Source organism: Trematomus bernacchii, unplaced genomic scaffold (genome assembly GCF_902827165.1).
Source record: "Trematomus bernacchii unplaced genomic scaffold, fTreBer1.1, whole genome shotgun sequence".
In the NCBI taxonomy this organism is placed as follows: Eukaryota; Metazoa; Chordata; class Actinopteri; order Perciformes; family Nototheniidae; genus Trematomus; species Trematomus bernacchii.
In genome coordinates, this window is record NW_022988043.1 from 11,624,567 (window position 1) to 11,741,739 (window position 117,173).

Below are 117,173 nucleotides of genomic sequence, written 5' to 3' on the forward strand. Positions count from 1 at the left end.
GGTTTTGAATTGAATTGAATTGAAATGTGTAAACCCGTGTGATCACAAATACTTTCGGATTAAAAACGGGTGTTCATATTTAGTGTTTGATTCAGACTCTCTTCGGTTGAGAGGGAGCATAAATGAGCTTCTGTTGAATGACAGCTAATCTCAAGATTGTATTGTGAGCCTTCTATTTTCAGTTTGTAATCCAAGTGGTTTTGGCCAATCCAGACTGAGCAGGTTGTATGCAGGTTTTTAGTGGGTTTAGAGAGAGAAAAAGGCCAAGAACACTTTGGCTGAAATGCAATTACAGGATCCATCGGCTATAATCTAACACTTATACTAAAATTAGCCTGTAAACTGGTTTGCGAAACAATCCCTTTGTGAAATCATTGTCTCTCAACTGTAACTCCATCATTTCTCAAATTGGTAAATGGATGGTAAACAATAAATTGGCTTGCATTTCTGATGGTTACATAGAGATGCCAGTTACTTGGAAACATGATTTCAGACCAACATGTGATGGGTGAAATGACAAGCAAACAAATTAGTTTCTACAAATAACATGTGATTTTATTTTTTCCAAAAAAAGGTTATTTACATTATGTACATAACCCCCCCCCCCCCCCCCTAAAAGAAAGGACACATACAGTAACAATAACACTATCGACAAAACCTCAGATCGTGTGCAATGAGATAAGATATCTCCATCAGTTATACAGTGTATCAGTAATCTCTCAGCAGAAAGGCACACTTCTTGGTCACAACAGACACAAACAAACACATTAATGCACACAAACAAACACACAAATACTGCATCCAGGAGAAATGCATTGAACATATGCTTCATTATGGGATGTTCTCTGATAAATTACGTTGGTCTTGCAGTGCTTCCATTTTTCTCATAAATAAAAAATATTTAAAAATGTACAATACAGTAACTATTTGCTGGTGAGGTCTGTATTCTACGTCACTAGTCACAAAGGAACTTTCTGCAACCCCTCGGGCAATCTGAAACACATTTAGGACTGCTCCTTGCTTCCAGCCTGCGCATTGTTTTCAGCCATCTCGTATGCGCTGGCCATAACCCGGAGTCCTTGTCTTCAGAAACCAATAGAAACCTTCCAGGCGCAGTTAGAGTCCAGTCTAGCTCCTCCCACTGTGCCACGATCAATCTTCCTCCTAGAAAAGTGCTCAAATAAAGAGAAGGCCGTGTTTCCGGCGTTTCCATGTTGGGTCCCTAGTGATGGTGCGTTGGTTGTTGGAGGTGCCGAGTTGTTACATGAGAAGCCTGTAAAACAAAAGCAAGTTTCATTTACTCATTTGTAATGATCATTCAGCATAATAAAAATAAATAAATAAAATTAATTAATTAAGCAGTACGCGTTTCATACCTTTTTCTTGGCTTCACTTCCCAGCCATCACGACATTTCACTAAAGTGATAGAGTCCCCCGGTGAAATGTGGGTTTTTTCAGGATCTTCGGCACAAAATGTAAACCTGGGACAACGTAAAAAGGAAATCTCAGTTATTATTTGTCAATTAAAAAATATAACATGAAGGTTTTTGTTTTTTTTAAAGAGTGGTTACTTACTTTTTCTGAGTTTCCCCAGCTTTTACACGAATACGCCGGACTTCCAGCACAGGTTTGGGAGGTTTGGCGTTCCACGTCCAGATATTCTTCTTAAGGCTCTTCCAGACAGAGTTCCAGGATTCAGTATCTCCTTCCCAGCTCAGGCGGATCTTCAGCAGGTCACCAATATCCTTCTCAGTAAACACCAAGAAGGTGTTGGTCTGGTTCAGACCAATGATCTCATCATGGCTGCGCAAAAGGGAAGAGATATTGGGTAAGTCAGGTGCCCAGCAAACTGAAGTTATAGCATCTGTGTGCTCAAATCAACTTTTGAATTTGGAATTAATAAAAAAATACATTTAAAAAAGTGCAGTGAGTGACTTGAGCAGACAGAATCTGCCTGTCTAATGACATGTCTTGCTCTTACATCAAAGGTTGTGACTTTAAAGACTTTAAGTAAGCATTTGCATCTATGGTACGGTGAAATGAAAGATGAAAGTAGAAAAGACTATGTGCTTGGAAGTTTAAAAATGGAGGCAAGTTCAAGATCCAAATGTATAACACGGCAGTGTGTGTAATTATAAATATGAAAATGAAGTGTGGCTGCCAGTTTCTGCATACAAATAGACAGTGGCCAAATGCGCATGTCGGTTTAAGGGCCCATCATGCAAGTTGAATAAAAGGCTTTTTTGCTTTACATTTTATACTTACACATCAACAAATATATTTGTTGTATCATTATGGGCTCCATACAACTTGACATGGAAAGTGGGATCGGCATTGTCTGCCTGTTTTCTGTTGAACACGTGCATCTTCATCTGGTAGTGGTAGCCTTAAAGAAAACATAAAAACAGAGTTCATGTTTGATCCATTGTGTAACTGTGTACAGTAGTAGTTTACACCGGCATTATTGTGTTAGATATGGAGGTAAAAATAATGCAGTTGTTTTACAGAAGAAAGTAATCATCATAAAAATGTAAAAGATAAAACCTGCAATACATTCACAAAGCATCTCATTGTGACTTACCTCCAAAGGGAGTGTCAGCATTTGTCTTCAGATACATTTTAACGCTGCGCCTCTTGCGCAAGTTTCTGGTGTTGTAGCCGATGTTGTTGCAGCGATTTTTGCGGCAACTGAGGCAGATGCCCTTTTTGAAGCGATCAGGGCCGGTGCACTGGTAGGCAAAGCTCATGTGGTCCTTGCTCATCAAGGAGTCCACGAACAAGTGCACAGCACGCTCATGCTCGCACTTCATCACCTCCATGAAATCTGGAGAAATAGGAGAAGGCACATTAGGCTACAGTTAAAGAATAAGACTATGTTGAATTTTATTTAAACAGATTAATAGAGACTAAGAAAGTATCATTGACTCCTTTATGCAGATGGAATTATATAAACCAAATAAACTAAGAAATGTAGTGAAGTAAATCCTGTTTTCTGCAGATGTGGTGTAACTGATAGCTCTTGTTGTGGACAGCTGGGGCTACAAACAAACAAAGAGCCATTTCTGAAGCACTTACTTCCAGCAACTGCCAGGACGTCACGCAGGGCACAGCCGGGCTGCACTTCTCCACCATTGGGGTAGATGTCAATGTCTCCAATTGCCCCCTGAATCCCAATGCTTACACCCAAAGCCTCACGAGTGTATGTGTGCAGAACGTCCACAAAGTCGGCATCATCAGAGGAGAGGCGCTTCTGTGCCTCAACACCCTCAAACATTGGTCCTGCTGGGTCTAGACCTATTAGGAATAAAAGCAACAAAAGATCAGAACAACTGCATATCTGAGGAGTTTTAATTGAGTAATCAAGTTTCACCTAACTTACCAGTGATTCTGCCGATGGAACCTCGTACGAATTTCCCTGCATAGCCAGCTACATGAGCGCCTAAACTGTAGCCAATCAGATGCACTTTATCCAGAGGCAGCTGCTGCTCATCCTGTTAAGATAAAAACATAACACTCACATCAGCAGCTGAACACCACGAACACTGAACAAATCCTGGATTATAGCCAGTGATGATCAGTCGTGCCTGCAGCTGAGCAAGGCTCAGTTAACCCGGACAGAAAATACTGACAGTCCCCTCCATGCAACAGCGCCTCCACCATCTGTCTCAGTTTGTCCCCGTGAAATACTCTTTGTCAACGTTTACAACCACATGGCAGGGTGCCTGAATCTCTCTCTATTGCAATTTGTGAACCGGTCCAATTAAGTGACAGTGTGCTCTTTATGGAAGTTGTTGTCCTGGCCGCAAAAGTACTAAATTGACCCTGATCCACATTAGATAATATCAAGTATTATGTTCTATTAGCTGTAAAGACAAAGTGCCAGAGAGAACTTTAGCTACTGCCTCGGAGCAACTTGGGAGATCACAAGACATCCTAAATGAAGGGAAAATAATAATAATTTAATCAAACACACTGTCATTCTGACAAAGCATGCTGTGGTCTCTTAAAATCGCTCCAATGGTAAGACAGAAGGGGGGCAGATTTTATTGATTTATTGGTACTCAGCTTAGGGCTGCACGATATTGGAAAAAACTGACATTGCGATTTTCCCCCCCCCTGCGATATATATTGCGATATGAAAACATACAGGAATTGAAGAAAAGACCGTTTTTTTTCCCCACAAACCATCCTTTCTTGAACTTTAATGCTATACAATTGGTATTTTTTTAACTATATTTAACCGGATGAAGGATTTTAGTCACGGACGTCTGGATCTTAAGTTATCAGAGCAACAAACTGAGCTAACTCGGTTAGCAGCGCCGAACTGCCATGGAGAAACACATGAAACTACTTTATTCAGTGTTTTTAACTTTAATCACCAGGTCCGTTTGCTTTGGAGATTTGATTGTGATTGGTGGTTTGCTGTGCATGCAGAGCATGCAGAGCCTGCATGTCACTCACTCAAGTACCCCTGACATGAGAGCCGCGCAAGTTTTCCTTTTGTAGCAAGCAGCAAAATAATTGTAACATGACGTGTTTTAGTTAATTTGCCTACTTAATATCGCAAGTCCTAAAAATAAAGTTTTTTTTAAATCACATGTCCTGCGATGTGAATATCGCGCATGCGCATATCGCGATTATCGTCACGACACCATATATTGTGCAGCCCTAACTCAGCTGCTCTTTTGTCACGCAGCTGTACTGACTTTACAGCCAAGATAGATCAGATGACTCACTCTACCATAAGTAAAAAAACATAATAGAACCCCAATTTCATCATTCAGGTTAAGCACAACAAGGAGCATAATAGCATTTATAAGAGCAAAACAAGTGCGTTCGACACACATTGGCAATAAATTAATTACTGTACACACCTTAAGCCAGTTGAGCATGCTAGCAATGTGGAGGCCGACGTCATGGGTGTGATTGACTGCATCCGGGTAAAGCTGCTGAGCCTGGGATATCCAATCAACAACAACCACATTGGCTTCATTTTCCCGCTGCATCACAGCAGACACTAGCTTGTGCATCCAGCTTTCAAACATCCCACTCATCTGAAAGAGAAAAAGAACAGGAGTCAGTCAGCAAGACTTCTTTATGACCTCTTGGATGCTCTGCACTCAGTTAGCTCACATTCACATGATAAATTCCAACAATCAAAGTGCTCTGGATACAGACCCAACACATAAATGCCCTTCATTCAGTAAGAAGAAAGGCTTGTCAAGAGAAACCCAGGTAGAGAAAGAGAGAGACTGATATAGTGATGATACACAATTATTTCAGCTCATACCGTCCAGCCATGGATGATGAAGATTGTCTTGGCTGTGGCGTTGAAGCCACACTCCTCCAGACGTTCCGTCTTGCCAGTCTGCAGGTAGCAGCCTTCATGGTCAAAATCTAAACTCTTCCTCATGTTGTACTTGACGGAGCCATCAAGAACCTTGCTGTCAGTTGGCTGTTCATCTTTTACACCTTCTTCACCTGAAAGAAAGTTACACAGGATTTTGAGATTAAATTGAGCATATGCTTAAAATTAACTTTATTTCTCTTTCGCTTTTCTGATTCTTGTTAATAATTTAAAAAAAACAGTAACCTCCTTAACAAATATATATTATTTAAAACACAGGTCTGAATGCACTCAGCCAATCATGCCTCACACATACAGGAAGTGAAATGAGTCAACCAATCAACTGGCTGTTGCAGCCAACATCTGGTACTATAATGCCGGTAAAGTGGAAGTTGTACCCGAGACGCAGGCGCAGAGCCCAAATCTCACCGCCACCCTTCTTCTCTTCTCTCATTTCACACGCTTTTTCACACAGCTGCAGCCAGAGCTGGTTTAATTATATCTGAACACAGTGTGCTCCCATGCCTGAGGCTAAAAAAGTACAATAAAAGCATTTGACAAATGCATGAAGCAGTTGAAAGCTCAGAGGATGCTGACAGTTTATCAACATTCTAATTAGCCTATAGACATGTCGGTCATTAAGGGGGTTTCAAACTGAACAGTTAACATTTGGTCTCTTTGTGTTTGATAAAGGGGGAGCATTAATTCAAACCAGTCTGGATTAATCGTGCCTCTATAGCAGCAACGTCAAATCTGAATTTAAATAAACCCGACACCCTCTGGTAGTGGGCCAAACAGACCAAAATGACTTCAGCTGGGTTGTAAAAACGCTGGTGAGCGCCGCGGTGCTCGGTAAAACGCGGATTCAGCGGAACATCTTTCCAAATAGTTCCCACAGACGTGGCGTTGTGTGTCCTCCACTTGGAGCTTTGCGTCAAGACTCCTGCTGCTCCGAAAAAGGACACGTCGCAGTCTTTAAATCCATCCCCGCTTTTCTGGTTCGCTCTGCCCGCCACACTTGCTCGCTTTTGTAATATTGCCTAATAGCCCAGACATTTAGATAAATCAAGCGGGGGTTGCCGGGGAGAATGTGAGGAAATGGGACGTTTATGCTATAATATCTTTTCATTCAAATGTTTAACAAAATCGCCTGTTGGCCCTACTTTACATACGCGATGTTAGATTTTGACACTTCCCTCTGCAGCTGGGAAATAAATAAATTATAGAAATGAATGAACAAAAGATTTTCATTTCTTACCTTTAGGAACAGCGTTTTCCCCAGTAGCCGAAGAGAAAAGCGTAAAAGCACACTGTAGGGAAATCCACAGTAAAAGGGCTTTATGATTCATTTCTCAGTCACAGACGAGTGTGGTGGAATTAAAATCTTCCTGGGAAAATACTAATATCTTTCTGTATTGCCGGTGGCTGCGCGGAGGGTAGGTAGGTGACTGAGTTTAGATCCAGTTGTGACAAAGAGCAACAGAGCCCGTGGTGCGTTTTGTTGCGCGCCTGTGTTACACCGCTCAAGAAATGTATAAACTTGCATCAAGTGTCTCATTAGAGTTTTAAATAGTTCCCCTTTCCAGTCATCTGATCATCGGCTGATCTATCGTGATTCTTATTGGTCAAGCCCCCATTTGTGTAAGTTGAAGGCGTGGCAAACTGAATGAATTCGTAGTAGGCTCCTCACGTTGAGCGTGCTTTAACCCTTGTGGGGTGTGTAGCCTACTGACGCAAGCCGCAATAAAACGTTTCCAGTAGCCGTGTGGGATGAAGGTCAGAGAGCTTATTTTGTTGCCTAACCGGATCCAAAATAATGTGTAAATAATCAATATACAGTCACGAAGCTAATGAGACGCACTGACGTGAGGAGACACCAGTTTTATAAACACTGGTAATGTCGGTGTAATTTGTAGGAAACAATCCCCCTCGTTAATGGGAACATTTAAAAGGCTGTGTGTGTGTGTGTGTGTGTGTGTGTGTGTGTGTGTGTGTGTGTGTGTGTGTGTGTGTGTGTGTGTGTGTGCGCGCGCGTGCGTGCGTGCGTGCATGTGTGTGTGTGTGTGTGTGTGTGTGTGTGTGTGTGTGTGTGTGTGTGTGTGTGTGTGTGTGTGTGTGTGTGTGTGTGTGTGGCGCCCTCCCCCCCTGAAAGCATCGCCCCCTGCCTGGCGCGCAGCCAAACCATCAGCTTAGCTCACCGACCAGTTTGAATTGATGAGAGGAAGAATGAACGCACTCACGCAAGGGTCTCCGCAACAATAACACCACTGTTTTGTGTACATACATCATTGGACAGTAGTCAGGAGGAAGTGTCACCTGCCATCCCAGCAGCCCCTGGTACCGGCTAGCTTTCAGCAGCATCTCTGATATCAATGTCCTGCTAATGGTGATAATGTGCAGTAGGTCAGTGGGTTTATTGACTTTATGAGGTGCAAGAGCCATAAGACATTAATATTTTTAGTGATTGCATGGTACCTTTATCTATTACAGTAATATAAATAATAGGCCATTAGTGTATTGTGTTTTCTTTTTAACCAACAATGTACTTTAAATGTGAAATGCAAAAAAATCCAATGAATTCTTCCGGCTTCCCGGCTGACTTAGAAATATTCAATTTTTTTTATATCAAACGTTTTCCGTAATTAAAATGTATTGTTCAAAGGAATGTGAGAGTGTGGCGTGATACACGAGCGTCCAAAATAACTTGTCCTATTTTTACCAATGTATTTATAGCCATACTGTATTATTGTGGAAACAGGGCAGATGGTGCATCTTGAGAGGTTACTAGAGTTCAAATAATCAGATGATGCAATGCAGCGTGAAAGGCCCATTCTGCTCACTCATATAGGATGATTCCTGCACGGACATCAGGAATCTCTGGAGGGCAGTAGTCGCTGCAATGAAGGATGTGGAGTGTATTCTGAATTTTGAAACAAAGGAAGGTCTTTGAGGAATATGATATACCTGTCCTCAAGCACACAATGGGGCTTAAAATAGCAAACATCTTAGAGTATTAAATAACACTATGTCCTACGACTGATGAACCAATCATTTTTTATGTTTCTAGAAGGATTCGATCTAGTTTATGACAAAAAATACTGAAATACAAGTTGAATTGACATCCCATCCTCCTGTTATCTTGGGACTTGCCATTTCTACACTGTACGTAGCTATTGTGCATATGGCATTAAAGCCTTTGCAGTTCTCTCTGTTCTTAATTCAAAAGTTAGCTTGACAACAATTCTGTAGTTCTTCAAAAATCTAAAAAGCAGAACTCAACTCAACCACTTCCCAGAATAAGTCTGTTTGACCAAAACTAATACCAGACTTTGGCCTTTATAGTTGTTAGAAAGCAAATGTAGCATTACTTGTTCAGGAATAGTTAGTCTTTCCATCCACACACACCTCAACCAGCTGCTTGCTCTGACTGTCAATTTGATTCTGCACTTTGCTGACCTATTCAGATTTTTGCCTTCACAGTCTGCCTGGCAAGACCTAACAATGAGGCACTGTTAAATACTAAAACGATCACCTACGCAGGCTCTGAGGGAATAGCAGAAGGAGTGTAATTTAAACATATTTGTCTAATGTACCATTGTTCTTACTCATGTATTTAGTTACTCGGTTATTGTCCAAATAACTTCAGATACGAGCCACGAAGTGTGAACAAAGCTTGAGTTTCGAAGGTCTATTTATTCTTTATGTTACTTACATGCCATTCAGGGATTACAACTTTTTAAAAACTTTTTTTGAAATACAATTTAAAATGGATTTGATTGTAAACAGTACTGTTTTCAAATTATTCCTCTGTAGGTTAATTAAAAGAAATTGCAAGGTTTATTCGTAAGTGAGAATTCTCAAAATGTCTAGAGTCAATACGTTTCACAAGGAAACAGGGAAACAAAAAAGAGTGTGGGTTAAGAAAGATGGAGAAGGAACTTTCTATTAACCAGTGGTGTCAAAATTGAGTACATTTACTCAAGTATTGCACTTAAGTACACTTTTGAGGGACTTGTACTTTACTTGAGTATTTCCATTTGTTGCTGCTTTGTACATACCCCACTACAAATCAGAGGTATATAGTGTACTTTTATTCCACTAAATGAATGTAATACCTTAAGTTATTTTGCAGATTTGGATTAATGATGTGAAATATAATCACCACTCAAATAAGCCTTTAGTTACACCTCCACAAGCTACCCTGCAGTATACAAAGTATTTCAAATGAGCTGAACCTTTACCAGCTTTGATAAACACATAAATGCCTCAATAACTATAATCAGACATATATTATATTTTAACCAATCTGCATCATGAGTACTATACTTTGGGTACTTTAAGTATATTGTGATGCTTATACTTCTGTACATTTTTTAATGCAGGACTTGTAACAGAGAATTCCTACACTCTGGTAGTTCTACTTTTAATTAAGTACAATATCTGAGTACTTCTTCCACCTCTGCAATTAATACAATTATTAGAACGATTTAAATGTCCACAGCCACTCACCAGCTAAACTACCCTTCGCTCCACGGATGAGGCAGCAGCGCCACCGTGTGGACGGAGCAGCGGCGCACCGGACAGTGACACAGCAGGAGGCGGAGGGGGGGCATCGAGCCAGACCGGATCCTTCATGAGGGAAGAGGCCAGGGACAGCCAACCAACCCCGGCTTCTCTTCTCTTCACTAATAATATTCTGTATTGCAAGCTACGGAGCCCGAGCAGGGGGCTGCGCTAGTGTTCGTAGGATGTCCCGTCATGAAGGTAAAAACAGGCTTAAACTCCGAGGTGTGAGCATGTCGGGATGTGTGTTAAAAACGTTGACAGAACACCGTGAGCTAATGTTAGCTAGCCGAGAATGTCTTGTTTTGCAGCCCATCCTAGCTAGCGTCGGCTAGTGTTAGCGGCAAGGTTGCAGTGTAATTTCGTGAGGACGCATTATGGCGGCCACAAAATGTGTGTTAAATCCAACGGACATAATGTTACGTTTTGGAACATGTACACCAGCCATTGTTAGTTGACCAAAACAACGCTGTCATACAGACGGAAGACGCTAGTAAACGTTAGCTAAGTGTGCTAGCTAGCCTGCACGCTAGCTGGTAATGGGTTATGTAGGTTAACGTTAACAAGCTGTGGAGCGAGGGGGAGTGCCGAGAATAGGAAACATACGAGAGCAGGGAATCCCAGGTGGCTTTGCGGGGTTGTGGGGGCCTGTCTTCCTGTGAATGTTAGCATGTTTTAGCCTTACAGTAACAGTTGGCCTTTAGATTCCAGTTTCGCCAGCTAACATTGAGCAAATCCCCATCCACCTCGTCCTTGTGGCCAACCTTGTTGGGCTTGAAGTTGGCTGTTGGTGTCAAGAAGACGTCAGTAGATGTTTGAGCTCATCAGTCAGTAAAACGTTTAGTTAGTTGAAGTCTTCCATAGCTGTCTTGCTTTTGAGCTAAGCTAGTGTTAACGCTCTGGTGTATTTGTGAAATGGTTATTCAGCAGCGAAGGTTAGTCTGGCCTGAGCGGCCTTTAGTTTGCATGTTTGTGTTGATATTGTCGTTGTGGGCAGCTTTACTGTCAGAAATCATCAAGTTGTGTCTATCGTTGTTAGTGTCGTTAACGGGCTAGTCGTCAGCTGCTGCCCAACAGGATCACAGAGCATTGCTCTATGGAGGGAGATATGATGGAGTTTAGACAGCTTGGTGTCATACTATACACCAAAACTGCACGACTGTCCTAGTCAATCAGGAATGGCCTGGGTTTGAACAGAGAGGGTCCTTTACCCCCAGAGACACAAAGGGTTAAGCCTGTTACATATAGTGCTGGAATGAATATAGTGGAGAGGATGTCTTTTATGAATGACATGCTAGTTATTTGAATGTGAATTGGACACTAGCCTGTTGATCACTCCTGAGAAGGATGTCTCCTGAGAAGGATGTCTCCTGTTAGGATGGACACAGTAACATACGTGTCATACATGATGCATTAAATAACACACAGTGACAACTTCTAATATTCTGTGTCAAATGAGTGTTGTGTCTATTCTATGGTTATTTTTAGGTGGCAGGGCATTTCCTTTGAATATTTAACATTGACTTCCAATAGTTTAACAATAACAACACAGGAAATCGCCTCACCCTTGTCACTTAACCACTAGAACAAGAAGCAATGTTCAACCAAACTCAGAATACAAAACGTATAGTCAAGTCCAACAAAACAGTAACTCTTGACACATTATGCAATCCAGTACACTATCGCAGGACAAAAATACAAGTCCAACTTCTTTCACAGCCTCATTTAAAACTTAACATGAACACATAGGGATGTAGTTATTACTGTGGGGATTTTTATTAGATTGCATTAGAAGGTGTTCATGTACTGTCCACCACATGCATAAACCCTCAAGCATGTCATTACCATACTTTTAAAAATGATCCTGTTTGTAATTCTTGTATATGTTTTGAAGTTACATTTTTGAATAAGGTTAAATTATATAGCTTGTAGTCTTTGTACATAATGCATTAATTATAGGAATACACTTCTTAGGTCATTAAACTGAATTGATTAAGAAAATCCCAGTAGAAACATGTTATTTAATGTAAATGTAAAAGACATACTACTTTCTCTGATTAACACAAATATTAGATTAACAAAATCTAACCTCTTCCTTCTTTCTCCTGTCATGTATGATGTTTCTCCCCTCAGGCGTGAGCTGCGATGCATGTTTAAAAGGCAACTTCAGAGGTCGACGATACAAATGTTTAATCTGCTATGACTACGATCTGTGCGCATCGTGCTACGAGAGCGGTGCAACCACAACCAGACACACCACAGAGCATCCCATGCAGTGTATATTAACCCGAGTTGACTTTGGTAAGTAGAGTTGATGTTCACATCAGGCTAATTATGTATTCCAGATTATGGAAAGACAGCGGCCTTTCACTCATTAATATGATATTCGTTATTGTGGTTCAGATATTTGGTAATACTTAATAGTAAAAGGATATTGGTAATTCACTGACAATCTGACAAGAACATACAGCTGTTGAACATATTGTGTGAACATTTTGCTTTCTAGTCTCTACAGATCAGTTCTAAAGTTAACCCTAAACCAGACACACAGTAGCTACAGTATCATCTGATTTTAATAGTGATTTATTACCTGAATATAAGAGTAAGTATGATTTGTATCTGCATCTAAAACAGGGGTGTCAAACTCAAATACACAGTGGGCCAAAATAAAAAAATGGGTACTAGTCGAGGTCCGGACTGGTTCAATGTTTATTGCAAAACGTATTGAAATGAACTTATTGCACATATTAAACCTAGAATTAACAAAGCTTAAATTATTGCCTATAAAAACAACATTAAACATTAAATAATCAGTTGCATTCATTTCTTATGGCTCTATCTGCAGCTTTTCCAGAGTCATTTCTTATAATTACATTTTTCCACAGGCCAACAACAGCTTCAAAAAAACAATTCCCCTCAAAGAAAAAACCAAACATGCCCTGTTGTCGCAAGAAAAAAAGTGCAAAAGGAAACATCCATGTAAACTCAGTTTGCTGCTCTGTGATGCACACTAAGCCAGATACTTGGCATCTCATCTTGGGTGCAAGTTCATCAACGTTTGGGGTCAGGCTCTGAGCTGAGGAAATCCTCAGGATTGAGTGAAGGTGTGCGTGCAATATACCGGCGGGCCAGATCTAATAGAAATGAAATCCACCAAGGGCCTGATTTGGCCCCCGGGCCTTGAGTTTGACACATGTGATCTAAAGGAAGGATGTGTGTGTGGACTGTTGTGAAAGGGATGCCAACATTAACACAATGAAAAACTTTGAGAACAAATGATCAGGAATGTTTATAGGTTGTTCAAAGATGAGCAGTGGGTCACAAACAATCAAGAGTTTGCATATCTTGGCATTTCATAAAAGTAACAACTAATACTGGCAGCCTTTGGAAACCACCTTGGTGGCTTTAATAAGCCTGCACAAGTTAAACTGTTACAGTGAATGTTATCTTTTGCTGCCGCTGGCTTCTGTTGTCTGACATGGAGGCTGCTCCCAAACTGTTTAGTGGTGACTGATGTGACCCAGACAGCCTGAGGAGATTTTGGGAGTTTGTTATTGGGCCTTCTGGTATGATTTATTTCTACATGAAATAAGCGGCAGCAATGGGGATAGAGAGATTTCAATCCTGACTAGTCTAGACGTACTGTTAATGCAATTGCTATCATTTATTGGTTAGCATTACAGTAGATCTGCCATCTGCTGTAAGGAGTAAGTAATGGTTTGATGAATGGACCATCTTTCTTGCTGTTTTACAACCGCTTGTGCTATTATTTCATGCATTGCCACTGTGAAATCTGTTCATATTCAGCATTTCACACACCATAAATTCAGTTTTACAATCTGTTGCTGAGAACCCAGAAGAAGGTGCAAGCTCATAAAGACTTTTGCAGTTTTTGTAATTTCAGTGAAAATACACTGAACTGAACTATTTGTTTTTATGGAGGATATCATTATTTACCCTCACAGTTTGATCGTAGGAATTTAAAAGCGATTGTTTTGAAAAGCTGTAATGTGAGCCATATGTCAGACTTGTTTAAAATGAGTGGTTGTATTATTAGCTGTTAATAAGCTCTTGCTTTAGGCTGGCTTATTATGGGCGATACAGTATGCAGTAGGCCAGGAAAGGCATATTACAAAATGTATTCCTTAAAACTGCAATAATCATTGTTTTCTTGACTATATTGACATGTATATTAGGGTGGTCGTTAAAATTGAAAGTCGGAAAGTCTAAGCTCCAACCCCCAGAATTCATTCTATTAGTCAAGAAAACTCTTCTGGTGAATTTTTTTCCTCAATCTGACAACATTTACCCCATCCTCATCAACCTTGAAGTTTAGCCTCAGTTGCAGCACCGTGGCTGCTGGTGGCCCAGGTCGATGAGGGAGGGGTAAATATTGTCAGATTCTTGACTAATGGAATGAATTCTGGGGGTTGGAGCTTAGACTTTCCGACTTTCAATTTTAAGGACCACCCTACTGAGGCTAAACTTCAAGGTTGATGAGGGAGGGGTAAATGTTGTTGGAATTTGAATAAAATTCACCAGGAGAGTTTTCTTGACTATCTTAACGAATGGTCTCCGGTGGTTGGAGCTTAAAATAAATGAATTGGAAAATGTACATGGCACTAAGGACCACCCTAATGTATATAAGATAAATACAGATAAACCTACATTATCTAATTTGGCCAACAGCGAGTGACAGCCAAATGGTGTTGAGGACTAGCTGGTGAACAGCGTGAAGCATTTATCAATTACAGAATTTCATATGTCCCTCAGAAATGTATGGAAATCAACACAGAGCTATCAGGAATCTGGAAATGGGACTTGCCTAAATTCAAGTTGAGACGAAAGCTACTCCTTTAGCTGATGGTGTGTGTCTGTGTCCACTGGATGTTTAAAAAGGCTTCTACTACACATTCAAAATGAATCCTAACAACTTAATAATGTGGTAATTTGTCAGTTTCGTTTTAACAGCTTCTTCAAACTGCCTCCAGGTTGATGTTATGCGAGTTGGCAAGATAATCTTTTATAATGAACAGTCTCTTGACTAAAAGCTGTTTCTCAGCATGTTGATTGAACCTGTTTTTTTAATTGATATTTTCCAAATAGGCTTAAAAATCTCTTCTAAAAATACTTCTGAAGATTCAACTTTGTTTTTGTCCAACTCCCGTCACCAGGATTTCTTTATCATGTTGGATTCTGTGGCAGATGTGATAAAACGTTGATCCTACGTATGAGCAACACTGCAATCACAGCACCTGACATTGCCTTTGAGTTAAGAAATGCCAAAACATTGAGTCTGAATGTCCGTCTTGATTTCCCCTCAGACCTGTACTACGGTGGAGAGGCGTTCTCAGTGGAGCAGCCCCAGGCCTTCACATGTCCCTACTGTGGCAGGATGGGCTACACAGAGATATCCCTGCAGGAGCACGTGGCTGCGGAGCACACGGAGACCTCCACAGAAGTGGTGAGTGGGTGCTGAAGCTTCACCACCTCTATGACACCCTTTAATAACTGCACAGATCTTAAAGGTCCCCCATCATCCTCTTTTTCATCAATATAGTATAGGTCTCAGATATATACAAAACATGTCTCTGAACTGTTTGGCTCGAAATACCAAACAGATCATTGTAGCATCCCATAATCCCCTCTGTTTCAGCCCTGTTTCAAAAGTGCTGATTCTCTGTCTGTTACTTTAGATGAAAATAAGGAGCCACTCCCAACGCCCCTCTGAGAGATATTTGATTAAAAAGAACACAATGGTGCTCTAGGAGGAGATTCAGGTGATAAGGTGGGGGGGTGTTACCTTGGTTGGTGATTGGCTAATGGTTACACAACCCAAAAAATCATGACATCATAAAGTGGCCAAAATCTGATGAGCTCATTTTCAGACAGGTTTTTATATAAATGGATCAGGACACAAAGTGAGAGAATCTTTTTTCCTGAACTTCTGAATCTCTTTCTGAACTTGTATGTCCCCTTTTTAAGGGGACATATATTTATGTATAAAAGACATGAAAAAGGGGATTTTGCATAATACGTCGTGACCTTTAAGACCTGGAAACATTTATATTTTTGCTGATTTTCCTCACATACCTCAGAATGTTTCTCAGTTCAGCGAAGTGAATGTGTCTGAAACGTCCCTCACATGAGGGCACTGGATGTTTTTGAAAGTGTTCTGTAGTTTGTTTATATCATAACCGTCGCCTTGATTCCCACCGTCGCAGTCAAAGCCTAGTTTGATGTCAGCTAGAGACACGGCGAGTAAAACTGAACTGCATGTGATGCCAGGTAGACTGTGCAGCTCTATTTATAGATGCTCACTGTTGTTCTTCTGGTTTGAACTGCAGAGAAATACTTAGGAGCACCTTACTTTACTGCTGCTGTTATTGCAATGTTTGAAACTCATTTTAGATTTGTATTAGGGCTGTGCGATTATGGCAAAAATCATAATCACGATTATTTTGGTCAATAATTGATATCACGATTATTAAATACGATTATTCATTGACTTTGAAAACATCCATTTATTGAACTTTTAAACAAATACAAATAATAATTTGAACAGTATTTTTTTAACTGTTGATTTCCCTGAGCGTATAATTCAACTGAAAAACCAATACAAAAATAAATTAAATAAATGATACATTTATATCTACATTTAAATAAATAATATCAAAATAATAAATACCAATAAGCAAGATCAACAAATATTTTGGAGCGCACTTCAACAAGCTACTAAACATATATAAATATGATAAATACAAATACATTTGATCAAATATGTTGCAGTGCACTGTCACAACCTAGCAAAGCAAAATAATCGTTTTTTTTTCTCGATTATGTTGTTTTCGTAATTGTGGCAGGCCAAAATCGTAATTGCGATTAAAATACGATTAATTGCACAGCCCTAGTTTGTATTGATGAATCTTTTTCCTTCCAGACAACCTCAGATTACCATACATTTTACAGTAAATCATAAATCACTGCAGATTCTACTAACTTTCTTTAGTGTGGTCCAAACCATTATAATGGAGTTGTTAGAGTGGCACATTTAAATGTGGTTATACAGGTTGGAAATAATGTACCTAATATTGAATAAGGGTTCATTTTGACATGAACTGCTTTTGGTTTGTATGCATTTTCCACAGTAATAACAATAGTTTTATGAAAGTTTTTTAGTTTGTGTAGTTAATTTATGATAATTATCAAAACCATGATGCAGGTTTTCACTCAAAAACACAACAAGCATAGCAGGAAAACCTTTTATATTTATATATATTTGAGTTCATGACCTCAAATATAGTTTTAGTTTGTCATGTTATGACAGCCTTATAGGGCATCGCAGTCATGAGTTATTGTCTTTAAAAAAAAAAAGAAAAAGGGAAGCAAATACTTCACATCCAAATCAATACTATAAGTTTATAGCTTAGCACATTTTGATTTGATGCCTTTTTTTAAATGGAGAAACCTAACAAAAGGACATGATGCTCTTCACAGTGTCCATGATACCACAGTACAGCCCATATGTCCTTCTGTGTGTCCGGAGCCTCCCTGAGATCAGAGATCATCTACAGCAGATAGACATTTTCCGATCTCAGTGTTTGTTCAAGAGCGCCCCGCAGCACAACTGCTGAATGTTGAGTGTTTAGTGAAGTGTGCTGATATTAACGTGCGCTCTCCTCCTCTCCCCCAGATCTGCCCCATATGTGCAGCGCTGCCAGGTGGCGACCCGAATCACGTGACGGATGACTTTGCTGCACATCTCACACTTGAACACAGAGCGCCCAGAGACTTGATATCCTTTTATAACAGTAATCCTTCCTCCACAGACGAACCATATTCATCTCATATGTTGACTGTCAAATGTGTTGAATTTGTTTGGCAGTCAGTTGGGGAAAAAAGAAGCAGACTTTGAAGGTTTCTGTGTGGAAACGATGCACTTTGTGTCATGCAGATTGCTTTATCATTTTAGAGATTAGCGCACCAGGGCTCACTGGAACTGACATTTGTTGACATTTTGCTGATAACATTAAAGCCTCCTGTGGTAGTGTACCCAATCACCATGGTGGTGAGTGAACAAAGGTGAGGTTGAATAGCATAGTATAATAACAGAATATGTGCAGTTATGATTTCATGGCTGTTTTCAAACTAAATGATGCCATCGCAACATACTCACCAGGACACTATCGGAGTTTTTTTATTGCCGCAACAATCCCTGGTTGTTTGGTACTGAACATTATAATGTTTCCAATGAGTTTTACCCAGTACCATGTCGAGATTTTGAGTTAAACACTGGTATGAGTGTGGACAGATGACATGAGTTGAAGTATTTGAATCTTTATCTGGAGAGCAGACTCTGTATCATTGCATCCCTCGTAGCTTGCATTGTTTTTCATCAAAGTGGAGAGATGGAGCACATTTCTGCAGAAGGCAGTCAGGGAACAACAATTATAAATGTGTCTCTAAAAGTGAAAACGTGAAACAATGTAAACGATGCAGGCTTGGGCTGCACAATTAATTGAATTTTATCTAAATTGCAATAAGGGCTAGTTTGCTTTTCTAATTGCAGTAGACACAATATTGGCAAAGTAGGTGTTAATAGTATTCTAAATTAAGGGTTGTGGTGCTGCATAGATGCCTGCCTACAAATTGCACTCTAAGAAACTCATAAAATACATTTTCTTTTCTCTTAAAAAAATCAAATCATAATAATTTAAAATAGATCTTTCAATGATAATGACAACATTGAGGCAAAATGTATCAATCCCTCCAATTTTGTAAATAGTATGCGATTGGAATAGTAGTCAAAATAATCGTAATTAGTTATTTTCTTCCCTAATGCAGATGTGTTATTAGAGAAGAGGTTCATGTGATTGACTCATTAGAAATGGAAGGCTCTGCTTGAGTGTATAAGTCAATGTTCTTGGACTACAGAAGCTACCTTTCACAAGTTGTTCAGGGGAGCCTCAGAATGGAGAACATTTCAAAAATGTGTTATTTATCAAATTGTGTGAAGGATTGAAATGGCAGCATCTGCCTGTCAGAGCCGTCTGAAACACTCGCTGTGAGTTTCTGTCTGAAAACCTCCGAGGGCTGCTGACTATTTATAGAGTCCTTTTGATTTAGAGCTTTTGAGAACATTGAAATGCAAAATCCTAGTTTAATGAAATACAGATGGAACAAGTACCATGCTGTTTGTGGGCTTACCCAGTGTGCATCAGTTTGTTGTCGGAGTATAATCATTTCCCCATAATGCAGCAGTTCAATTTTCTGTCCACACTATCTGGACTACACTAGCAATACACAATGAGTGAAGTCAGGAGGAATGAAGTAACTTACTCACTCAACTTAAAGTGAACAATGACAGCAAACAAGCAAGTTTATATGTTGGTCAGAGTAGATTGACGAAATGTTCAATATTCATTCTAGAAAAACATGGATTATGTGTGGTTTTCTTGCCTAAGTAAAGACTACATTGCCTAGACTTTAAGTCAACAAAAAAAACGAACTTATGGTAAAAATGTTTAGACAGTTTGTAGATTGAAAGTGTAATAAAATATAAAAATGAAGATGAATTGGATGGCTGTTTGTTCCTGATGTGTTCCCGATGGGTTCCTTAACTGCGCTCTTCACGATGAGTCCAGTGGGGTGCGGCACGTGAGGCGGATGTTCCACCCTGGCCGTGGGCTGGGGGGTCCCCGAGCCCGCAGGTCCAACATGCACTTCACCAGTAGCACCACAGGGGGGCTCTCCACCAGCCAGAGCTCCTCACAGAGCTCCAACTACAGCAGAGAGGCCATGGACCCCATAGCAGGTCAGAGACAGACACACACACACACACACACACATGGGACAGAGACATCAGATACAGCCTTCCTCTGAGACACACAGCTGTGGATCCTGATGTAGTTCAGATAATAAAAACGTATATATTCTCGTTATACATTCAAGCAGAAAACCATTCAATTGAATATCATCCAGCAACAACTGCAGCAGGTCTGACACACAAACAATGGTGCTCAGTACTAAATCCTCCATGTTGTCTGAATATAAACTGTTTCTCTCAACGATTAACTAAATGCAGTTGCAGAGATATACGAGTGCCTGATATAAAAAAGTGTATAAAACAGTAACATGTCCGCAGAGCTGTTGCAGTGGCCCTTCCTTGTTTATCCTGTTCCTGATTGTAGTCCGGTTCAGTTATTGGCATCCACCGTGTCAGCTCCGGCTGTGCAGTAATGAGCGGCCCTGCTCAGTGCCTCACAAACAGCCGCCTCACTAACGACCCGCCGTGCCTGCTCGAACGTTGACCCGCTGAGGGTCTTATCGTGCTCAACGTGTGTCTTTTGTGTTCTAGTGATGACTTCTGACTGGATCAGATGCTGCTCAGCAGTCCTGCGTGATTGTTGTTCCATGACAGTATAGTGCATAAATGCTAGAAAAACAACAAAACAAGGCATCTTATTTCAGATACTTTTATGTTTTTCTTTTTTTAAATTGTTTTATTAACTTAAAAAGGTTTTATTCTTTGACACATTTAAACCGTTTCTAACATTAATCAATATGAACTAACCATCGGTGCTCTCTATAAAGATCGATCAGGAGAGCCGATCACATGACGTAAAATACATGACACTTTTCTCTGTGCGTGGCAAAACAAGCTCGCCGAAATGGCTTCACCAGTATTTTAAAGTGTCCGAAAAAGACAATAGAATAGCGGTATGCAACGTGTGTGAAGCAGAAATCCTGCAGCTCCGCCCGCTGTGACGGACCAGTGAGCGGAGCGAAACACACACTAAGGTGCTTGCCCCACGTGTGTTACGCATACAGCCGTTTGCGTAACTGTTTAGTGTCATATAGACCGTTCTGCCACACTAGGACGACCGAATATGGCAGTAAACAACTGCGGTAACGATAACGGGTCCCAAGGTGGATAGAACGGCATACGCAACGCTCTGGGGGGTCCAACGGCTCCGTGTGTAGGACCTATACGATCATTTTGTGATAATGATGACGCAATAGCCCTGCCTCCCCCCACCTCTGCCGCTCACCCCCGCAAAAGTAAACTGCACACTGAATTCAGATTATTTATCTTTATCTCGTTATGCACATAAATGCGAGTGAAGTCTAATCTGACAGGACGGAGACACGCAGCTCCTCCTGCTGTGATGCAGCGGGAGGAAAACACACACTTCAAGTCAGATCATCACCCTTAGCTATTTTAATTAGCCTACCTCTCAAACTACCTTTACTGTCTGCCGGGTCACTCATTACTGGATCAGCTGCTGCATGAGACAGACACTGACGCTGTCAGAAGAGAGGAAAAAGAGAGGACAGGCTCCGTGTATTTTATTATTATTATATATATATATAGTCGTTATTCATTTGTTTTAAAGCTTAATAAATAACAAAGAAGACCTTTGACCGGCACTTTTATAATTTTGTCCGGAAGATTTGAACTTTTACACACGTTGACCGGCGAAAAACTGCCCGGTTCCCTCGGCCCCCACCACGGAGAATAAACCATGGATGTATAATAAGAACTGGATACAGCGTGGGAGGCGGGGCCTCATTCATTCCTATAAGAGTTGCTCATTCGCGCATGATGATAAAATGGCCCAACTTTTGAGAGAGCGAAACGTCACAGATTACCCGGCATGCCTGAGAAGTACCCGTATGTGCGCTCATAGCGCATGCGCAACTTTAACCATGCCCCCCAAAATGCTCGTTCACATCAAGCACGTCAATTTGCGTACACGTAACAACACCGCACGTTCATGACAGCATGGTAATGTTTGTTATGATAGATTTGATATTAACGAGGCGGCAGTTAGCAGCTAGCGGTTAGCTAGTAATTATGCTAATTTACACATCAATCGTTATGTACTTTTATATTACGCTGTAACAGGATCTAGTGATATCCAAGCAACAGAGCTTCATTTAGCATGAAAGAATTATTGCACTGTATGTATATGTATGTATATATATATATATATATATATATATATAGTATATATATATATATATATATATATATATATATATATATATATATATATATATATATATATATATATATATATATATATATATATATATACACACACAGTGCAATAAGCTTCTTAGTGCAATAAGAAGCTACAGGGACGTTAATCTATGTCGGTAATATTAACTTTATTTAATACAACATTTACGGTACAAGATTTAATCATACAGCCCATGTAGTATAATATTTTACAAATGATGAATTACAGCAAACATGTGCAATATATCCATTATTACAGCTCCGTGGGCTGGCAGTAAGACGATATGGGTCCGTTCTTATAGTGCATCCATGGGTAAAGATAAACTCATGTAGTGCTGAACACGTAACATGAACGTGCCGGGCGGCGCGGTCCCGTGGGTTAGATGCGCGTTCATAATGCAGAGGGAAATAACTCTCAGAATAACGTTATTAGCACATTTTACAACTTGAGGAACGAATGTTTTTAATAAGGGCTATACAAGTGTTCATACTGGGTAGTTTATTTAGTTTAAAAAAAATTATCCAACGATTTACAGACCACTCTTTCCCCATGTAAGTCAATGGGAAAAAGTGTTTCCGGGCCTGGCAACCAAAAGGAAGTGTAGTACCGCCGTTTGGCCAGCACGAATATTTTCATCAGAGTCCGGCGCACTTCCTGGGGGCTTGGAATAAACAGAAGGCCAACCATGACGACCATGCTTCTTCGCTGCTTTTGTGGAGGAAGTTACAGCGCCACGTACAGGCTCGGCATATGTACTGCAGCTTTTTCCAGCGGTTGGAGCTAAGCGGAGCTGTCTCGTGTGAACAGACACTATCCGGTGTATATTGCGTGTGGACGGAAGCTTTTTTGCGATTGCGTTAATCCTATGCGTTTTGCCGTATGCGTTCCCGTGGGGCACCAGCCTAAGAGTTAGAGATTATCACAATAGATGGTGAGGTACTTTTCAGTTGTTATTGACTCATCATTGCAGGAGTATTCATGAGATCCTGCTGTCTGATACTAACCAGAGTGATTGGTGCCGCTTAATGGACCAACAAGTGTTTGCTTGTCGTTCTAATCTTTATTTTTGACACCAAGCCCTTATCCTCTCCATCTTGTTCCTCCAGAGCTTCTGTCCCAGTTGTCGGGGGTGCGGCGCTCGGCGGGGGGGCAGCTCAGCTCGGGCCCCTCGGCCTCTCAGCTCCAGCAGCTCCAGATGCAGCTGCAGCTGGAGCGGCAGCAGGCCCAGGCCGCGAGGCAGCAGCTGGAGACGGCCCGGAACGCCACCCGGGGAGGGGGCCGCGCCAACGCTATCCTCAACAGCAACTCAGCCGCAGCTAACCCCAACCCCAGCGCCAACCACAACTCCAACCCCAGCCCCAACCCGGGACCCCCGGAGTCCAACACACAGCACCCTGCACATAGCTCCCAGTTCCTACTCAGCAGGTGGGCTCTCATTCCTGCACTGTTCAATGTCTTCACTCCATGGGGGTCAAACTCAATTTCATCCCGGGCCACATTAGCATTGTGGTTGCACTCAAAGGGCCGGTTGTAACTTTAAGACTATATAAATATACATATATTAATATATATGAAATAATGTATTATATTACATTATTGCCACTGCATTGTATTATTATCGGATAGGGTAATAACTCCATAATTAACTACGTCTGAAAGCAGAAGTCTAGGGCAAATAATTCCAAATAATTGAAAGTCTCTTCAGTGCACGTCACAAAATGAGAAGCATTGTGGGACATGTAGTTTATGGACAACGTGCTTCTGTAAAGCGGCATGTAACTGTATAATAAACGTATTATATTCTTTGCAAGTTCCTTGCGTGCCACATCAAATGAAATCGCAGGCCGGATTTGGTACGCGGGCCTTGAGTTTGACACCCCTGCTTTACTCCAATGGCCACTGGATGTTTGACCTTCAGGCTCTCTAATCTATATTTTTGAAAGGTAGTCTGTTAACATTCAGTGTTTTAACCTAAATGAGTGTATTGTAGTTTATCTACAAGCATGTTTCTGTGACCCAATGCTAAACTTTCAAAGGAAAACTATTTACCTAATCGTGATTGATTTTACTTTTTGAAGAATCTTTATGCCTTAAAACACGTCTGGAGAGGATCTTTTAGACTTCATTTGATTTTCTACGGTGATTTGCTTTTACATCCATCTCTTGAAATCCACAGTTCCTCTGACCTTTGTCTCCTCTCTGTCGTCTCTCCCTCAGGCTGAGCGAACCGCGGCTCTCTGAGGCGGAGCGGCAGGCGTGCGAGGCGCAGTGGGCCGACCGCAGCCTGTTTGTGACGGAGCTGCTGCTGTCCACGCTGCTGCCCGACGACGACGCCTCAGCCTCCTCCTCCGACGAGGACGACTGTCACGGCTCGTTGCGGAATTTCGCTGACTTCGAGGCCATGGGCTGTGTAGAGGTCATGACCTTGGACGTGGCGCTGGAGAACCTCAACCTCAAGGAGATGACCCCGGCTACCAAGACGACGAAAACAACGTCTAAAACGGCGCCAACGAAGAAAGAGCCCCCCGCACCGCCCCTTTGATGACACGGCCCCCCCCCCCCCCCCCACCTCAAACCACCATTGTACGTGGCTGACTGCCGAGTCGGTCCGACTGCCAATGGATGACAAAAAAAGACTGCAGTTCTTTTTGGCTTTGTTTTAATTATTTTCTTTCTCAGTGATTGTCATTTCAGCTCTGTCGCGCCCCACTCCACCCCATGCTTATTACGTTGTGTACATTGAATAAAAGTAGTGAGACGAGAGAATGTGAAAGCAAGCAAGCAAGCGTGGTGGGTGCGTGAGAGAAAGAAAAATAACTATATAAATATATTATAGAAAAATCTATATGAAAGCTGATAATCAATTCCACATAACCCTGTGTTTCCTCTAGCGGACGAGCGTAGTGTAGAGAGACGAACACCTCACACACTCACCCAGGGAGAGGCACACAGTCCTCGCCGGTAAAAATGCTGCTGTGTATTTATAGTTATTAATTAAAGTGCTTGGATGGTTTACCACAACTTAAGCATGAGCTTAAATCACCATGTGCCCATTTTGAACTGCACAGTCACGAGGAGGGGTCTTTCTCTTTGGTTCAGACACCTGAGTAACTGTAAAGAACGGTGCTGAGTGCCACACCACGGCATTTCTGCACCACACACACGCACACACACTGATGGCAGCGTTTTGGTACATTCATGTCCAGTCTCAACCCCCTTTCCCCTCCCCTGTGTGTCATCACCTGTTTTGGGTCATGTGACCTTGCTTTATATCGACTGTGGGCACTTTGGTTTTGAATTACATATCCAGTGTCCATTGGTGTACACTACAGATGCTCTACGTAAAGGCGATACACAACTCGGAGGCAAACCGATGAAGCTCCCCAGTGTGACCGTTTTCAGGCCTTTTCTAACATGGAAGAAACACAACCTGGTCTTCAAACTGTTTTGTTCCCCCCCTTCTCTCTCTTTTATGGAAGACCAGACCCTACTTTCTTTCTTCAAGCTCCCCGTGATCTGACATTAATCTTCTCTCCATTACTCATGAATGCAAAGATTACTCATCATGTGACTTGAAGGAGAGGATCCTGCGTTGCTCTTTCCAATCGTTTCTCAGTCAGAAAGATCTGTGTATGCCTCGCTGCTACCTGAAGAGATGCAATGTATGATGTTTGGCTCAGCGAACCAGGCCAAACCACAGGGTACACCTTTCAGTTCGGAGGACAATAAAATGTTTTGGATGGAAATGAACTAACCCAATACTGCGCTCTGGTTTGTGTTTTACTTTCTTTTTCTCATTTGCTAACTTCTTGGTGAGCATGTACAGTATATGGTAAAAATAAACACCTATCTTACAGGTCAAGTTTAATCTCAATTAGTCTTGTCATCTCCTCTTGTCAGCAGCAGCAACACCAGACCAACATGCGAGGCTCAGTTCACAGTCGGACTGGAATCAAGAAGGACAGAAAATGATATTCAAACATGTATTTTTGCTGGAGTTCTTTTTTGGCCTTCTGGAAACTGAAGGTGATGCAATGCAGTATATTTCATCGTCTCCATAAGGAAATGTGTTTGGTCTCTGCTCTGCAGTTCAACAGAAGGTACAAATAATACATACTACATAGTAAACGATAAAATACATGAATGTATATGTACACATAATACACATAAGCCTCGACTAGTCTGACCTGTGTATATTATTTCTTTACATAAGATGCTAGAATTGCATGTCAGATGTAATTAAGGCAGAGTACATTATACTAAAATATTAAGGCCACAAACACTATACAATCTAAGCTGCTTATTTGCTGTGTGCCATGAAAACATTGGCTTTACCAAAACATTAATACCAAATTAAAATATTTATATTTAACCTGTGTATGGACATAACGGAGAGGCTGCAGTGGAATAACTCAGCATTCACTTCCATAGGCACTTTACAACAAAACAATTTGATTGGCTGTGTGACAGCAGGCTCTGCGCCAATGTAGACGGGAAGAAAAGGTGTTTATCTGAAATTTGATTTGATCTAAGGTTGGATTTCTTTTGTGTTCTTAGTGAATGTAGAGAAGGCATTTCACTTGGATAGATTTAACTTAAGAAGAGTGGTTTCAGCCACATGCACATTATCCCAGCGTGAGAAAAAGTGAACTTAAATGGACTGCACCACATCTTTAATTATAAGACCTCAGGTCGGGTTTAAGTGTGCTCAATAAAGATGAACACAAGTGAAATACCTTTGAGAGAACAATGATGACTATGGAAACCCTGCTGTGACTGCAGGGAGGTTATGGTTTCCATTGCTTGTTGGTTACTGATTTAACCAACATGAAATGGAAACCATTATACCATTGAACGTAAATGGTGTGTCACTCGCTGTGTGCCAGCATCAAACCAGCATTTTTCAGTGTTTCTGTAGAGACTTCTCAAATTAAAGCCAGCACAGAGAGCCACAGTGCTGGGAACTTAAAAGTGCAATCTGTGCCAAGTCACTGAATTATTATCCAAGCTTTAAAAAAAAAACAACAAAATAAATAAGAGCAGGCTGAAAAGATCTGACACATTCATTCAGTCTTTAAAGAGGCCGGTTGCTGTTGGAAACCAAATGCATGCAAAGTGGGGGGAAATGAGCAGGCACAACATTAAGGGGACAGCATTGTAACTCAGATATATAGGTACAAAACAAGTGACTAAATGAGAATAACCACTTCTCATACATAAATCCTTGACCACTCTATACATTGATTAAACACAAATATATGTAGATAAAAAGCTAAATTATATCATGTTACTACTGCTGTTCAGGATGAGTGTAATATAGAAATGAAAGCAATAAGCACCATGTCTTCAACTCTTACACAACTTTTCAAAAATAACACACACAACTCTGTTCAATTTCCTTTGTAATTTTAATTCCCACAATTTAGTTTAAATGCAGACATTTTTTTCTCCACTAAAATCTTAAATAAAACATTACAGTACGATATATGCAAATCAGAAGAGCTTTAAGATTTTGTAGAAGCAGGCTACAGTTTCTCTTGATTTTTTTTATTCATTACTGTTGTTTTTTTCGTTTTTTTACTTTTGAAGGACTGGACAGTTAAATAGCAGTAAACAGTAAACAGACAACACAGAGCTGTAAAGCCTGCAGGCCAGCCAAGGAGCACATCCTATTACAAAACAGAGCAGAAAACTAGAGACAGCACGCCACATCCAGATGAGGACCCCTCCAACTGTGTCAGTACAGCCTGGAGGGGGCGCTATTTCAGCAGGACAGGTGGAGCTACAGCTTCACAACAAACTGCATGTGTTCAGGGAGAAAGAAATGGCGCCTGCTGTTTCTCTGCGAAGGTCACACTAATGCAATAGAAGCACAGTGACTCCCTCAATGGCATTACACTGCAGCGTCTATTGATACTGCTGTCCCTCTCTGTGGGGGGGAAAGTGTCTAGTGGCTGCATTGACTTTAGTATCATTCATTTTACCTGCACAATTATTGGAATTATTGGCAGTTTCATCTACAACTTACTCTGGAGCCCTGACAACTTGTTTTCTCAATCAGCTTTTTTTTTTACGGCTGATTGTTTCCAATATAGAAACTACATTTATTTTGTTAAAGCACAGTTTTGGTTATCTTTACGTGAGCAATTTCTGCACTTTTTTTTGCTCTTCTCAAAGGTTTTAAATAGGCGAGGCTCTTTTGGAAATTAGAGGTGTCACATGGTTTATGCCCCAATCGGAGACATTGAATCAACATGTGATAAAAGTCGTTAGATGTTTGCCAATCAAATACTATTAGCTAAACCTTTCATACCTACAATTTGTATTTAATGTTTTAAAGAAATACACACTATTTGAAACCAAATTGTCTAGGGCTTTAATATTGATAGAGCAATGGTTCCTAAACTTTAGAGTTTGAGCCATTAATATTAGGTTTTCTTTTCACTTCCCCCCCCCTCTTTTGAGCAGTGCACCCCGTTTGGCCTATCAGGACGGTGAATGCATGGAAAAACAAAACAGAAAATGACAGTGCAGGTTACACAAGGGGCCGCAGTGATCCAGCACAAACCAAATATCTGAACCCTGGCCGACCTCAGCCCAGTAAACCTCATAATCCAACCAGAGGAAAGTGGATTCAGTCTCCTTTATTGTACCAACTGAACACGAGAGCAACACACATCTACCAGCTGCGACCACACTATATCCATCATATCAAATGTTCTCAACATAAAAACAAAACATGAATGGATATTTTGTTAGCCTTTAACGCATGTCTTTAACTGTGCACTTGGTAACTAACGAATAATGTTTTTCTTGGATAAATGATAAGGAGTTCTTAATGTTATAAAGTAAATCGTGATACATGCCTATTTATTTTAGAATAAGCAAAAAACAAGTGTTTTTTAGCTGTTGCTCTCTATAAGATGATAACATGTGCATAATATATAAAATATTCCAGTTACTTTGGCCACTTTGAAGAAATGGTTGTAAACTCTGATCTTATACAGGTTATATGTTCTTTCTCCAGCTCTACTGTACCAGAGCACAGAGTTTGCACACACACCATCTCCGTGCAGCCCCCTGTGTAACACACACCCTGTGGAAGAGTGAAAGGGTATGAGCTTCAAGAGTGGTTACCTGCCAAAACAAGGAAACAAATGTCCTCATAGTCCAGTTATCAGTTACAGAGTAGGCCTACAAGATTTATTCTGTTGCCTACAGAGATTTTCGCTTTTAGTTTACCTACGGAGAGCAGTCGTCCTGATTTAGCAAGACTTCAAGCTGCTCTCAAGGCTCATGATTATAAGCAGCAGGGAAACACAATTACAAAGAGTTTTCATCTAAAATTCAAAAATATAAATGTAATTTAAAAATCTGATCTATTGGCAACCGACACAACGCCAAAGTTACAAAGAACACACCGGGCGTAGAGGAGGTGCGGCACATGGCACCAGCGAGGAGGGATACTGATTTGTTAGAAGATCTTTTCTCAGAGATCTCTGAACAAATAGTCCTCGCTTCCCCCTCAGCCCACTGTGTGCCCTCCAGTGTCAGGAAGCTCACCCAGGTTAAAACTCAGATATGGTAGAAAAATATATAGTCGATGAAATGTCTCTAGTCATTCTCTTCATTACTGAATTGCACCCATACATGCAGTGTCAATGCTTTGTATTAGCAGTGTAAAGTGACAGGGTCATGATTAGCACTACTGCTACAACAACATAAAAACAGTCATCACGCGCACACTTGCTCTCTCTCTTTCTCTCTCTAGACACTTCAGGTTATTTTATTTGTTTTACTTGCACTTAAAAAGTCATGGTTAATAGTTTGTCTTTCATTGGCATCATTAGGCAACAGTTTATTTTTTCAGATAGTCTACAATATGGTTACGATGTAAACACCACAGTACTTAATTATTTCACTGTATCTGCACAAAGTAAAACACAATGTTACAAGGCAAGTGGCTACTTAAGCATAGATTTGTTCATGAGAAAAAAAATAAAAATGAAATTAGGAAACACACAAGAACAAAAAAAAGAACTTGCAACACCTGGCATCGAGTTTGTTCAAATAAAAAAAAGCTTTAAACTTTGTTTATCTACAGGTCAGGTGACCTGGTTAAAAAGCTGGTGATGATCAGTACTATCCCCTCCCCCCCCCCCGATACCATACCATAATGATCCTAAGACAGAAGTCTTGTGATAGTGTTCTGGCTTCGATTGAGCCCAAAACTGGAGCCTATGATATCTAGCTTGCCTTTAGCACTTCGATTGAAACACAGGTGATCAATAGACTAAATGTTTCTACACTTCAAAACAACAACCAGCCCATTTTGAGGAGCTACACGTGTGGCTGGGGGTTAAATCCCCTTTCTTCCCACTTCTGCATAACTGGCTGGAGTTATAATACAAAGTGATATGACACATAATCGCCGTCTGCCATGACGAAGCTGCCCAGGAGCATGAGGCCGAGGGTCAGAGCTACAGAGACACGTCCCGGACTAAGAAATGTAATCTGAGCGGCGATGCAGGATCAGAAACATGTGTCGAGGTCCATCATTGGCAGGGAGCCTTCAATGTAAAACACTGACTCCAGTAGGTGAATTATGTTATGAAAACAAAGGCAAACGGATGAAGATACAGTATGTGAACATTTTGTGGGACCATTTTAGTGTTTTTATCCTGGTTCAGTTTTAGTGTTTTGGCTTCTGCGGCACCCAGACCTTTAAATGTCACTGATATAACCATCTAAACCTTTTCTCAAACCTTTAGCTAAAGATCTTTCTGCCAATACTGTTACTGACAATATCTCCAGTTCTGGCTTCATTACTTCCAATTTGTAATACTGTTTTCCAATCAATATACTTCTGCAAACCTATGGAAAAACAGCAGCTTGTCAAGTGTGTGTGTTCACTGAGTGTGTGTGTGTGTGTTCACTGAGTGTGTGTGTGTGTGTGTGTGTGTGTGTTCACTGAGTGTGTGTGTGTGTGTTCACTGAGTGTGTGTGTACTCTGGGACACGACATCATGAAGAGGTAAAGAGCCACCCCCCATCCCCCCCATCCTTACTATGTTTAAAAACACACCATGATCCCCATCCCGACCTCTTTAAGGATAGTATTTACAGTACAAATTACAGTATATTACATCATTAAAAAATATGAGATCCATCTCTAAAAACATACAGGAGCTCTTGACAAAAATCAACTCTTTAGCGAATCAGGTTTCTGTGGTATCATGTGGAAAATAAAGCAGAGTGACAGTCCCGCCCCCCCTCTGAGGCGTCCTATCCGTTTGGCCCTAGTTGTACCTGGTTAGCATGTTAGAGGTGAGACGATGGAGGGGTTGGTTTTCCCACACGCACATCTGGTTCTTTTTGTCGTTTTCTTTTTCAACTTTAAAGCAAGCCAAAGTACAACAAATCACACTCCACTACAACAATATGTACAGGGGGGTTTTCTGGCATTTTGGGTCAAAAATAATGAGCACCAGCGCGACTCTGCTTCCTGGGATAGCACGCAGCATGATGTTGTTTAAAGTCGGCAGATTTAACCTTTTTTTATTATTATTTGAAAGGTTTGTGCCGTCTTTTCTTTTTAAACTCGTGATTCTTTTGTTTTTTTAAGAGTTACTGGATATTTCTCTGTTATGGCATATGTACAGCAGATTGAATGGTACAGTGAACATGTTTGTAATACACCTTTTTCTTATGCACCCAAAAGAAGAGAATAAATAAAAACAATCAGAAACCCATAGGAGTCAAAAACATATCTCCGGAGCCAGGCAGCGTATGAACCAACCCTCCTCACATCCACAGTACAACCACGTCCATGTGTAAACCTCTGCAGCTTCTCTCTCCTTATTTCCTTCTCCTTTATCTGAACCCCTGACACTCGGGCTCTGATTTTACCCAAGGTTCCCTCTATCTCTTCCTCTGACTCTCTGCTCCTCCCATGTTCTCCCTCCTGGCCCTCAGACGTAGGGCAGGATGCCGTAGACGAACAGGGCCATGACGGCGGCGCTGAACAGGCCGGCCACGGGCACCGTGACGAACCACGCCAGGAAGATGTTCCTGAAGAGGCGCCAGTCCACTGCCTTCTTGGAGCGGATCCAACCAACGGCCACGACCGAGCCCACCTGGAGGGGGGGGGGAAGAAAAACAATCAGGAACATGGATGGTAGGGAACAAAAATGTTTAAACTAGACAAATTCAATTTGAAGAGCTGCAGGCTGTTAAGGCTTTTTATTATTTTGAACATTTTAGATCATTTGAGCTTGTTTTTACAGGCATCTTTACATGTTTATATGTCCATCTGGATATTATGGACTTGTACAAATACATTAGTATTATCAAATGTACTGTGGAAAGGTATCATAGTACCCTTCATGTTATGTATTATTTTAGATGACAATTTCATTTCATGTCATGTTTCAATTATATTTGTTCATAACTATAGAAATGTTTCAGATTTTATAAGGTGATTACATTACTTATGTGTAAAAATCATACAAAACTATGTAAATATCAATTATAGATGTCAGGTTAAAGTATGAAATTAAGTGAATGAATGTAGAAAAGGTGTAAGAGATCCATAGGTAAGGTAAACAATCACATCGAAACAAAAAAGCCTGTTATCAGCCTGCAGCTCCTCAAGACCTTTTGGGTCTAAACTGTAGGTGTTAGTCAGAGCAAGCTAAATTGTAAAAGTTAGAGCTACCTAAATTACATTATAGGGTGGACGCGTGAAATCAGAAGTTATGGTGCAATAAAAATCACCCTTTTTTTTTTACGTTTAGAGTTTTCTATTATTAATAGAGTATTCAATAATTTCTGCTAATGTCAGTCGTCCACCAATACACACTTCTCTCACCTTTAGTCAAGTTATCAGTTAAGTATAGTACTGAGTAAGAATCCATTTTGGAGAAGACACATGAACACATTTTCCAGTCCTTCAGTGTGTTGGAGAGTTGCATGTGCAGTGACTTGGTTTCAGCTCAGTTAGTGACGCTGCAGGTGGGCGGGGCTTAGACCGTGCCTGCTCTTATACGGCCAGAGAAACATGAGACACCTTCTGTCACACTCGAGACTAAATGTGGAAGGTCAACAGAGCCTACCAGCGGAGTATGTGTTCGATAAGTCAGTGTTACTCAAAGTTACACTAGTGCCAGACTAGACGACACAAACATATCTTTAGGGAAGGCATGAAGTCTTTTTTTCCCTTCATTTGGATGATTCAATTCTCAAAGCAGTCTTACTAAAGCCTGTGTGGAACAATATGTAAGCTTTGTGATCAAGAGGTGTGTTTGCAGCCAATTGTAGTATTTCAGTCATGCAGCAGTAGCCCGAACTCGGTGTGACCTCAGTGTTTGTGCTGCTGCCTGCCTGTGGAGCTTTTGGAACGACGAGTCACTGCACATAAAGTCACCGGGGCTGGGCATCCATTCAGTTTCATCTGCACAAAAGCCAAATGAAAAGAAGTTGCTCTTAGCTTAGATAAAACCAAGTGGATGCCCACCACATCCCACCTTCGCTCTGGGAGATGTTCACAGATGTTGTTGGATAATTTCGGAAAACTTCAGTCACTTTTAACAATCTGTATCACAAGTTCTCTAATATCTTCCAACAACATCTGGGCATCTCCCTCACACAGTCACTAAATCATGACAGTATACTTATAACCTTTAGTAGATTAAACATGTTATGCAAAGCAGATGATTATCCGTGGTTTAAGGAAGAGACAGGGGTAAGTGGAGGTGAGAAGGGAAAATAATGTATGGATGATGAAGTTTAGACAAATCGATTATCAGTCATTTAATACCAGTTTTGAGTCTTGTGCAGTTCCCCTTCAGCAGGCTGTTAGACAAAATCATCTCTATCATAGAGACAAGTTTCATTTGACTTTTATGTTGTGAAGCAGCTATTGGGAGGAAAAACATATCCCTTGTTTTGACCCGTCTCACTGACATCATTTTAAAATAAGATGTGTGCGTTTACACTTAATCATCTCCACAAATACAGGCGACCAGTTTAAAGGTTATCTGCTTATTCGTTTGAAACTAGAAGATCAATACCGCGCTTTCTGGGAAAGGAAGCTAGTCAGAAAACGTAGCTGTACATAGAAACTAAGGAATAGCAAATGGCTCTTTTGTCTTTTTCCAACTAAATCTACCTCACAGCCCCTCTCAGACTCACTGGGAATAGCGTCTGACATAAAATGCTGCGACGGTAAAGATTACTCCTAAAGAGTAGATCAAAATATGGCTACAGGAAGAATGTGAAATAAATTATAAAACTTCACAGGAAGATACACGAGTCTCTTTGCTTTCAATTAGTTAAATAGCTTTACACTTGTAATATACTGCTCTGTGTCTAATAATCTTGCATAACATCTCATACATTTTTTGTAGGGGTCTGCTGCTGAAGGAGAACTGTAGAAGTCAAAACAGCACCTTCAGGAGTTGTGATTGGCTTTGGCGATTGACAGCTACAGGTGAAGCGATGAAGGGGCTTCACTACCAATGACACCAATACCTTGCAGTGGGTGGAGCTTATTGGGATGCCCACATTTGATGCAACAAGCACTGTTAGCGCACTCATTACTTCAATGCAAAATCCGCTGTAAAAACAGATGAGTGGAGAGACAGAAAGATGGAGAGGGAGAGGTAAAAAAAAGAGGAAAACAAGTGTGGCAGGGGGGGGGTTGGGGAGGATGCTGTGGGTGGGGGTGGGGGTGTTTGGAGGGTGGATAACCCACACACCAAACCATGCCAGTGCTGAGAGGGCAAAATGGGAGAGAGTTGGTGGAAGGGTCCGCAACGTCTTCCAGCCTGGATCCGATGTTCCTGCAAATAAACAGGGGGGAGGGGCTGCACACTGCTGCAGGGGGCTGGATACTGACCCAAATGTTTTGATTGTCTTTTAACAAAGTGAAAATAACGTAAACGTTGTCATCTCTGAGGTACATTTTGATCTGGGCATCTTTGTGTACTCGACCAGGGAAAAGGTGATGTACACAGATTGCTTTAATCTGAATTCAACGGCTCAGTTTACAGAGTGTTTCCCAGCCCAGAGCCCTGGGAGGCAGTGTGAGCTCCCTCTCCCCTGGAAATGCCTGTAGGGGGGGTTGAGAGACCAGCTGGAGGCCCCTCGCTCATACCTTGCAGTGCGTGGTACTGACAGGGATTCCGATATTGGAAGCAAACACGACTGTGAGTGCAGAAGCCAGTTCAATAGTGAATCCACTGTGGAGAAGGGAGGGGAGGGGGGAACAAAGAGACATCCTTCATTGTAATATCTGGGTTGAGTTGCCGATGGCACGGCCCACATTCATAGTAACACAATAATAGAGCAGTTTAAACAAAAGAAACAACATGTTATCCCTCTGACACACATACACCCACACCCAATATACACAGCATTTATACGAGTCCTATATGTTTGTACACAACTAATAAAGACCATCTAAATCGTGCTGATCAGGAGACACTTCTGTCCAATTTTCCATAACATTATTCACACTTTGACACACACCCATCACACAAAGAAACATTTGGCCATTCACTTGGGAGGTAAATGAAGGATTTCAAAATGGCACGAGAGATACAAATCAGGAAATCTAAATGAGTGAAAAGACTTGTAACTGAGTCAATAGCTGCCCTTTCTTAGATCAAACTCAACACTGAGGTGAGGTTCTGGGTAAAGGCAGTGTTGAATATGCTGAATCATGAACAGCTGGGGCAGAAGAGCTCTTGTGATTCGACTGGAGTCAAACTTTGACTACACTTGAACCCATCTGTGAAAGGACGTTCGCCCCAACTGTATGTGCAGAAATATTTAAGACTTGTGTGTGATGTCCTGGTGGGCTTAAGAAGCAGACTATGTGATTGCATCATACCCAGTTCAAGACTGGTCAGGGGGGACTGAGTCACATGTCATACCCTATCTGTCTCTCTCTCTCTCTCTCTCTCTCTCTACATTTTCCTGTCAGCGCTCAGCTACCAAATGCTCCCTAGCAAAAGGCAAAGGAAAAGAAACTGCATGTCTCTCATCAAGGCAGTAAGAAAGATGAATGGATTCAAGCCATCAGTTATATAATGTTTTACACCTGTTCTTTGGAGAAACGTCTTTTGTAACAATTCATCTTCCAGAGGACCGGTCACATTTCGTCACCATCTCAGTCTGTCCCGTGGCGGTTCAACAAGAGTGCTGGCTGGAAATCCATATTTCACGTTTATAAAAAATACGTTTTACTGCTGTGATTCACTGCCATGTTGAAGTGTCCACTGTGCCTGCTGGGATGCCAGGCAGCCACTGTCTGACACACATCTACACACTTTCCTACGCTCGACCCAAAAGAACCTCTTTGTCAGATTGACGCATGGAAACAGACAGTGGAGGGAAGAGAGCCTTTAGAACTGTGAACCAGAGCTAATGTGTCTTTGAGTCCCCGCTAAAGACTAAGCTGGTGATGGAAAGAAGGGCGATTAAGAAAGAAAGAAAAGGAGGCACACAGCAAGAGAGAGGGGCCGAGGAGGAGGAGGAGAAATGAAGAAAGTTGGAGAAATAATGAGAGTGAGAACAATTGGAGTACTCAGAGAAAGATTTAGAGGTGAGACGACGATAAAGAACAAGACAAAGATGCAGCGAGGATATGAAAATGGAAAGGAAGGAAGAAAAGGAAGCAGTGGAGGAAAGGAGAATAATAAGAGGGTTGATTCCAAATTCCTCCTATTTACAGGAGAGGCTAGGAAGGAGCATGAAAAACGGAGGAAGACAGAGGGGGAAAAAAGGAAAGTGCCAGAGAAGGAGTCAGGCTGGCGGCCCTCGCTGCGGTTGGAGAAGAGAGGCCAGGGTTCCCACTGTGGCCCCTCCCTCGCCCTTCCTGCTCTACTTCTCCTCATCCACAGTGCCAAACAACTTCCTGTTACCCAGTGTGATGTTCCTGACAGGCAACAGAGCACACACGCACACTAGCTGGAACAATTATCCCTGAATGTGTGCGCATGGATACATTCACACACAGCGACCTGCAGGCATAGAGCCTAGCTTTCTTCAGCTGACACGATACACACTAACATCCTTGAGGTATGCACACATGCGCACACACACAGGCTTCATTGCGTGGGAAGACGAGGGGACAGAGAACGAGAGATCAATCTAAAGGGCCGAGCAGCAGCAGGGTTTATGTTGCGTGATGTCCGCTGCTAAGGTTGTAGGATGTAGTTCGCCGCAGGGCTTCATGTGTTGTCGTCCATAAGGCTTGTTATTTATTCTGAATTATTATGTAAGAAGTGAAAAGGTCTGAAGAAAAATGAATCATTCCTACTTCATTCTCTATACAAAGGGCTACTGCAGAAGAAATGATGACAGCAGATTTCTATACATAACAGTCCAAGTAGGAAGACGGTGATTACTGTCAACAGATTCAATTACATTTATATTATATAGATGTTCATATTCATCATCAAATACTGTTTACTTGTCCGGTAATATGTGAATACATTTTGTTAAAATATTTAAAAAAAGGTCTGCCCTCTATAGATATTTTGATATAATTCTCATGTAAGCCATAAGAGATCAAACTGATAATGTAAGTACAACATTGTACTTGCAAAACGCATGTGTGGTAAAAATGCTTTTTCTTGCAGAGGCCGCTCTGTTTGGGGAGTAGAGAGTGGATAATCAGTGCATGCTCAAACAAACGCCCTTGATTAGTCAGACAAGTTTACAGTACCTATAACAGGGAGCACCAGAGGAAACAGAGCAGGGGCTCTAATCATGATTGTGCTGCAATTTGCTGCCAGCTGAGTGGATTTAACTGTTGAACTGCAATGACTTGTTGAATAACATTAAATTACTTTATTAAAATGTGTGTGTGCATTCTAATAGAGCTGTGTGCACCAAACACTTACCAAGGACGCTGTTTCACTGGATGGACCTGTGTGTGTCAGCATGTCGAGGCTTTTTGAAACAAGTTGAAAAGTTGACCTCCTCCGTATAAACACTTTCTTTCTCACCCATTTACAAAATACAGCCCTAGACACTCCCCTGGCCCACCCCCCCCCCCATGTGGTGGCTTTCTCACCTTGACGGGGTGATGGGAGTCAGGTCTTTTCCCATGGTCTGGATGACGCGACGGCCCCACACCCACAGGCCGGCGCAGATGCCTATACCGCCGTAAAACAGCAGCCAGAGGGGGGTGTCAGCATCCTGCATCACACCCCCCTGATCGTAGATCATCCACAGCGCCACCAGGGGCCCGATGGCATTACTGCGAAGGTGAGAGAATAAAAAGATAATTATTTTAGTGTTAGATGGAACACCATTTGTTGGTGACAATTCATATTATTGTTAATAATCTACACAAGGCCTTGTGTGGGGTGTATTTCATGTATTGTTATTTTATTTTATATTCAAAGCTTCTATTGAGGGTCTTAAAGCCTTGAAGACCTCGTTGTTATATATATGTTTTTGTTATTAAAAGGGATATCAATGTTTTAATGGTTTTAATGATTGCTTCTAGAGCACATTGTTCATACAGGTGTGGACCTCCCTTTAGGTACGGTAATTGGTAAGCTAACTTTTCAGAACATCAGTGACCATTTCGTTTTTGAAAGGATAAACACCAACAAATATGGAATGAAGCAGAATTGTTTGTAAGATGAGAAAAGAACGTGTGAATTTTGGAACTGATAACATACATCTTAGTTTTTTGAATACATTTGGATTTGAAATAGATGAGCTGCTACAAGGGAGATGTGCTTTGACGAGTGCAGTGTTTGTATGGGATGCTGTATGTCCTGTGAGCAGCAGGAGGCAGTACCTGACATCGTTGCCTCCATGGGCAAAAGAGCCGAAGCAGGCGGTGAGGATCTGCAGGAAGTGGAAAAGCAGGTACACCTCAGGCCTGTCCTTCTCCTCCTCCTCGGCCAGGTCCTCCAGAGGCACCGGAGCGGGAGCCCCATCTTCATCCAATCCTTCCAGCTCTGTGGCCAGTTTCATCTCCACCCCACACTCCTCGGCCTCAATCTCAGCCTCGGCCACAGCGTTGCAGTAGGACGAGTAGCTATCGTAGCGTATCCTCTTCTTGGTATAGGACACGCTGTTGCTCCTGCCGCCTCCTTCTCCCACCAGCTTCTCGCTGTCGTCGCGTGACTCTGAGCGAATGAGCGGCTGGACTGGCATGCCGCAGATAGCCGCGGTGTAGCAGGTGTAGCTGTTGTTGCGCCGCAGCAGGCGGTAGTTGTTGTCTGCCGGGCCGGCGTTGGAGCCAGAGCGGTCGCTTTCGTCCATGCGGCCCACGTGGATTTTGTGGAGCAGGTCTTTGTACAGACCAGAGTCCTTGTGCACTGTGTGGTAAACCTGGCCATCGCTGCGCATGTGGCCATCGAAGGTGAAGCTGCCGTTAGAGATGGGGGACTTGAGGCAGCCGTTGGTCATTGAGTTGGTCCGGCCTGAAGGAGAAAGAGTTTGAAAAAAAAGTTTGCAAGTTAAGTGATACACTATCACAGCACATTGACATCGGGTTTCCCTAAACATAGAGAAACCGAGAGGGAACTAGACATGTAAATAATAAATATTCTTTTGCAGGAAGAAAAGGGATGAACTATCTTGATTGATTGATTTAATTATATCTCTCGAAAGTCACAAGACCTATTGATCAATTGTCAAGAAGGAAGCTAGAAACACATTGCCAAATCAATGTTGTCTTTGAAAAATAATATTATTTCAGTTTTACCGTACGCCCTGCCGTTTGGCAGGATGTTGCCTCCATTAGCCAGGTTGTTGAGGTCTCCGCTGGACTCGCGGTCACTGCCCCCCCCGGTGAGCGGCAGCACGGCCTCGTCTGTGCCCTTGGCCCCTGGGAGCTCCCTAAAGACGGGGCTCTCCTCCTCCTCTTCCGGGATCTTGTCCAGACTCTCATCAGAGATCCGTGCTAGAGCCTGCTCCTTCTTGAGGCGACCTGGAGGAAATCAAGCAAAGGAGGGTTTAGTTGGACATACTATCGACACCAGATAAAACTGAAAACGCTCGCTACAAATGCTAACAGAGTTTACAGGGCATTGTATACTAATTAAAATCTTAAAATACGATAATGGTATTAACATGTGAGGGTTTTATTTTGATATGTCTAGGTAATCCTTTACAGTATGAAAGTGGAACATTATAAAGTCAAACGGCGGGTAGTAAAGACTGAGGTTTTACAGTAAAGCTTTTTTGGATTATTTCCAATTAGAGCCGTCTGATGAAATCAGTTCAACAGTTTCACAAGTGAATCAATAATTTGGCAAGTTGAAACTCAGATCATGTTTTTAAAATTAAATTGTTCCAACGCGTCTTTAGTGAAAGTGTATAGTTACTCTGAAGTAATATCAATAATGATTAATAATAAATGGCCTGATTTTGGTTGAGAAAACTATGCAGCAACATTCCACAAACACAAGTACAGCCATCAGCTGATCCTGACTAATCCCAGTGCTGACTGACCTGATGCCCCACAACTCCTCACACACCCCTCAGTACACACACATAAACTCAGCCACCACCTGCTTCAGTTTGACGGATGCAGCAATATCCAGATTAGGAGCGATAATATCACCTATAATCCTCACCGGCATTCAGAGGTCGCAACACGTTGAGCAACAGATCGGCCGCGTGCAGGCTCGGAAAGTTTGACAAACAATCGTTCTATTTTAAGTCTCAATGTCGCTGCCTCAATAAGAGCAGCTCTTTAGTTCTTTAGTTTAAGGGCTGTCAAACTGTGAGACTATCTCATATTATATCTTCATATCAGCATTTATAATGTCTTAATTTGGAAGTATTACTCAGACTGACCTTAGTCTTTGGATTGTTGAAATAAACAAATGTTCTTATTTGTCTGCATGACATTAAGTAAACCATTCAAAGACAGACTGCCTTGCTTATATCCAGCAGCTGCTCTTTCCACTGTGTTATTTATTGTGTCATGTTTTACAGCGTCGTCTGCTGTGCTGCAAGCTGATTTTTCCATTAGAGAAATAATTCCGAAAGCTTTCCAGCTCCAGGACATGATCTGAAGCTAGAGGATTTCCAAAGTGTGTAAGGAAGAGTTCACAGAGTTTCTTTGGTGGCTTCAGTGTCTCTGGCAGAGGGCAACGAGAGAAAACATCCGCTGGCATCCCTTGTTTGGTGTTGGAGCACAGAGTGGGCAAACAGACGCTGAGGCTCCGTTGTGAGGCCTGGGTCAGAGTGCGCGGCTTTTTAGATGGCGTGAGAAAGACTGGACACACACAAGCACACAGGCGCAGACACCTACCCGCTATTTTCCTCCTCATCCAGGGACAGACCAAAAACCAGACCACAGCTCCACAGATCAGCGACCCGGCTAAAGTAATTAGAAAGATCGACCACACCGGGAGCATCTCTATCCCAAGCACTGCAATAAATGGACAGACAATAAGAAAATGTAAGAAAATAACATTTTGAAAGTAGTTTTGAAGTATTATAATCTTCTCAAACTCTCGAAACAACTTTAAAGGAATTTTTGAAGGTTGCGACTGAGCTGATTTGATGGTACGTGCGTCAGACTAAATGAACAGAGTTAGTATCTCAGTATCATTACCTGGGGCTCCAGTGTACAAGATGGAGAAAGTGTTGATTCCAATAGTGGACGCATAGAAGACAGGCAGCGCTCGCAGGCCATTAGGGACGGAGTCGTCCTGTGGAGCGAAACACATTAACATTGATCAGCAACTATTTTGATAACCTGTAAATAGTTTCAGTGATTTCTTTTATTTACCAAAAGCGCAAAACATTCTGTGAACTTAAGCTTTTCAATGGTTCCGATTAGTTATTTTGTAATATACGATTTTAAAATGTAATCTCTTTGGGAAGTGAAAAAAAGGAAGTGAGATATTCAGCACAGGTTCAATGTGTGGAGAAAAAATTAGGTCAGTGACGAAGTAAAACACTTCATTCTTTCACAATGTGCTGTTTACTGCTATTATGATCTAAAGTGCAATATGAACGCCCTGCAGAGGTTTTGGGCCTCACCTCCACAAACTAAACAGTCGTGTCAAAACTAATCACCAAACATTTAGACAAAGGTTTCGCTCCACTCCACCCAATGCAGTTTGGTTTTCGTGCTCACCACTCCACTGAGACAGCTAACTGTGTCTTTGTGGAAAAGGTTAAATGTATGTTGGACACGAGCCCATATGTAGGTGCTGTCTTCCTTGATCTCAGGAAGGCTTTTGACACTGTTGACCACCAAGTGCTCCTTACAAAGCTGACGTATTTCAATTTTTCGGCAGATTCAATACAGTGGGTTAAGTCTTACTTATCGAACAGAAAACAGTATGTTTTGGTCAACGGAGTCAAATCCCCCTACCTTGTGAACCCTGTTGGGGTTCCACAAGGTTCCATTCTTGGACCATTACTGTTTTCTCTGTACATTTATGACTTGCCTAATGTATGTCTTGATTTGAATGTGCAAATGTATGCCGATGATGCGGTCATCTTTGTACATGGGAAAAGACGGACAACTTTTGGACAAAATGTCCTCTCCATTAAGGGCAGCTCATTGTGGAATAGCCTCCGAACTGAGATACGGGATTGTCCCACTCTCAATAGTTTCAAAGGTCAACTTAAAGAATGGTTTAGCAACAAACAGACGGGCAATCACCGCTAAATGCACTTTAATACAGGGGTATCTCCTCTTGCACTTTATGTAGCACTTTTATCTTCTCTTGCACTTTATATATCATAGCTGCTACATTGTACTGCCATGTGGTAAATACTTGTATATGCTGCTCATGCTCTTCCTGCATATCATGTATTTATTTTTGCTCTTCTCTTTAACATCTACATGCTACCACTGGCTCAGATAATGAAAAACAACAAAATAAGTTACCATAGCTATGCGGATGACACACAAATTTACGTAACAATTTCACCAGGAGATTATGCTCCAATTCAAACACTGAGTAAGTGCATTGAACAAATCAATGACTGGATGTGTCAGAACTTTCTCCAATTAAACAAAGATAAAACTGAGGTAATGGTTTTTGGAGCCAAGGCAGAACGTATAAAAGTTAGCGCTGAGCTTCAGTCTGCAATGTTCAAAACAACAGATAAAGCCAGAAATCTAGGTGTAGTCATGGACTCTGACCTGAGTTTCAACAGTCACATTAAAACAGTTACTAAATCAGCCTACTATCACCTAAAGAACATATCTAGGATTAAAGGACTAATGTCACAGCAGGATTTAGAAAAACGTGTCCATGCTTTTATCTTCAGTAGGCTCGACTACTGTAATGGTGTCTTTACAGGTCTCACTAAAATATCTATTAGAAAGCTGCAGCTAATTCAGAACGCCGCTGCTCGAGTCCTCACTAACACTAAGAAAGTGGATCACATCACTCCTGTTCTGAAGTCCTTACACTGGCTTCCTGTGTGTCAAAGAATAGATTTCAAAATACTGCTGCTGGTTTATAAAGCTTTGAATGGTTTAGGCCCAAAATACATGTCTGACCTACTGCTAAATTATGAACCATCCAGAACTCTCAGGTCTTCAGGGACTGCTCAACTTTCTGTCCCCAGAGTCAGAACTAAACATGGAGAAGCAGCGTTCAGTTATTATGCTCCAAATATCTGGAACGGACTCCCGGAGACCTGCAGGTCCGCTGCAACTCTTACTACTTTTAAATCCAGGCTGAAGACTTTTCTTTTTGTCGCCGCTTTTAATTGAACTATTCACATCTTAAACTGCACTGTAACTTTGAACTTTTATCCATGTATTTTTTCTTTTAATGTTTATTTTATTATCTTTTCTTTTTAATGACTGATTTTAAATGCCATTTTCTTAATGTCTTCCATTTTTGTGAAGCACTTTGAATTGCCTTGTGTTGAAAGGTGCTATATAAATAAACTTGCCTTGCCTTGCCTTGCCTTATGTATATAAATGTCATGTTCTTATATGTTGTATGTGACGGGACTACGGACGGAAATGAGCTCAAAGCTCAAATCCGGCTCAGCATTATTTTTGTTTTAAAGTGTTCATCAATGTGCATGAACTGTCCCGGTTCAAATAAAAGATTAAATGAAAATGAAAAAAAAAAAGTAACAAATCTAATCTGTACAAAGAATATATGATTAAACACATCAGAGGAGGAGTCATTGACACAGGGTCCTGCAGTCCTGACCTCCACATGATCTACCACACGTTTCTCTTCCTCACTGCCAGGGATGGCCTGTTACAACAACAGATCTGCCAGTGTTGCCAAATGGAGGTTTGGCCAAGCTGTGCCGAACTCCTGTGGACAGGTCTGTGTGTACACGCGTATGTTTGTTTGCATCTAGATTGTATTACTCAAATGTGTGGACCGATAAACTCTAACCCTACACTTCATGGACGTTTATGAAATGATTTAGTTTAAAAATAATTAAGAATTCCAGTGCCTTCGTTTAAAAGCTTAAAAACATACATGTTTACAACATACTTTTGGGCTAAAAATATAATTTAACCAGAAATACAAATTAGAAAACGTTTTCTTTTGTCCAGTTTTTTTAAGGTTTTACTTAACTTGGGTATTTTAGTCTTATCTTACTCAAAGAAAGCAGTTACTATTTCAGCATAGTTTAGTCAATCTATTGAAGCCAAATATAACCTCGTTTTTATCTTTCAAACCATGTAGTTGTAAGTTTGATTAAGTAGACTGGGCTTGATGTGTGCCGACGGTCTATTCCTGATAAAGCAGGCGAAGCACAGGAAACTACTCTGATTCAGGAAAAAGGAAAATTAAGAGATATTTTGCTTTTAATTCTTTGAAGCTACAATTTTGTTATGATGATAAAGTCACAGTTAGTATTACAACATTGCCATTTCATCTTCAGAAAAAAACGTTTAGGGAGTATATGGGCTAGGGCTGCTCAATTAATCGTATTTTAATCGCGATTACGATTATGGCTTGCAACGATTACGAAAACAACGTAATCGAAATAAAACGATAATTTTTTTATTATTACTTTTCTTTTTTTCAAATACATTTTTTTGGTTTTTCAGTTGAATTATACTTAAAGTTCAGGGTAATCAACTGTTCAACATTTTTTTCTCCAATAAATTGATGTTTTCAAAGTAAATGGATAATCGTTTTTAATAATCGTGATATCAATTATTGACCCAAATAATCGAGATTATGATTTTTGCCATAATCGAGCAGCCCTAATATGGGCCCTTTTGTTAACCCACCTTATTGAGGATGAAGTGTCGGATGAGCAAGAAGAGGAGTCCAGACATGAGTCCAGAGAGCAGAGGGGAGATGAACCACGATGACACTGGAGAGGGAGGAGAAAAAACATATTCAGCAAAAAAAGGAGCAGACTACAGTCACCCATTGATACAGGATCATCAGGAAGCCATTATTCAGGGTTACAGCTGTCCTTTTGCTCCAATTATACACTTCTGGTCCTCATTTACTTCAGTATTGTTTTACATTTCTTAAAATTATTGTGTTTGCAATAGCCAGAGGTTCTCCCTTCAGCTGAGATAAATTAGAGTTTATTTCACTTTAAAGTAAATCTCAGGACTCGGTGGAGACATTGTGAACTCTGCCTCTTGTAGTAGAGATTACACGCTGTGTAAAATGGTCGAGGGAGACATCCTTGTTAAAACAAACTAATTATTTCCTTTTATGTTTTTCAGAGCAAACGGAGAACTGTACTATGACCGTACTGGATATCTCACTGTAGCGAGATTTGGTTTACATGATGTCATTTTTCAATCGTAAACATTGTAAAAACACACACAAAGTGATCTTAGTCATTACCAATCTTGACAAGCTGCATCCACTGGACGCCCCTGGTGCCGATGGCGACCATGGAGAAGCCGATGGTGGCGCCAACAATGCAGTGAGTCCCAGAGACGGGCAGTTTGAGGAAGGAGGCGATCAGCTGCCAGACGGCCGACCCTGGGAAACAGACGCACAAATTTCAGACATCTTTCAGGCATTTCATCGTTTATTTAGTTTTCCCCCAACATTATCAAATAAAAAATGTTGTTCTGGGAAACCACTAATACACGCTGTAAACTAGAGGAATAATGCCACATCAATAAAATGCATCATTGTTTTCATTTTGTGCTAATAAATATAAAATGGTGAAATCTATCCACAGTTTGTTTTTTACTTCCCTGGATTTAATACATTTTGAATTGTTTGTAAAAGTTGGCAGAGATGAGTCTGTATCAGTATAAATGAAATCTGCAGAGACATTATTTTTCAGAGTAGTTAAAAAATTAAATAAAAAAACAGACAATTATACTTTAAATATAATCTTGAAAACCGCTCAAATGTATAATTGCCAAATGAGATTATAAAGTAAATGTAGTGCTTGTAATTTAATGGGATTTTAGTTCTCTAACAAATACTTTTTATGGGATTTACTGAAAGCCTGCAGCACAAAATGAATCTGTAGCCAGGAGCTAATGATGACAAACAATATAAGATATAGTTAATTGATCAAGATATCATTGATTTAACAAGACATCCTTCACAAAGGATCTGTTAACACAATCTCTTCCCACAGGTCAATTTATCGGGCAACACAGTTCATTATTAGAATGATCATTTGTCAGGCCTTGGAGGTTTTTTTTAAAGCACTAAATTAGTAATTGACATATACTGTATATTTTGTTTTCTGTAAACCTTCTGGATGCATTTTCCTGATTTAAGTGAATCCGTTTAAGAAGGTAAAAATTCTCATTTTGTATAAACAATAATGGTGTTTGAGATAAAGAAAAATTGGTCCGTGTTTCCTAGACACTCCCAACTCTTGGCGGCAACACAACTACATTTCCAGTGACACGGGAATCCCCTGTGCATAATGTTGCCTTTATTTATCACCATTTCCCAGCAGTCACTCTGTCATTAAAATGGCATTGTCTCAATGGGAGCCCCATTGTGCTGCTCCATTCATTCACTAAGGTAATCTGGTGTTGATGTGTAAAGCCACTGTGAATACACAACAGTACTGGCTTGTGTTTTACTGTAAATGTGTTTAAATATGAGGACAATGGCAGGCTTTCCTCTGGAAATGTTTAAATGCTGCCAGTTTGATTAACATTAGCGAAACCTCCCATAAGGTTTATCTGAAAGTAGATCAATTATGAGCAACATGCAGACATGCCAAACATTTAATTATTGCTTCTCAAATGAGAGGATTTTCTGGCTTCCTCTGTTTTATGTAATTGCAAATAAAAATGTTTGAGGTTTGGACCATTTATATAAAAATAGCGATTAGATAATGGACTGTAGAACTTGTGATAGGCACTGTTCAATATCTGTTGCAGTCCTAAAATTCATCTATTCAACAAATATCCCAAACAACGTCAACAGCATATGTTAACCTATGGAAGTGTTTTACTCTGCAAACACATTCTACCTCTTTACAGTGGTAATCACAGAGGTTTCTGTTGATACATATTTTAAAGCTGCAACTAACTATATACTATCAGATTCATTTGTTGATTATTTTTACAAATTTTTTTGTATCTATTATTTAGTCTGACCAACTGTACAAATCCAAAATATTTTCAGTTGACAAAGACAGAATTTAAGCTTTTTCCTTCGGGCCGGAGGTTAGTTGTCCCAAAGAGTAGAACGGAGCGGTATAAAAACAGTTTTATCCCAGCAGCTATTGCATACATTAACACATCATAGGAGTGTCACACAGATGCCTATTTCATTATTTAATTATTTAATTATGAATTTTGAATGTCCATGATTGTACTAGTGTTTGTACTAGTGTTGTTCTTCTTAAATGTTTTAGAAATATTTTGAGATTTGATGGAGCAGGGTGTACTTTTATTAGAGATGTGTCTGTTGTTTTTAGAGTGTGTCAGGATGGACCCCCTTTTTCTCTGCAAACAAAATCTACCTACGGGTACAAATAAAGAACCCGAACCTGAACCGTAAATAGAGAAACTTGGCAAATCAAAAGAAAGTTACAGGTTCATTTATTTTAGGATCTGCTAATTGTTTCATATATCATGTAATTATTACTCATTAGTGCGACTTTCTAAAGTGAGTCATAAGCAGCAATTACCCAACTCCCTGGATTACACTTTTATTTTTTTTATTTTTAAATGGTGGCTTTGATTTCCCAGAACCCAAGGAGACATTTTCTTACATGTTTTTTCAAAAACCGAAAGATATTCAAGTGACTGTCATATATGATCATATGCATTTTTCTTGAATATAGAATAATCAACATATCATTTCAGCTCCACATTTGATGTCAAAATTATCCAAACTTACCGACCATGGCGCTGACCTCCCCTGCCATGAGTGTAGGCACCGTCTCGTTGTAAAGGGAGACGTCTATGATGCCCTTCCGAATCGTCTCGCCCACTTTGGCCCCCAGCAGCATTGAGCCAAGGGTCTCAAAGATAGACGCCAGGATGCAGGCCTGCTTCAATGTGACCACGCCGGACCCCACTGCTGTGCCAAAAGAATTGGCCACATCATTGGCGCCCACAGAAAAGGCTAGAATAAAGGCAATGATGAAGCCAAGGATCACCATCCACAGATACGGCTCTAGATCCATCTTGATATGTTTTCACGGGGGACAAAATCCAAGTGGAGAAAAAGACGAAAATAGCTTATTGATTCTTTAAAAAATAGAAGTGCTCTGTGCGCTTATAGCGGTTGAGGTAAGTCCGCTCCTTTTCTTCGTCCCCTGGTTATAAAGAGTTCGAGGGGAGAAGTACAGCCGCTAACTAAGCGTTTTGAGCTCAGTCCAAAGATTGGAGACTAGTGATGGTGGGTGCAGGGAGCATTCCATAGCTTAGTGTGAGACGGGGTGTCCGTACAATCCTTCACCTGCCAGAGAGACAAGACACAAGAGACACAGGAACAGATTAGTGTTAAAACCCGTGATTACCCTTTTTCAACAGCATCAACCATCTGACAACGCCTGACGAGAAAGAAAAAAAAAAAGGGGCAGGGACCAGAGAGTAAGGAGGGAGTCTATGAAGACAAAACAGATTCAGTATGGATGATGACAATGCAGAATGGGCTTTGATGAAATGAGGGGAAAGCTGATAACATCTCAGATAGCCACATTAGGACATCATTTTGAGTCTGCACTTCAAAGAAATCAGATCAGACCTTTCAGAGGGCCTGCTGTTAGCACTGAGGCTATAAAAAGACCACAGTATCCAGAGTGAGAGGTGAGCAATTCTCCCAACAGAAGAGTACACTGTTAACACCTCATCCCCAACACAACAGGGCAGCTGACATGACTACCTACTTTTATTTCACAGCTTTTCCCTTTGCCACACATCCAGATAGCCTTTGACATTCATTTATAATTGAGTTTTTATATTAGACCAGATTATCCTGACCACTATCATTGTTATGTCTGACACGCTAATGCATAAACTTATATTAGACAGACTTACCAATGGTATTAAATGTTTTTAAATCACATGATGCTGATTTTACTGAAATAAAGTCGGTGGACGTTTGCTCGGAAAATTGTATTAACTTTTCTAATCTTTGCTCTTTTGGTCTGAGCATGACTGCATGGTGCTGGTGACAGTCAAAGGTACACACACGTTTTGTAACAAGCTTTTGGAGTACAAGTTCAAACAAATCGAAGGCTTTCCTGCAGTACAAAATGAAAAAAGTGAAGACTGCAATGCAGTAAGAACATCAGCAGTGTGTTTCACTGCTGCAGGGGGGGGGGGGGGGGGGGGCTAAGTTCACAAAACTGCCCTTTTTGGGCTCAGGTAAGTAAGCTGATTGTATAGTAGAAACACTGTAACTTCCCTGGTTCTGCTTGCATCAATTGTTGTCAATGAAACAAAAAAGCATTGAAAAGGGGTGAAAAGATAATTATAAGTGATGTTAATAATAAATCAAACTCTAAAGTCAAATTTGACAATAAGCAGAATGCCTGTGAATTGATCAGTGTTTTGAATAATGATGATAAAAGAATAATAATGTATAGACCTAAAATGACTAATTGATCTAAAGAAAAGTCCTATCCTTTTTAACAAATAAATCCTTTCATCAGCTATAGCAAAGAAAATATCTGATGCTTGTTGGACTTGGTTGAACAAAACAAGACATTTTAACGTGATTGTATTGAGCATATTTGACTATTTTCTTACCTTTAGTAGATGGAATGATTCATTGATAAATCAAATACTTGTTAGTTGTAGCCATAATAAAATAGCAGTTGTGGTTGTTAGGGGATCTGTTGTGATTAGAAAGCTAGGCTCTGCACTTCCTTCCTATTTATTTGATAGGAGGATAACATCAGATCCACTCAAACAACAGGCAACAGCTTCCCACGTCCCTGTTAAGTTCCACAAGGCTTATTTACATCACAACAATGGCAACATGCCTCAGAAATAGGCGATGAGGCCACCAACACTGAAGCCTCTGGTGGTCCCTGAGAAACCTCTACGCCACAAACGACTAGGTCTGGGTTCTCTCTCCTCTTTTAACTTTGACTATGCCACATAATCAGAGTCATTTCATAGGGGTTAATGGCCGCACATTTCCTTCTACGGTTAAACCAATTGTTAATGGGAGCATTAAATGTAAACAGCTTGCAGGCCGGAGTAGCACATTCCCTCAGCATGAACACGACTGTGCTCCCCATCGCGGGGGGGTGGGGGTGGGGGGGGGGGGGGGGGGGGGGGGGGGGCGAGGTTTTCTTATAACCTGCGGCACGTTACGGCTCCCTCCTCCCAACCAAGATCCCCATCTGGAACAGTTGAGGTCACATACGGTTATGCTTTATCCTATTATCAAACCACAACACATGTGAATATAGACAATAATTTGTTTTTAATCAGGTCTGAGTAAGACCCTCAAAGATATGGTTCCAGTACCTAAAGTGACAATGGACATTTGTCAGGAAAAGAGAGCTCAGGGTTTTGCAAAATCTCAGAAAGAATTGAGATAGAAATATGTGGTACTTCACTGATCCCTGAGGGAAAATTCTCTTCTCACCCGCTTCCAGAGCGCAGAGTGAAAGGATCACAGCTCCTGGACTTAAAGAGTCTTTAGAGAGAGGTCTGAGACTTCTGGGCCAAAAGTCCATAACCTCAAGTCATACAATTGTGTCCATCATGAGTATTGCTACCAAAAAAGAAGGCTTGTAAGGTCTATTTTCTCACACCTTCCTGACATTTCACCTGGGTATACGGTATATTATAGTATTTATCTGTACTTGTTTTGAAATCCCTGATGCTTAAGCCCGGCAGGGAGCTAACTTTGTCCTGCTGGGCTTGAAATATGCTGGTAAGAACCGTGACTGTATACGTTTAAGAGGAGTGTTTGCATTTTTAAAAAGTATTGAATAACATCACCTTGGGAATTTTAAATGTCCTGGTATACTGTAATACCTTTATACTGCTCAAGTCTACTAAAAGGTTACCCAAGTTATTCATTCATGATCGAACATAACAATAAAATCCTAAGTAGGTCTCTGATCTTTGTCAAATCATTCCTTAAGTGCTTCATGTGATGTACAGTTGGTTCTCATGTAGACTGGTTTATCAGAAACATTAAAATGCTGTTTCATTAAATCTGCAACAGCAGGCACGTTATTATGAGAAACCCTAAATCATTTGTGTATACGTCTCGTTTCATAATCTGGTTTTATTGTTTGTAAAATCTCTTTTGAGAAGTGCTGTATAAACACATATTTCACAGTCAATGTAGTCACAGTAGCAGACCATGAAGGACTTAAACAAGACACTGAGTAAATGTTTAATTCGGGGAACACCTCCGCCACCAGAGGACCACAGTCAAACACGGCGCTCCACAAAACACAGCTCCACAGAGGGAACAGTCTGACGCCACACCAGACAAAGCAGAGAGTCCATTGTTGAAGTGAGAGAAGGAGGAAAGATGATCACTAGTGACTCTAGTGTGGGCGTATTCACACGTACCAGGCGTTTTTAAATCAGGTCTACAATTTTCTAAACAGGGAAACTCAACATGACAGCTGCAGCTGACCCTCAGTCCAGTCTGAAGACCTCGTCCTGCTGTAACCACCAGCTCACATGCCCCCTCCCCCAGTTGCGCACATAAAAACTATTTTTCTCCAGGGCCAAGTCGTCTAGGGGTCACCTGTGGAGTCCTCTAATTGACTGCTGTGCTACACAGGAGATAAAAACAGTCCCTCTGTCCTCGTTTAAGTGGAATAAAAACATAGCCTCGTCAGTGCTACAGGAAATAGTCAGCATGTTAAGGGACTAAAGTGACAGCCTGAGGGCCCAAACAAAGCCGTAATGAAGTACATGTCGACCTTCACCCTATAATCTGTGAAATGTCTAGTTTCATCGATTTTTCTTTGTCGGGGATATTAAAAGGGTTTTTGATATGGTTCTACTAAAGCTTACAGTGCCTCAAGAATAATAGGCTAAAGTTAACTCAATGCCTGTTGGTACATTTTATTTGTGTTTAAGCCATCTTAACTATTATAGAGCAGGAGTAGTCCTGTGTTTACATTCTTGGAAAAAGGCTTATTTTCTCTCTTGCTAAGAGTTAGAGTAGATTACTGCCACTCTCATGTCTGCACATTCAATGCACACACATGCATTAAAGGAAAACTATAGCTAGCAGCTGGTTAGCCTAGCTTAGCTTGAAGGCTGGAAACACAAACTACCCTGGCTCTTTCCAAAGATAATAGCTTCATATTTACTGTACAGGCATAAGGAGTGTTATATTTGTTATAATCTAATGTGTGGTAGAAACACTACAAAGGACTAAAAACAATTAACTGTTGACAAATATTTAGTCTAAAGTACACTACACTTAAAAATCTTTCTGCTGCTCACAACATCTGGAGTGTTAGCAACACAATTAATTCAGTTCAACACATCCAAAGGCCTACAGCTACTGTGGATAACACAGCCTGGACATATCTCACATATTATATATATATATATATGACCTCTATGTCCTTGCATAGAAAATCGTGCCAGACTTTCTACATATTGATTGTACATACAGCAAATATCCAGAGAACACAGTATGTGCCAGGATTCATGCATGTCTTACAAGCCAAACAGAGCTTTTATAAAACAGATTTCTTGCCAAAAGATTGGCTTTATGATCTTTAGTAGGGGTCCTCACCACCTCAGGCTACACGATCAAGCTGTGTGACTTGTGAGCATTCACGCTGCTTTAATGAATGATTAATTGGGACCTTGAAGCTTCGAAGCATTTTGAAAGCGAAACCACTAAAGACTTCAATACCTTAATAAAATGTGTTGCATATAATGTTATGCAACCTTTCTGAAGGTTATGTTTTCAAGTGGGTAAGAATGCATTACAGGAGTATGTTGCTGTATTGCTGATCATTAGGATGCAGAGCATAAACTGGAGATGAAACAGTAAAATGCTGGATTTAATGAAAAACTCACAGCCATTGATACCGGAGGGAAGGAATGACTTTTTGGCTAAGTAGAATCATTTAGGAGATGTTTGAGATGAGGTGCAGGAACTCACTCAGAGGGACAAGTTGTGTTTTGAATAGTTGTTAAGGATAAAGTGTTTAAATGTAGACATGCACATATTACATACAGTTGTAGCGGTTCGACTATAGTTGCTGGGTGCCAGTCAGATCAAGCCTGACAATTTAGAGTTAAGATCAAGTCAAACCCTACAAAGGGTACATGTTACCGACAGGAAAAACATACATCACATGTCCCTCTTAACCAGTAAAATATTTCTATATTTTCAATATAGTAAATTAATACCTTTGAACAAAAACACACAACACATCTCTTTAAATGCAGACAAATAATATATTCAATAGTTAAAAAACAATGAGTCCCATGTGAGTGAAAAAAGTGTAATCAATATAGTTCATGAAAAATAGTCCAACAAAAATAACATAATCCACAAAACTCCGTTCCAGGTTTTCTTTGTACAGTCCACGGCTATCCCAAAACAATAATCCACATCGCGTATTAGTTTCAATTCAGTTCACCAACCACAGAAAACACATCTTCATTTAATTTCCCCATCCTCCCACACGACACTTTAAATAAATACAGATTACCCTTGTAACCGTCTTCACTTTCTGTTGTTCATTTGTTCCACATTGTATTTTTGGTTCCTACCTTTTTATGTGTAACAACAATAGAGGCGGAACTAATCTGCGTTGTTTTGTGTTACACCGGTTTGTTTAATCGACGCACTTGGTAGTTGCAACTGCAGAGCAACGCAGGATGCTAAAGAAAAACTAAGAAAGCTCAGGGAAAAATGCAGCTAAAGTTATCAGCCCCTCTAGGTGACTAGCAGCCCACGAGGTAAGTGTTCGTGCTGGTTGTTTTTGTAATTGTGTGCGGTTGAGCTGCAGGTTGTGTGTGTGTATGTATGTATGCTATGCGCTAGCCTGTGCTACATGCTATTGTTAGCTTGTGCTACATGCTGTGTGGGATATGTGTGCCGTCTATTGTTTTATTTAGTGGTGATGACATATGCATATATATTACATATTTATTTATTGTTTACCTTTTATATTTTTCTGTCTTACAACCCAGTTCTCACGGGTTGGAATAGGTCCCACAAAGAGACTTTAAAGTGCCATACAAAGAAAATGGGACATTTGCATTGTTCATATAATCTGTGTTAATGTTATTTACTTACCTTTCTAATGGAAGTTAAAGGTTGTTATTATTGTTTTGTGTATTAAGGTATCTGCAGTAAGTATTTGCAGACTAAGTAACAAAGTACATTTAAAGGACAATATCTTTCAAGTAATAAGTGTTAAAAAATGTACCAAGATTGTTGTTTGCCTATTTCATTATCACTTGTGATTTTCATTTAAATAAGGCTCAAAAGCTGTGTATAAGCTTAGATAAATCAAAGCTAACATATAAATTGGCTAACTACTTAGCTTTAAAATAAATAAATATTAGAGTTAAAAACAAACGTAATTAAACAAAGTAAAATGTCAGATGTTGAGTCAAACACTGAGAGTGATGAAGTGAGTGCAGTCGAAAACGAGCAACCACAGGCAACTGAAGATCTGAACATGGATAGCCTTTCCACACAAGAGCCACAAAGGAGCCAAAGAGTCCGCAAGTTAACGGAAAAGGGCCAAGAACTGCACGATGAGCAAGTAACAAGACTTGTACACCGTTTCAGTGTGAGCTACAAAAGGTGGAAGGATATCACAAAGGAAGCCAAACAAGCGCTGAGTGGTCAATGCTCTAATGACCTGCTGCATGAATACATCACTAAGGTAAGCCAGACCTCCAATGATGTGAATATTGTGTATGAAGAGTTGAGGCTCATTGACATTCCCAACCATGACACACGTTGCAGAGTAGACACCTGTGACGCAGTAACAAAGAAAAGCATTGAGACTGCAAGAGAACGAATAGACACAAGAAAGGATGAAAGTCAAGAGGATGAAGAAATTGGTAGGAAACAGAGTCTGTATGCAAATCTGTTGCCTCTGTTAAGAGAAGCAACGGCTCTCATGGCACCAGGTCCTCGACTCATTCTCGTAGCAACTCGAGAGCCACATCAAGAAGTTCATTCCTCTCTTCTATCAAAAGACAAGAAGCCTGAAATTGCTGCAAATGAAGCGACTTTAGAAGTAATGCTGGAACAGGAACAACAGATCGAAGAACTTGATAGACTTGAAGCTGAGGCTGCTCAGTTAAGAGCCAAACAGGAGGCAGAAAATGCTGAGAGGCAAAGAGAGTTAGAAGCCAAGCGCAGACAACTAGAGCGATTTAGAGACAGTAAAGAAGCTAAAAGCTGCAAAGGCGAGACATCAAGTATATGAACGGAGTGCATGCTCAGACGAAGAAATTAGCGAGCTGCTCCATCAACATGTTCCTCTGGTTGTGAAAGAAGAAATCAAGCATGAAAGCAGTCAACTGCAAAACCACTCATCACCGCAAGCTGCGACACAACAAAAACAAGAAGACAGTACTTCAGCTCTTATCAGAGCTCTTGCAGAGTCCATCAGTGCAAGTCGTCTACCTGTACCTGAACCTACAACGTTCAGTGGTGACCCACTGAGGTTAAATGACTGGAAGGTCTCCTTTCGTACACTCATTGACAGGAAAAACATCCCAGCTGAAGAAAAGATATACTATCTAAGAAAGTATGTGGGTGGACCCGCCAAGAAGGCCATAGAGAGCTACTTCCTGCTAGGCACAGAGTCAGCCTATCATGCCACGTGGACCATCCTAGAAGAGAGGTACGGTAATCCATTCCTCATTGCTAAGGCCTTCAGAGATAAGCTTGATGCATGGCCCAAGATAAGTTCCAAAGGCAGCGTAGAACTTCAAGAGCTCTCTGACTTCCTTCGCAGCTGTGAGGCTGCCATGTCACAGATGAAAGGACTTGAGGTACTTAACGACTGCAACGAAAACCAAAAGATGCTTGCTAAACGTCCAGACTGGTTGACCTCAAGTTGGAACAGAAAGGTCACAGAAATGGAAGAACAAAATCACACGTTCCCAACCTTCAGCCAGTTTGTTACATTTCTCACACGTGAAGCCAAAATAGCTTGCAACCCAATAACATCTCTCCATGCTCTAAAATCAAGCGAAAGCGAAAAAGGCAAGATTTTAACGAACAGAAGTCCTGTATCAAACCTATTGATTACAGAGACAGATGAAACGGCAGACAACACAAACTGTCTTTTCTGTGAGAAGGCAGGACACGGTCTATACAAATGTTACAAATTCAGGAATGAGACTGAGCGAGTCAAGTTTGTTCAAGAGAAGAAGTTTTGCTTTGGCTGTTTAAAATCTGGCCATCGCTCAAAGGAATGTAAAAACAGAAAGATGTGCGAAACATGCGAGAAAGGACATCCAACTTGTCTCCACGACAATCGCACCAGAGAAGAAAGAATGTCAACAAAACATGATGGTGCAAGAGAAAGCATAATGGAACGGCCACAAAGTAAAGCGGCAAGCACACCACGTGAGGCAACATCCAATACAGTCTTCCAGAATGTTAAAGACCCCCGTACATCCACAATCATTCCAGTGTGGGTGTCAGCGACAAGTGAGCCACATAGTGAAATACTTGTGTATGCACTCCTCGATACACAGAGTGATACAACCTTTATCCTCGAAGAAACATAAAAAAGGCTCTTCGCACAAAGAACGAAGCAGTGCAGCTAAAGCTCTCCACAATGGCTTCAAGAAGCACACTCGTGTCATGCAGGAAGCTAACTGGTCTCCAAGGGAGAGGATTCTACTCGGACAGGATAATACCTCTGCCAGTAACCTACTCAAGAGAATCCATCCCTGCAAGCAGAGACCATATTCCCACACCAGAGACTGCAAAGGCATGGCCTCATCTTGAGCTGCAGACATTTGTGGTCCAGTATGGGATACTGTCTGTAGGGTGGAAGGATGTTTATGCTGTGGTGCAGGTTGGTAGGGTTGCTGTGGTGCAGGTTGGTAGTTGTTGTTGTTATTGGTGAAATGTGGACATGATTTAGGTGGATGATGCCCCTTACAGCGCCAACAGAAAGGTTGAGGGGGTTGGCTGACTTGCACACTTGGTATTGTGGCAGCTTTAGATGTGTAAGTAGGGCTAGTTTTTTTCTGCTGTTCTTGCTGTATCTGTTTTCCTCTATCCTTCTCCAACTGATGCCCCCACTAGTCCATCCACAGTGGTAACACCACTGCTGCGCAGCTGACTTGCAAGGTGAGGATGAATGTTTTTAAGGATGAATTGAATGACCCTTCCCTCTGTAATGTCTGGTTTCCAACGACAACAGAGTGATCTATATGTATAAGCAAAATCTCTGATGCTTTCTTTCTCCCCTTGTACTCTTGTCTGCACACGTTCCTCCAACTCATCTGAGTAATCCTCAGACAAAAATGCTGTGCTGAACTTGCTTCCAAACTCCGCCCAAGTCGATGTATCCTAGCGAGCAACATCCCACCAGTCCTGTGCTGTACCATACAGAACATTTCGTAGGACGGCCATGAGTTCCTCATTTGAAAGTGGATTCAATGCAAGATAGTTTTGGCATTTTTCCAGATACAATATGGGGTCCTCACAATCCTCGATTCTACCGAACGAGGGGAACTGCATATTAAATGGGGCTTTTACCATAGACTGTATATATAAATGGACGTAGTGTCCGTGACGTCACCCATAGGATTCTGCAGAGTTGCCGAGAAGCCCTTAGTAGGCAGAGTCGGCCACTAACGTCTCGACCAATGGGTCCATTTGGGTATGGGCACGTCACTGTATCCAGGAAGAAAACAATGGAAAAAGAGAAATCTTCAACGAGGCGTTCTGGGTGCATAGACAGGTATTTTCTGTGTTTGTGACTTTGCAGACCGTTTACATGCATAAAAACCTTCATAACACACAAGGGGACGGGTAATAACCGGAAAAGCATGACATGGGATCTTTAAGACCTAATATAAATAAAAGGGTCGCGTTATAAAACAATTCACTCACCAATTCATAATCATGAAGGTGGTATCTAACTATATCCCGAAAATGTGTTTGCATCCAGGAGCAGAAACATGTTTATTTCTGCTGTAAAGTTGGGCATTCTAACATGGGGGTCTATGGAAATTGATCCTTTCTGCAGTCATCGCCTATCAGCCAATAGATGAACTGCAGTTTGTGGCACTTCCTTATTGGCCTCCCGGCTCTGCCCCAGAGTTTGCCGCTTGGCTTTTACCAATAAATCGTCCCTGAACTGCAGCCTCTGCTGGAAAAGTGAGAAGGTCATGGTTGACGTCTGGCTGCATGGTAGGCTGGAGTCTTTGAAGCCTAGCAGTAAGCAATGGAGGCCCAGCTTGCCGCACCACAGACTCACTAGTTTGGCTGGGTGTATCTACAACTGATGACATTTGTAATGACACAGAACGTTGTTTGATTGAAGCCACATCCTCTATCATACTAAATACTTGTTTTGAACAATTGTTGACTTCATCCTGGAGGATGCTGTCCATATTAGCCATGGGTGCAATAACACTGTGGATGTCTTTCAACACTTCTGAGTGATGTTGATTTAAACGCCATTTTAGTGTGTCTGTTAACTGGGTCCTCAGGTAAACCACATATTTCTCCATTTATTTTAAATCTTGTTTTTGAACGTGTTGCTCCTTCCTTAGACTTTGCACCGTTGCCTCCAATGATTGAATTGAGAGTTTTAGATAGTCCAACTTGTAAGCGTCGTTAGCACCATCTCCATGGAGCTTTAACTTTGGGATAGGCAGGCCTGCCTCAGGGCAGAGATCAATGTCCAATAATGACTGCTCTGTTTGATCCACTTTAGTAGTGTGGGTGCCATGAGCTCTATCATCCCCAGAGGGCAGCGTTTCCTGACAGAGATCCAAATTCTCCCCGATAATCCTTTCCCACTCCGAAGTCATTGGTCATCCGCTTAACAGTTAATGTGTGTTTCCATTAATAAAGATTGTCTTTATCCCTTCTTAGAGATGTCCAACTGGTGTGTGTTTTGTTTTTTTCGAGCCCCACATTGGGTGGCACTTTTAATGTAGCGGTTCAACTATAGTTAGTGGGTGCCAGTCAGGTCAAGCCTGACAATTTAGAGTTAAGATCAAGTCAAACCCTACAAAGGGTACATGTTACCGACAGGAAAAACATACAGCACATGTCCCTCTTAACCAGTAAAATATTTCTATATTTTCAATATAGTAAATTAATAGCTTTGAACAAAAACACACAACACATCTCTTTAAATGCAGACAAATAATATATTCAATAGTTCAAAAACAATGAGTCCCATGTGAGTGAAAAAAGTGTAATCAATATAGTTCATGAAAAATAGTCCAACAAAAATAACATCATCCACAAAACTCCGTTCCAGGTTTTCTTTGTACAGTCCACGGCTATCCCAAAACAATAATCCACATAGCGTATTAGTTTCAGTTCAGTTCAACAACCACAGAAAACACATCTTCATTTAATTTCCCCATCCTCCCACACGACACTTTAAATAAATACAGATTACCCTGCTTCGTGTAGTCAGGTCTGAGTATTAAGTCCAGGCCGGGTTTTATGCCGTCTTCCCTGACTATACTCCCAACCCAGAAGTGTCAGCGCCTGCCGGCGTTCTATTTACATTTCCGAGAGAAACAGCGAGCACCAGCTTCCGTGCAGCCAATAGAGGGGTTTTTCCCTCCGTGACGATTGCGCTGTCCGTCAGCGTCTCCGCTTCCTCAAAACAATCTCTTCCATTTTGGTTTGTTCGCCTCTTTTATCGACCACCCTTGTCAAAGCTGACGAGACATTTTTAATGGCTTGTGGAGGAGTGGGCGGGTAGGTTATGTATCACAGGAGGGATTGTGTGTGTTGGTATGACAGGTTTTACAACAGAATAAAAGGAATTTCACTTTAAATTATCATTCATTCATTTCCAATTTCTACACAACAAAATAGAGTTGGTTTAAAAGGCCACATGGAATTAAATACTGATAATGTGTCAGAGAGCCTTGCATTTATTTCTTAAAGCCCACCTTTTTCTTTTCAAGGGGCAGCGGCTCAGGTTAATTGACTTTATCTGGCAGCAGGAATCCAAGTACCAACAACACTATTGCGAGTAACTGTTTAATGTTCAGCTGTGATATGTTTGTTACAATAAATAGATAATCCTACAGTTACATACAGCTTTCCATGTTGAACTCAGGTGAATCTTTTATAACCTTCTGCACTAAAGTGTGTCAGGACCGCTGTCCAGGGTGCTGAACCGGAGACCACCAGGGATGTGGGAGCTGTCCGAGGTGATTGCTCTTGATTTTATGATAGCTAGCAATATTTGAGTGCAGCTACTTTGGATTATAATTGCCCAATTAATTTCAGGCGGATTTTAATTGACGACTCATTATGATGTTTTCGTGATGTTGTTAAACTGATGTAACCGTGGCTACCACTTTTGGAATCATCTCCATAGACTCCAGAAAATGGGAGATTGGTAATTTATGGACAAGTTGAGAATATTTAGTTGAAGTTTTTCTTCTTACACATATATGCAACTCTCTTTTAGAAAACTTTAAATCCAAGTACTCCCACCATTTGTTACTGCCATTAGATGAGATTTTCTAATATTGGAAATGTCTTCGAGTTTGTATGATTGTATGAAACTTTACTATCTGGGGATTGCTGTTTCCCAGGAGGTAGACCAGGTCATCCACTAATGGTTGCCGGTTCAATCCTCTGCTGCTTCTGTCCGCATGTCTAAGTGTACTCTAGCAAGTCAACACTGACCCAAAATTGCTCCCAATGGGCAGGCCAGCGTCTTGGAATGGCAGTGGTGTGTGTGTGAGGCAAACTATAATAGGCAATTTTCCCTCTGAGGTATAAAAGCATAATACATTAAAAGCAGTATGTTACCATCTCATACTCAGCCAGAATTAAATTGCTTTCCCATTAAAAAAAGATACTCTAAATAAAATCACTTGAGAGTGACATGCTCTCTGAGGCTACATGCTCTTGACGATTATTTCTGGATGACACATTTTCTTCCTGTGGGTGCCAGGTGGCAAAACATAACAAACATAATGAGGGCACTGACACAGAAAACACTATGTGGGGAAACAAGACTAAATTAGGTCCACAAGTGATCTGTGCTTGAATATTTTTCAAGATGCCTAGATGAGGACACATTTAAGGGAAGTTGCTCAAACCATGTGGAGAATATTGACCTTATTTTACAAACTGAAGATAATGTGTACTATCCAGCTACTTCACAGAGCATAATAACCTGTTACGGCACTGGGCTCTGGAAGCTTTTGTTATGTTATGTTCCCTGACTGAAGAGAAACTTCCTGTGATCACTCGCTGCCATACAGTGCTCATTAATCTGCCTCAGATGCCACTGCAGCACAGCTGCTGCAAAACACTGTCACGATCTACAGGCTGCATTGACATACGGCTACACTTTCCACGCAATGATTTCAAAGCCCCCCCATCCTCCACTCATCAACTAACCTTTCATCTGTAGGCACATGCTGAAAGGACAAGAGAACATACATGCAGCGTCAGAGGATGACTCACAGTAGCATCACTACCGGCACTATCTCCTCTGCCTACAAGGACACTGTCCTGCAGTTGTCATCTACCAGATGGCTTATAAAGTTAAGAGCTATGGTTAAGACAAAAAACAGAAAAAAGGGACGAGTAGGCCTGTAAATCAACTCCACTCACCTTCATGTCTTCTCACATCAACGGAGAGAGAGAAAGTGGTGGAGATGAATGAATGTCAAAGACAGAAATGACAGTATTGGGGATAGAAACAGACGAAAGGAAATATTCGGTTGAAAAATAAAAATGGACCAGGATTAAAACTGAAGGGTGAACATGTGATATGACGAGAAATTAAATTATGACAGTGGAAGAGAACGGCTGATGGCGGGAGGAGTGAAAGGAAGAAGATAAATCAGCAGGTTGTAGTGGTGTTGCAGGAAAGAGAAAGAGCGAGCGAGCGAGCGAGCGAGAGGAGAGCAATCCGTGCAGCCAGCTGAGTCTAGACTGCCTCTTAAAGGAAAGGATCCACATTCACAGCACACGCCAGCCAATGACGAATGTGGAAGAAACATGTGTACCGCTGACTGGCTGTCCGTGAGCAGGGGGGACGGACAGATGGAGAGGAGGCAGCCAATGGCGGCGGAGGAGGATAACAAACGAGGGGGAGAAATGAGGGAGAGGAGGAGAAGCTGTGTTGAAAAGCATGCCGATGGATCAAGGGCATTGGGAGCATTCCCTTGGTTACTTTGGTCAATATAATATGCACATTTGAGCAACTACATACTGAAAGACCTGATCAGTGTGAGGTCTGGGTTACACAATAATCTATAATGCAGTGGCTCAGTCAGTAGGGGCTTGGACTGGGAGCCGTAGGGTCGCTGGTTCAAGTCCCCGACCAGACCTAAATATGGAGTGTGGACTTCTACTTGGAGAGGTCCCAGTTCACCTCCTGCCCTGCCGTGGTGCCCTTGAGCAAGGCACCGGACACCCCCCTTCCCCCCCCACTCCCATTGCTCCCCGGGCGCTGTACAATAGCTGCCCACTGCTCCTAGTACTAGACTCCTTGTACTAGGATGGGTTAAAAGCAGAGGCCAAATTTCACTGTGTGTGCTGTGTGCTCTGCATGTGTGACCATTGAAGAGGGTTTCATCCCTCCCTATTCTATAAGGCATAATGAAATGAGTCGAGTCACTTCGGGTCTTGGTAACACCAGGCGGTTGTCACACAAGTGCACACACTATCTCAACACTGTCATTTGGCTGCGATCCGCCCATCACTTTCTCTGCCGTTCTCTCTCTGCCACAATTGTGCCTTTCAAAGACATGCTGAACAGTATGTCTTTATGTGACTTGGTCTCAGCAGGCGGAGACCGCGCCGTCTCTTTGACACAATTAAGAGTGAGGACCACATTCACTGCAGAGTCACAGAGTCCACAACTCTTCAGCAGTTCCTCAACACTCACCCATAATGCTACAAGAAGCATGGGTATATATAGCAAGTATATTAAAGACCAATCATGAAAAAAACTAATTTTTGTATGGCTTATGCACATTTATATGGGTATCTAGAGTGCCTACAAACCCACAAACTGTAAAAAGATAAATAATAAAAAAAGGACAAAAACCTGGTCAGTTTTGTGTGCGCTGCCATGTTCAGATAACATGAGTATAAGAAATAACTCTAATAAGTCCATTTAACAGGTAGATAAAGCAGGAGTATAATGAGTAAAAGCTTCCTGATATGTTGCGGTTAACCATGATCGCAGCACAACACTCTTCCTCTTTTTGAACAGTTATTGTATCTTCATAAAAAAAAAAGTAAACCGATAGAAAAAAACGCTCAAACAAAACTATGCACCTCACACATTCCTCAAGTCTTCCAGGTTATTGCGTGAGCTCCAAACAATCTTTGTACTTATAAAACCATTAAAAAAAAAACACACTCACGCACACCTTTGAAGCTGAGGACATGTCTGGGCAGTTCAGGTCATGTTCCCTTGGTTGTCACATACTGTGCGAGGACTAGAATAGGGCAGATAAATGCATTGGTCCGGTAACACTCAGAGGTCTGATCTGTCTTTCTGCCTCTCACTCATTCTCTCCCTTTCTGTCCCCCAACTGGCCCTGCCGGCTAAAAAGCCTGTGTGCGTCAGCTGCACCTGCTGCCTCTGACTCTGCGCTCACAGCAGGGAGGCGCTCTCTCCTAGAACCAAAACACACACATACACTGGACAACAGTGTCGGGACCAGTCAGCCTCCATGACCACGACGGGGGTCTCTTAAGAATGACAACAACTGTGTGCATGACTGAGAAGAGAATGTCGTTTCAAAACTGTCTTCAAAGACTCCTCTCTAACACACACACACACACACTTCCATAAATCCTCTCTATTCATTCTATTTTCTCTCTGCCGCTGTGGCTCTGCATTGCAGCACTAAGTCAGGTTGTCAAAGAGCAAGTGACTGTGGTAATCCTTCAGGTTGCTTCTGACGGCCATTACAAGCACACAGGCAATCCATCAAAAACTAAATGTGGGACTGCAGCTAAATCATTTGTTTTTAGAACACTTTTTTTGTCCAGATAGAGATGAGTTGTAATCTCAGGATGACTCTTTGCCTGACTCTCATGGCACAATCGAAATCAACACTTCGTTTCAGGCTGTATGAATATTTATTTTTCTCTTCATAGTTTGGGTTTGACACAAGAACTGACTACATGTGGCGTCAGTTTCAAATGTCATTTTGGGTGTCAAATGTGCACCTATACATGTATGTGTAGAAACACAGGACTAATAAGTATATGCCTTCAGTAGAATAATGATATTGTGAACAAAGTTGATGATTACATAGATTGATGAATAGGCTTTGTGTTATTGGCACTCACAAAGATAAACAGCACCCATAAATAACTCTGAGTTAACCATCTACATATTTTTAAACACTCGTCTTTCACAAGGCCGTTTATTGTGAATTCTGTGTAGGTCTTTGCAGCTCGAGTCTTCTTCTGTGCATAAATATGGCAGTTACCTTCTTCAACCCAGTTTCAAGGGCTGACAAAATCAGAGAAATGTTGGTCTTGCACTCCTGAACTGAACACATATCTGAGCCTTTAGCAACACTAAAGCCGGCCGTGTTACAACAGCAAACAATTGAGCCCCCCCTCTGGCTTCCAGTGTTGAGTAAGTCTTATGTTTAAATACTTTTTTAAGGTCAGCTCTCTCTGGTTTCAGTGGAGACTGTGCACGGGTTTGACTCCCTCACCCTGAAATGGCAAAGTGACTGAAGCGACTCCTCCCTGATCAAGTCCCTGTACAACCGTTTTAAACAACTGAAACTGAGCTGTGCTTACACTGTTTGTTTACAACAGCTCCATACAAATGCATGTAGATGACTGATTGAACATCTAAAAAGATGCAAAATTCATGATTTCCAACATATTAAATACATTTGGGATTTGATGTGATAATCTAGAAAAAGGTCTTCAGCATGTGTATCCACGTAAACACACACAAACACGTATAATGCATTAAAACCACAAGTTTAAAATAGCAGCAACACAAAGGATGCAGCTCCCAAAATAGGGCTCTTAGAAACTATTAATCACCTCTGAGAATAAACCATGCTCACAACAGGGATCCTAATTGACCAATCAAATTTGCTTGAAAGATGAATACAGAGCCAACTGTTTTATTACTAACTGTAAGGGAGCTCGTTTTGTTGGCTAGCCTTCATATCATAGGACGATACCGACACAATTAGGCCTTGTACATACCAACACAGAAGGCTTTTTGAGTTTGAAGTCCGCCTTTCTTCTCTTTCAACCATCTGCCTCCATGTTCCTGTGTTTAGGAGTCATCTTACCCTTGACCCTCTCTCTGTTTTCCTCACCCCCCTCCTGCACTCAGCTTCAGCCGGACGGTTCCAGTTCTCTTCCACGAATCAGAGCAGGTGCCCAAAAGCGACACCTGCCCCCTTCACCCCTGAGCATCCTCCTCTGCTTCCTCCTCCCGTTTCTCGTCTTCTTAGGTGTGGAAGCTGGGAAATGTTGACCTGGCTCGATACTTGCAAAGCACTGGCGGGACCTCCAACTTACCCCCCTCTCTCTCAAACGCTGAGACTGGTAATATAATGTTGGCATGCTCTGCGGTATTACAATGTGTTACTGGAGCAAAGTGGGTGAGGGTATTAGTGAGTGTGGAAAACACAGCACAGAAAAGGTCAGGAGATTCTGTGAGAAAGGAGAAGTAAAAACATGACTAATGATGCTTGAAGCTACGTCCACACTAATAGGGAGGAATTGATCTTGTCTTCTCCGTTTCGGTCTTCCATCTGCACCAAGGTGCCGACTGACCAATTAAATCGTAACGCAAGTGCTTTACACAGAAGAGATCTACAATTGCTAGTCTTGTGTTGTGCTTTAAAAGTAAAGAAAAATGGTCAGTGCTGAATATGTGAATATAATATTGAATGTTAACACAAACGGGTCCAGATAGTTCCAAATGAATAACCATTATAAACAACTAGTGCTGTCAATCAATTAGAAATGAAACCGCTTTAATCATGATTAATGAAGTTTAAAATACAGGTATTTATTTGTATTTGGGGGGTAACATTTAATTTCATTTTAATGCATTACGGTTTCCAGATGAATTGCGACCATAAAAGTGTTAATGTTGACAGCCCTATAAAAAACATTTCCAGGAGCTCAGCTGTACTTTGTTCTTTTTCCGGGCAAGTCTTTTATTTATTTTTCAAATGACCACAATGACTGACGGTTAACACGTATGTTAAATGTTCTTGTCCGTGTCGTGTTTCATGGTAGTAGCATTCTGTGAAATATTCGACATAGTGCTAGAGTACTAAAGGTGATGAAAGATGAAAGGCTAAGGATTTTCTTTTTTTAATGAACAAGGTTTGAAGTATCTACTTTGCTTGTTTCTTGGCAAAATGTATGTACGATTATTTATTTTATTTTATTTATTTAAAGGTGGGGTAGGTAAGTTTGAGAAACCGGCTCGAGATCGCTAGAATTTGAAAATACACAACCGGAGAAAATCTGCCACTTCCTTACAGAGCCCCTCCTCCAACACACACGAACGCGCACATGACCAATGAGGGCACGAGATAAGTTTGTGCACAGATGGAAGGCTGACAGGCTGACAATAAATCCAGTTATTTTAGCTGGGCCGGCTAAAATGATTGGTCGTGCTTTTTACAGTACTACGGCTTCCACAGATGACATTTTGTTATGGATTTTTTGTCAAAGCACTTAAGATATTCATTGCTATCGGGATGTTAAGAGCATTCCATGGAATATAACAAAAAGTGTATCTCGAGCCGGTTTCTCAAACTTACCTACCCTACCTTTAACATTTTTTTTGTATTTTTTTTTTTTGTATTGGTTTTTCAGTTGAGTTATACTTAAAGTTCAGGGTAATCAACTGTTAAAAACATACTGTTCAACATTTTTTTTTCAATAAATTGATGTTTTCAAAGTAAATGGATAATCGTTTTTAATAATCGTGATATCAATTATTGACCCAAATAATCGAGATTATGATTTGTGCCATAATCGAGCAGCCCTAGTTGTTTCTATTCATTCTGTGAGTACATTTTTGACCTTGGATGGTTATCTCCCACCTGTGAGGACAGAACGGCAGAGGGAGCGGGGGAGACCCAGAGAGGGAAAAGGGGAGAGAACGCCCCTCCTAAACTGGATCTAGTGGCCTGTGCCCTCTTGCTCTTAATCCTGGCTTCCAGCACATGACCCAGCTAACAGTATTATGGAGTGCTTTGATTAGACCTGCTGCTGCGCGCACGTTGTGGGAGACGGTGCGGCAGCGGGGGACACGGGGTCCTTACCTCGCCACCACTTTGCATGAATGCCAGGCACACACACACACACACACACACACACACACACACACACACACACACACACCACACACACCCCACACACACACACACACACACACACACACACACACACACACACACACCACACACACACACACACACACACACACACACACACACACAACACACACACACACACACACACACACACACACACACACACACACACACCACACACACACACACACACACACACACACACACACCACACAACACACACACACACACACACACACACAACACCACACACACACACACACACACACACACACACACACACACACACACACACACACACACACGGCTGGCTGGATTAGGCCTGCAAATCAGTCAGTCAGTGGATTAGCCCTGCACTGTTATTCTAGGTGAAAACGAAGAGTAATGCTGGAAAACGTGCTGCTAGCATTAGCCGCGGCTGACAGGCCGTAGAACGAGCTGAGAAACTGGCACTTAGACCGGTCACAACAGGGAGGGGAGTTTCACATGACGACTTCAGCATTAGGCTTTAATCGCATCAAGGGGTCTACCAAGGGAGACTTTATGAACTTAAGTAAGAAATCATATTAACCTGTTTGTAAAGTTTGCAATTGATCGGAAAAAAACAACCCACACTGGTTTGGTATAAAAAAAAGTCGATCTGAATTGTTTACAACAATTTATTCTTTCAAAAAGAGCTGGCACTGAAATATTTTCTGATATAAAATATGTTTTCTTTTTAATACTATATTAAAGGGGACCTATCATGCAAAATGCACTTTTTGATGTCTTTTATACATAAATATGTGTCCCCGGTGTGTCAGGGAACTCACGCAGCGTCAGAAAATAAAACCCTCTCTCTTTTCCTCCGTACCCAAATCTCTAAAAACGGGGCTACAACGGAGCTGATTTAGATTTGAGTCCGATATGACGTAATATCGGAAATGTAGGCTGGCCACGGCCCTATCAGAAACGTTGCTATCAGAAACAATGCCCGACTGTTTTGGACGTAATATGGTCGGTGCATGTTTACATTAGCATCGCTAACACTCAGAGCTAACCTGTACTGCACAGAGCATGTGTGTGAAGAAGCAGGAAATAAAAAGGAACTCACCTTGTGGTATAACCGGCAAGAGAGAAAGCCTTTGAGCTCCATACTGTTTCAGAAATAATCCTTGATAATCCATGATATGGCGTTTCATCACCGCAGTATTTGCCGGTAGAATCTCCCGCATGAGCTCAGCCCCCTCCTTTTAAAAAAAAAAAGCTTTATAGCCTACCCCAAATCAGCACTTTTGAAACAGGAAGTGAAATAGAGGGATATGAGTCATGGTTAGAATGGGTGATCTGTTTGGTATTTTGAGCAAAACACTTCATAGACATGTTTTTTATATATTTGTATATATCCGAGACCTATGCTATTGCCTAAAAATAGCATGATATGTGCACTTTAACACAAAGATAATTATTTTGCTCACTACAGTGAAGACAGTGCTTGAGTTTGAGTTGTGCTGAAATGTATATTGGCACCATTATCGAAAGTTTGAACGATACATACACCTGTTACAATGCATTTACCACTCAATATTGTAGAATTTAAAACAAGTTATGTTATGTTCTTTAAATATCATGAAATAGGGAGGGAAACTTGTCACATTTGACACCAATAGTGTAAACTGTAAACCAAACCCTAATTTTGCACAGCACGTCTTCCCTGTAGGAGTTGAACTGTATGCTGTATTCCATCTGAGGGAAGATACATGATGTACCACAGAAATGTCTGACTAGTGAAAACCTAAGAGATTTTAATTCTCTCTGGCAAGATACTGAAATTTGCCAGTGAACCAAGATTCGACAAGATATTGCGTTGTGGCAAAAGCCAGATCCAGTCTAGCTGAATCTTTTCTAAACTATATAAACGTAGTCTTCCTCCCAAAAGATTGATGAAGAAAAACTGAACAGTCCGCTGGGAGGTTTCCTGACATTGGACAAATCTGTGTACTACCAAAGTCACAATCTTTTATCGTCAACATAGTAGAAAGATTGCCTGGCAGGAGAGTTAGATCCATGCGGCTACAGCTGCTTTCACTACTTCGGAAGCATGAATGAGTTAATCCTAAAATGACACACTGTGTGACCAGTGTTATCTATCACATGTTTGCCAGTAGTGGAGCACACTTACAGCACATGCACACACGCTCACAGATTGTACTTTTCGACTTAAAAAGGGCAGGTGCTCGTTTTTGCATTCGTGTGGCAAGTTTGCAAATCAGGTTAGAACCAGACTGAACTTATGATACTGATGATTTCTATCCTGCTATGAATGCAGCAATCAAAGTAGAGAAAGAGGAGACCTTTGATATTGTTTTTTCTCTAATTCTGTCTGTCAACTCAAACGGTTTCTTACATAATGCCACTAGTTCAGGCTATTAAGGAACATGTTTTAACAGTTGTTAAAGTGACTCTAAGGAAGGGGAGATATTTTTGGGTGAAGCACAGTTTGAGGTTGTGTGTGGCATGTGCTACTTTCTTTGTGTCCGAGTGCTGTCGCAGCATGTTCGACGCTGAAGGAAAGTCATTGTGACAAGTGGTCTGCTGGTGTTCCAGTGATGGAGGGTCAATGAGGAGGGTGGGTTTGTCTGGGTCACCTCTAATCCTTTTGGGATACATAATTTCCTTTTCCACCTATCGCCTCAAATCAGAACAAAGTCTAGCCCCACCTACCATTTCAATTTTTCGGGGGCACAGTTAAACTCAAATGCCCTTGTGTTTTTCTCATTTGCCACAAAAATTGAAATGGTAGGTGTTCTCTTAATATGCCATTAAAAAAAATCCATGTACAACGCAGTGTTTCCCACAGATCTGAAATATGGGGGGGGGGTTGAGGTGACATGCCTTTGTGACGTGCAACAACATTAACATTAACCTTAACCTTTCTGTTGGTCGCTTGTTAGCAGACCCTTCACGCGATGGCAGAGCGAACAGGTACAGGCAGGGCCCATAGTGATAGCCCTATAGTTTAAATCTACTACCCACAAATAAACATATGGACATGGGTTACTATTTCAAAAAATGGTAAATGTATTTAGGAACCTATCCATGTGATTTTAAGTCGGGGTGGACCTCAAATCTTCTAGGGGGGTCCGGGGGCATGCTCCCCCGGTAAGAGTTTTTATTTTATTTTGAAGTTAAATGCATCAATCTGGTGCACTTTCAGGGGAAAATAAAGAGACTAGATCTATGGGAACACCTATATCACATGGGTCAAACTCAAGGCCCGGGGGCCAAATCAGGCCCTTGGTGGATTTAATTTCGGCCCGCAGGATAATTTCTAATTACTATTAGAACTGACCCGCCGGTATATTGCACGCACACCTTTACTCAATCCTGAGGATTTCCTCAGCTCAGAGCCTGAGCCCAAACATTGATGAACTTGCACCCAAGACGAGATGCCAAGTATCTGGCTTAGTGTGCATCACAGAGCAGCAAACTGAGTTTAAATGGATGTTTCCTTCTGCACTTTTTTTCTTGCGACAACAGGGCATGTTTGTTTTTGTTTTTGAGGGGAATTGTTTTTTTTAAGCTGTTGTTGGCCTGTGGAAAAATGTAATCATAAGAAATTACTCTGGAAAAACTGCAGATAGAGCCATAAGAAATGAATGCAACTGATTATTTAATGTTTAATGTTGTTTTTATAGGCAATCATTTAAGCTTTGTTAATTCCAGGTTTAATATGTGCAATAAGTTCATTTCAATAAGTTTTGCAATAAACGTTGAACTAGTCCGGCCCTCGACTAGTACCCATTTTTCAATTTTGGCCCACTGTGTATTTGAGTTTGACACCCCTGACCTATATGAAACAGAACTGTTAATATTTCAATAATCATAAAGTGTATCTTACCTTTTTTCCCCTAGTTAACTTTTTTATTTTTTATTCATGCATATTTTACTAATCACTACCCCCTCAAATGGAAATATATGCTTACATAAATGGTGACCAAACCGTTTGAGACCCACTGAGAACTTAGACTAAGTCAACTATCTAAACACTCAGAGAGTCCTTTACCTCACCTGAGCTGAGGTTATCCCGAGCTTGAATGACACACAGAGACCAATCGAGGGCTTTGATTTATGATCTGTATGACAGTGGCCATGTCGGCAGGCCAAATCATGTAGACAGCCAGTCACCCTGTGTGAGGCAGGCCACTTAACAGGCCAGGCCATCGGGAAACCCCCCGGTCCTCCCGATGGCCAGTCCGGGACTGGGTACAGGAGGCGTAGAGCGAGGGATCATTGTCCACAAGTTAATCGATCGCAGATGGCGTCTATGCGCGGTCGAAAAAAAAGTGAGATCAGCTGCTGGGCTCTCAGAAGAGGGGGAGGAAAAGAGAGGCTCCGTTTTTTATTCTTATATAAAGTCGTTATCAATTTGTTTTAAAGCTCAATAAATAACAAAGAAGACCTTTGACCGGCACTTTTCTAATTTTGTCCGGAAGATTTAAACTTTAACGGACATGTTGACCGGCGAAAAAAAATCTAACTGAAACTCTGCCGCACGGTTCCCTCGTCCCTTGGAAGAGGCGGAGAGGTGGGTGTTTTTCATCTGCTGGTGGACTAACCGGAGAGATTTACAGCAGGAGCAAACGCTTGCCTCGGGGAGGGAGAAAAAGAGCCAGAGCGTCCACAGCAGAGAATAAACAGAAGGGCAACCATGGCAACCATGCACGGGAAGTCTTCTTCGCTGCTTTTGTGGCAGGAGTACAGCGCCACTTACAGGCCTGGCATATGTACTACAGCGTCTCCAGCGCTTTCGAGCGGTCTCGTGTGAACGGACACGTTTCTGGTGCCTATTGCGTGTGGACGGAAGACTTTTTTGATATCGATTTCGGTCCGTTTGCGTTATCGTCCTCGTGTGGCTCCAACCTTAAGGTTCCTTCAACTTCCTAACATTTTCACTTTGCAGTTTTTAAGGCACTTGCACTCCTTTACATTTCAATATTCAAATGTATAAAACGTGTTCCGTCTGGGTAAAACCACCCATCATATATTTGCCAGCCTTAAACAGAAGAGTGTATGTGTAAAGATTATGTTGACAGGTTTGTTGACCACAGTTCAGACTAAAACTGGGTAAGCCTTCTCAGCATTACTGGGTGCTGGTTGCTGGGGTCACTTACAGGAATGTGTGAAACATTATGAAGATGTCATCACCTGTTCAGTGCTGGGGACCCTGGAGAGTTTAAATGGTATTTAATCCTCGTCTCTCGTTTACTGGCCTGACATTACCCTAAAAAAGCATCTTGGCTCAAGCAGAGGACCTGTTCGTTCTGCACGCTCCACTTTCAGAGTTCTCTCCAGGGTTTCTTGTAGTACAGATGTATTTTTGGTACCAGTGCATTTTCTAGGCTCCATTCCAACATTGTGCTCATTTCTCTGTTTGGACTATTATAGATCTAAAGAGGGCCAATTACACACTTTATAATTATTAAAGGGTGAGCAACAAGACCGGTATTAAACTACTTATCATATACTCCACTCAGTTTGAATACCCTGATTATTCCCCTTTAAACTGAAAAATTGCCCTCTAATGCCGACTTAGGCTCTCTGCCTTGTTAAGCGTAATGCTATGACTCAGTGCAGCAATATGTGATACAATATTATTCCCTGTACACTATACAATTACATGTCTCCTAGGTAAAGACAAATTATATCTTTATATCTTTATCTGCTACTCAGTAGTATGTATCTAATACCTAATATATATATATATATATATATATATCATTCCAATAACTTGTATATAGACTCGTACTGCACTATTCCACATCATAACTTTATTTCATTTTTATAACTATTATTATTTTTGTATTGCTCATGCTCTTATTGTTATTATGTTATGTTATTATGTTGCATTGTTGGAGAAGCCTGTGACATAAGATTTTCAACTGCATAATTACTCTGTAGCTATGTCAGATTGACAATAAAGAACCTTGAACCTTGAACCTAAATAATTTAGTAGTTCTGTGTTTGAACAAACACTATTGGAGAAATCATTCAGTAAAATAAACATTGTGAATAGGAACTTTATCCACATTTTGATATGTCATGGACCAGATTGGTTAGTACCAAAGATGTTGCATAATATATGAGATGTCACCATAACTGACACACTGATGCAATGGCAGTTTGGGGGTCAATATTGCTTTTATAACGTGATCAAACATTTACCACAATGACGACAAACCATCCCAGAAACCGTGAACCATAAGATGTTGACAATGTGTGAACGAGTTACTTCTAGCCTGTCATCGAAGTGGGTAATGTCACTGATCAGCACACTGGGAAAAACCTGGGTTATAGATTCCAAACGTTAAAATTGTCAGTAAAGATTAATTACAGTATGAACGTGCAGTAGAGCTTAGGAGTCTTGAGGGCTGTTTTTATGATTAACATGTCACAGAAACTATAGTAACCAATATAAGTGTTGAGTTGACAGTGTTGGTTTGTTAAGGAAGCCACCAAGCCAGAACTCGGAAAACTCAATGCTATCACCTGACATCATGTAAATTGCTATGTCAGATATGTGCCATACCTACTCATCTCAAACAGAATGATTCACATTCATACCTGCCATTGTTCTACCTAGCATGTCCCCAAACACACAAAGTGGCTCTCTTTCTGTTTAGACACCACTTCACTCTTTCTGACAAACTGAGTCCGACTTCCAGCCGAGCTGCTTTCTGAGGTGTCACATATCCAGCACGCACTCTTGTTGCTGAAGGCAGTAGGGAGGAGGAATGATTTGGCTAGAAATAGCAGTGTCACATGAGTGTGTGCAGTGACCAGTGAGCCAGCTGCTCATCCTTACATGGAGCCCGGCCCCATCCGTACAATCAAATGCAAACAGGCAGTAACATCATCAACACAAAAGCGTGGACGGGCTCGCACAGGTCGATGATTCATCTACAAGACTTGTCCCACCCCTCGCCACACTAATGGCGCATTTCCACTGCAGGGCCTCGCACGGTTTAGTACGGTATAGTTAAGCCTTGGTAGGCCAGGCTCACTTTATGCTGCGTTTCCATTACAGTTTAGTAGCTGGGGCAGTAACTATAGTAACGCAGTGTAGGCGGAGCCGTGACGTCATCTTCAATGCGAACCTCAGTAAACCAACATCAGCCGTTAGCTGTTAGCACTCAGAGCTCACAGCTCCTCATATCTGTTCAGAAACTAGACAAAAGTTAAACAAGTACAAACCACAGACTGTCTGTGTCATGGCGAATACAGTCGCTGGTTTATTTATGTCTGTATAGGCCGTTGTTATGAGTGTGGACGGTCGGAGCATATACTGCGTTAGCTTAGCCCAGGGGTCGGCAACCCCTGGCACGCGTGCCACCATTGGCACGTGGGACCGTAACCAGTGGCACACTAGGAATAAGTGTGCAAAAATATTTAAATTGTATTTTCGGATCCTGAACGAGACCGCTGGCAGAGCGTGTCTCCCCCTGCAGAAGGAAGCCATGCACGCCATGCACGCCATGCACGCAACGCAGCGCAGAAGGATAACTTCTATGCCCTGCTCTCTTTAACTCCAGTCGACTTTCTGCTGCTTTCCTCCATGGTGAAACGATCAGGGGTGTAGCGCACTTCACTCATTGCAGTGGCTGTGTCTTTAGTTGAAAGCCCAGTGGCGATCTGCTCATCTGTCATCGAAAATAATATGCTACACAGGGGCGGACTGGCCAACTGTGTGTTCTGGAGAATCACAGTACGTCCGGTTGTCAGCGAACCGAGCCGGTCGCCAGAGGGCCGTTGACGACCGGGCTCGGTTCGCTGACGGCCGGCACGGCCCTATATTTATTTAAAGTTTAAACAGCATCATGTAAGTTGCGCTGACAGGTGACAGAGGTCCACAGCTTCCCCGCAGCGAGGCTCCCCCCGCCCTCCAGTTGACGAGCCCCCCCCGTTGAACGAGCGTCGAGCTTCCCCCCCCGTTTATAGTTCAAGAATGTCGGCACACTAATCACACTGATTTTATTTTTTAAATGGCACTTTTTTTAAATGGCACAATCAAAAAGGTTGCCGACCCCAGGCTTAGCCGATCTCCACTTAGAAAACACGCATTTTAAAAGGTTTTTCGCCTGCCGTCTGTCTGCAGACTTGTCAAAGCATTAATTCATGGTTTTTACTAACCGGTATCAGTATGTTGTTACTTCGGCATCATTTTGAAACGTGTATTACAATTCAATCACGGTAAAATATGTTCATTTTGTTGTAGTTGTAGCCCCCTTGCCAGCAATTATCTCACTAGTTTAGCATATTCAGCCCAGTTGTTGGCCAGAAAATTGTGAAACAGTACTCGTTAGCCGGAACTACCCCTAGTGGAAACGCAACAAAAAACGGGCTGGGTTTGGCACGGCACGCTTAAACCGTGCTACGCGCTGCAGTGGAAATGCGCCATAAGAGAGCAGAGTAAAAATGGACACGTGAACTCACACCTGTTCAAACATTTATAGATGTCTACAAATGCAAAATAACTTTCACAAGGATAAAATAAACCCCTTTTCCCATGAGGGACAATAAAAAAGAAATGCCTTATTTATGAGTTTATGCGTGTACATTTAATTGCGAGAATATTGACGCAGAACAAGTTTGTTGTCACAGTACAAATTGTCTCCATCAAACTCCATGAAAGTGCACATTTCACAGATCATATTATTGAATACCAGAATATATATTCTTGAAACAATCAGGAGAAAGAAAATCACGATAAACACTTTTCACCAAAACTCCCACTTCCTAGCAATTAAAAAATTAACAACCTTTTTTGTTTTGCCAATCCTTTTCCTGAGAATACCAGCTCTTTGGAAATGTGGATTAGTTCTGTATGTAAAAGTATCCTTCAGACAAATAAATAACTCAATGTGTCAGTGACCTAACTGGACAGATAATTTCCAATGCCAAGAATACATTTTTTTTCCAGTAATTCCTATAATGCTTATAGTTTTCTGAAGCCTAAAAACTGACCCAAGGCCTTGGTGGCAAAGTCATGACTCATTTAAGTCAAGCAAGTCCTGGGTGCTTCTGAACGAATGAGTGAGAAGAAAAGGAAAATAATGTTCATTCTACCTTCCATAACTAAAAAGCACAATGCCTCACAGTTCAGCAGTAAGCCTGTCATTAGCATAGTTAACACCAGGCCAGAACCCAAACAAGGAACGCTCTGTGTGACAGCGCTTTGATACAGACCCTGCCGCTTACAGAAGGCCACCAGAAACTCTACAACAGGGCTCTCATGGCCCCAGTGGAGAGGACGAACTCGGCCAAAAACACACAACAGTTCAGGGAAACAATGCAACTAGCATAGGCAGTCACAGGCTAGATGGGTAATAAATGGTTAATTATTTACATGCAGGATCCTATGAGTTTCAGGAAAGGCGTTAACTATAGAAAAAAAGAGATCTTCTTTCAAAATTAAAGTAAGGTCTCTTGCTTCAAGGCAAACAAGATGGGAAAGCTGCTAGGAAGAATATGACTGCCAGCGCAATTAAATAACAGAGTCTAAGCTAACTGTAAATGCTGATATTTGACAGCAAGAAAAATACCACACTCATTCTGCAAAGGCATGTCGGTAAAGATTTTAAGCATTATGAGCTATTAGGGATCACTTTTTGGTCAAAGAAGAATGCAGGCCTATAAGTGACAGTGGTAATAGTAGAATAGAGGAGCATTATGGGATACCAGCATTGCTTTTGGTTGTAAGATTGCCACTAGACAGGAGTTCCCTGAAACCAGCATACATATATGGTGTAAAAAACCACAAATATCTAAGTGTATAAACACAGCCCCAAGTATTTCATGCATTTAGGCAACTTGGTTCTGGTTAAATACTTGGACAAAACTGAAGCTGTGGTTTTAAAGTCATCTCATTAAGAGCTGAAATGCTCTTGATTCTTTTACCAAGCTTTTACGGTACCCTGGCCCTGAAGCAGTGCTGAAATGTAAGCTTCTTTAAAAGTTAAATGTTAACAGTTTGCTTAAACAACGACAATCATTGCATGCAAACCTTTTCAAACGTTATCAACACATGATCAATGACATGATCGACCAGTTTGGATTGCTTAATCCAAAAGCATGGATTAAGCAATACTCTAACAAGCGTGTACACAAACACACACACCTTGAAGATCCACACACTTTTCTTGCTATCATGTGATGTTTTCATGGCGAAGCATGCCTCAGACATAACAGTGTGATTGTGCTCTGAGGGCGAGGTGGGCCGCGATCAGAGGCAGACTGTTCTCCGCCTGTGACACTGCCAGCCCGGTGCCAACTGTCTTTCCGCCCACAGAGAGACGGACACACCCACTGGCAGAAGGACTGACCTGCACGGGGCCCTACCGTCATGGAAACCATAACCGACTGCATTTCCCATACATTGCTTTTCTCATGACTCAGGTAACTCCAAGGTTATGTCTGCTTAGAAAATGCGAAATCCCTTTAAAATGCTGAACCCAACTTTACTTATAAAAAACATACAATATAAAATAATAATAATCATCAATCAGTTGTGCTAGCAGCTTTCATGTTACGACAGTTGTGGAGTAACCAGATATTAATTCATCTTTAAATTACCTATTTATTATTCAGCTTATCATGTTATCTAAATGTCTACAGCCATGCAGTCAACTCTGTGAGATTGTATGAAGGCATAATGATCCTATGAGGTAAATGCTAACAAGTCTTAGGTTAGCATGCTAATATTTGCCTTTAAGTAATAAACACAAATTACAACTGACGATGGTAGGGATGTCATTGGTTTAGCAGGTATTAGATAATAAACTATTTTCCTACAATGGGACAATAAGAGATATTTCACTCAAAACCCCAAATGTTTTGATAGTGGTGCTAGAGTAGGAAAACAATGGGAAAACTAATGCAGATCTAACTAGGAGCACTCTCTTTTTCAGGATAAAATATAGCAGTCCCCTGAACGGCATTTGAACCAACTGGGACAGGCATTCACGGTATTCAACTTGAGAGGCCAGTCTGAGGTAGGCATGAGACCAAACACAAGTCTGCTAATGGAAAAGTCAGGGGATCATCAAAGTTATTAAGATTCATCCTCTGGGGATCATGCAAGTCTGTACAAAATGTCATCTTAATCCATCCGATAATTGGGGAGATATTTTCGTTTGAACCTTAGTGAGGGACTGCCCGACACTGCCGTTCCTATGGCTATCCCTCAAAATGTCAACAAAACAGAGATCTGTTTTTCTGACAAACAGATCAAAGCTGGAGCTAGACCGATAAATCAGATGATAAGAAACAAGACATTGCAGTGCAAGCAGGGGGAATTAAAAACAGTCTCCATGTCCAAGTGTGTCCATCTGACATCAGCACTGGTCTTAGAGATAGCCATTGGTGTCCAACTATGTCAGAAAATGTATCCAAGATAAATTTAAGATAAGAAAGTAAGATGCTGCAAATCCTAATACTTCAGAATCCAGAAAGAGCATGCATTGTCATTTTTTGTGTGGGATTTCTTACCAAGGATTTCCCTGATTATAAAGATATAACTTCCGATCTGCAACTCACGAAACCCAATAGATCAATGTTGTCGTACCGTTTGTCAAATAGACAAAAGGCACACCAGAGCGAAGCAGGCTGTGAAGTAATGTGGTGTGACCTGCACACTCATGGACGAAATTCTTGTCACGGAGCAAGAGGCCTGAAGTGATTTAACATTGACCTGGAACAAAAGGTGGAGTTAAAATGGTATAAAATTCATAGAAACTAAAATGCCAATGTACTCAGAAAGCATGGCACACCTCGCTAAAAACTGGTCTGACTCTGCTCTCGCAGGATAGTGTTGAACATGAAAACATTACACAATGTACACATACCTCCCTTCCTCCACTGACAACCAGCTTCAACACAGAACTTCCAAAACACACGTTAAAGCCGCCTGACTTATCTGCAGGTTAAATATGCACTGCTCTGTGTTATGAAGCATTTGGCTTTATAGTTGAGCATAAAAGAGAGTCTCTGTTGACGGTGTGGTCCAAGCTGTGGCTGCACCCTGTCGTCAAGGAACTGCCCATTTAGTGTGAATCACTCTGCCTCAATTGTTTTTTTCCCCCAGAAGGATTAACCTCACAAAGAGCAGAGGCCTGTACGACGAAGCCGGTTCAACATAACCTGGATATGTTTGAGCTACCCGGTTTACCTAATCCAAAACAAACGCGCTCTCGCTAAGCGGTCCTACGACGCTGGTTATCAACTCGTTAACTCAAGCCAGCTTTGCCCTATCTAGTTAGGTGCGCGTTCACATGACAGGGGTGGTATTTGGAGCATTCGACCAATCAAAAACATGGACAAGCCTACTGACAGCTCAGCGCGTCGTACTTCCTGAATGAAAAGTCAACTATAATATTAGACAAATATGAAGAAGTTAAACTTTAAACATCCATGACTTAAACACTTTATCCAGGATAAAAGCCACATAGCTGCACCTGCAAGGTGAATACAGCTGGTAAAAGAAAAAGTGTTTGAATGCGTACATTAACAGGTTTATGATATCACCGCCCCGTCTAAGACACGAGTGGATCTGACTTTAATTAAATTTGAATCGAGTGTTTCGTCAACTTAATGTGTTGCTTAAAATAATACTTCTGCATACAGTATGTGACACTGTAAGTGTTGCAAGGCCAGATACGGCTCAAGAAGCTGACTCAAATAAGGAAATAGACCTATATGATACATTATGATGTGATATGATATGAATGATAATGGGACACATCGACGTCTGCACTCACAGTGCCGCGGACTGTACGTAATGTTACTTTGATCCGGTTACTTTTGTTGTGGCAGATATTTAAGTAAGCTTTCTTAACGCTAATGTTATAATAGTCAGATTGCTCTGAAGATGGGAGGTGATATTCTATTCATTTTCACGTTCACACAGTCGGTGATTTTTGCCGGCCGTCTTTCCTGCAACGGCAGTTTAAACTGTATTTCCTTTCTCCTGTAATATGTCTTGATAGCTTTAAACTCCGCACACTGAGCTCTGATTGGTCAGCAGGCGGTGCTTTCACTGAGTTGATCTCTTATCCTGGAACCTAACCTGCTCCGGACCAGGCTAGCCGTTCAGCATAAGTTACCATGGAGATCTAGCCCGCTAAGAAGTGAACCAGCATCGTAGGACCGGAAACCCAGAGTTTTCCCTGAAGTTAGCTCGCTAAGCAAAAATCCGGCTTCATAGTACAGGCCTCAGGTCAAAGTACAGTCAAAATATAACTTGAATGTGCCCCCAACTTTTATGAGAAACCACCTAATTCTCAAGGTGGGGATAGAAAAAATAAGACTTATTCCAAAGAAGGGCAACAATGATATTATTGTTTGTTCCTCTCTGCCAAAGCAGACAGCATCACTGCAGCAACACTTTGTGCATTCACCACACAAGTTAAACGGAAATGTTTCATCAGATTGCTTCAAAATGCTAAACAGCAGTTTAAATTGTATGCAATAACATTTAACAAATCATTTTTTAAGAGTACTACAAAAAGTGTATATAAGTTATAAACATAAGTGAAGAGTTTAAGCAGCTGTTAATTCATTTTAAGTGCCATGCATTATTACTTTTTGATGGATAGATGGGTATATTTTTTTAGAATGAGAGAGGCTGTTGTCATGGTCCCAATCATTGGAGCTGGTCAACAGAAGCCCTGGCTGTGCACTTGTTTGTTCACATCAAGCATATAAGGTGTGTAACAACAGGAAAGTATTCATTAGCCTATCTTATCACGAAAGGGTTCATATCTTTTTTAATAATCTTTATGGCTAGACAAGACACAGCAATCAGTGTTCCTCTTGTTTACGAGGCCCTGCTGTGATGTTACATGTTCTCAGCAAAGCTTTTATGAGAGAAAAACATGTGAGGAAGGAGTGGCAGACCCCAGCATTCTTTCACTTCTTCCGCACTCTTTCTTATCGTAATATGCACATTAATCATTAACTTACAAACTCCATTCTGGCTGCGTGACTTCCCCTGCCTATTAGGCCATAAGATAAGATTTAGGTTTAGTGTCGGGGTTTGTAAAATATAACCAAAATGATATGAACCTTGCATTTGACATATTGATGAAAATAAAAAGGGAGTGAACAGAATAACAGGGACACGTAACAACAAAGTGCAAGCTATCATGCAAGTTATAGCAAATACTGATGTAGTCATGCTAAAACACATCGGTACTGTACACATTTTATGTATTTCTGTTGTATTCTGCTTTATGCTTCTTCTTGTAGAGGGAATTGCTGTATTTGTTTCCAACATCTAAAACAGTAAAAGGCTGCTTAAACATTAATGCAGTATAATAATACCCAGAATAGGCCTTTTTTTGCATGCAGTACTTTTTCATTTCATGTTTTCCTTACAAATGAAATGTCTTTCTTTCATGCATGCATGTTATATTGTATTATATGTTATATTGGTTGTCTTTGCTGGGTCATCAAAGGAAAAGCATTTAACAGGATAGTTCTTGTAAAGTGAGAAAACATCTAGAATTTCAATTTTAAGTGAATTTTCATGACCCAGTAAAATGTTCACAACCTTTTTGACAGTGGTATTTTTTTTTACTGTTTTGTATTTTTTTTCTTGTTGAAAAATAGTTTTCTGTCATGGTGTCAAACTAAAAAAGAAGTTCCCAACCAGTTGGAGGAACAGACTGTACTCTCTGTCCAGATAATTGTCTTGCTTACCAAGCCAGATACATATCTGTAGGTGCATATCAGGTTTTGCATCCATGTGCGTTTTGTGGCTGGCTGCCTACTAACACAATAAGATCATCCACGGTTAAATATCCAACTAGAACACAAATAACGTGACAACAAAAGCTCGAAACTCAGTGAAGTGACCCGAGGCACTTCTGAGATGTTTGGCATAGGCTAGTTCTATAACTTCTTGATTATTTTGTGGGCAATGGGGCGGTAGTGGCAGTGCACATTGCGCATGCCCAGTTGTCGACCCGCCTTGTCGTCAAACAGTGGCTGCTCGGTGCACGGAAAGCTCAACTGAGTGAAATAAACTCGCGTGATTAACAGCGAAGTGATTAGATGCAGGCTGAAAGCCAAGCTCTGAGCAAAGTGCTCGTTGTTCTACAGTTTCCCGCACTGGCGCAGACCGGCGCAGACCGGTGTAGACCACACGAGAGTACATATGTAGTGTTGCTATTGTGATACTATATCGGATGTAGAGTCACACACGTGTAGCAGCTCCATTCACTCGTTGTAGTTGCGTGCAAGCAGTGGCAACAATATCACGAGCACGCCAACACAAAATGCAAATTGAAATGCAACATTTACAACGCTGCCAGTCAACGCTACATGAGTACAAGTGTTCAGACTGCGTGGCTATGAGCTGCATCCTATTTAAATACACAGTCATTTCCTATTTTACGCTGTGTTCTCACTTACCAGGCCCGTTCCTCCTCCGTTAAATGCAGCCCCTCACCGTCTCACCACAAAGAAATGCGCGAGGAAAGTGGCAAAAAAAAGGCTCGAAACCCCGTCGAAGGGAAAAGACACATGGGCAGCGCTTTTTTTGCCAGACAAAATGTACTTACCAACGAAATAGGACACCGCAAGGGGGGGAAATGTGCCGTCCCTCTTCGCCTCCACGCCTCTATCTCTGACTGTATTTTCCCAGAACCGCGCTCTCCGTGGGTAGCGTCGAAAATGTCAAAGATTCCAGCAGTGGAGCCGTCCCCCCGGAATGGTTGCCCTCGGCTCGGACGAGTCATGCGACCATGTTGCCCTGAATTTCGCCTGCTGCTCTCATCCGGGCGTTTAGGGATTGAGCCGTCGTCTCAACAGTGCTCTGGATGACAGCTATGGGATGAAGGAGGGGATAGAGAGAGAGAGTGTGTGTGTGTGTGTGGTCAATCTGTTGAGGGCAGGGTGACACCATAGGGGGAGAGGAAAACACACTAAATACCATTAATGTGATTTGAGAATTATTGCATAATTAAGACTAAGTGTGGAAATTGGAAATAAATACAATCAAAGAAAATGATCATTCTACTTCAATCTAATTATGTATAGATTAATGGTTTAAGAAGATATGATTGAATGCACTTATTATAATAATTCTCACATTGTATTTAATCTAATTTATAAATAAAATAAATATATATTAATGCATTTCCTCCAAACACACATGACAACAAGAAACATAGCACAGTAACTGAGTATACCTTCACATCTCGTTAAAAGAAAACACATTGAGCTGTTTCCTCCCCAGCTGTTTTTAGTGTGGATTTTTGTTATGGTTGAGACGTGCCCATGAAGGAATCCATCTCGTCTTCGCAAGTCTTTGTGGTGGAAAAACTCGGTTATCTCCCCTGACCTTGTAATTGCTCTATGCCTCGGAGGTAAATGCGGTTTTCGTGTGAACATTGTGATCACTCGGTCGATGGGAATATTTGTTCCTAACAGTTTAAATTCAAAAATAGGCTACTTTTTGAAAATGTATAACTATGTAGGAGCACTGTTTGTGGTCTGAGAAATAATTTCCCTTTTCAGTTGTGTAAATGCTTGTAGAGAAATGACTTGCTCCTTTCAGCCAGTGTTTGGGTGGAACAACTGACTGTCACCCACGTCTAGCTCTCCCTGCCTTATTATTCCACAGTGGACCTCACACAGCCATTTACACTTCACAGCCTTAACATATTGCAAAACAAAAACCAAAAGTATTTAGCCTGTTGGCCAATCTCTACATACACTCCCAAATCCAGTAAGTCTTCATCATAATCTTGTGAAAATCTCATGACTTTTTAATTCTCACCCCCAGTCAGAATAACATAGGAATATGTATTCATGATTTATTGGGTTTACAAACATTTAGAAATATTTTCATAGCCTCGAGTTCCCATTCCATCTAGCCCATCCTAACACAAAACACAAAAACATCATGGGTGAGTCATACTAATCTTGACAATGACGGGAAATATTTTCAATAATTGTACAACAATGTCATCAATTACAGGCATATTGCTCATTTCAATTCCCATAGCAGTCCAGAAATGATTGCGTTACTTTATTGCATTTTTTAATTGGGTATAGTGTATTAAAGTTTTCCAACCTCAGATGAAGCATCACCAGAAGTAAAGAAGTATTCAGATATTTGTAAAAGTAAACTAAGAGATATTCACACATAATCTATGCAGTGTTTATTTGAATTTTTCATCAAACAGACATTCATCAGAGCACTTAGGTAAAAGTAGCAATACTTTGGTGCAGAAGTACACAGCCAAAGTACAAGTCCTGCATTTGAAAATATACTTAGATAAATATAAATGTGTATCAGCATCAAAATATAGCCTAACCTACCAAAAGTAAAAGTACTCATTACACAGCAAGGCCTATTTTAAAATGATATACATTTATAGACGAGGGTATAGGGAGAGAAAGAATCTGTTATACCATTGAGTGGCACAATAGTATTTACGTTATATATACATATTATTAACATATTAATTTATGTTTTTATATTTTTAAGATCAAGGTTATACTTGTTAACTTTATACAGACACTACCAAGGATCATCTCAATGGCTGATTCTTATGTCATATACTGTATGTCGTCTTCTCACCGAAGTTTCCATTTTTTTTAAGATTCAATAATCCAAGTTAAAACAGAACATTCAATTTATTTACTTCATTCAGTTGTAGCAACTGAGTTAGGAAGCTTTTGACAGCAGCACATGTTAACCCACTTGTCAACATCTTGTACCTCAGATGTACTGTCTTCTTTTTAACAGTCACACAACAAATATCACAGTTTCATCACAGTTACAGGAAATTGATGCTCTTTGTTCTTGCTTTCCTGGAGTCTTCTCAGACCGTGCTGCTCAGACCATTACAGGAGGTCTGGCTACTCCTGTAATAATTATTGTACAGTCTGTGTTGCTATAATAAACAACAATTAGATCGGAAAATTGTACATCCACTGATGTTTTGCAGCAATTTGCATGCATGTTACTACGTTTTCAGGAGCATTTGATGTACTTTACGCAATCAACCCATGTATTGGCAAACAGTATGTAAAAGCCATCAATTAAGTAAACTGCAGCTTAGCTTTTGTCACAAGGGATAATGAGAACATTCTGTATAAGTCTTGTGTACGGGCAAGCCTGCTGGGTGCAGTGTTTACCACATTTTCCAAATACACTCCCACCACTCAAACAAACTTTTATTCTAACAGTGCCATTTGTACGATAATCTTTATGGCTTCCTCCAATCAACAACTTGCTTTAATGTCAATGATGATGATGTTTTTTTGTTCGAACCTTTGAATGCTTTGTTAAATCTGAATTTTAAGTATGAAAAAAGTTATACGTTTTCTTCTTTTCGCAGGCCTTAATGCCTTTTACAGATACTCTGTTCTTTAACATTTTACCATCAATATGCTGGACCCATTTACATAACCCACTGTACTGTGAGCTAGAGGGTTTAGTCCTTACCATAGTGTTACTTTTCGTACATATCTCCCTTACACTGGTGACTGTAAATAAATCTGGTTCATGTTAGTTTGTGAGCTCACACAGCCACCAATATACAGCAGCGTATATATCACATAAGAGGCAGTTTTTACGGGCATTTGCCTTCACATATCATGTAACACTGAATGTCATGTGATCAAATATTTTGTGTAGACATATATGTTTTTTGGTAATATGTGTATGTGAAGTGTACCAAAACCACATCCCTGTAGTTTACCTCACTATTATAGTGTTTATTTACAACTAACACTTGTTTTTCAGGATAGGGATAAGATTGTGGTCTTAATAAAGATTTAAAAAAACTAAACAATGACATGAAGTATGTTAGATATAAATTCCAGTCCCAAGGGTCAAATTCATGGGCTTTGTGCACCCAGCAAGCACCTTTCTCATAGTTATATGTGAATGTAACTTGTAGCAGAAAGGTGTGTGCAAGTGACATGTCTTCTTGCCCTTATTGTCTACCATGTCCCTATTTTTGTGTTGGTTAAACCAGCAAGTTATAAGATATAATAATAGCCTTTTTATTCTTCATAGCTACAACCTACTTGATGCTTATTTTTACTTGAATTTCAGAAATGATACATTTTAGGATGGACCTTACACATTAAGTTAAGGCCCCAAATATCTGCTGCCCTCTTGTGGCAAAGAGGATGTGTGACCCTGACTGCTTTTTATTTTTGGTTACTACTCTACTGTAATATTTCAATGGCTATGAGGCTATGAATCTGGAAACCAAATCAGAAAGAAGTCATAGACTAAATGTCATTCACAACTTGCCAGACAGGATGCAGGACTCTGGTATAAAGAGATTATCTGCAAACAGAATTTACTATTGTTTTTGTTTACTTACCTTCGTCCATGTTGCAAATTCCACCATGCACTTCAGGAAAGCACAGCTGTTTTTGTTTTTCTGTTTTGTGATGTTTTTCAAGTGTGGCCTAATGAATTAATACTAGCGTATTGTTGTGCAATCCTGTGTTGCATAATGATAATAAATTATCCTTTCTAAAAACATACCACAATTAAATTGCAATGGATATGTGTTAGATAAGCTCTAGGGATGCTGTTCGATGGATTTTGTCACCTTTAGATGCCTTTAGTTTTCCTGTGTTCATGTGAAATTAAAGGTGGGGTATGTAATTTATTTCAGAAACACTTTTTGTTATATTCCATGGAATGCTCTTAACATCCCGATAGCAATGAAAATATTAAATGCTCTGACAATAAATACATACACAAATTTCATCTGTGGAAGCCGTAGCGCTGTAAAAAGCACGACCAATCATTTTCGCCGGCCCGGCTAAAATAACTGGATGGCCTACCTGCCTGTCAGCCTTCCATCTGTGCACAAACTTATATCGTGCCCTCATTGGTTATGTGCGCGTTCGTGTGTGTTGAAGGAGGGGCTCTGTAAGGAAGTGGCAGATTTTTTCCGGTTGTGTATTTTCTAATTCTAGCGCACTCGAGCTGGTTTCTCCAAAATTACCTACCCCACCTTTAAGATGAATGGCAAGCATAGGCCTAGATGACAGTGGTATGAATATCAGAAAGAATGTCAATATTCGTATACCTCAAATAAGGGGCAAACTACTCCATTGTTATACTGACAAACACTCTTTCATTGGTACAATCCCTCTTCCTCATAAAGCAACGTACACGCTCAGCCTTCATTCAGTCATCAGCTATGCGCAGTGATTCTCAAACTTTTTTCAATCATGTACCCCCTTTGAAAAACAAATTCAGCCAAGTACCCCCTGATCAGCGCAAAAACGATTTGTTAGGGGAAAAAAGCCTCTATAAAGAGGTACAGTACAGCCTTGCACCATCAGTGTCTGATTTATTAAAACAACAACATTGTAACTGAGAAACACTTAAATGCTACATTTCAAATGTTTACAATCCATCACTAAATTCATGGCAAACCAATTTTAATATCATGCAATAACACTAAGACGACATTAGTTGCATTGAACTGATCTTTTTAATAAGTTGTACTTGCAATTTAGTGAGAAACATGGGCTTGTGCTTCACTGAGGATCTTCATCTTCTGTCATTCTCACAGGGAGGCAACTGCAGTTATTACACTTCGTGTTTTGAAATATGTGTAACTCTATTAATATAAAACCCACACTGCTCAAACTTCGTTACTTTTCCTAAAATTGGTATATATTATCTGATATATATATTTTTTCATTAACATAAAATAAATCTCACGTACCCCCTGCAGTACTCCAACGTACCCCTAGGGGTCCGCGTACCCCCATTTGAGAACCACTGAGCTATAGTATACAGTCCACATACTGCCCTGCCCCCCCTTCTCCCTCTCGCGCACGCATGCACACACGCGCTACGTACACACGCTCCACGATACACACACAAACATGGCGGCCTCTGTTTCACCGCTACGCTCCTCCTTCAGGATTTGTAGCCCGTTAACGTTACAACATAACTGCTGCAGGGCCAAACTGCGGATGCACAGAAAATGTGAGAGTCAAAGGAGACATCTTCAGCACTCTGCAACGAGGTAAACGTCACTCAGTTTAAAACACCGCTGTTTTTGTATCATTTAATTACCTTGCGGAGGGATGAGCTATGTTTCAGCACCGGTGAAGGCGTGTGTACCGGTCACATGTCGGAGGATGGTGATTGACAGCAAGTTTCACCTTTCACGGTAGAGAGGGCAGGCTTAATGTACTTAAACTGGGGGAGCAAATCCAGGTCTGAATCAAACCAAATATGCCACTAAATGTGTCAGGTATAGCCAACATAACGCTGCTTTCCTGGATGTGGTTAGCTTAACGTAACACCGCTAAGCATCATGTGTGGTGCTGGAGGACGGTTTACTGCAGTCAATGGGAATCAATCATTGCAACGTATCCGCAGTAATTAGACTTAACACTTAGGTCTCTTATCTGCAATAATTAATCCAAAAACAGAATCATAAGTTAACTATAGTAAGATGATAAGAGAACAGTTTTGTTAAATCGTTACTATGGTTACCTACTTTACTGTTACCGTTGGTCAAACCGTTTTTCTTTTCTTTTTTAAATCCTGTAAAACCACAATTACCTACATGTTTTGCCTAAATTAGAAGCATAACATTAAACGTTTCTATCTGCAGTGCTCTGAAATGTTCATTAGCTTAGCCTGGTGAAAAAAACTGAAAATAAACGTTTACAATGTACTAAGTAATACTAGCCTGCAACTGACTGGAACGTTTATATGTATTCATTCATAAACCAATGTTAAACATTTAGGGATGCAATGCATCCTTAGAAGGAAATAAATAAAGTTCAAATGAATTCATCCAATTAATTTACTTTAAACCATATTAAACTCATGGTGGTTCTAGATGAAAAGTCTGAGGAGCCAATAGCATTCATCTTTTAAGGACCACAACTTTGATTAATCGTTCATCAGAAGTCTTGCTGATGAAATGTATAATACTCTGACTTACTGATTAATTGACAAAATGTAACAGCTTCATAAGGAATAATATTATAGATGTCCTGTGATGTGTTAAAGGCTGCTCATTAATTCATGTTTTTATGATGTTCCTCCCAGGCATGCTGCTGTGGTGATTTCGGGGACGGAGTTGGCCCGTCAGCTCCACAGAGAAATCCAGCGTGATGTGGAAGAGCTGGTCGCTCAGGGCAACATGAGACCCCATCTAGGAGTGGTGTTGGTGGGAGACGACCCCGCCAGTCGTACATATGTTAAGAACAAGACCCGGGCAGCCAGTATCCTGGGTATGAGCATTGCATGTATTCCTGAACACTTTATGCATAATGTGTATCATGCAGGTCAAGGAACATTACATATTGCACATCACATTTCATAGGCATGCATGAACATATAGCTACACATGGATAAACACTTTTCAAAAGCAAAATCATTGTAATGTGTAAAGTCACACAACTGCAATCTTTGAACATGGGCTGCTGTTTTAGCTGTGTGAAAAGATCTGCAAGTTCCTTAGTGGCAGCCAAAGGAAAAGTGCTTTAATGCTCTTTTCTTATCTCCTTTAGCATAGGGTACATTAAACCATCCCTTACCAAAGGAAAAGAGATAATGCTGCCCCACAAATCCTTGCAGGAACAACTTACCATTCCACTGTCACTGATGTCCTATAAACTATTGATACAATGAAATTAATTATTCTTTAGAGGTTTAATTTCTCTCTTGGACAGGAATCCTTACTAGATAAAATAGTCAATTTTAAAATGTTGTATGCATCATAAATACAATTCTGTCGCATAGTGCATTCAGATTGTCTTAACACAGCGGTTTATTTCTCCTAATTCCCTATGAATCTCTCCATGACCTCATGACATAATCCAACTAGGTTAAGTAACAGTACATTTTTGACTTTTTGACCACAGCCACGGAGTGTGTGTAATGTGTTGGTGCTCTCCAGGTATTTCCAGTGACACCGTGGTGCGGCCCAGCTCGGTGTCCCAGGAGGAGTTGCTGGAGCTGATTGACAAGATGAACCGGGACTGGAGGGTCAGCGGCCTGTTGGTGCAGCTGCCACTTCCCGGTAAACACAGGCCCCACAGCTGCCTGACATCAAAGTTAAACCGATAAGTCTGTACAGTCCAATTTGCAGTGATTGTGTCTGTATGGTTATTTCCTTTTAGACACATGTGGAAGTTACATGCAAATAGACTTCGATGGCTTTAGTTAAATAAATACATTTCCATTGTAAAAAAAATATAGGTTTTTTTTCTCCCACTTGCCTTGACAATAATGATGATGTTAATTAGGAGAGTTGCTTGCCTTTGAATGACCTTACTTGACCCTGATAGGCCTTTCTAACAACTGACAGGTTGACGTTATTAATCTTTACACTAGAGTTGGCGCTGTTCGAGTAAGAGTGACAGTGAGTTAGCATGGATGAGACAGCGAACCTGTGTGGATTCAGCCATCATTAGTTCCATTATTTGGACCTTTGCTTTTTGGGCTGTGATGAATCTGAATATTTCCCCCAAAAAGCACATAGTCCCAATAAAATAAATAATTACAAATCTCTCGTCCTTCCCCCCTCTAGAGCACATCAATGAGCGAGCAGTTTGTAATGCCATCGCTCCAGAGAAGGATGTGGATGGCTTCCATATTGTGAATATTGGTAAGCTGTGTCTGGACCAGAGATCCATGGTGCCTGCAACACCTGCAGCCGTGTGGGAGATTATCAAAAGAGCAGGTAAACCACTAAAACCTCTTCAGCTCCATTACTCATTCTCCAACTTTATTTGTAATGCTTTTATGTGTAGTGCTTTCAATTGTGTTTTTGTGTTTGTCTTTTTTTACTTTGCTGCAAACAACAAATCCTGTAGTGAGCAATAATGATCTAAATACATGTAAGTTTAATAAAGTTCAACAGCAAGGTTGCATTTAGTTCAACCTTTTTTTCTTATGTCTCAATCATTAAACTATGATAATGAAGCAACATTTATAGTAAAATGACTTTCCTCCCAAAGAGCTTCTTGCATTGTTAGCCCTATTGGTTTTATTTGAATCTTATTCATATTCTGCTAATCAAACCTTAGCACATGTTTGATTCATTCCAACTATAAAGTAAACTCTGGAGGAAAAGAGAGGTGCGAATACATCATCCTGTGCTTTCACATCCCACTAGATGGCGACCAACAATCATTTTCCCCACCTGCACTTCAAATCTGTCCATTGGTAAATGCACTTGATAACTTGAAATAAGCCCATCACCCTTCAAACAACAAGCTGGTTTAATTGAATATTTGTAAACTGACACGAAGTCAACAGTTTATCAGTGAGGACATTTTCATTCTACATGAGGATTTCGAGTCTGACTACTTTGAAATACAAAGAACATTTCAGTATGATAACATTGGCTGCCATTGGCTACAGTATTCCTATGTTGCTTTACCAAACTAACTAGAGGGTTGTTGATCAATTATAAGCAGAGCAGAGCTAAACCTTCATTTAAAAGGTGATTTGTAAAGTTTAGGTTACTGTTGTGGCTGAGAGGCCTGACTGCTGAGTTTTATAGTCTGTCAGTAAAAGTTTAGAAAGCCAGAGTATGTGAGAGCATGTGGAGGGTCCTTGGCGATGTTTGACTGTTTATTTTATGCAGTGTGTATGATGATTGATGATAAGTGCCATGTTTGTAGGTGACAGAGACCCTGAAGGCAGTTTTCTCTACCAGCTATCAGGGATTTTTGCAATTCCCATACCAGACAGGGTTAAAGAATGCTTTTTCTGCTGCCCCTTAAAACATGTATTGAGGATGAGAAGGTGAAGGGTTATTTTTTCGCTCTCTGCGCTTCATAGACACACTTGGCTTTTGGGCCGGAAAGAATGTTGAGATAGCATGTAGAAACAAATAATGTATGTGTATGAATCTTCTTATGGAATTCGATCATCTTTAAGCAATCTTATGTAGACCAAAGAGAAAGGGCCCTTATGCATATTGATGGGGAAGTTGGGATACATTCTAGAAAGAGAACACATAAACTGAAAATCTACATAAAATAATACAATTTCATTCCTACTTCCATCAATTCCTTTTTTTCTTTAGCTGTGTGTTTGTCAACTGACGACACGACTGGACAACATTCATATATTCAGTATAGCCTTTTATGAACCAACTGAAATACCGTCTATTACATGCATACCTGTCCTCCCTCTATCAATCATGTGAATAACTCTGGTGTCGGCTGACAATAGATGTAGTAATTGTTACTGACGCGACTTTGTGGTGCCAGGGCGAAACAATCGCCCCCCCCCGCACGCCTGTTTGATCAGTAAAGGTGAATTGCCGCCCCGGGCTCCCTGGATGTTTTTATTGAATTTCAGTATTTTGTGCCAATAATTTTTTTTTGCCTCTTGCACACTTAAGGTTACCTTTATTTCAAATGACTGAATCAATCCTAATTCATTATCAAAAATTCACTTTCCTGAAAAATGTGTTTCTGCAGGTATTGAGACAGTGGGGAAGAATGTGCTGGTTGCGGGTCGCTCCAAAAATGTTGGAATGCCTATCGCAATGCTGCTGCACACTGATCGCAAGCATGAACGCCCCGGGGGTAAGTGTGTGTATGAGTGTGTCTGTGTGTTTTTATCTTTGTCTGCATGCGAGTCATCAATGCATTGTAAAATGATTTGAGTGCTTCTCTTTGTATGCATATTATATTGCACCATGTTGGCTTTCCCTGAAAGATATTTGACGCTGTTGTCATCAGGAAGTGACCGACAAAAAGTGGATTTTATTTAATCAAACAATAAATACTGAGGCACATCCTGCTGGAGGAGTTCAAACAGGAAAGATCCAGGTGAAGTAAGAGTACTCACAGGGCGAGACTTTTGGCAGACGGATAAAGTGTCCTTATAAGGGTGTGGGAAGGACGGAGAGGATTTGGAAATGTATTGCATTCAATTTGCTTTTTAGATGAAGCAACATCTGTTTGAGCTGTCAAAGTGTAGCAGTATTATCGCTCAAATCAACACAAAGGTGTAAATAACTCAAATAACATTCAAACACAATGTGTAACATTATGTGTAATAACTGCCCTTTACAGATGTCAGGGAAGATTGATTGAAGTTGTCTTACCTGGCGTTGTCTTATAAATCAAAGGAGTGGGCCCCCTAAAAGCAATCTTTGCACACCGCACCTTTCAGAATCAGAATACCTTTATTCGTCCCACAGAGGGGACATTTACATTTGTTACAGCAGAAAAGAGCCAAATACAGCTTAATGTTAACTAAGAAACATGCATCCTGTAACAGTTCTGAAGATATATTTATCAGACATAAAGGTCATTAGACGTGCAGAAACAAAGCTGCAGTCCCCGCTGTCCATCACTTTGAGGGCCCAGTCATTCATTTAGGTAGCTTAGCTGGTGAAAGTGTAAGATCTTAGACCATGCTGATCTCAACCAGCTGGGGTATGTAATGCTTCTGATACATGACGCTATCCTCATTTGTATTTCCCTTTGTTGAGTTTTAAATAGTAAAGAGGAACAGGAAACATGGAAGTAGTGAAAAAGCATTTGAATTAAACATGTTATTATCTTATCTGTGGTCGAACTGTATAATCAATCAGATTTATTAAGAATTAAAGGGAACTCTTGCATAAAAGAGTTCCTATTGAGCTTTTAAACACATTTGCATTTGTATTCTTTAAAGCTTTTACACAGTACGTTTCCAGCGTCCCTTTGAACCTTCTATTCCTAGAAAGACGAGGCTAACTAAATGTGCGGCATCACACGATGACGCAATTACAGAGTCTCAGGTTTAGTGCTTTGACATTTAGGGGACAGTTCCCTTTTGTTTTCTTTCACTCTCTTGCTTACCCACACAGACACACACGCCCACACACGCATCACATAAGGTATGTGTCCTGCAGGTTTGATGTGCTGTGACTTGCCTCTCATTCTTATCTTCCTCGAAGCCCTCTCTGAGCGATCCTCTGCGTCCTGCCCCACACCTTCTCCTGGTCACAGTTCAGTTGTGACTACGCAGGATGTCCTCACATATTTAAGATTGTGATAAGGATTACTTTCGTCATTTTGACTTTCCTCATTGTGTAATTTCTGACTATGTGTCATATACCCCAATACTAATATAATAAACATACTACGATCATTTGTGTAAATTAAATAAAGTATGTACACACTATTTCAATAATCTTTGTATTATCCTGTGCTACTGAGCCATAATCAGAGGTGGGAAGTAACTAAGTACATTTACTCAAAATTGTACTTAAGTACTTAAGATGTTTGTACTCTACTTGAGTATTTCAAATATATGCTATTTTGTACTTCTACTCCACTACAATTCAGAGGTAAATAGTGTACTTTTACTCTACTACATTTATTTTGTACCTTTAGTTACTTTGCAGATTTGGATTAATGATGTGAAATATTATTCACTTAAATCAGACTTTAGTGAAACCTGGAGTACATTTACAATCTACCCTGCAGCATACAAAGTGATTAAAACTAGCTGCAGCTTTACCAGCTGTGATAACACTTTAATGATCAATAAATATAATCAAAACATATAATATATATGATTCTGAAATGGACCAATCTGCAGAATGAGTACTTTTACTTTTGGTACTTTAAGTATATTTGTATGCTTATACTTTTCTGCTTTTACTTGAGTAACATTTTGATTGCAGGACTTTGACTTGTAACAGAATATTCCTACACTCTGGTACTTCTACTTTTACTCAAGTACAAGATGAGTACTTCTCCCACCTCTGGCCAAAACATATATAAAATACTGTTGCTTTTACTTTTCAAGCTTGTAAACACTATGACTATTTTCCATCATACTGTAGCATGCTTCTGTGAATGTGCAGTGGCATCGATCAAGTTATGCATACAACTATTAAAAACAATTATATATTTGTATTCATTTTTTCTCCCTTAATTGTGAAAACTGACAAAAGTAAAAATGCAGTAGCTGCAAATCACCAAGATGTCTTCATCATAATATGTTCAGGTTAAATGTAGTGCGTCTGAAATACTCATCAACAGGTTCTTTAATGTTTAAATGTTACCTAAAATGAAATAATAAAGCTTGTGAGGTTTACGAAATATTGATAAACCTTCAGGAACATATGTGATATATGTTTTTCTGACGTTAGCAGATTTGACTGTAGGCACACCTCAGGAAACCCATAAAAACATGTCATTGTTAGTCAGGATAACTGTCACGTCCACAGATTTCTGAGAGACTGTTTCTTTAATAAGCAAAACGTTCCTGAAGAAAACCCTTCACAAAAAGAGATACGTTTTAAATATAATATGTCACTGCTCTGAGCACTCAATATGTCATTTAATTGGGCAAAAATGTGTGTTTCTTCTCAGGTGATGCCACGGTTACCATCGCCCACAGATGTACACCCAGGGAGCAGCTGAAGGAGCTCACCTGCCTGGCTGACATCATAATAGCAGCTGCAGGTATAACTACAGCCCAGACACCCTGTAATGACACCTTTAACACACATTCCTAATCATTTACAGATTAACAACTGAAGTTAAACATCTAATATGGATATAAGTATTTCAAGTTGATCAATGGCACAAGATCACGCAACTCACAATCATTTGTCATTTAATATTGACTTACAATCTTTCATATCAAAGATGCAAATGTGTAATAGGCTATTCGGACCAAAAGTGAAGACGCATTTGAATTGTCCAACGATTTTTGATCTTGTATTTTTGACCAAAACGATTACCTCTGATGTTTACATGTCCATTATACATGTCCTTTGTATTGTAAGCAGCACTACAGAACAGACATTCGGTTATGGATGAATTATATCATGCAAAATCAAATTTGTCTGAGTAATAACTTTATCTCTGTTTCACTTTCAAATACCTTGGTGAGTTACTAATAAGTGAAACTACTCATGTTGTTTTCCCTCTCGTTGCCTTTGATGTGGGTAATCCAAGTTTAACAAAATATGAATGAAAGCAGGGTGTTGTTGCACACTCTCAAATGTGTCTGGTTGGGAACTTTACATGTGTCAAAAGAGGTTTCAACATGTTGGAATTGCCATACAGGCAATTATATGTGTGTGTGAAAATCATAATAATCAACACTGGAGTTTCTGTATATTTAACTGTTTAACAATTGTGTGTGTGGGTCGCAGCTAGAATGTGAGACAATCAATCTGTGCAGGGCAGGAGTTTCTGTTGAAAGACTGTTAAGTGACTGTGTATGCCTTGGGGGGGGCTGTGTGGCACTTCCTTTGTAATGAATAGGATGTTTCCTGATGACTAAAAGCAGCTCTCGGGGAAGGGCAATTTCTTTTCTTTTCATCCAACTGTCAGGGTGGACCTTTGGAAAAAAGGGACTGCATTTACGCTGCACTGTATGATTAAGTGAACTGCAGCATATCTGTCGACACCTGTTTTTATGTCACTGGGAAATTCATATGCACTTTATATTGTTGATAATCGACTGAGCGTTTGGGATTTAATTATTTTAATTGGACATTATACTCGGGGTGTGGTTTACATTAACGTGTCAATAAGCTCCAGCGATGTCCGCATGCTAAATACAGTATGAGTATTCTCACATTTGGTACTTAATTGTTATTTGACTCAGACATGATTCTATTGCAGAAGAGCTATAATTACAGTCTGTCTGGCAGCCAACTTGAAAGTGACCAAAATAAATACATAAGGTTTAATTATTTCCTTCCTCTTAGACAGCCAGCTGAGGTATCGTCTTATTCTGCTGTGCTGACTTTCAGGTCCAAGATAAAGTAGTAATTTGTCCCAAAGAGCCTGTGATTAAAAGGAGATGACAGCAGAAAGGAATCCACTTGCTGTTTAATAAACTGGCACAGCTTGTATCTCTGTCCCAACATCGGTTATTTACATTTGTATAGGAATGTCAGGTGAGGAGGGTGGGTCCTTGTCTTGAAGGGGGGCTGAAATCTTCTCTCAAGATCTAAATGATTTTGAATGATACTTTGCTTACAAACTGCATATCAAATGATTTGTGTTCAAATAGATTACCACAAAACCCATCTCCAGGAATGTTCAATGCACAGAGAGGGGGGAGGAATGAGGGTAAGGTAGGGTAATGAGTAAGGGTAGCGCAGAGAGGCATGATGTGTCCATGGGTTGCACTAGCTGACGTTCTCATTGCAATGTAATGTTGCGATTAACATCATTTTTCTTTGGAACATCTAGTTAAGTCACCTTGTGTCTGGTAACTGTTAACCCCCCCGTTGGTCGCTGTGTGTCCAGGTGTTCCCAGGCTGATCACAGCAGATATGGTGAAAGAGGGCGCCGCTGTCATTGACGTGGGCATAAACCGCGTTCTGGACCCAAAAACGGGGAAACTCCGGCTCGTTGGTGACGTGGACTTTGAGGGTAAGCGATCCAAACGTTAAGTTGAATTTCTTCAGAAAATGGTGACTAAAGCTGCTACCTTTACATAATTTGGTATCAGTTTTGTTCATATGGGGACAGAAAGCCAAATTGTTTAGCAAACTGTTTTTTATAACAATTAAGACCGATATCATACGTTGGCAACCATTTCTATTATTTTGAATTTTCGCTCTATTTGTTTCATTTGTTGTGCCTCTGATAATATCCAGGCTCCCCACAGTACTGCTAATTGAAATGACCTCACAGGCTTCTGGTGATAGATAAAAATAGTATTGTTAGGTTTACTGTAAGCAATGTTGAATACGTTGTTAAACATATATTTACCTGTTAATCTTAGCTCTGGTTCTTGGAAGTAACTCATTTGGTTTGCCTTGCAGGAGTGAAGGAGAAGGCAGCCTTCATCACACCTGTTCCCGGAGGCGTGGGTCCGATGACCGTCGCCATGCTGATGAAGAACACTGTGACCGCTGCCAGAAACGCACTGATGCATTAAACACACACACTTGTTTTATTGAATGATCTGTAGTACAAACAGTGTACAACTATATACACATACATTGATTCATTTAGGTTTACACACACTTTACCATCAAACACACTTTTATTTAAATGCATAAACTAAAGACTCCATACCTGCTGGGAAACTTACTTGATATGTACTTTGTCTATATTTTGGATTTGTTCATTTATTTGGGTTATTTATTTCAGAGTTCACTTTTTAAGATTTAAGATTAATATTTTTTCTACTGAAGTTGTTTTGGTTCATTTTTGAACATTCCAGATTCCCTGGAAAAGGAATATTAAATGAAAAACAATGCAGTGCCAGTACTACAATCTCTGTCTTTATTTTCTGATTCACAGATGCCCTTTTTTGACATGTTGCCTTTAATGGAGAGTGAACTCTTCAGAAAGAGAGAAGTTTGACATGCAACACAGATCCTGGAATCAAACCAGAGACATTGTGAACATGAGGTATTAAATACAAGATCTAATGATTTCTACTTCGGTTCACAAAGTCATTTTACTGATAGAAGAAATGTTATGCATCGAAATAAGTCAAAGTAAAGTGAGGCACCCTTTAGAAAGGGTTTATACAGTCAGTGTAATCAATTACTTTAGTAATATTAATACACATTTATAGCACTTTATATATTGGGTATGAACATTCAGAAACAACTTCTGGCTTTAATCTATTGGTGTTTGTTCTATCTGAGCTATGTTCATTTGTTACAATACATTCCTTGCTATTGTAAGGAATGATATTTACCTGATTATGTATGTTGAATTTCTCACGTTTATCACTTTTAATTGGGAATTTATTTTAATAATAAGGCATAAAGCTTGGCTAGCTGTTTATCCATTAGTGACATTTAAAATAGTACACATTTGGAGATGCAGTACATACAGTCTTAAGTTTATATTAATGGCGTATGACTAATCTAAAAACATTAGCTGGTGATTTATTAATCATTAGTTAAGGTTATAATTATGGCTCATTAACCCTCTAAAAAAGGGGTACTGATATTGCAATAAAATAAGAATGACTAAAGACTATGGCATTTCAAGAATTCTTAATCTTTAAAACATTTACCCTGTAGGTTTATGTCTTATCAATACTTGTTCTCTTCACCTGTCATACAGAAAGCTAGAGGCAGCTATTTTACTTGTGAAAACCTTTCTGTAATCTTCGCTCTGAAGATATTGAGGCTTTCACAACACCTTGTCAGGCTTAATGAAGCAACCTCTAAAACTTGCAAAGAAGGCATTTGAGTGAACTATCAACCCGCCAAAGGATTGCGTTTGTTCAACACTTCCAAAGAATAAACGTCAGTAAAGCTTCTGGGCAATAACGTGCCCCCACCAGCAGCATCAAACATTTCCAGCTTTGCCTCTGCATGCAGAGTCGGTGCACATAAAGAAAAGAGTCCTCATTAAAAAAAAAAAAAAAATCTTCGGCTCATTGATTGGCGGGTTCAGTGGTTGGGAGTTTGGTATATAAACTCAGAGAACTGTGCTGATCACACAGAGGGAGTTGAGCTGAGAATCAGACATCACACCGACAGAAGACAAGATGGTTACACAGAGACAGAAATACCTGGAGAACGGTAAGGTTCTACTTTACTCTGTGCTGTCCAGTTTTAAATAACATTATGTTTCATATAAGATACCTTAATCAGAGGAACTTTATTCATTTGGTGTTTTGGTGATGAAACTAGAACAGCAATATTTCAATTTAAATCACAATTCTGTCATAGATGTGTGATCACACCAGTAAAGGAGTATAAGAATGACAGCATATTAAAAACAAAACTTGATTATAAATCTGAATACATTTTTTTCCCTCCATGTATCCAGCCCTCCTCTCAGCAGTGGCAGTACTGCTTCTGGCCACAGCAGGACGATGTGAAATGCTGACTGTCACCGTGGAGACCACAGCAACACCTGCTACATTAAACTCCTCTCCCACCACACAGCTCCCCAACAGTAAGTGTCCTCAATGGAGGCAGATGTCTCTCAGCTGTTCTCTTTAAAACTGGTTTACCGGCTTTCTACATCTATCTTGTGAACACAAATTGTTAACTTTTTCATATAAGATTTAAATTGCAAAAATGTAGAAAGATGTGTGGGGAACAGTAGTCGCTATGGTGGTCCGATTGTGCCACTCGTAATTGCCAAAGATTAACTGGGATCGGTTCCAGCCCCCCAACAACCCTGGAAAGAATAGCTGACTACAGATAACTGATTGAGGGAATAATCCATTGATGTATTAACCCATACAATTATAAATAATTGACATGTGTTAAGGTCCTACCTCCTGCTACATGGTAAACAATCAAAAGCGATTTAAAATCCTAAATTGTAATAATCTATTCTTAGAAATATTCTTTTACTAATCAAATCAAGAAAGACAAGCCTTTATTTTTTATTTATTCTGACTGATTTTTAAAACTATTGCTTGATTACCTACCCATTATTAAAGCTCCCCTTTGACTCATTTCTCAGTTAGTCAGTGATTAATTAGTGGCACATATGCAGAAATCTATGTTATAATGTTGGTCATTGATTGATAGTTAAGTCTCTCTCTCTCTCTCTCTCTGCAGGCAGCATGGAGAAGCCTCAAGTCTCACGCTTGCAAAGTCCATGTCAAAGTGCAGATGAAAACTACTGTGCCAACGGGGGGGAGTGCATGTTACCCCAAGACAGCGACAAGCCCGCCTGCATGTAAGACATTGTATCTCACATACGTTTAACAAAAGGTTCCTATAGGCTTCTCCTCCACATGCACATGTTGGTGCGTGTCGGCTCTGGAATGCACTCACATTATGTTTTTCTCTTTGTTCTGCAGCTGCAAGGACTCATACACCGGGCAACGCTGCCTCTTCCTCATTTCACCCACTCGCACTCTGCGTGAGTTAGAGAAGGTGATCGGCGTCAGTTTTGGGGTCATTCTCATCATCGTTGTTCTGGCCATCATCTTTTACTGCTTTGCTCATAAGAGGTGAGTATCTCTGTCCGTACAAGGATGCACTTGTATTAAAGAATAGGGGAATGTAGGATCAGGGGGAAAAGCCTCGAAACATTGGAAATACAAATAAATTATGTTATTAAAAATATAGATTAGATACAACTTTTGCCATTTGAAACCCCTCCCCCTTAATTCATAAGATTAGGTTGACATTTATCTTAAAAATTATTGTACAGATTTACCTTTTTCTCTTGACAAACTATAATAGTCTCTCCCTCACTATCTGTTAACCCTTTGATTAAATTATGTTTAAAAAAAAAAAACGTTTAAAATGATTAGCATTGGCGTATCCAGAGTAGTTTATATATTGTTTTATATACTTTGTTTAAAATGTTTTGAATTGTTTCCAAGCATAATTAAATGTATACTAATCCAGATCTTTCTTATTTTCAGGTGTAGAAAATCTGCCCAGCTCATAAAATCTGCACCGTCTGAAACGTCAGTGTGAACCCTACCAGCTCATCTGTTTGTCGTCTTCTTCATCGTCACCACCTTTTCAGTTATTTATAAACCATAAACCACTACTTTTTAACGTACTGTACAAACATACAGCATTGTAAATTATTCACAAACAATTAAGAGACTTTATGGACCTTTTTCCCCCATTTATTGGACATTTGGTGTGACCACTTTTCAGTAAACTGTTTATTTATTTGTAACATGTTAAGATATCAATCACTTCATTGTCTTGTAAAAGGTGCAGGAAGAACAAATATGATTATTTATTGTAACATAGAAATGTATTTATTGATAGCATTAATTTGAAATTTTTTAATAAATGTAAATAACAAATGTATGTGTTGCTGAAATTCCTTTGGGTAAAAGGTGGACACACACACACACACACACACACACACACACACACACACACACACACACACACACACACCATTATTAACTTAAGAAGATGGAGATTTAAGCTTAACAAGTATAGAAATATAAAATAGAAGTGTCCCTATGACTCATTATACCCATATATAGGTAGCCAAATATTGAGCCATTGGACAACTATTACAAATGATGTCTGCTACGGTCCATGTACTACTCCCTTGAATGGAAAATACACATTGATCTAAAGATGAACTTTAGAAGAGTCTTTTTTTGTGTTGGTTGTTTTTTAAATACTTAAAAATAAAATATTTAAACAACAAATCATTTTTTCAATCCAAATTAGGCTGGATTTTGCAAATGACTTTCCAAATTCATCAATTTTTTTATTGATTTCTTTAAAACAAGGGACAGTGTACATTAATCAACATATTAAAACATGTAAATGTACTTGAATTAGCCAAAATGCTAGTTTTCACCGATAGTCCCTTTGCCAGATGGTGATCCTAAAAGCAAGAATAAAAAAACCACTATATTGTTACACAAAAAAAAAAGTACATATTTACAATAGATGACATCACTGAATACAGGTAAGGAGCAAGTCATAATAATAAAGAAAACATTCACAATACGCACTCATACACACACCTACACCCACACATCAGTGCTGACACTGTTGGTTATCAATGAGCCACTTTGTGCTTGAATGAGTAGATGAGAACTCTCTTATAGATTGTGGTATTGAATTATATTGATGGGATGCGTTGAATGAAAAGGCAGCCTGGCTAAATGCACTTTTCCTAAATGGGATGGTGCAGTCTCCCCTAGCCGCACTTCTAGTAGCCCTGGTTGAGGTGGGCTTTAGGCTGATGAAGCCAGCCAGAGGAGGAGGAGTCAACCCACCAGTGATCTTGTAAACTAAGCAGACATTTTTGTATACTATGAGATTTTCCCAGTTGAACAGATTATACTTTTTAACAATGTGGCAATAATGATACCGGAATGGCTTTTTGTCTAGTGTTTTGAGAGCTTGTTTATATAATGATTCCAGTGGTTTTAGAGCTGTAGAGTGTGCATTAGACCAGCTTATCAGACAGTAGTTGATGTGGGAGAGAACCATTGAGTGAAGGTATAGCTTTGCTGCTGCAGTTGATAGGAAGTTTCTAATGTATCTGAAATTTGACAGGTTGAACTTCACTTTATTGCAAACCTTTTTGATGTGGGTTTTGAAACTGAGGTTTGTGTCAATGTGTACTCCTAAGTAGGTTGCAACCTCTTCTGCGGTTTTGCCATGAGTAAAAACAACTGTATCATCAGCAGACATTAAAGCTCCCATGTCATGCTTTTCCGGTTATTACCCGTCCCCTTGTGTGTTATGAAGGTTTTTATGCATGTAAACGGTCTGCAGAGTCAAAACCCTCAAAGTACACCCTGTAGCGAGTAAAACTCTAACACAGAAAATACCTCCCCAAAACGCCTCGTTGGAGATACGTCACTGCCCATTTGAGTCTTCCATTTAGTTCCGGGTACGGCATGATGTCATGCGGTACCCGGAACGAAATGGACTAATCCCGAAGAGCTATGGCCACACCCAGCGGCGCTGGCCGCACCCTCTGCCAGCCTAACATTTACTGTTGGAAGCTCTGGTTCAGTTCAAAATCGATCCAGTCATGCCAATGCCATGGACCTGTTTCCTGAAATGTGAGGAGAAATCTGAGCTGTTTGTCCTACCGACGGAAGAACCACGACGAAGTCAGTGGTTGAAATTTATTTTTAACACTGTTCCTTCAGAGGTTCGAAGAACCGGCATTTCACAGACGAAAGCTTCCAAAACATTGCCCAGTTTGAGGCCGGATATGCACAGCATTTGAAACTGAAGGACGATGCTATTCCTAGTTTGTTTGGACCGTTTGGAGCAGGGGAAGATTCGGGTAGACAACCTGTAAGTTTGCATTGTTATTTGTGTATTTATCAAACAAGGTATCTACCACGACTGTTTAAATGTGTAAACATGTTTCGGACTGCTAAGCCAGTGCTAACTGTGCTAACTAAGTTGCTAGCGTTTCCATATCAACTCTAATATCAGCAGATGGCCTTACATACATGTATCTCATAGCAGGAGAATGTCTGCATTCACACACGAAATACTCATAGACAGTATACTCCGGGTGATTTGCCGTACGGTCAGTCGCGAAACGTAATTACATTATAGCTGGCGTAGCGTGTATGCTACCGAGCTAAACAACAAGGCTACTAAGAGCTAGACATGAGTTTGCTCGGAAAAACATTTTTTTTATGCCAGCTACAATGAATGTAGCAGACTACCCATATAAGATTGCAATTGTAAACATGTGCTTGATAGCCTAATATGAACCACTATCTGTTGTTCATAGTATAGTATAGCATATTGAACAGCTGAACAACTAGCAAACGTAGATTAGCATTGTAATCCAGCTGGCAAACTGACGAACATCAAACAACTACGTTTATTTCACACTTCCAGCAGAGACAACGGGGAAATCTCTCTCTTTGCCCGCTCACAGACCCCCAAAGGACGGTACATTACAGTTAGCTTTCCTCCGACGCTGATAGCATGTATAGCTAACGAGGCTAGCTATACATGCTAGCGGGAAATATTGTATGACCGAACGTAGCAGACTACCCGTATAAGATTGCAATTATAAACACGTTATTGCTAGCCTAATATGAACCGCTAGTTTTTGTTCATAGTAATTTTATTACACTCCATTATAGTTGCCGTTCCTCCGAGCTAACGTTCATATCGTGTTTGCTAAGGTAAACAATAGAATAGAATAGGGAGGGATGAAACCCTCTTTAATGGTCACACATGCAGAGCACACAGCACACACAGTGAAATTTGGCCTCTGTTTTTAACCCATCCTAGTACAAGGAGTCTAGTACTAGGAGCAGTGGGCAGCTATTGTACAGCGCCCGGGGAGCAATGGGAGTGGGGGGGGAAGGGGGGTGTCCGGTGCCTTGCTCAAGGGCACCACGGCAGGGCAGGAGGTGAACTGGGACCTCTCCAAGTAGAAGTCCACACTCCATATTTAGGTCTGGTCGGGGACTTGAACCAGCGACCCTACGGCTCCCAGTCCAAGCCCCTACTGACTGAGCCACTACTGACTGAGCCACTGCCGGAAAGCTAGGTTAGCATATTAGCTGGCAAGCTTACTGTGTTGATTATATAGATGGATTAGATAGATCCACACTCCTACCACAACTACTACTAACGAATCTAAAACAACTAAGTTTCTCTAATATTTTGTGATTTGCATTTGATTTCGTCTAGCCAGATCCTGGCGGAAAATACATCACGGGGACGGGACTACCACACTGAGGCCTCGTCCTAAAAAGCCCCGGCTGCGCCCAGGCAAGATGCCGACAACGGGGAGGAATGGATGATATACCGTGTATATATGTATATTTATGTTCATTTTGTACATTTCTAAAAATAAAGTTTGATGGAAATACTTAGTAGGCCTATCCTTTCTTCCCTGAATTATTTGCTCCTATAACATATCATTCATATATAGTAAACCATGATTTGATTTCTCATCAAACAGTAGTAGTTTATTATAGGTAAAAATAACTTACTCTAGATAACAACAGTTGTAGGTACAGTTCAGTTAGTTAGCGTATAAAATATACGGCTGTACCGACGCCATTATAAGACTGATGTTCTGAGAGCGAGCCGAAAAAAGCACTGTTAGACATGGGCGGAGCCTCTCTGGTGGTTGACTAATCAGAACAGAGTGGCCGAGCTGACCAATCGGAGCACACTAGGCTCACAGGGAGGGGGGGGCAAGAGCTCAAACAAGCCGTTTAGGGCAGAGAGTGAATACCGGTGAATACACATACTTTACAGAGATGCTGTATGAGAAACCAATGTGAGTTTGGAAAATTGCACAGTATAAATCTATTTTAGTATACCTCAACAATGTAATTATGATCAGTGGAAATGGCCATGACATGGGCCCTTTAATACATCACATTGTCCACACACAGAAGGCAGATCATTGATGTACATGCTAAACAGGATTGGGCCCAATGCAGAGCCCTGCGGTACTCCAGTTGACAGACATAGCGCACTAGACTTATGGTTCTCAATTTTAACACATTGGGAGCGGGACGAAAGATACGATTTAAATTGGTTGGTGAATTCTATAGAAAAATGTAAGTTGAGCATTTTTTGCAATACGATGTTATGATTAACAGTGTTAAAAGCTTTCCGTAAATCAAGGAACACGGCCCCCACAACCCCACCCCTGTCCATTGATGCCTTAACTTTCACTCTGTTGAGTAATTAGCCCTGAATCCAAATTGCATTGGATGCTGTGGGAAGGAGCTGTTGTTGAGATGATTGATGATTTGTTTGGCAATCAGTTTTTCAAATACCTTGGATACCATGGGCAAGATACTGATGGGCCTGTAGTTGGATGTCATGAGAGGGTCACCACCTTTGAATAACGGGACCACAACAGCAGGCTTAATCTGACGTTTATTTTCTAGGTTATTCAAAGGAATCATTTGAAATATAAAATATTAGAAATAAGTGAAAAATGTACAACCCAGTTTCTCAAAGTCAGAGTTGATTTCTTTAAATTGTATTTTGTTTTCAATTCAAAGCCCAAATATATTCAGTTTGATGTTATATAAAACTCTATATGTGAGAGGCTGAAAGCAGACTTTTGCATTAAAAATTACTTTAGATAGATTACTTTAAACTCAGCGATTATTATAATAGTTGGTTATTATTTGCATGTTGGTTGACTATCATTACAGCTCTGCATTTGATGGTTCCGTATTATACTACTTCATTGCAATTTGAGTAAGAAATATTATCATTTTTTAAATGTATTTTTCAGATATTTTTACTCCATATTAATAGATCCAGATTTGAGTGCTACAACAGTGAAGTGCTCAAGGAGTTATTTTGCATTAATATTAACCTTTGATATAATAATTCAACTCAGACAGGGGCTATTATGCTGCATAAAAACTACTTTAAGTACATTTGTGTTGGTCATTTTCACTTTTACTTAAAGGGGACCTATCATGCAAAATGCACTTTTGTACGTCTTTTATACATGAATATGTGTCCCCGGTGTTCCAGGGAACTCACCAAGTGTCAGAAAACACAACCCTCTCTATTTTCCTCCATACCCAAATCTCTAAAAAAGGGGCTGCAACGGATCTGATAAAAACTGATCCAGATTTGAACACTGTCCTGACGTCAGGACGGTGGCGCTATGGCTATTGGGCCAACTCCACCAATCAGGAGGAGACAGCCACGGCCATTGCCGTTCGAAAGCGCTGGAGACGCTGTAGTACATATGCCAGGCCTCTAGATGGTGCTGTTCTCACAGAATCTGCCCTTGCAAAAACAGAGCTAAAAAATGTCAAATTGAGCAAAATGAGGCATGGCTAAAATGCATGATCTGTTTGGTATTTTGAAAAAAAAAAAGTATAAATATGCGTTATATAGGTATGGTCCTACACTATATTATTATAATATAGCATGATAAGTTGCATTTTTAAATGAATGTAAATCCATTATATTATCTCCTTTTACTACCTTTGTGAATGATCTGAATACTTCTAGTACCAGTTTCTACCTTGTTTCTACCTGTTATATTGCAACCTACGATTTGTTATGATAGGCCTACAACATACAGTATGGTCTGTACATTTCAACAAAAGAGGTGAAGCTCCATGGATCTGAAGAAGGGTATCAAATGATGACGAAAGCAGCTCCTCCTTTTTTTGTTTTTAGTAAATCGGTGCCTTCAGGATCCGCTTTTTGAATTGGACGTTTGAAGTAGGAAATTATCTAAATTACAGGAGTCTCTCACCTCACCCAGACCTCAGGAATGAGCCTATTGTTTTTTTAGTTTGTATGTGTCAGGAGAAGCATCGCCTTCCCCCTCTTCCTAATAGTTTTTTGGACAAATCGGAAGCGTCTCTGATCCAGCCTGCTCCACACCTGCGGTGCACCGAGCCTGCTGTCAGCGACCTGTGCGCCTCAACATGGGGAACCCTTCGGCGATCCTCTCAATGATCGGTAACGTTTTGTTTTTTGTTTTGTTTTTTGTTTGTTTTTTTGTTAGGTTTAAGTAATTTTAACACATTTGTTTGACGCTGATTTGACGTGTGGATTAGGATTGCCAGACTTCAGGTGTGTGCAGTTAAAGGGATCATTGTAACGCAGCGTCACACAAAGCTACATTTAAAGGAGGCTAATAAGAAATGGCAATGAAGCCCCTGATATTATATAAGAAGCAGCTAAGAAGCACACCTTACTGTTATAAATTGCAGTTTGACGCAATACTTTACTTCAGTGTGTGTTATGCTAGGCTATATTAGGTAAACTACTTCAGATTCAAATTGTACAAATCCAAACCTCTTTAAAATCCCCATTTAGGCTAGATGTGTTAAAAGAAGTCCCATGTAGACACACTGAATCAGTATGCTACTTTCACATCAACATAATAACACTCCTCGGGGACATTTTTTGCCAGCACAACAAGTAACCTGGTATGGAAGCCCATTAGAGACAAAATTAAAATAAAAACCTAAATGTAAACTATTAAAAATAATAACACAATATCATCAGAATCTCCAACATATGTATGTTTTATTTAAATAAAATATAAAATTGGATTATCCTATTTCGTCTTCACATACTCGAACGGGCGGTCTATGACCATATTCAAATAACAATGAACACGTTGTTATTCATTCAATTGAATAAGGTTGTATGTAGGCTACCCCATTTTTTCAGAAATAAACATTTAAATATTTAAAGGTGCAATGTGTAATTCCTGCCCACATCCGCCAAATAATTAGGGGGCAGCATTTCCACTCTTCTACTGGGTTCATACAAGGTACATTTACAGTTATTAGTTATTTAAAGAAAAAAGAAAAACACCAGGGTAAGAATATGCAAAGTTAGCTTTTGTCAAACTGAGATTGAAAACTCAATCTGTCAGTCGTGTCATTGAGGCGGCTCTCCAGGTAGGATGTAAATCATTCTCTGTAAGCGGGACCTTAAATGCTACCTAATGTAACCTGCCTCTGAGGAGCAGCGCTGTACAGACATTTCAAAGGAAATATAATAGACCTACCTTTTACACTATATTTTGTAAACTGCAGTTACTAAGAAGATCAAGACCTACAAAACATACTTATATTAGGGTCCATCCTGCTGTGTAATGAATACTTTTACAATCATTTAAAGTTTTTCTATTGCCATTTATTTGAAATGAAGGAGATATACATTTAACTTCTAATGAAAAAATATCTGAAAAGTGTGTCCACTTCTCTAAAATGCAGCTAATGTCAATTTGAAAGAATCTCTCAAGGAATAATCATTTCTTCCCCTTTGCATCAAATCTTTAATGAGATAAAGATACTGCAGCAGTTTGAATTTTGCGTAGTGAGTATTCTAGGTTAGATTTAATTAGTAAAATATAGGATTATTTGTTAAATTAGGCAATATGATGAGTTATCACCAAATCTAAGGCCTGTTTCCTGAGTTTTATGTTATTTCAGTAATCAGAAATGGAGTGGATGTTTTTTTGGAGTACGTTGAACGTCTTTGCCACATACCTGTGATAAAGAGCTGACGCACAAGCTGAGCTCAGAGCCTGAGGGATGTTGGCAATCAAACCGGGAATGGAAGATTTATTATTTGAAATCACAAGCGGTCTGAATAAATCTGTCATATGCTTGTTGTTTGGGCTCATTCTTGTCCATAAAACTTATATTACATTCTGGCTTATATAAACTGATGCGTACCCAGTGGTGGAGGAGTACAGAGATCCTTTGTTTAAGTAAATGCACCAATTCTAAATACTCAATTACAATAACTGCATTTAAAATTCAACTTAGATCATCAAAATGTATTTGAATAATCAGGAAAAATATTCTTTCTGCAGATAAAATGTCCTCTGTGTCCCTCTTTTAAGTTATAGTTAAATTAAAAGTGTTACAAAACAAATCAGAGGGGTCATGAGATAATTTGTCGAAGAGCCATGAAGAACATAAAGACATACAGTTTGTCTCCTTTTTTTCCCCCTTCTTCTAAACAACAACATTCTGCTGCATACATTTGTATTCATGCTTTTGCCTTTTTGTAATATATTGAATACTTCATTTGGGCATCGTGCTGACATTTAACCACTGAGACGTTTAGAGATTAAATCTGCTACTCACAACTCACAGACATCTGGAACGGGGCAAGGGGCCCCAACTAGACACTACTTATTGGTAAGGACTCACAAGCCAAACTAGTTGTGAATGGCAAAATAACATTAACTGGTAAAACATATAAAGTGAAGTAAAAATAGAATATTTTCCTCTGAGAATACTGAATAAAGTACCACACATTTGAGGTTGAGTGTGTCAATGTCTCAATACATGTACACTGCAAGTCCTTACAGGATAATTGTAAAAACGTGTAATTTGGAAGTGTTTTGCGTCTAATAAACCTACTTGTATTCCTCTTTTTTATTTTGTGCGTGTAAGCACACTTGAGTTTTTATGATAAACCAGTTATCCATCATGATACGAGTAGTTTGTCTGCCCTGATAATCTTCCTTCTGTATAAAGTAAGCTTGTTGTGCCACTGTCCACTTTACCCTACATTCATTTACATTTGTATCATCCAGTTCTGTGTTGCATATTATACTTTTCACAAAGTCAGAAGAGTCCAAATCCAGCTGCTGTGCAAAATACTTTTAAAAAAGTGAAAATTCTGTCCAAATGAATGCGGTAAGGTCAGAAGGGGGTCATGGTCACATTGGCTCTGGCGAGATTAGAGTGAGTCATCATTAATGATCACTGTCTGATCAGACAGTGACTAAACAATAATAGGCAAAAGTTCCCTATGTTCTTTCCTCTAATCATCCTAATCAGAAACACCCAACAACCGGGCTGAAAATATCTGTGCATCCATAACAACAGACAGAAACCCAGAGAGGGCCGGCTTTTATAGCGAGTTTATCCAGATTCAGGTTCCAGGTTCAAGTTTTCTCCCCTGCTTGCAGGAATGTGGGCGTTCTGCAGATTCAGCACATTAACAGTTGTGCAGGCTGCTACAGGCATGTGGGGCTGGGCACCATGAGCCACACCGCATCAAATCATCATCATGCTCTAGCTAGGCAGGAAATCTGTTTATTCTCTGCAAACAAATATTTTCCTTACAGTTTTTACTTCTTGCAAGTTTTGTAAAACAGTTAACAAAAATGTAAATCAATTTGGGGTGTTGGCGATTAATAATTAATATAACAATCCCCCTTCTAATGTACAATGTCATATTTCAAAAGCAAATTTATTTTGCATGTAATATTTCATTTATTTCAATCAAGTTCTCAGTTTAAATGTCGAATGAAAGTCATTTATAATGAAAAGTAAAGTCACGTAGAAGTCACATCAAAGTTTTCATGTGGGAGAACATGTTTAGGTTATGATTTTGTTTTCCTTTATCTTAAATAAATGAATAAATACACTGAAAAACCTGAAATGTTGACTTTAATTAAATGTATTATGTCAACAAACTTCACATAACCTAACCGTATTAGGTGAGTTGAAAGCAATAATATTAAGTTGAACCTAATATATGTTTTAAACCTAATATATTTGCTGAAATGTGTCGACATAATACATTTAATTAAAGTCAACATTTCAGTTTTTCAATGTAAGAATGTCAACTGTGATGTCAAATATCAAATATGAAAACCAGCTTAATGTCGACCATGCAGCTTGTATTAAAGGATCTTAAATGAGACAAATATTCTCTGTTCAACAGGTGTCATGCTGCTCTGGCCGAATGTTCTCACCAGGAGTGTCTCCTCCAGACTGCAGACTGCAGACAGCACCTCTCTATCTGCAGGTAACTTTCAAAAATAAGATGTTGTGAGAGGATGAATCATTAGTGCATTGTCAGGATTACTAGGCTCTTTAAAAGTGTAAATAATACAATTTACAGTCTGCATTTTGGATTTGTTAATTTTGTAACAATCAGCTGATTGACATACAATTAGGCAACTGTTTTGATAAGTGATTTTTAGTTCGAGGTGCTTTTAAAGTTGATATCAGAAATCAGGATGTGCTCTGAATGATGGTAAAGATCTAAGAGTTTTGGTCTCTTGATAAGAGGTTTTCTTTTGCGGTCTAGTTATGAAGATCAGGTCTGTATGTTGTGTCTCAAGAATAATGCATAGATTGAATTAGCTGTCTTGGTTTTTCAGGACAGAGAGAAGAGCGCCCTCATGTGGTGAAACGATCAACACAGAATTGCGGCAGCACGTTTGACAGCTACTGCATGAACCATGGCCAGTGCATGCTGCTGGAGGACGGGCACAAACACCACTGCCAGTACGTGTGTGTGTGTGTGTGTGTGTGTGTGTGTGTGTGTGTGTGTGTGTGTGTGTGTGTGTGTGTGTGTGTGTGTGTGTGTGTGTGTGTGTGTGTGTGTGTGTGTGTGTGTGTGTGTGTGTGTGTGTGTGTGTGTGTGTGTGTGTGTGTGTGTGTGTGTGTGTGTGTGTGTGTGTGGTGTGTGTGTGTGTGTGTGTGTGTGTGTGTGTGTGTGTGTGTGTGTGTGTGTGTGTGTGTGTGTGTGTGTGTGTTAGTTATAACGGTTATTTTTGTGTTGCAGGTGTGAGAAAGGCTTCTCTGGCCCAAGGTGTAGCACCATGCAGTTTGTGGTTCAGAAAGGGGAAGATCAGATAGTTGTCATCATTTTCTGTGTGAGTCTGCTGATTATAGGTCTGGCTGGAGTACTGTACTTCTTCTGCAAATGGTAAGGCTTTGCTCTGTAAATTTGGGTTTTGTGTGTTCCTGGATTTGATGTCATAAATGATCAGAAACCAGTGTTTATGCTGCAGCATCAAAGCTTCCATTAAAGTACCGTAGCATTCATGTCCAGATTTCTCAAAACACCACCGTTTTGTGTGAAACTCATAATTGAGAGAGAAACAAATAACCAGGGGTGGAATGTAACTTCAGTAACTTACTGAGGTGTAAATAATGTGATTAACTTAAAATAATGATGTATCGAATTTTTTGTTCACTCTCACAGCTTTCATAGCGTCTTCATCAGCAAGCAGCTTTCTTCAGTAAAACAGCCCTAAATAATACCTTACAATACCTGACCAGCAGGGACACAGTTAGTTGTCTATTTTGTGGTAGTTCATACTCCTACTCTGCTTATGTTTTTAAGCAAATATTGTCCTTTTTTCACGAATTACAAAAAGATGAATTTAAACTGTCATCATGTCAAACCACCAGCACCTACAGGTGTATCCCGTTTCAAATCAAGCCTCTCATGGTCTAAAGGCAGGCCCTAGAATCCTGAGGGATGGGCAAATACACAACAAGCTTATTTTTTTACATTTGAAAGATAGTTCTTAAGACATTTAATCTTGTTCCCCTGCACTTTTTTGTGGATTTTGGAATTCAAAGTAAAAGATCTGGTTAGCAACATTTTTTTAGATTAAATAAATGATGTTCTGTGCTTTTTTTTTTAACAGGTACAAGAAAAACAAATGTGGACGTCAACAGAAGCGGCAAGGTTACAAAGGAGTCCAGATAGCTTAGACACACACGCACACGCACACGCACACACACACAGAGTATCCATCCACCCACTGCCAGTAAAGGCAAACTAGTATTTTCCCAGTTTCCTAAAAGAACATTTGAACACACCTTTGTGTCCTGGTGATCTCACACTCAGCAGGTATAAAGGATGTCACTTCATAAAGCCTGAAAATCGGCACAAAGAGATTAAAAATGTGTAATAGCTTTTGTTTAGAGCTGCACTTGTTCTAGTGTTACAGCCCCGGCTGCCCTAATGTTTGAAACATGAATGGTGAAGCGCACAAAGACAGTTTCAGTGGGTGACAATGATTATGGGGCATGGATAAATCATCACCCAAATTTGAAAAACATATGCCTGAACACATTTTAGGCATAAAGCAACATACAGTCATTTCTGAACACTTGTCCAGGGTCTGTGCTTCTATGGCAACAACCCATTGTTTAACTGACTAATGAACATAAAAATAATCATTGCCATTAAAGATTAAGCTGTAGCATCTTTACACCAAGCCCTATGTGTTAGCAGTCACTGCGAGATATGTTTTTAAGATTATTATTTGTTTGATAATGCTGTCTTAACCATCTAGCTGCCTCCTGTCTGCTGATTTTTTTCTACAGTAAAGTTCTTCACAGTTCTACCATTTCAGCAATGTTATGCTCATATTTATGGTTTTTCTGTCTTCTGTTGTCATGATGAATATATACATTTAACAAAAACTGTAATTAAACAAATATTTCTATGTTTTATTATATGAAATGTGTTAAGTGAGAAAGAATTTTGATAATTTATTATAAAGTATTAATGTGTAAAATGGTTTCTTGTCTTGTTTTGGAAGCTCTGTTACTGCTACAAAAATAAACTATTTTGTGTTTCATTGACTTTGGTCTCACTTCACATGACATTCTTGTCTGAAGGGTTAAGAGTCTTCACATTTTTCTCACGTATGTATACAGTTTTCACATTGTTCTCCTTTGTGATCAATCATTCCTCTTTTCTTTTTAATATTACATTTTTAAATTGCAGTATCAGCTCTAAATGTACCAGAAAAACATGTTTAATAAAATAAAAACGAATTATTGTCTGTATTTAAATGATGTCTTTCAAGTCTTGAGTGTTTTTGCTTTTATTAGTAAAAGTTAATCATCAGATAAGTAAAATAACTTTCCTAATGTAGGATGCTACGAGACGGAATCAGAGTCTTGTACTCTAGATCTCTAATCAATCAAAGTCCATTTGTATCGCCCAATATCACAACTCGTTTGTCTCAGTGGGCTTTATAGGTTAAACAAACAACATTGCAAACAATAAAGTTAAGACAAGATAGTGTGTAAAATACAAATAGAAATAAAACAAAGTAAAATAACATACAACCAAAGAGAATAGAAATACTTAAATCAATAAAATAAAGCACCATAAAATTAAAATAAATACCATAAAATGCCAGCTCTAACTGAAGGTCTTCAACTCACTCTTAAAAGTTTGGACAATCTGCTTCAGGAGCTCCAGAGAAAGGGAGCTTGGTCGGTCAACACTCTGAGTCCTGATATGTTTTTTAACAATCTAATAAAGAGCTCAGTAACCTAAAGGCTTCTAAACACCTACTCACATTATGACAGGTGTAATTAATTAAATGAACAACAGCTGCTTTTGATTGACAGTTTCGAGGACCAGCCATTGTTGAAACATTACCAGTTGCACCTGTAATGTTCCTGCTCAAATACCTCATTCACACCAACGCAACTCCGGTTCAAACTCCATGCTAACCAGGGAAAAAGAGAAGAGTAGAAAACGGAAGCACCTAAGATACTGCAGTGGAGGCAGAAAACACAGAAAGCGGTGATCAAGGTAAGTCACTAGAAAACAGTAGAAGTTTGGAGAGACATATTTCATATACCAGGGACCCCCCTGTGGCCCCCCTCCAAAAATAAAAAAGGTTACAATATTACGATTTATTGGATAAATAAAATCAGAGACCCGGATGTACAATGAAGATTAAACTGTTCATTACCTTATAAAAGCAAATACTGTTTATGCTTTTTTATTAAATTGTCACTTAAAGTTACTAAAACAAAAACTCTAAATGAAAAAAAACTACTGAAACAAAGAATTGTAACTTAAATGTACTAAAACAAATACCTTTACAAAAACAAATACCAATTACTGTATTTTATGTTTATTTTACACAATTACTTTATACTGTCTTTGTCTTTTTAACCCACTTCTATTCTGCCCCTCTCATGAAATAACTGGCCCCAGCCTGGCCACCCTAAAATTGGTCTAGAACCGCCACTGGCTATTTCCTTTTCCATCGATTGATTCTCATCTGATCTTGTGAAAGTTATTGCATCAAACCAAATTCGTATTATTACATTATATAATTATTTTTGTTAACTAAATCTGACTTTAGGGTTTCAAGGTTACCCTGCACTTATAATAATGCTATGAAATAGCTACGTTTGTATGTCCTGGATGCAGGGTTGGGTGAGCTAATCTGTAACTGCTTCAACACTACTCTCTTACTCATCAGTGCTTCGCCCCGAGTCAATGAGCTGTCTTGAATGTTCTTTAGCAGTGAGCACACATAAACTTGAACGCCCTTAACATAACTTAAGACATACTTAAAAACACATAAGCATTAAGTTACACACACAAAGGCCCAAACAAACCCATTAAGTGGCCCTCATTTCATTCTAAATAAAGAACCTGTGCAGCTACATATCCGAAATTCAAGAATAGCTATGCTAATCTCTACTGTGCTCATTCTGTGTAACAGTTATTACCTAATTATTACATAAGCAATAGTAGTTGGCTCATTGCAGTAAGTAATGTGGTTGCCGGAAGCCCGTAAAGCTGCAACCTTGTGTGTCATTTAAGGAAACAAAAACTTCCACGTGTACCACGTACATATTTTGCAGATCA

General features: G+C 40.3%; 6 protein-coding genes across 14 annotated transcripts; 4 read left to right on the forward strand and 2 right to left on the reverse strand.

Annotated features, from left to right (window-relative positions):
• Positions 1-558: 558 nt before the first annotated feature.
• On the reverse strand, positions 559-6,908 carry lipg (lipase, endothelial). The gene is made up of 10 exons (XM_034118515.1): positions 6,606-6,908; positions 5,291-5,481; positions 4,875-5,054; positions 3,380-3,491; positions 3,076-3,294; positions 2,582-2,824; positions 2,266-2,386; positions 1,576-1,803; positions 1,377-1,481; positions 559-1,273 (listed from the first exon to the last, which is right to left on the reverse strand). The coding sequence occupies exons 1-10, from the start codon at positions 6,694-6,696 to the stop codon at positions 1,261-1,263; spliced, it is 1,503 nt and encodes a 500-aa protein (XP_033974406.1). The 5' UTR covers positions 6,697-6,908; the 3' UTR covers positions 559-1,260.
• A 3,067-nt stretch (positions 6,909-9,975) lies between these two features.
• Positions 9,976-25,810, forward strand: LOC117472954 (E3 ubiquitin-protein ligase KCMF1-like). Its single transcript, XM_034118412.1, has 7 exons — positions 9,976-10,111; positions 12,044-12,211; positions 15,235-15,374; positions 17,604-17,705; positions 19,544-19,724; positions 23,043-23,361; positions 24,154-25,810. The coding sequence occupies exons 1-7, from the start codon at positions 10,096-10,098 to the stop codon at positions 24,476-24,478; spliced, it is 1,251 nt and encodes a 416-aa protein (XP_033974303.1). The 5' UTR covers positions 9,976-10,095; the 3' UTR covers positions 24,479-25,810.
• A 1,518-nt stretch (positions 25,811-27,328) lies between these two features.
• Positions 27,329-83,717, reverse strand: slc20a2 (solute carrier family 20 member 2). 6 transcript variants are annotated; one of them, XR_004554933.1, is made up of 11 exons: positions 48,227-48,515; positions 45,740-45,880; positions 45,163-45,248; positions 41,536-41,632; positions 41,230-41,349; positions 39,673-39,897; positions 38,758-39,388; positions 38,020-38,205; positions 37,847-37,895; positions 34,467-34,551; positions 27,329-32,071 (listed from the first exon to the last, which is right to left on the reverse strand). XR_004554933.1 is itself a non-coding variant. In XM_034117659.1 (11 exons), the coding sequence occupies exons 2-11, from the start codon at positions 48,513-48,515 to the stop codon at positions 31,907-31,909; spliced, it is 2,025 nt and encodes a 674-aa protein (XP_033973550.1). In that variant the 5' UTR covers positions 48,516-48,790; positions 83,445-83,717. The 6 variants fall into 6 exon arrangements, 5 of the variants coding, with proteins under 5 accessions (XP_033973553.1, XP_033973549.1, XP_033973550.1 ...); XM_034117659.1 differs by lacking the exons at positions 34,467-34,551; positions 37,847-37,895 and adding exons at positions 35,092-35,176; positions 83,445-83,717 and having other exon boundaries at positions 31,907-32,071; positions 48,227-48,790; XM_034117660.1 differs by lacking the exons at positions 34,467-34,551; positions 37,847-37,895 and adding exons at positions 35,092-35,176; positions 83,296-83,430 and having other exon boundaries at positions 31,907-32,071; positions 48,227-48,790.
• LOC117472467 (probable bifunctional methylenetetrahydrofolate dehydrogenase/cyclohydrolase 2) lies at positions 78,806-99,114 on the forward strand. Of its 4 annotated transcripts, XR_004554934.1 has the most exons (9): positions 88,713-88,907; positions 89,948-90,132; positions 90,801-90,923; positions 91,434-91,586; positions 92,022-92,071; positions 93,340-93,447; positions 96,238-96,330; positions 98,137-98,262; positions 98,658-98,854. XR_004554934.1 is itself a non-coding variant. In XM_034117666.1 (8 exons), exons 2-8 carry the CDS (start codon positions 90,042-90,044, stop codon positions 98,771-98,773), a joined length of 810 nt encoding a protein of 269 aa, XP_033973557.1. In that variant the 5' UTR covers positions 78,806-78,875; positions 89,948-90,041; the 3' UTR covers positions 98,774-99,114. The 4 variants fall into 4 exon arrangements, 3 of the variants coding, with proteins under 3 accessions (XP_033973557.1, XP_033973555.1, XP_033973556.1); XM_034117666.1 differs by lacking the exons at positions 88,713-88,907; positions 92,022-92,071 and adding an exon at positions 78,806-78,875 and having other exon boundaries at positions 98,658-99,114; XM_034117664.1 differs by lacking the exon at positions 92,022-92,071 and having other exon boundaries at positions 98,658-99,114.
• A 1,163-nt stretch (positions 99,115-100,277) lies between these two features.
• Positions 100,278-102,575, forward strand: epgn (epithelial mitogen homolog (mouse)). Its single transcript, XM_034118310.1, has 5 exons — positions 100,278-100,385; positions 100,636-100,764; positions 101,382-101,502; positions 101,627-101,779; positions 102,200-102,575. Exons 1-5 carry the CDS (start codon positions 100,352-100,354, stop codon positions 102,252-102,254), a joined length of 492 nt encoding a protein of 163 aa, XP_033974201.1. The 5' UTR covers positions 100,278-100,351; the 3' UTR covers positions 102,255-102,575.
• A 5,864-nt stretch (positions 102,576-108,439) lies between these two features.
• On the forward strand, positions 108,440-115,128 carry LOC117472343 (proepiregulin-like). The gene is made up of 5 exons (XM_034117489.1): positions 108,440-108,716; positions 112,464-112,547; positions 112,906-113,032; positions 113,313-113,456; positions 114,187-115,128. Exons 1-5 carry the CDS (start codon positions 108,683-108,685, stop codon positions 114,251-114,253), a joined length of 456 nt encoding a protein of 151 aa, XP_033973380.1. The 5' UTR covers positions 108,440-108,682; the 3' UTR covers positions 114,254-115,128.
• The last annotated feature ends 2,045 nt before the right edge of the window (positions 115,129-117,173 follow it).

Bases quoted from the DNA above. Each gene is read 5' to 3' on its own strand.
- LOC117472954 (XM_034118412.1), top strand. The intron at 17,706-19,543 runs ATATCCTTTTAT...TGCGCTCTTCAC, and splicing joins ACAGAGCGCCCAGAGACTTG to GATGAGTCCAGTGGGGTGCG. The intron at 19,725-23,042 runs GTCAGAGACAGA...TTGTTCCTCCAG, and splicing joins GGCCATGGACCCCATAGCAG to AGCTTCTGTCCCAGTTGTCG.
- LOC117472343 (XM_034117489.1), top strand. From the start codon at position 108,683: ATGGGGAACCCTTCGGCGATCCTCTCAATGATCG. The intron at 112,548-112,905 runs GTAACTTTCAAA...TTGGTTTTTCAG, and splicing joins CAGCACCTCTCTATCTGCAG to GACAGAGAGAAGAGCGCCCT. The intron at 113,033-113,312 runs GTACGTGTGTGT...TTTGTGTTGCAG, and splicing joins GGGCACAAACACCACTGCCA to GTGTGAGAAAGGCTTCTCTG.
- LOC117472467 (XM_034117664.1), top strand. From the start codon at position 88,765: ATGGCGGCCTCTGTTTCACCGCTACGCTCCTCCTTCAGGATTTGTAGC. The intron at 93,448-96,237 runs GTAAGTGTGTGT...GTTTCTTCTCAG, and splicing joins CAAGCATGAACGCCCCGGGG to GTGATGCCACGGTTACCATC. The intron at 98,263-98,657 runs GTAAGCGATCCA...TTTGCCTTGCAG, and splicing joins TGGTGACGTGGACTTTGAGG to GAGTGAAGGAGAAGGCAGCC.
- slc20a2 (XM_034117662.1), bottom strand. From the start codon at position 48,515: ATGGATCTAGAGCCGTATCTGTGGATGGTGATCCTTGGCTTCATCATT. The intron at 39,389-39,672 runs GTAAAACTGAAA...TTTCTCCTTCAG, and splicing joins GCCAAACGGCAGGGCGTACG to GCCGGACCAACTCAATGACC. The intron at 34,552-38,019 runs GTGAGAAAGCCA...CTGTTTTTACAG, and splicing joins ACTCCCATCACCCCGTCAAG to CGGATTTTGCATTGAAGTAA.
- epgn (XM_034118310.1), top strand. From the start codon at position 100,352: ATGGTTACACAGAGACAGAAATACCTGGAGAACG. The intron at 100,386-100,635 runs GTAAGGTTCTAC...CCATGTATCCAG, and splicing joins ACAGAAATACCTGGAGAACG to CCCTCCTCTCAGCAGTGGCA. The intron at 101,780-102,199 runs GTGAGTATCTCT...TCTTATTTTCAG, and splicing joins TACTGCTTTGCTCATAAGAG to GTGTAGAAAATCTGCCCAGC.
- lipg (XM_034118515.1), bottom strand. From the start codon at position 6,696: ATGAATCATAAAGCCCTTTTACTGTGGATTTCCCTACAGTGTGCTTTT. The intron at 2,825-3,075 runs GTAAGTGCTTCA...CTATTTCTCCAG, and splicing joins CGTCCTGGCAGTTGCTGGAA to ATTTCATGGAGGTGATGAAG. The intron at 2,387-2,581 runs GTAAGTCACAAT...GTTTTCTTTAAG, and splicing joins TGCTGACACTCCCTTTGGAG to GCTACCACTACCAGATGAAG.